The 121,896-nt window shown below is 41.5% G+C and overlaps 1 protein-coding gene across 3 annotated transcripts; it reads right to left on the bottom strand.

Moving 5' to 3' along the window:
• Positions 1-992: 992 nt before the first annotated feature.
• LPAR1 (lysophosphatidic acid receptor 1) lies at positions 993-68,832 on the bottom strand. 3 transcript variants are annotated; one of them, XM_030968068.1, is made up of 5 exons: positions 68,771-68,816; positions 68,201-68,327; positions 44,279-44,450; positions 32,073-32,820; positions 993-2,021 (listed from the first exon to the last, which is right to left on the bottom strand). In XM_030968068.1, the coding sequence occupies exons 3-5, from the start codon at positions 44,336-44,338 to the stop codon at positions 1,720-1,722; spliced, it is 1,110 nt and encodes a 369-aa protein (XP_030823928.1). In that variant the 5' UTR covers positions 44,339-44,450; positions 68,201-68,327; positions 68,771-68,816; the 3' UTR covers positions 993-1,719. The 3 variants fall into 3 exon arrangements, with proteins under 3 accessions (XP_030823928.1, XP_030823926.1, XP_030823927.1); XM_030968066.1 differs by lacking the exon at positions 68,201-68,327 and having other exon boundaries at positions 68,771-68,832; XM_030968067.1 differs by lacking the exon at positions 68,771-68,816 and having other exon boundaries at positions 68,201-68,762.
• Positions 68,833-121,896: the final 53,064 nt, after the last annotated feature.

Here is a 121,896-nt window from a genome sequence, read left to right as displayed (position 1 = left end):
CTATTCCAAGCAATTTTTTTGCTTGGAAGCATAAAATCCAAGCATCTCCTCAAAGCAAGAGATGCTGAAAACACTGGATTTTGCTGAGCTGACCCTCCACCCTCCATTTTTTCCCTGCCCAAATGGGAGAATATCATCCCTTAAGTTACATTCCAGTAGAGTACAATGAAGGACATATATCTCTGGGTTTTTTTGTTTTGTTTTGCAGGGTTATTTTTTGTGAGTGTGGTCTTTTTTCCCTTGTTTTTCTTTTTCCCCTTTTTTTTTTTCTTTTTGTTATAGAGACAAATTACAATGACGAGAACAGCACCAGGAATTTACTGTTGATATATTTTACATTGTTAGGATAACATACAGTTTCCTGGAAAGAGGTCCCAAGTTTTTTATCAGGAAGATCCCACCTTTGCTCACATGTATCCCTCTTGATGAGTTTTGTTTAATATCAGTGATTCTTGGTAACTGATATTCACATGAGTGACATTTCTCTTCAAAACAGTCTCATATGGAAAAAACTCACCTGTTAGCTTAGGTATTTATAACAGTGTACATGTGTGGCTATTATCTGTAATATGGTCCAGTCATTTGCATTGGATGACTATCTTACAAAGTGTTGACTTCACAAAATAAAATTGTGCCTTGGTTCTTAGTAGCCCGCTGCTTTTGAAATGAAGAAGGCATCATTTGAATGGTACCCTACAAATACTTCTCAGTGCAAAAATGCAGAAGGTGTTTTGTTTTCAGTTATAAGAAAGGTTCCATAAAAACATACCTTTTCTTTTTTGCCATTAAAAATGCATATGTTTTTTGCCATGAACAAGAAAAGCATTCCAAGAATATGCCATAAATACAATTCTTGTAATCTACCAACCTGACTGTAGCCCTTTAAGAGCCTTAGGGATGTGTCCTACTTTAAGAACTTATTCATAAAAAACTTGGTACCCCTCACATGTTACAAATTTCATGCTGTACTTCAAAGAAGAACCTTATATACATTGTGACTAAAGTACTGTTTATTTCATAATCTAAACAAACACTGGAATACAGTCTATGTTTTTCTACTTTCCGGCAGACTTTACAAAGAGATTTTTTTTTCATAATTAAAACAATCTGCATACACACAGAACATGCATTCTCTAACACCAGTAATGAAGGTAAGAAGAGTCAGTTTCCCTCATCTTCCTGTTGTCTGTGTTAGAAAAAAATACTTTTCTTTTTACTGTAGTTATGACAATGTGGCTAAGGATACAAAGACTAGAGCACAGTTTTACTCCCTGCACAGAAAATGTTCATCACAAGCATGCTGATGGTGATACATATTACATGTCTATTAAATGATAGGCATATTTTTATCCCCTTTACTCCCTTTTTAAAAATACTAAGTGGCTACATGTAAATGTAGTGAAGCAGGTATAAGCTTAATTAATCAGAGTTGATTCAGACTGGCACCAAGATGCAGCAAAGTCCAACAAAGTCTCAGCAAGGCTTTCTGTGGGTGACTGATGGCCTCTTCTGCAAAGCAACTACTTTCTACTTTTTCAAAGCAGAAATCAAAGGCTTAGCAGCATGGCCAATCCTGTGGACAGGGCAGTCTGTGCCGGTATGCCAGGCCCCCTGGAAAAGATGCACTTGTAGTCCATTAGTGTTTGAGAAAACGTGAGTGGGTTACCTTCCCCGGGGCCACGCCTGCTGCTCTGTGTGGGCCAGGGGCTGGCCCTAGTGTCACACCACGGAGTGGTCGTTGCTGTGGACACCAGCCAGGATGGTGTGGTTCAGGGAGGAGGCCGAGCGGTCTGAGCCTTCGGTGGGGCCGTTGGTGCTCTCACTGCGCTGGCAGCACAGGATCTGCTTGAACGTCGCGCTCATCTCCTTGTCCCGGTAGGAGTAGATGATGGGGTTCATGGCAGAGTTGAACTCTGCCAGGAGCAGGAAGAATTTTTCATAGGCCAGGACATTGCACTGGGGACAGCAAACGTCAAGGAGCAGCAAGACTAATCCTGGGGTCCAGCAGATTATGAAAGCACCTAGAAAGAGAAAGAACGGACAAAACACAAAGTCTACAAATATACTAATACACCATTACTTGTCAAAATTCCACAAGAACCATCCAGATAGAAGCCGCAATGGCTAATTTTCTCTTTCAGGACCATTGTTCCCACACTCTCTTTTCACTGACCCAACGAGAGGGATGCCTTTCTAAGATCTGTAAATGGTTATGGGCAGCACATCAAAAGAGCAAGATACACCCCCAAGCCCCAGCCCCAGCCCCCCACCATCTGAAACTCTGCTTGGCAAATACATTTACATTTAAAGTTGATAATGAGGAACATTTTTTCCCTTCAGCTAGAGACCTCTGACTAATCAATCTCTTGATCAGAAGAAACAATACTGCAATTTACTTCTCAAACTAATAACAACAAAGGAAACATCTCTGTGACTGCTGAAAAAGAGAAAGAAAAAGAGTGGTGCAGGCAGCAATTCTCAAGGAAAAGAAAGCCTGGGTCTTGTTAACCCATTTCAGCCCCATTATGTAATGGAAAGTCCTAAACACACATCTTTCTTGCGCTGAAATGCCGTCCTTCAATGGATCTACTTCTTTTCTTAGCGGTCTATTCAATCAAAATTCAGAGGCTCATCAGGCTTCAATAGCGTCAAAGCCACAGAGTCTTACACAGATTAAAATGCTTCCCCCCTCCTTTCTCTGTTTTCCAAAGCTCTGAGGAGAACAAAGCCCAGAACAAAATTCAGAGCTCAATGCAGAAATTAAGTCAAATGCTTTGTACTTTATTGGGAGTACAGAATTAAAGGAAGATCGTAACTCCTTGCAGGAGTTACAGGAGGTTAGAGAGGCTTTAAATATAAGCTCTGCTGGGGAAGCCCTTACACACCAGTCATGTCAGAACAAAGACAAGGCTCCTGAGATTTTCCAGACTGCTTTACTGAGGTGGAAACCAAAGTCTTATCAACATGGAGCAGGATTAGCACAGGCAGCAGCAATAAGGACTTCCCAGCACTACGCTGAGCGCGCTGTTTTCAAACTGGTTCTCCTGTCACTGTGGTATTTATTTGTTTATATACTGCTCCCGTTTTTATTACAGTGATGGCCTCTTGCAGTACTAGCACCTAAGTCAATTCCCACACCAGGCAGACTTTGCCATGCCTGCCAAGAAGGTGCCAGCAATTTCCAGCTTGGGCAGTGACAACTGTAAACTGTGCAGTTTGGACAGCAAACCCAGGTAGATCAAATAGAAGAAGATTTTCCAAAGGGTCTGCAAGCCTGCAATATATGCCAGGGGACAGACACTGATTACCAACCAGGAAACCACACACATAGGCTTTTTACACACCAAAAAGCATCTCTAAACTGAGTTTCCTTGCAACTAATGGTGCCACTCAATGCCTATCGCTTTGCTGACCAACAAAGCTCATCAATGGAAAGAAGCTGGGGGATGAATTGCCAGCTGCCAGGTCAAATCATCGAGCTCTTTCACCAAATGACTTTGTTAGGGTCCCTGGCAGCAATTTGACAGCATGGGGATGAAACTCTCCCAAGCTGAGGTGGCATCAAACACATGAACCCGCTTCATAGCTTTTGTCTTTTTGCAGCTCTTTTGGATTCTGGAAGTCCTGGAAAAGAGTACTTGAAACCCAAGCAAAGGACTAGAGGCTTTTGTCCCTTCCTTGCACCTGTTGCCATAAGAGTAGAAAACTGCATTTCTTTACTTGCAGCATTGTCCATGCTGATAGAATCTGCCCCCTGCACAGAAAAGGTCTGCTGAGCTGCTTTTTGCAGAAACAAAGTCATTAATTCAAAATTCAACAACTCACTGTTGAAATTGTGCATGTTGTGTTCAGCCTCCTAGCTAGTAAGGCAGCAGTGCACTTTGTTCTAGCTTAAGCATGAATTTCTTCACTATAGGCTGCCTTGGGAGAACAACATCAGAGACGGGAACACTGCGAGTCATGGGAACTACAGTGAAGGACAAAAGACAATGACAGCATCCTCACCAGGCCTGTAGCAGAAAAGTCCAATGTGGAAACAATGGAGCTAGCAGGAAAGCTCTCATAGCATTGTTCAAAGTTGCAATTGAAGGCTTCCAATTTTCCATTTTTTTTTAATCTGTTGCTAAGGAATAACAGAACATTCTGTTGGCATAATTTTTGATATGTTAGAAACAGCAACAAAAAGCTCTATGGTGAGGCAGATAGGAATTTGCTCCTGAGAAAGTCCCAAAGTCATCCAGAAAAATCCACATGCACTGCACTGCACTGCACTGAACACTTGTCCCAGATGGAGTTCCTGAGCCTCTCTGGGCTCCTCAGTATCTCAGACAGGTCTGATAACCTGAGTGCTGAGGCTTGATTGGCTGCACTCAAGAAAAAGTGGACTGTGGTTGAGCAACCAGCTAATTGCTCTGTGCAGCTCAGGCTACACTGAAAAATGATAAAAACAAAAGTTGCCTTCCCACCCAGCTCTGGAAGGAAGTCACCATTGTGCAAGTTGTCACCCTTCTGCTCCTAGCAAAACATCCCCCCATGCTAATGGCTCTGGCAGCTTATTAAGTGCTTGTAAATGATGACACAAAAATGCCTCAGCTTTGCTCACTTTATTTAACTGTTGGTACACTGGAAAATACTGAGAAGCATCACTCAGGTAAGGATGTGTTTGAATTAGGTACAGAGGAAAACAAAATTGTCAGGCTCTTAATACTTCAGATTTAGGAAACTTCATCTGTTAATCATGGAATTATTTTTCTGCAAGGAAAACAAGGATTGATTTTTTTCCCTCTTAGAATATTTGTTGAAGTAAGCTGGAAGTGAAATTAAATTCTTCCCCTCCCAGAAATCTGTTGTGCATTGATTTCACCAAGAATGAAGACCTAAAAATACCACATTTAATAAAACAGAGACATCCAAAAGCTTCCTGCTGATATATACTGGAAAGCCTTAAGCATACACCAAAATATTGATGTTTTTCTGCTCAGAATCAGAACTGAGAGCAGTCTAAAGTACAGTATTAGTAATTTCCAGGTGCATGTTAACATTTTACAAACTTGGTCAAACCTAAACCAGGCTTACAATGACATACAAAGCAGATCTGTTGCATTCAGTGACTTGAACCTTTGTGGATATGCCAGAGTCTTACCAAATTTATGTCTTTGGCACTAGGAGAGCCCAATGCACTTGAAAAAAAGTGCAGACTTTATGTCTTTGGGTGGCTGAAGAGCAGTGTTCCCTGGACAGAGAGCACCTTGGGATATTACCTCCAGCCCTGGCAGTCCTTCAAAGGCGATGGAGCTGCAAGAAGCTAAATGAGCTCTTCAGTTGTAGTAGAAGGAACATTCCCATGGAGCATGGCCAAGGTCTGTCCTGTGGGTCAGGCCACAGAGGGCTGGGTGAAGAAGGAATGCGAATCAGGCTGAATGCCCATCAGGGGTGAATGGCTAGCCAATAGAGAGGAAAGCTTGAGGGAACCAGAAAAATAGCACATCTTAAAAGATTGAAGGGTCCCTATGGACTGAGAAGCATGTTTTACAGCAGGAATGAGTTACAAAAAAGCACTTATGACCTAATCTAATTTTCTGCTGAGGTGTGATATCTCTCGTCACAGTAAGAAATGAAACGCCGACTCCTTGTGCATTGTCTGTCTTGCAGAGCTGTGGTAGAAGTCCACTGGAGGCTTTCCAATGTCCATGATATGACTACATCTCATCTGTCTTGAGCCCTTGTCTGGTGCATCAGTGCAGATTATGTTTCCATGTAGCTGGATGTTGGAAACCCTTGGGTAAATGAGACAAGGCCTCACAGCAAGGTTTGATTGCAAGAGACTAAAAACTATTGTAGGCAGTAGGCATATGAAACCAGCCATGATAAATCACACAAAAATCAGTGAGTGCAAGAAAAAAAGAGAAAACAACTCCAAAAACCAGCAGCAGAAAAGAAATAAACTACACAAGAATAAACACTGATGAGCTAGTCACTCATTACTAGGATACCAGACTGGATGGCTACTCATGAAACTTCTTGTGTTAGCAGGCAAAGTGTTTCCTAAGCAGCACTCTTTTTTCCTTTTTTTCTGTCTTTTGCCTTGGAGAGCCTGTGTCTGTGTTTATTCTGTGATCATTTGTTTTCCTCTAATGCAAAAGAGCAAAATAAAAGAAGCACTTCTGCTTCTGCCAAGTCATACACTGCTGTCCTTCAGAGGCTCCAGAGGGATGTAGCTCTTGTCAATGCACACCTATTCTGAAACACCCTTCTTCTCTGCCTTAACCACACTGTGTCCTTTTCATGTGCTCTCTTCTATTCATCTTGTGTGTTAACCCTGATATCTGGCATGGGTTCACACTCACCCTGCAAATTCCTCAGTCTATGCAGAGAGGAAAAATATTGAAAGGGCCTCTTTTAGGGAGTGAGAGAAGAAAAAAAAATCTCTCCTGTATTTGCAGTTTTTTAAGGATTACAGGAATAGGATAAGGAACCAGCATATCAAAGACAGAAAAGCAGAAAAGATCCATTCCAGCTGAACTGCAGGAACATTTATAATCTGCTGCTGTTGCCCTTCTACTTTTGTCCATCTGCTGTCCTCTCCAAATCCCCTCCTGCCCTCAGAGTGGTACTTGTGGCAGGCAGCTGCACCCCCTCTTCCTCTGGGACAACAGTGGCTGAGAGAGGAAAGGGCATTGAACGTCACTGTTACGATTGTGATCACAGCTACCAACAGGGAGAAGAGTCCTTCTGCACTTGGTGCAGGCTAAATGCAATGCTCTGGGAGAATGATTTGTTTTAATTAACAAAACCATAGCCAAAAAGGGCTGCAGAAGTGCCTGGCATTTTCAACATTCTGATTTAATCCCACCCTCATCAGGGAAAGCCACTTGCTATGCTAGCTGAGGTGACAGCTCATCAGCTGCAACAGAACTGCATTTCTTCATGTCCTAGCCATCTGCAAACTGTATCAATAGTCCTTCTCATCACACTGAACATTGTCTTGTGCATGGCTTGAACAGAGATAAGTACTGCAAGCAATAGTGCCTGTTTACAGCTGTGTATTGTTTTCCCCTGACACAAACATGACAGCATGAAATCTAAAATGAATGAATGATTACAGATGCCAAAGATAACGAAGAGCATTCATCATGCTCTAAACATAGAGTGTAGGAGAGATTCTTCTAATTCTAGTCTGACCTAATTTTTCCCAATTTTGACACAACACTATTACAATATATGCTAGTACTTCTTGGTAGATGAAAACACTGTTGTTGTTTTTTGTATTTTTTGCTGGAAATAATTAACATAGAGATAATGTTTGCTTTGACCCATGGAATTTTCATGTGAAGAGATAAAATGCGACTACCACATTTTGATCAGATTAATAGATTTAATTGTGTGCTAAACTTGAAAAATTCCAAAGAACTTGATAAATGAAAGGCTGCCTCTTGATCCGCAGACTCCAAAAGACTTGAGAAGGATGACAGTGAAGGAAAGTCCTTGAAAAATACTCCAGGTGGGAGAGAGCTGCCTACAGAGTAGAGGTAAGGATGACCATACTGAAAAAGGTGCTATCAGAACAGCTTGATTTATTGAAGGTGTCTTTATTTAAGAAAGCTGTATGAATTATGAAAGAGTGAGAAATTCATAGCACACTCCTGCAGTTTTTGATTGATTGTAAAATGCTACCTTCTCTGATGTGCCTTTGGGAGACTTTAACACTATGGGTGCCTTTGTGTTTCAAGCCAAATGTTAATTTTGTGAGGCTGTGTGTGAAAGAAAGAGGAAATATCTCCAGAAAGAAAGATGTAAAACAGTGTAAAACAGGAAATGAGAAACAATGCAAACATAAAAAAAATCTACATTAATATTCATGCAACACTATCTTACATATACTTTTCTAAGATGATTTAAAGCAAGAGGATGTGAGCACATAAGAGAAAATACACAACTAGAGACCATATGAAAGGAGCTGGGTGATACAAACCACTATCTTGTCTTTCATGACACTATATATGCCCCATCCCTAGGGATCTGTGTTCTAGCCTCCTGGGAGCTGAGCAGCTCTAAATGTGCAAGTTATAGATAAAATCCTATCCTCAGCTTTATCAAATATCTTAACTCTGCATGAATTCTGTAACTGTCAGGTTTGGGAGATTTTCCAGTCTACTGTACCCATGGTTTGTAAAGAGATTTTAGAATAAACTGGTTATGCTAGTATTGCATCAGATCCCTGATTCCCTACTTTTCCACAGCTACATGCACATGCACAATCCAACCCTTGCTGAATCTTGTTTTGGGAATTTCAGCTAGCAAGTTTGGCCAGACTTTGTACAAAATAATGGCAGGATTGTGTAGGAATAGAGAAATCATGTCTTGCTCAAAAATGTGTTTCCTCTTCTCAGCAGGAATTCAGAATGTGTCTGCTTCAAACACTTGTCTTCACCTTTGAAGGTGCACAGAATTTTCTGGTGTTTAAGGCATGGCTATTTTTGTCAACAAACCATCCCTTCTCTGAGAAACCCATCTGCTTCCATCTTCACACATTTGTCTGGTTTAAAACATGTTAATGACTTAATATGAAAGCAGCCTTGGGGCTCTGCCTGTGCTCTGGCTGAGCTGGGAGGACCAGCAAGCCTCGACCCCAAAGAGTTAAACCTTGTGTATATTACCATCACCTCTTTCTGGGCTTTAATATGTAGTATTTCACATGTGTCTTTTCATCCATCCAGTCCTCCTCACCTTCTTTCATTTCAGAAAAAATAGAGAAAAAAACTCTTTCTAGGGGGACACACCATCTTGACTACCAATGATACTTCTGCTGGCACCTAGACTCCTTTGCTACAGGCTGGCCTCTGCTCTACCTGCTCTCTTCCAGCACTCATATCATCACATTGCGCCCCATTGTATTGAAAAACACATAAATATCTTGGTGAAATCTTTAGGTCAAAGTCTTTCTTTTAAGCCAGACACACTTTGGCACTTATACCTGCTACACAAAGGGTTAACTGAAGAAACATCTGACCTATTATGGTGTTACACAGGGAGCTGACAACAACCATTAGCCAATAATCCCACTGGCATAGCTAGCTGCATGGTCACCATGTGGTCAGTAGGGCTGCATCTACAGTGATCATACCTTCCCTTATCTCAGAGTGAGCCAACATCTTTCATCTTCTCTCCCTGCTTCACTTTGAAAATCCAGACCAGAGATGATGAAGAGCAGGTTTCCCCACAGCCAGACTCCCAAGTGGCAGCTGTGGGAATCCTTGTGAGCCCACTCTCTGCAGCACCTTGTGCTTACTGCCCCGAGTGCTCGCTGACATGTGCTGGAGGCAGGGTATGCTGACACTCCGACTCCTGGCTTTCCTTCTGGACATCCTATCTGCTGCATGGCTTCGCAGCTGGACACTACCAGGTGGTCCTTTCACAGAGCCTGGCACCAGATGTGGATGTTTCCAATACCGCACGGTCTCCAAGCACTGTGGTATCTCTGTAGCATCTGAAGCCTTGACAGTGTGAAACAGCAAAAAGACAGAAAAGACTGGGGAGCACCAATAACAAAATAAAACTAACTGAAGAGAAAATGAAACTGGGCAGTAGCAAGCCACCAGAAGTGATCTGCTTATTTCATGGGTACTTGCCAAACTCTAGCCCAGGTTAACACCTGATGTAATTCCCCACCTGATGCTTGCAATCTTGCAAATGGGTGTACTGGTTTCTGGCCAGCTGATTCAGCTGCCCTCAAGTATTCCACAGGTGACATCTCTGAAGGAGAACTCTAGTGCTAATGCAAATGGAGGAGACCAGGAGGGTTTCTCAATTGACATCTGCAAACCAAAGGTGTTTGAATAGCCCTCTTTTAGAACATACTTGTAATGGTTTTAAAGAACAACTTGCACAGAGGAATGTGCAAAATGTATTCTAAAAATAAAAGCAAAAGCTTAATCCCGCTGCGATTTATCTGTATCCATTTGAATCCCTCAACACAAAAAAAATGGAATTTGCTCCTGACCTAGTAACTGCAGGAGAGAGATGGTGCACTGCCCCTCTTCAAAGGGAGAAACTAAGGTTTTATCTATAGAAAGCATTTTAGACAAAAACAGGAAGTCATTAAATGCCAGTGGTCAGCATTTCAACTGATTTCTAAATTCATAAAGATATGTGAAGCTCATGTCTGAATAAAAGCTTGGCTGTTGCCAAAGCAATCTGATTATTTATCTCTGTGTAAAGAAAAACAGTAGTCCTCATGGAGTTTCTCTGTTGCCAAAAAACCTGACACACAGAGGAAATTTTGGTGTCTCTTTCAATTTTTGGTGTTCTAGACAAGTCTTTATGCTCTAAATTGAAAACAAATACTCCTACAGTCCCAAATCAGTGCTGGTAGCTTGGCTGGAAAATGAACACGTAAGCCCAGATGATAACAGGCTCCTGGTACTGGTCTCCCTGGGTTGCAGGAAAAAGAAAAGCAGGCAAGAGATGTCTGGGGAAAACTAGAAGCAAGAACCATAGAATCCCAGAAAGACTTGGGTTGGAAAGGACCTTAAACATCTAATTCTAACCTCCCACCATGAGAAGGGATGCCACGCATTTCATCAGGTTGCTCAGAGCCCTGTCCACAAACCCTTCCAGTGATGGGACAGTCACAATTTCTCTGGGCAAACTTTCCAGTGCCTCATAGTAAAGAATTTCCTCCTAAATTCTAATCTTAATCTACTCCTTTTCCATTTAAAGCCATTCCCACTTGTTCTATCACTCCTTACTCTTGTAAAAAGTCCCTTTTCAGTGTTCGTGAAGGCCCCTTTCTGGTACTGAGAGCTGCTATAGGCTCTTCCCAGAGCCTTTTCTTCTTCAGGCTGAACAAGCCCAATGCTCTCAGCCTCTGCTCCAGCTTTCTGATCATCTTGGCCTTCTCTGAATCTGCTCTAACGGGTCCAATAAACAACCTTTAGCCAATACCTGGCAACCTGTTTCCACCCCCTAGTCCAAACTTGGTTAGGATTCTCTTTAGGGGCCCTGACTGCTCAAAAGAATGACTTGGGACTTCAGGTGGGGGGAGACCTCTCCCTGAACAGCAAGGGGACCCTGTCTGAAGGGTTTGGGTGAGGCTTTCAGGTCCCATATGCGGGGCTGGAGGTCACCAGGTCTCCTGAAACATGAAAACACTTCTGCAGAAGTGAAGGCTCACTGCAAGAGGTTGTGTGAGGCCAGGGCAGGACAGCTGGCACCTGCAAGCAGGGCTCGCAGACTGGACTCTTCTCTGCGTGCTTCTGCAAGGTACGTTTAGTGTGCTTGGGACTTGGGCGTTTCACTGCTTTTTTAGCAGCTGCAGTTTCCAATCACAGAAAAATAATTCACAGCCATGTTGAAAAAGCCCTGTTCTGCCCACTTTTCCTACAGAAATCCATATAACTTCTGTGGTACTCTGCCACATAGTCAGAATGCTATGCTCAAACAATACAGCATATTTAGCAGATATCAAACAACTTTGCTATGTGAGACTGTTTAACTGTATTTTCCTTTGTTGTTAAGGACATTAAGTGTTACTGGTATTATGTTTGGATAAGCTCCAGTTGCAACACAAGATTCCAAATGAAGCCTGGGTGGATGCAATTTAATATGTAAAGGACTGCCTTGATTCTTACATAAGATTAAACTAATAATATTAGAAGAAAAATATTAGCCTCTGTTGGTTCCCTTGATAGGAATAAAACTTATTTTATTTAACATGCTAATACTGCACTCTGAGTAGGAGAAAGTGTTACCAAGTGTTACCAGCTGTACCTCAACTGCAAGAAAACTGTGTGTGCTTTTAATTTATATAGCCATACTAACATTTATCTGATTATAGCTATCTGGTTAAGCTGTGGTAGACATCCTTTGAGGGAACTGCATTAAGATCAATCACACAAAGTGATTTTAAGAAGCAGAATTCATGCTGACAGCTGTGCTTCTCAGAAAATGAAGAGCACAAGCTCCAAAGTGAAATGGGCAACAGTGTACGCCCCTAAGGATAAGGGAATGCCACTCTAGGATAAACCTGCTCGGGAAAATCTGCCTGCCTTTGGACAAGTTAGAAAAGCCTTTCTAGTCCTCACCTGAATATAACAAATCAAACTACTGCCTCAAAGCAAAAGCAGCCTTGGACAGACTGCACATGAATGGCACTATCACCTGAGTTGTCTGCACACCTCACCATCCAAGCTGTGTTAAGGTAATGCAGGCATTATTCAGGCTATCAGACCACCAGGGAGGCACCTACAAATGGCACTGCTAAAACAGAGGGGAGCTGACAGATGTGGCATTGCATACCACAGGAGAAGCACCGAGTAGAGAACCACCTGTGTTTTGATTGTGGGAAGTATATACTTACAGATTATCAAAAGGGTAAATTCTAGGTTTTGGCACTTAATTCTACACGTACCTTTAAAAAATTATCTAGATGAGGCTGGTATCTAGGGCAGAAAATATAGGTTTTGTTCTGCATTTCCACACTGTGAAGATGAGACATTGTTTAAAGGGATGCAGCCACCTTTTGGCTCTCACAGATTTCTCTGGATTCCCCATTAGGACGCTTGCTGTCTTGCTGCATAATTTCAGTGTGGTAACAACAGTATTTTCCATACTTCAAATGAGAAATTCAGTGAACAGGACTGGAAATGTTTAACTGCTGCTGATGGATTCCAGGGGCAGCTTCTCTGATGCTTCTCTAATAATTTACCATATCAGAATCTAGATTGATTTAAATTTTTCAGACAAATACAGAAGAGAGCTCTAATAAAACCTGGCCTCTCTTTCATGTCATATCATCATCATCAAGAATCATACTGCCACACATTATCTGAGGGGAAAAAGGTGTATCTTCAGCTAGCTCCTTCTCTCAGCAGTACACACTGGGGTAAAATCCTGCGTGTGACTACACCCTCATGACTACAAATGAGGGCATCCCAGTCTCATCCACTTAGAAGACCAGTCACTGCTCCTGGGTTAGACAAACGATGTGTCTTTCCCCTATGACTTCTCCCTCCCCCTACAACTAAGCTTCCCCAAAATCACTGCATTTGTTGGAGAAGTGAGCTGGATTTGGCATACAGAACAGATTCTTGTGTTTCCATTGGCTTACAGGAGTCTTCTACCTTTGGCAGTCTGCTCTCCTGTTCTAAATTTAACCTCTGCTAAGAAAAGTATGGCACCTAAAAGTACCCAAGAGTAGTGCTTGGACTGTGCTAGCACCACATCCTTGGTTGCTTGGCTTAAAGATTGCCATTTAAATAGCCTCTGAAACCACAAAAAAGCACACTATCATGCTTTTTTGAAGGTTACTCAGTCTGCGTATTTCTGAGGATGTGACTCCTTTGACCTCTGGCAGACAGTTTGCTCCAGTGTCCCTATAAAAGACTGTAGGTTTTGGCTATATATAACAGGGGACAACAATGCTGAAGTTTAAAAAAAAAGGTGCTAAGTCTCTTAACTTTCAGTTCCCTTACTCCCACCCTCTTATGAAAGAGCAATTGAATAGCAACAGAAAACTGAAATTAACTGTCTGTGCCAAAAATGGGCTGACTCCCAGCCACCTTCATCTCTTTCAGGGGTGTTCATGAGAAGAGCCAGACAAAGGTCATTTAGATCCAGCCCCTCTCTGCCACGCAAGGAAAGCAGAGGTGTTAACACTGGTGCTTTCTCTGCAGCACGCCTTGCTGCTGCTTGGCTTTCTCCTGGGTTTTCTGCTGCTGGGCATGAGCAAGAGTTCCCACTGAACTCTTGGCCTCTCTAATGAGGCTGTCAAAGACAACAGTTATCATTCTCTTCTGTCACCTGTCTTCAGTCCAAGGACAATGCAAACTTTCAGGGTTTCTCACAGTGACACAGAGAAGAGATGCTACTGCCAGGGCAGAGCCCATGGCTGTGCTCACACAGGGGCTGCTCCCCATGGATCTGCCAGTGAATGTGCTGCTTCTGCAGGACAAGAACTTGAAAACTCTTCCCTTTTAGCACTCTGTTTGCCATGGACTTCAGTCCTCAAGCGATGAGGGATTTATATACCATCCAAAGTAAAACCTTTGCCAGCTGAAAATTAAACAATCTAGAATTTTTCAAAACAGAAAAGACAGTTTAAACAACTCTTTAAGATGCAGACCAAGCTGATCTGGTGAAAAAGCAGATCACATTATGTACAGCACGGTAGAACTCTACTTTTAAAAATAACTGCTAATAACAGTTCCATCAGATGTAGCAGACAATGACATACAACGCAGATCACACCATGGCTGCCAGAGACAGAAAATACTTGTGAAAGCATTTGCTTCACACTTGGAATGCCTGAGACTTCGTGCAGACAGTGATGAAGCATCCAGAAAGCAAGCCTAATATGTTCAGTCTCATCTGATGGCCCTTATAGCTGTCTAATCCCCTCTGGCTGATCCTGTGCCATCTCCAGGCATGTCTGTGGAGCATTCTGCCCTGACCCTCCATGTGAACAGGCTCTAGGCGCAGGGCTGGGATGTTGGCTCCAAGGGAGGGGACAGCCTACAAGCAGGGATACTGCAACTCCAGTAACTCCCACAAGCAATTGCAAAAACAAATAACTGCAATCACCACAGCTGCATTGAAAGCTAGCCTCTGAAAGGAAAACAAAAGGCTCCTCCACACTCTGTGGAAGCCCACAAGAAGTATTGGCATAGTTATCAGTCCTCAAAAGAAGGTCTTAATATGCATAGGCTATCTACTGTATTGTGTCCTGCTTTAAACAATACAGTGGATGCAGGATTGTGAAATAGAAAACCGAACTAGCACGTCAGTTGTTGTTGCCTGATGGAAGAGGAAGCAGAGGACCAAGACTGGTACCAAACCACAAAGACCATTTCCACTTGCATTACCCTCAGCAGCTGCACATTTAGCTGCAGCCCACCTAAGGGGCTGAGGAGGCAGTAAACTGACAGAGTAGCAGAAGGAGTGAAACAGGATCTAAAAGCATTTTGAGAGGATCAAAAAAAAAAGACACCTCCTCAAATCCCTGCTCCCAGCTTTAGTATTGCTCCATGTTAAAAAAAAAGCACCACACCAAGAAGGCTGTGCCCACCAGCACTGCTCAATATTACCAGCACATGCCCAGGAGGTAGAACCTGGGGACACAGGAAATATGTTTTATTGCAATTCTAACTAATCAAAGCACTCCCACTGAATACTCCTCCTCCAACACCCCCTCCCCCCAAATTAGTATCTATGAGATCATAGTTTTAGTTCATGTTGATGTTTTAGTTCATCATTGCCCACAGTAGTTCAAGTCAGATTATTTTGGGACAGACATGCTGATATATGAATCTGAAAGACTTCTCCAGGATTGTGGTTTTTTATTTTGTTTTAGCAGATACTTGTAGGCTTGCGCCTAAAGTAAACAGGAAACTGCATGAGATAAAATGAGACCTTCCAGGCAAAAAGGCCCTCCACTGAGGAATTTTTGGTTTAAAATAAAAGAGATAAACAAGCAATTAGTACATTGTAAGAAAATCGCTTGCAAAATCCTTCTATTCAGCAAATTAATTGCATCTAAGAAGTACCTCTGCTGTTCTAAATGAAATACAAAGCTTTTTTCCTTTTTCAGAAAAGATTAAAACTCTCCTAACTACTCAGCAATGCACTGAAGGGCACCAGTCAGAGATGACTTTATTTTCTTTTAAAATGTTTTAACAATGGAATATTCAAGCAACACTGAGGTAAACTCCAACAAAGCAGCAGTGTGTATGGAAGATGCATAAAGAAAAAGCCCTGAGGCAAACTCAGATCAGCTTTTGCTGGACGTCGTTTGAAGCTCCTGGTGATACTTGCTGGCTTCTCCTCATTTTTCTACAGAGTTCAGAGCAGCAGCCACACCAAAGTCAGGCTAGCTAAATGAGAGACAAATGCAAGGCAGAGGGGCCATTTCAGTGCTCTAGGAAAAGCCCATGCTTCCAGCTCCTTCTTATAAACTTTATAGCCTGGAGATTGATCACAGCTGTGCCTTAAATAATAAGGAGCTAAACCAAACACCACTGCAAGCTTTTTATCTGCTGGGCTCTAACTGTTCTGCAAGCTACAAGGGGAGAAAAGGAGCAGAGATTTCTTTGTCCCTGGTGTTTTCTAGGAGAGACAAGCAACAAGGTATGAGCCCACTTACTTGCCCTTCAAAAGAATGAACACTCAGTTTCCTTAGGCATCCTGTGACACCACAAGCATTTTACTGTCATTGGTGTTCTTGCTGTTGTATACTATCAAACCCTGATATTATAACCCTGCTCATTAATTATCTATGAGCATGAGAATATGTAGCTATGAACAGACTGACCTACTGCAAACTTGTTGATTTCACAGTATTTCCAGTACATATTTTTCTGAAAACAAGCACTCACTAATTATATTTTTCGTCATGTGTCCTCTTGTCTTTAACTGCATTTATTAGAGAAGGCTCATTCAAGTTTCACCACCTTGAAGTCCTTTAAGAATGCAGCATCAGTGGCTAAGTTATAGGTATGGGGCAAGTAACATGGTCTGTGCAGGACAGTTTTCACTCCCTGACACTTTAATCCACTTTTTGTGGAGCTCATGTGCGAAGCTGGCTGAGCACTCTGCAAAGCCTGCAGTGTTGGGATGCCACAGGAGTCTCGTGGGTTGGTGAGTTCCGTGCCCCATGGCACAAGGTATCATCCTGGTTGCAGTCCAGCCACCCTTCCCCCTTATTGACACGGCTTTTAGGTGAACTTTGCTCCCCTCCCACCTGACCCATGGTTGGAGAAGCTTGCATCACTCCCTGAACCATGGGGTTTTGTAAAACCCGAGGTGTGTGTGCCTGGGGAAGGGAATGAATGAGAATGGGGAGAAGCAGTACTGCTGGACCCCTCCTACCCTCCCCAAACAGGAGAGTTTTGTTCCAGTAAGTTATAAGCAGTGTTACTGTCTCAAATGGTACTGGATCTCATATTTTCTCTGTGGGCCAGGGGAGCTCCCTACAGATTAAAACTGCAACTGTTGAAATCCACCTTTTAGATGTTGACTGGCTTTGATGTGTTCCATATTTATGCAATTATGGCAGCATGTTACTGAAGATAGGCTGTATGTTTCATTCATAAAAGAAACAAACAAAAAACCAACAAAAAAGGCACCTGTAACTGACCCACAGCCTTCATCTCTTCCTTATTCTGCATGACAGACTAATTCCCATATCCATAAGGGTTACTTTGTGCAGGAGTTCAGGTCTGATAGGAAAGGGCTGAGTGCAGAGATCTCCCAAGGTTCATTGTGGCTGTAAAACACTGCTGCTAGCTGTGAAGTCTGAGCTTGAATGTTGCTGCAACGCAAGCTTTATTTCAGGGGAAAATTCACATGTTCAGAGTAAACGATGCAGTGCACAGGCAAGAGCAAAATCATCAATAAGTAAAGAAAAGAGTTGGTTAGCTGATTGCAGTAGACATTGTCAGGAGGCTTTGAGATAAGCAGTGAGATGATCATATGCAGGGGTCACCATCTGAGCACTGTCCATGAGCACAGAGAAAGGGAGAGGCAGAGGTGCCAATGCCAGCAAGAACACTGCATATCACTGCAACAGACACATGTATAAGTTTGAGGACACAACAAAAACTCAGTCTTTTCCAGAGAAATGTTGTGTTGAGATGTGTCTGCCAGATGGAAAGAGACAAACCCAAGAGTTATTTTATGGCAGAAGAGAGCCATTTCTAACTTGCCACCTCTCCATCTTTATCCCTAGCTGTTTTTTCTCAATGTATCCAAACATGGTCAATGGGCTGTACACATCTCCTCACCCACAGGAGCACATATTGGGTCCGACTCAGCTATACTAAGTTATACTAAGGGGAAATTCAGAAAGCTAGTTGATGTTGTCATCACACTTCTAGCACATATAACTCATCTCACAACTTAATGCATTTTTTGTCACCTGCACTATTTGTGTGTTAAGTATTCAAGCATGCTTTCACAGAGAGTATATTGATTATGAGCAATCCAAGAAGAACTCGCACCTCTGTTGCTCATGAATTGACACTGTTTTGTACCTGGTGGTGAGTCCTACTGAATGCCACCAGACCTTTTTGTTCTGGCTGTGAGGGTTCACTGGGCATGACTAGGCTTACAGTGTATTCCATGGTATTGTTCTACCCGTGAGTCTGAAATAGGAGTAGTGCTTATTGGACATTGCTGGATGTAGAGTGCTGCATTGCCTCTGCATTTCTGTAACTTATGTGGACTTGTCTATGACCCAGAATCTAAGCCCAGCTGCCACCAGCCCCTTTGACATCTGAGGACCAGCTGGAACACAAGGGCATTTATTTCCCTGTTAAATTTCTTTATTCTTCATGTGTCAGAAAGGTTTGCCTTACTCTTAATGTGACAGCACCATAGAGGTGTCTTTATCAGCTCTTGAGTGCTTTGAACAAGTCCTGGAGCCAGAAGACACTGCCATGAAGAGGGCAGCTGTGGTCACAGCAATAAGGGGTGTCCTGGAAAACACTCATACCAAGGGCACAAACTGCAATTTGCTTACACACACTTTAATCAAAAAGGGTGAAAATATTCTAACAAAAGTTCTCCATCTAAATTAAAGAACAATTCATACATGAACTGAGCTACTGAATCATTAAATATTTCCAGATATTTCTCTTACTGATATCTCTCATGTTGGTTCATCAAATTTCCATACCTACTGCTAGCCTAATAACTGTTTTCACAGGTCTTTAAAAAGCTGGTAATGTGCCTGGTGTTTCTAATAACTTTGTGTTTCATTTTTCTGAGGCATGAGAAATAGAGGTGTTAAAACAACAAAAAAATACACTATCCATCTTCCAAGTATGTGGACTTCTCTCGTTTTTTTGAAAGCAGTCAGTCTGTGTCACAGAAGTGGAGGATATTGTTTCAAGATGTGGCAACAAACATCTCTTACGATCACAGATGTCAGCATACACAGAAGCCCTACCATATTACGCTGCTGCAAAATGCTGCCTTCAAAATTGCCTATATGCAGATATTTAGGCAATTCTATCAAGGTACTAGAGGCTGGCCACTGTACTAACAGTATTCCTATTAAAAATATCCAACTTAACTCTTTACAACAGAAGCTTTCTGCTTGGGTTGGCGTTTTTAGTTCTTGTGCTTTCTGCTTTCTTACACACACATTTGAGGAAACGCTCAGTGAAACTGCTGCATCTGTTAGACATTTATCTCTTCTGTTTGAAAGCAACTGCAGCAAAAAGAGGCAGTGAACTTAAATTTCAAATGAAAAGCATTTCAAGCTTCTTTAATAAAGGCAAATATACCATTTTCTTTGTTATTTTGGGGGAAATCTGCACTCAACAGTGCAATATGCCATGAAGACATCCCATAAGAGACACTTTGCAAGATTCCCTCTACTGCAGGAGTCAAGGGTAATTCTTGGTAGCCTCTGGATGCAGGAGACCACTCTGCAAACTTTGGGGAGAAAGGTGAATTGTTTTAAAGTGAAGTGAATGAAGTGCAAAGCTTATGAACACTTGGTGGTCAAGGTTTTAATGTGTTTCATCACTGCTTTCAAGGTCAAGGCCAGGTTTGAAATCTGGTTCATGTCCCTGCTAAGATTTCAACAGTACACGTGGAGAAATCCATGTGTTTATACAGACAAATGCAGAACTTGTGCTTCAGCCAGCTCTCTCAGCTCATTTTAAATGCAGGAGATTTTGGAATTTGAGGCATTGTTGTAGGCACTGCATGCTAGAAATTTGCTGCATCTCCGGGTGCACATGCCTCCCAATGGTAAATACTCAAACAGGTGCAATTTCCTTATGAATCAAACCGTAACTGGCCATTATTTCTGGGCAATCTACTTTTTGAATTACTGATGATCAATGAAGTCCTGGACTTAGGAACTGACAGTACAAGAGAAATAAAATGAAAAAATAAAATAAAAAATAATGAATAAAATAAAATAAAATAAAATAAAATAAAATAAAATAAAATAAAATAAAATAAAATAAAATAAAATAATGTAAAATAAAATAAAGTAAAATAAAATAGTATCTTTTTGATGTTGAGTTTCCCAGGGCACTGAGGAGAAGTTATAGCCCTGGAAAGTCATGTATCCTCTACACCTTTAACCAGAGGATGTGTCTCAGCCCCAGCTGGTTTTTCTGAACTCCTGTGGATGCAGAGGGAGCTAGCCAAGGAAAAAACCCCAACACCTAGATCCCCAAAATCTCAGCAGCGGTAGTAAATTGACCTGTGCCTGTCCAGCAGCCACAGACAGCAGGCTCTTTGGCATCCTGGTGCCCCCCTTTCTTGGATCAGCATAGTCAGGGAAGCTGGGAAGCAAATGGCTGCCTACCCAGCAGGCAAAGCACTCAGTACTCCTCCCACTGAGGTACTTCTCTCTTACAATCAGAGAGATAAATCAATCAGAGGCCTAAATGGTGAACTGTCAGGGTAAAAATGGAACAGATGGGCCTGCCATTTCACAACCTGGCTCAAATAATTCAGGAAAAAACCATTTGGTCTTTCTTCTAAGGGTAAATCTCTATATATGGAATATTTATGCCTATGACAGTGGTTTGCAGGAAGGTGGCTACAATTTGTTTTCTAGAAATAGGCCTGGAATTGCTTTTCTATGCCATGCCACAAGCCAGGACAGTCTGGCAGCCCAATCCAGCTCAGAGGCATGTGATATGGGGCACCAGTGCTCCAGGACAGGGTGGTCTCTACTGTGAAGGCCCCAGAATATCCTTTGACAGCTCAGGCTCCCACAAATTACCCTGGCAGTTAAGCTGGCTGTCAGAGGTGCTGCTCCTGCCTGCCAGCCAAACAGGGGCAAGGCAGCACTGAGAAATAAAGAGAGCAGAAGAGATGGGAACAGAGGGAAAGGAGAGGCAGGAGGGTGAAGAATAATAAAAAAATTAAATAAAAGGAAAATCTCATGGGAAACAGCATCAATCAGTACTGTGTTCTCTGGAATGTGCTTAAAAGCTAGTATTTCTGGAGTGCATATGGCTTTATCCACACTTCTCACCCTCCTTGCTGGGGCCAGGCCAGTGTACCTGAATGCCTTCTGCTTTATCACAGGACTACACATGGTGAGTGCAGCACTCAGGTATTTGATGGCTGAATTGGCTGAAAGTTCTTCTAAAGAATGCTACATTACTTATTTCAAGCTAAGTACTTTGCTTACTTAAATTGATCCCTCCTCCCCATAGAGTGAACCAAGCCAAGCTTTTCTGCTGGAAAGACAGAAACCCACACAACTCATCTTGTGCAGAACTCTGGCTAAACAGGCAAGGATCAGATGCAGATCACCCTCAATGAAGAACCATTTTCAGCCCCCATGGTTTACAGGGGCATTACAGTCTATTAACCAATATGCATCCACTTCACCTTTTCTTTCTGTGTGTGTGTGAGACAACAATAGGAAAGAAGTTAAGCTACAACGTACTCAGATATTACACTCTCCTTGCTGAAGGAGGGTAAATACAAAATGCAACTGGAAGGCCAGAAGTGTTCACAAGGCTGAGTATCAGACAGCAAGCAGGCTGCCAGCAATGATCCCATGGCACCCAGCACCTTTAGAGCTATGTCCCCCAACGCGGCATCTATCCATTTTCAATTTTAGTCTACAGAAAAAGTAGCAACCATTCTACAAAACCACAATAGTTTTACAAAATATTTTTTTACTCTCTATATATTGAACTTTTGCTTAGAAAATTCATCTATAAATTACTCATTGTACTTTTCTAGAAAAATAAAAAATGAGCACTTTAAAGCAACTTAAAACAAGGAAAGATGAGAATTATCAATGCCATATGTCAGAACAAGTTCTTTCTAAGGTTATATCAATACCAGAAGATCTGAAACAGTTCCCTTAAAACTGCTTTTAGAAGAACAAGAAAGGTACTGAATCCAGGAGAGCTTGGCAGCTTTTCCGCCTTTTAACAGCTAAACCCCCTCCCTTTTCTTCAGGAGATGACTTCTTTAATGAAGGAAGATATTTCAAAAATCTTTACTGTTCTCGCATATCTGTGGTTATATTAACAAACTTGTAATCAGATACCAAGTACTTTATTAAAACAGAAAGACCCAGGCAGATAGCTCTTACTCAAACACAAAAAAATTCAACCGAATTACTCTCTCACTTCTCTCAAACATGTCTCAACCTTTTTTCTTTATACTAACCTCACAGTCTTTTAATGCCAACATCAAGGAATTAATTACTTCAACCTCTGCAGCACACAAGAGGCTACTCTCCTACCAGCAGCAGATGGCCACCCCCGTGGCAGATATGTCTGGGGCAGTTTTACAGACCAAGTTCTCACTTTCCCAGTTGCAAAACTTTACATCACCCTATCCACAAACTTCAAAGCACTCATCCCTGTTCAAATTCCTCCTGTTTGCTAGTGGGTTTGGAAATAAAGGATTTTCACTTAAAACAATTCCCTTTGCTCCAGTACGTCACTAAGTAGCGCAGACTGATGGACAACACCAGAGCATGCAAATTAAATACCTCAGATTTACAAATGATGTCATAGCTTCCAAAGTCTTATCACCTTCCATACAAGCTCTGAGCCCTTGCTGTCCTCTAGGCATTGATGGGACAGGATATGTGTCCAGCAGTGGACCTCTCACGCTACACAAGCAGTATACTTAGACATAATATCAGCATTTGTTCACATGGACACAGGACAATGAACTTCAGAGACATTGTTTTATGCTGAGGAAAGCAGAAGTGCGACACAAAGTTTTCCCAAACAAGAACTACAGAAAGGATGGGGATCTTCTGCTGCGATTGTTGCTTCCAGCTTTAAAGAAGGTTACCAAATGTGTAAGTGTTTGAGAGAAACTTATGGTGGACCAGCTAGGGGGGGGGGGTGGGGAAGGAAGGAAAAAACCCTAAAAATATCTTTGAAACAAAAAAAAGAAAGTAAAAGTAGTCCATCAATGAGCTCAGTAACAGCATCCCCATGAGTAGGAAACATGCAAATAGGAAGCTGTTCTGCTGCCACCGGAAGAACTCAGAATCATATCTTCCTTCCATATTCAGATTCTAAATATCTTTATTTCAAAAAATGCAGAAACGAAGCCTTTTTGATAAACATTTTTATGCTGGGGCTAGAAGGATAGAACCATGGCAGCTGTCTGAAAGCTATCAATCACTGCTGATCATTTCCCACTGCACTGAGTGGCAGCTGTACCTCAAATGTCTCAGCAAGTTTTGTCAGCAGCAGTAACTCTGTGATTTGATGTTAACAGCCATAGTTTCAATGAAACTATAAAGGCAAAAGTAATGTTGAAAATTGAAATTGAAATTTGATATTGAAAATTGTTTTTCTTCTGTTTTCACAGATAATCCCAGAAAAAACAAGCCTAGAATACTTAATCATACTGCTCATGTGCAATGAAGCAACGTAGAAGGAGGACCACTGCTTCTCTAGCACAAAACAGTCTGTTGTTGTCAGTGCTTTCTTTCCACTGGTGGAAACAAACAAGAGTTCAGTGCCTCAGTGAATGCAGTTTTACAATGAGACTAGTTAACAGCTGGCATTTTTGTTCACAAAATTTCTGAAGCTGAGGTCTAGCTGTAAATTTGACTTAGCACTTGGGTGGTGTGCTGAAACATGGGAAAGACAAATGGTATCACAACGGTGAAAACAGAAGCCAGTGGGTGGACAAGGACCTTCACCCATACCTTCAGACTGCAAATGCTTTCCTTTAGAAGTTGCCAAAGATGTATCAATTTTAGCTGAGGGGGCAAGAAATATAATCTGGAAGGTTCGTGAACAAAATAAGAAAAACATTTAGAAGCAAATTTTCCATGCAACCATGTGCTTTCCAAGGACAAAAATGTTATTTTGTGAGCAGCCATTTTTTAAAAGCACTATTGTTGCCTGTTCTAAAGAATGGATGGGTTCCCATCTTCTCTTCCAAAAAATTCAAAATTCTCAAATTTCGAGAGATCAGCAGGACTATTTTCAAAATTTCTTCTTGGTAACAATTTCTGCCCTGGGTATTCAGCAAAGTTTACCAAGGCCTCTGTTTTAGGGCAAATGTCCCACAAAACATGCCCATCTGCATTGTTTTGGAGAAGCCCAGGTTGATGATTACTTAGTCATGGATGTAGCACTGCTAAGTGGAGTCTGATATCAGAGCAAGATAGGTTACCAATTAATTTTTTATTTTGGTGTGGATTTTCAGTAAGTGAATATCACTTCTTAGTCAGCATTTTGTTTTACCTAGATCCAAGTGAAAATCTTGAATTCTACTTTTCAAGGTCAAGGTGTGATTTCCAAATCCTATTGTTAAATTAAAGGAAAATAAAAAACAATTCTCAGGGCCTGATGAGATATATACCTACTTTTGCCATTGCAATTAATTTTTAGAAACTTGGAAAAGGTCAAAACCTATGCAAGCAAGAAGAATTAGTTTTTTTGTTTATAGTTTTTTTTAAATCAAAATGTGAAGTGTAAGAACTACTTGAGGTTTACTCCTTTCTGGCCATTCCTGGAAAATGAAGAGATCTTTCATCTGCCCTTTAAATTTATTTTTTCAATGAAAAGGTAATAAATTATACTGAAGTCGGGGAAAGACTTTTATTAAACAAGGCCTCATTTTCATCATACTTAAAGGAATGTATTTACTAGAGACATTTTTCTTTCTCAGGAATACAATAAAATAAAACCACATTCCTGTCTTGGAAAATGATAGAGGGTCCTCAAAGTGCATTTTCAAAGGATTTTGAATGAAAATAAATAATTCTGATTCTTAACTGAAGGGGGAAAGAAGGAGAAAACTTCTAAATGGATTCCCTAGGGCGAAGCATTGAATGCTGTAGGGATACCTGGAATACTTTAGAGAAAAGACATTTACCAGGGATGTATCAGCTTTAACTGAGAGAGTCAGTGAAGAAATGAAACAAAACATTTACAATGAGACTTTCTACACATCCAGCCATACTCTGGGTTCGGTGAAAGTTGTCTGGATGGAAAGCATCAGTAACTTCTGCTTCATCAAGTGGAGCTTGCATGGGCTTGTTTTGGAAAAGAAAGCTACTTTTGAAGATTATCACACAAACAAACTGACCTCACTCTAATTTCCAGATCCTGTGCTTCCTTATTATTTTTCCTTTCAGCATTCTCACCAGCCAACCAGTAACAGGAAGAGTTTGGCTTGGGACTACTAGAAAAAATTCAAGAAGATCCACCAGAATTCATTTGCTGGACTATAAATGACAATAAAAATGATCAGTGACTGAGATTTTGAGACAGAGCACACATAGTACTGCTTCTACCAGCAGCATGAAATATATCAAGCAATCAAGAAAAAATCCTACAAAGGGTGTCAAATTTAAAACACACTACAATCACTGCTTAATTACATACATATTGTACATAGATGCTTGGCAAGTTTTCATGCCTCCACTATTTTAACTGGAAAAGGAAAACCCAATGGATTTTTAATGATTCTTTGTGAAAATTTGTCTTCCTGTTAGAAAACTGTGCTAGACCTGTCTAATATAGTGATCAAGCTGTATTTATCAACAAAATAGAAAACAGATATTTACATTTACAAACATAAAAATATTAGTACACTTGTTATGAATCACTGACTAAAAGTTAAAGTTCTTGTTATCAAATCACAATGATTTCACAATTAAACCTTCTAACAAATACGAAGGAATTAATGTATGAAGACTTTTATTCCCCTTCATCTACTGGCAAGCTGTAAGTACACTGTTACTTAAGTCAATACTAAAATGTCATTAAGATGCACAGGGGAAATAAAAAAATAAAACAATGAAACAAAAAAGATAATACATAATTCACAATAAGTGGAAATGGCAAGGCCTGGAAACTGCGGATTCTCTAAACTGTGTGGTTTTTTCCCTCAAGGAGGCTTTTGAGCAGCAATCAGAACTACTCCCAAGGCCAGAGGGAGAAGAGGGAGAAGACGGAGAAGAGGGAAAAATCCAAGTCATCCAAAATCCAGTAGGATAGATAAGGTATGCTATAAATAATAATTTTAATCAAGATTTCACTTTTTCATGCAAATATTTGATGATACAGCTTGAAAGTACTGCTGTCACACTGTATCTCTGAAAGCATGTTACAAACCTTTGCTCTCCATACTATGAAACAAGATTTTATCCTTTAAACTTATGAGCTCTCCATTTAGGCTACAGTCATCGGCAACAATTTCCCAGTTTACTTGACTGCAGAGTTAAATTCACAGTATATGCACATTTAAAATATACTGATCTAAAAACACTGGGACTGCACATAACTGCAACCTCTATGCTAGAACAGAAAGTCATTGATGCTCAGACTTGTATTGCCTGCACCAACTACAGAGTTTATTGCCCTGTTTTTCTGTCAGGAGTAAATCAATACACTAGTGACAGTTCTGTGGCGCGGGGGTCAGGCAGGGTTGGTGACTCTGAACTGGCACCCCGTGCAGACCGCAGGGTAACACAGTATTTATGGCTTCACATTGCACCACTTCCAGACAAGAAGCTGTGAAAAACGCTGCTCTCATCTGAACTTCAGCATGATGTTACTGCCCAGCCCAACTCTCTATGAAAAATGTAATAATTACAAGGAAAAACACCTGACTGGATGCGGCTCTTCTCCCCACAAGGCCACTGCTACCTGGTGGAAGGACATCTCCAAGCTAAGACAACATCCTTAATTTCAGTCATCTCAGGAAAAATGCTGCTGCAAAGCTCATCTCTCCCAACAGCAGCAGGACTCCTCAAGGAGGAGGTAAATAGGTGAAGTTGTCTTCTTACAGCCACTGGGCTCAGAGTTAAACCCTGGCTTCTCCAAAAGATCATCTTATAAGCTGCACTGTGCTAAGAGGGCTGATGTTTCCTGTGGCCCACAGGAATGATGTTCCAAAGGCAGGGAAGGTCTGTCAAAGTTTGAAAGATGCCATATCCAAGCTCTGTCTAGACATGATCATCTTCATCTCAGTCCAGGACCACAGCCTTGGTAACTGATGAAATGTATTTCATATTGTTCAAGCCTTAAGGCCAACAAAGATAAACCATTCCAGTTAATTACTTGACTGAGGCTGCATGAGGGATATGGAAATAAAGACATGCCTCTGTCAAGACACCGTGTGCTGTCAGTCAGGTTGTAGCATTATTTCATAGTCTTTTTATATTTCACTGATAATCAAGTGCTTTTAGTGCGTGAGAAGGAAAAGGAACTGAAGATGCAGACTGCATGTCAAAACAACCATTCAGAAAAGTTAGTTATCAATAATGTACTTTATTTGCTTCAATGGTGTAGCTACAGCATATGTGAACGTGCATGTGCATTAACAGGTTTTTTTTTTTTTTGCTGTTTTCCACTCCCATTTGGTACCTAGATGTAAAAGAAAGGCTAGAAAAGTTCAAAAATAAGTCTCATGCAATTCATAACTGCTGCAGAGAGGGCAGGAAAAAAGCTGTTGCTTAACAGTTCTACCCTTCCAGATGTTTATACTGAACTTCCAGATGTTTTTTACATTTATTTCTTCATTATAATAAGTAAAGGACTGTCTTCAAACACTGTGAGACTCCTTTAAATCAAAATTTATACAAACTCAGAGTTTATGCAAAAAGAACCTTCAGCTTTTTTATCTGTGCCCACATTAGTGTCCCAATATTACAGAGTAAACCACATTTCTGCAAACAAAGTGGATGATTCTACAGGCAGGAAAGTCCTAAGTGTCTTTTTACTTCCCAGGAACATAAAGGGTAAACAATTCTGATTTCATTGTTTGGTCTCCCTACATCCTGGGGGCTAGCTGTGGTTCTTGGCTCAACAGGCATGCCTAATTTTGGCCAAACAACATCGAGAGCTCACCCAACATAGAAAGCTAATCATCAGGATTAGTAAAATACAAATAAGGATTGTTGGTATCGTGCTTATTTGAAATTCAGTTATAAACCCTCAGTATCACAATCTCAAATTCTAAATAGAGACGAATGCCCAAAGATGCATATGGAGGTATATGGCAGAGTTATCCACACTGTAAAAATGAGAGGTGACAAATTAGGATGGATATTTAATCAGCATTTAGGCAGGAGAAATAAAGACTAACTTTTCAACAGTAACATTCTAAGCCAGTACTTCTCTAGAAATGCAGGTACACACCTGAAAATTTCTGAAAGACCCTAGCCTTTCATGACTGATTCCAAGACAAGGAAATCCAGACCAGAGCTAGTTTATCTAGGCCTGGGCTCTGAAATCCTTAATTTGGTGCTTTCACTATTTCTTAAAACAATAGTTAAGATATTGTCATCCATTTTTGGGCCGAGCTGGCCCAGACAAATGCTTTCAGAGTCTAACTATGATCCCCAGCAGAAAAACAGTTTAGCTTTGTCTTTAAATGTAACATGAGAAAAAGTGGAGAACAGAAGAGAGGATGCCAAGTTTCAGCTGATGTATCTGCTCAGTTTCTGCCTGTTCCCTGATTGCTCATTTAAAGGGAACACATGGTGGTGGTGAAAGGCAAAGTGTCACTGAGCTGCAAGCCAAACCAGACATGATTTTATGGCTGTGTGCAGTACACAGATCAGTTCTTCCTTAGTTCCAATGCAAAGGAAAGGCATGGTTTAGAGAAAGAGCTTTATGTTCCTTGTTACTTTTGAAAGATTTCAAAAGCAGCCTTGTTAAAAGAAAAAAGGGCTCAGCTATGAAATCACTTCCTTCTGTTTAAACTATTTCACTCAAGGAAAAAAACAAGAGGGCACGAAAAAAAAAAAACAAAACTGTTCTCTGCTTTTGACTTGTTCCTAGGACTCAGCATCCCACCCGCTCTGTGGGATGATGCAGTGTGCCAGATCCCGACCGCTCCAGTCAGTACATCAAGCGGCCATAGCCCTCCCCACACAATCACCCTCTTGTCAGAGGCAGCTGGCACCCTCCCTGCACATGCTGACAGCATCACTGCCTGGAGGACTGCACCCCTTTGGGGCAGCTCTTCTCCTCTTGGAGCAAAGCAGCAAGGCATGAGGAGGGCAGGCCGTGTTAGGCAGCTAACAAACAAGAAGCTCTTGTGTTATTCCCTCCCCCTCCTGCCTCCCAAACACAGTGAGAATGCAGACAGGGGAAAAGATGCTCTTCTGCTTGCAGCAGCAGCAGCATGGCTTTGCCTGGGAGTACAGCCAGCAGGACAACTCCAGGACACCCGTTTATGGAAGTTTAAAAGTCAAATGAACAGTTCACTGCTGCCCAATTCACAATGAGGTTACTTACGGCTGAGCAGCATTTTAACAAAGATTCTAAAATGAGGAATGGTTTGCCTCCCTCTGCCAATGCTCACAGGTTTATCCAGAGCCCCAGTTCTGTTTTCCTTTCAATCTCAGGGCATCCTCCCTCTCCTCCAAAATGAATTGTCTTCTCCTGTGTAAAGCAGGCTGACACAAACCAGCTCCCTTCCCCACTCAACTGTGGGGAAGGAGAGGAGGGAGAAGCATCTTCAGAATAAACTACTCTCCTTCCCAGCTTCCTGAAAAAAGTTGGTTTCTGCCTCAAACCTCATTGCTCAATGTATTGAGCAATGTATTATTACTCTGATCTGCACCATTAAGAAAGGCAGGGATTCTTTTCCTGCATGTTTTTGAGGTTCACTGATGTAGAAAAAGCCAGATAACATGAGATAAATGTTCAGCAAATTGCTCCATGCAGACTAACACACTCACCTTTTCTGCCCTTCCCAAAGCTCCAGTAAATAAACGTGAAGCTCTACCTTTTTCAAGAAGGCACTCAGGAAGTATGACCCTTGAAATTAAATCTTCTGCTTAAGAAAACTTTAAGCCAGACTTACAAGTAGATTGCAAACAGCGATAGAGCATCACCACACCTGCCTGATCAACATGCTGACCACACTGTTTGCTTGAGAGATACCTACTGATATCTGAGATATCTGTTGCCCAGAAGTCCTTTGAAGTGATGCTTAGCTTTTCTTCTTTAGAACCACAAAACAATCCTCCCATGAAGTGCAAATTCAGCAATATGGGATGATACTCCCAGCTGATGGCAACTAATGAAAATTTCTCATGGTGTACATAGCAGTCTGCAACGCCTTGATGCACAAATATTTAACTCCCCCAAAGTCTCTGTGTTACCCCAAAGCCTAATTCTTGACTTCAGTCTATTCTTTATTTATTTATTTCTTAAATTAAAAGAATTTACACAGCAAACCCACAGCTGTTTCCCAACCATCTTTATCTTGCAACTGTGCCTCCCTGGTGGTAAGGAGGTGAAAGCACTGCTGCTTCTTTACACTACAGGCCTGTGACTGACCTCCTCTAGCTTTCCTCTAGAAACCACATTGCTTAGGGAAAAAAACCAAACTGAACCAAACCCTTTGCAAAATAATACCAAGGTGGGAGCTGCAAAAATGATAAAGTGTCTACGAGCATTTTGTTTCCTTTTAACACATTTAATAAAATAATAAGTTATTTAATAAAATAATACATCTAGTACCATACATGCATGGGATTAGCTGACATTTGCTGTTTATTCAGTGACTCTTTGTTCTACAACTCCACATTGCATTGATAGAAGTGACTACTATTTTCCATCCACTTTTTTTTAGTAGATGTTTTTGGGGTCTTTTGCCTTTTTTTTTTTTAAGTCTGAGCCAGTCTTTCACCTCATAGGAAATACTGTATGAACAATAATGTCTTCAGGAAGGAAAACAGAGAACTGTTTCCTAAAAGAGGACTGCAAAACCCAAATTTTCTTGGTATTCTTAATCTCATCTTGCCTTCTGCCATGAGAATCATGGAAATGGGAAAGGACAGATTTTTGAACCACCAGGAGGTCAGGAGAGGTTTCACCAACCACTACAATCTCCCTTGGAAAACTCATATAAGTTCCTTTCCTGAAAAGAAGAGCAGGACATGAAGAAATACATCTTATCAATGGTTTAGCAGGTTAGTTAACTGCACAATTCATATTCTGGTTAAAAATCAAATCACTAGGTCAGAGTACAACATGTAAATTCTTAAACTAAAAAGTGAGTTGACACAGTGACTCACACCCAATCTCTGCCACCATTCTGCCACGTTTGTGATAGAAAGCTCAAGTCACAGCATAAACCTATGGGAACCATAATGTCAAGGACAGAAATGGGGCTAAGTTTTGGGCCCTCTGGACTGCATAACAATTGCATTTATGAACTGTTAGGGCAATCATCTAACGCAACAGGGTACTGGGATACCTGGAGACACATGTACTGGACTGGGAGACCTAATAGGTGAGAATACATATTGGGACAAGGAGGCAGCCTGCACCATCACTATCATCTGCAGGAACAAAGAACAGCGCAAACAGCAAAGAAGATCAACAGGGAACGGTACTCAGCCTTTAGGCCGCGCTTCTGCATAAGGAAACTGGAAGCCCCAGACAAAACCCTAGTAAAACTATACAGAAAATTACAGTAACCTCCTGAATCCAAAATGTGTTATGGTATTTCCCTCATGCCAAAGACTGAAGCCTATGCACCTCCTGAGCAGTGCGCTGAAGCACACCAGTATCTCACATGCTACTTTCCTGTATTAGCAAATGCACCAAACACAATAGGACTGGGTACATGCAGTCTTGCTTAATACACAATCTTTTTGTGAATAGCCTGTAGCTCCTGAGGTGTTCTCCATATACTGGAATTTCACATGAATACACACAACACCTTTTTTGGTGGCAAAAAGGAGACAGCAGATACTTCAGTGGAATACTGAGCCTTCCCTGTACTATTACAAGTTTGAAGCCATTTGGCAACTTCAAAGGCAAAAGAACAAATGTTATATAATAGGTTGCTATAAAAGATTTTAAACATGGATTGCTGCAAAAAACCACCACATTACATCTGGATTTTCACTGGTTCCATGTTACAGGGCTGAGTGACCATGTCAATCAACTTCCATAAACAAGCTTGATAGTCCCACTGGTCACAGTAGTGAACTCTGGGTGTTCTTATTGCCTGCACCTCTTCCAGTGTCTTCCAAATTCTGCTGACCTCCAGGAGCTGAGCACACATTACTCAAATCACCTGATAAGAAACAGAGCAGGGAGAACAGGGTGGGCAGAGTAGGCACTTACCAAGCACAATGACCACAGTCTTCAGGAGGCTCATCATGGTGTCCCGATTCCTGCGGGGTCCAGAACTGTGCCTGGACATTCTCATAGTCCTTTGGCGAACGTACCCAAAGATGTGAGCATATAGGACCACCATGACCACAAAAGTGACCAGGTTGAAAATAGCCCAGAAGACCAGGTAGGAGTCACTATAGAGCGGTGCCATGTTGGAGCAGTGGGTGATATCACAAATGCAGTTCCATCCGACACTCGGGATGGCCCCCATGACGATGGCCATAGTCCAGATAACAACAATGACAACGACCACCCGGCGGTTGCTCATCCGAGTGTGCAGCTGCATTCGGAAAACTGTAATGTGCCGTTCAATGGCAATGGCCAACAAGTTGGCTACAGAGGCTGTCAGACTGGTATCAATGAGACCCTGACGGAGAAGCCAGGTGCTTACAGTCAGTCTTCTAGTGTTGGGTCCTGTGTTGAACATTAAGTAAAAGTAGGCCAGCCCTGCAAAAAAGTCCGCAGCAGCTAAGTTGGCCATTAAGTAATAAATAGGAAAGTGGAATCGGCGATTGACATAAATAGCCACCATAACCAAGAGGTTGGCCAGCATTATGAAGATGCAGACGGTAATCCCCAGTCCCATTACAAGCTTGCTGACAGTGTTCCATTCAGTGGCTAGATATTTTCCACTTCGGTTATAAAAGAAGGCAATGGTTTCATTGTAGTAGCACTGTGGTTCACTCATGGCTGTGGACTGAAAGAAGAGAGAAAAAAAAAGAGAGAGAAAAAAAACCCAGAATGACATCAGAACTGAAAACATATGATTGCCTTCATGGCTAAGACATACACAAAGAGCGGGGAGGGGGACAGGAAAGGAACATGCTTCAGAACAAATTAATTGTTTCAGACCAAATGGTATTCCACAACTCACAAACAATTGCTCTGAGGAATCTAGTAACAGCAACCAGATTAGAAACAACCAGAAGTGGTTCCATCTGCTCTGGGAGCCAGCATGATTTCTGATGTAGTCGTAAATTGCATAGAAAAAGAGCTTCTGGCCAAGCAGTTCTGCTGAGAGATTCAGTTAAAGGCATGCAATTCATAATTAAGAAAAATTAACTCTGCTAGACATCTTATTTATGTTATCAGTGCACAGCACTCTTGTTTGATTGTAGCGGAAGAATAGTTCTTCAAAGAGGAGGAAATGTGCATTACAATTTTACAGGTTTTAACTCATTCCATTTTCCATCGTGGTTATTCCTTCTTGTCCTGTCTTAAAATGTGGGAAGAACACCCTAAATAGAGATTGACAGTATGTTCTGAGACTGTGAATTAAAAAGGATAATGTATGTCCATAAAAAGTGCTTTTATGAACAATAAAGGAAGTATGACATAGCATTCTATTCTATGAGCACTACCTACATTTCTAGAAATTGTTTGAAATACACAATGCTTTTAAATATAACTCACCAGAACTGACTTATTCCAATTTGAAATAGGAATGAGCCAAGACATAAGAAAAGTAATATTTGGCTTAACTAGTGTTAAAAGTATCCACCCTTATTTCCTGCAATAACTATTGTCGTGGCTATGTCAGAGAACACATGATTAATTTTTTTTGCAGAGTACTCTGCTGAGAACAGGTAGGGGGGCAACAAGCCCATATTCCACTAGAATGTGGAAGTTTTGGATAAAACTGTTGGCTTATAAGAAAATGCCTAACGAGTTTCCTTTTTCAGTTCCATTCAGTTACTCAAGGTGCAATTCCCAAAAGGCAAACCTTAAGAAAAGCCTCTGAATAAAATCCTGGTTTCTTGTTTAGCATGAGTAAACAACAAAGATGTAAAAATAATTATAAAAAAAATCAAACAAAGAAACACATGTCAAAAAAGTCTTTTTCTATATAAGATCTGCCTTTGCCTCTCTGCTTTTATTGCTATGGAACTCTATCGACTAAACTTGAATTTTTATAAAAACAGGACCAGTTTTAGCAATGCAAGTAAGAAGCCAAATCAAGGAACAGATCAACAACACTAGAAGATGGTAATTTCTTCCCATTAAAACATACAAAGTTAACCATAGGTTTTGGACAGCTCCAGTTACTCTGCAGGAAGTGCTACAGCTAACCTAACCTTCTTGTTGAAAACAAAAACATACAGAATTGGGAAACAGAATTTATAGCTTGACTCACGTGGAAATAGTATCTGAGAAAGATCTCCTTAGAATTACCCAAAACTGTTTCTGTTTCTTTTCATTTCTACATTTGTCAATGCAATTAAGCCAATTCCAATAAAGCAATATACAAAACTTTCCACCTACATCCCAAATGGACTACATGATGTTTAAATTTATGTTAAAGAAAAAGGTCTTTTAAGAAAGATTTTACCTCCAGCCTAAACATTGACCAGAAACATTTGCAGTCCCAGGATAATAAAAAGTTAGAGTAAATAGTATTGCTCAGCACAGTGAGTATAATACTTTTATTGCTCCTCTAGGATACATCAACCCTTGGGTTTGAAGCCTTTTAGCCTTAATTATTTAAGAAATTTTGGAAGTTCTCATGTAGGATCTGGTGCATATAAAAAAAATATTATAAGGGACGTTTAACAAAAGGAGACCTAGCTACAAGACATCTGGCTTTAATTCTTTGGTTAAAGACCTTGTAGTAATAACAGGTCAAGTATAAGAACCCTTGAGGGAGAGAGGAAGTCATATGAATGAATTAGTGGCCCTTATAAAAGCTTGCCAACATCTGCATTAATTATGTAATGCACAGGATTTTTAGTCTCTGTAGGAATGTGGATGCAGGATCTAGTGGATACTTGTGATCTTGAATAAATTCTCTTTGCCTGTGTATTTGTCACTCTGTTTTTTTCTTTCAGATGTCTGCTGCCCACATGTAATGATTCCTGCTTCACTGCTGCTCCTATGGAAAGAGGCGTGCTACACCTGGAAAAACATGAATTTTTAATTCAGAAATTTAAAATGTGGCCAGCATTATGCTTTTATTTTCTTTTTCCTTCTTTTTCTCTTTGTAGTTTTGTTTTGCACATGGACTTAAAATGCAAATTATTCCCTGATTGTGCAATGTTCTCCTCTACCTTTTAGTTTGAAATCTGAAACAAAGTATGACAAAAAATATGACTTAATCATGAAAAGCCAAGCCAAGGCAGAATGTACATAGACACATAAGGGTATGTAAAATGTTACAGAGCCAGACTTGTTCAATTTAAAACTATGACAGCACTTGAGCAATCTCAGAGCAGTTAGCATGAGGCTCACTTGCTGCTTCTCTCATTTTGAAGACAGGAAAACAAAATGCTGTGTTCGTGTAAGGGATTTTGGAGAAGCTGTTTTTAAGGCATTCTAATCTAAAACCTAGGATCTCCTGTAAAAGCAATCTTTTTGTGCCCTGCACCCCCCCACCCCACCAAGGGGAACAAGAGAAAAAGATGAGACAGTTTGCTGGCAAAAATTCCAGCAGGGGACTTCCAGATGATCAGCTTTCTTGGATGCCACTGTATGTCTTAAAGGAAGATTTTGACCTCTCAGGTCACAAACATAAAAATCCCAAGGCATCACGTTTAGCTGTGATACTGACTGGAAAGGCTCAAGCAGGAGAGAAATGCACTGTATCCCTCAGTACTCAAAGTGTTAACATACCACAAAGGCATATGCAAGCAGGCAGACCCCATCCCCTCTCCTGCCCCTGCAGGAAAAGGGGCAGGGAAGTTTATATTTTAATTTCCTGAAGTTTCACTCAGTGTGTTTCACTGCCTGTGTAAGCCAGATGTGTGGTGCCCGGAGATTTACCTCATCCATTCAGTATATCTCAACAGAAGTTTAAAACAAACTGAGCTGCAAATTGCCCATATTAACTAAACCTCTAGGATGAATCTGTGTGGAAGAAGTAAACATTGAGTTATAAACCAACAAGACAGATAAAGAAAAATAGAGTAAAAGCAGGCTAAAAGCAAAGTCTCCTCTTGCTCTACGAAGATGACCCAAGACACATACGTGCCAAATCAAAGAAGAAGAAAATCACAAGTACATGGAATTCAATCTCTTAATATCATGAGACATAGTTATAACCACAGCACAGTGCACACAAACCAGGAAATTTGGCACCAGGACTTAATAAATAAAAGCCACTCTTCTTCAGCAATTGGTCATTCAATTCACCTCGGCACTGGCCTTTTCAGGCACTACTTGCCTGGTTGTCTCCTCTCCTCTGGTTATATGGGATCACACCACAGGGGTGCCAGTGGGAACACTGGGAAGAAGAGCCCATGTAAGCTTTCCCATGTTTTGTGCCTGATTCATCTTGCTTCTGTGGCCACCTCTGCGTCACGCCCCAAAGAACAGGATGAGGATTTGGATCCACAATAGCCTGACCACTGGATGTCCTTGGGAGAGCAGCCCATTACTACCTGCCCCTCCTGGGGCAGACAGCAGTGGAGAACACACAGCCTGTGTGGAGCAGAAGGGGAGAGGGGATCTCTGCATCCTGCCAGCTCTGTGGTGAGTGACAGCTCACCCAGTGAGGGCTGCTCACCTGGTAAGGACTGTGCATAGAGAGATGCTTGGGGTGGAAAACAAACATCGAAAAGTTTTCAAATGCCATTGACTGATCCTGCCTAAACAAAGCATTAATTAGCACGAGGTGCCTGAGGGGAAGATGATCAGTTTACAAACCCCTCTGCAATCTCAGAGTTTGCGAGTTCCTTGATCCATGAAACAAAAAAGGCAGGTTACTGTCTCACCACCCCTAGTACCCATGGGTGCACCTATTTATTGTCGAGAGAAGCAGAGCAGAACATTCTTTGAATACTAAGGTCTGACTTTTACAGCACTTTTCAAACTTGTAAGCCACAAATAAAGAATCCATATCCAGGAAAACTCTTAAAAATATCTTAACCCTAGACTCTCCAAACACACTCTGCTCCTCTCTTTTTTGTCTTTTGCTGAATTAACCTCCACATGCCGCTGTTTTCTTACCCAGAACACAGAGGAGATGAAAAACAATTAATTTTTCTAATATTGTTGTGGTAAACTAAGACTAAAAAACATAATAACTCTCTTATATCTTTACTTTTTGAGCAGCAGTGAATGGAAATCAGTACCCCTGCTTTCAGCTTACATAAATATCTTAAGGTTACCAACATACTGAAAGGGGTCAAGCTGAAAAACTTCAGGGAACTACCAACTTCAAAATCCCCAAAGAAGGATATAAATTAAGAATATCTTTAAAATAAGGAAAAGCAAGTAAGCATAGGCATAACTGAATCAATATGTAAATACTTCGTCAACCCACAACTGCTAAACATGGGGTTTACGAAAGTAAAGTTGTAACAGATGAGGAAAAAAAAATCCAATTTGCAAAAACAGTTGTCCATTACCTAATGAAAAACATAGACTACTTTTCAAACTGCAGAACATGAAAGAAAAGCTTTAAAATAAAGCAGAAAAGTTGTGTTTCCTTCAAAGATAAAAGTAGAAGTAAAAAAAAAAAAAAACCAACATGAAGTCACAAGACAAGGGTCCTGATTCATTTTAGCCTTATGCACAGACATATTTTTCATCTGCACAATGGAAGTAGGAAACTCTATCACCAACACAGAATGGCTCGTCCTCTTCGGAATTGCATTTCCCAGAGTAACAATTCAACAGACTTAAAGATAAATCTGTATAATAAGATGGGGTGGCTCTGTTACAGCAGGGTACTTCATTTCACTAGATTCATTTTGGCCTTCACAAAGGTGACAAGACAGGAGGAAATTAATCTCTCACTTAATCTCTAAAGGGGGTCCCTTTAATGCTATTAAAACATCCTAAAGCATAAAGTTACTCAAGGATTGTGTGGCAACAGCTAGTGCATGCAATAATTTTTAGGATGCTTTTGTAGCAGACTTACAGAGTCTCAGAGCTGACAAACTGTCAATCTGACAACTACTTGAAATTGAACTGAGAATTTCTCTGTATCCTACAGTTTATACCTGAAAATGCAGCTTAACATTCTAGGCACTCAGTGTATTAAAGAGACCCAGCCCCCAGCAACAGTGAGAAAACAGGCAGCTTTACTCTTGGAAGGCATAATTCACAAGTGACACAGACCTCATTGATTAACTATGATTATACAGATTGGCTAAAAAAACAGTGAGGTTGTTGACCTTCCAAAATTCTGCAAGTAAAAGGAGATTTAAGAAATTAAAAGCTAGAATTAATTACAAGAAGAATTGGAAAAGAAAAGACAGAGTGACCTCATCCATCCACAACTTAGCTAGCAATTCACACACTGTTGTATTGCTGCTCCTTTTCCACAGATCCAGCATTTTCACTTTCATGAGCTGTGTCCCTCCCAAGTACTACATAAATGTTCATAGAGAAGTTTTCCAGTAGAGGAGGAAATGAAGACTGTTTGAATCAGGGCATAGTTCTACATCATCACACCCTCACTTACATTCCTAGAATGGCTTATATATGTTGATTACTAAGATTTTATTTTTTCTTTGCCACCCCTTATCTGTCTTCCCAGCTCAAAGGGAGATCCCCACTGTAATGTGGAGATATTTGCAAAAAAAAAAGTAATTGGCTGTGGAGCAGGTAGAGCATATTGAGCCCAAATTGGGTACTTAAGCCCAAGTGTTCCAAAGTACATAAGGTACTTCTGCAAAGCTCTTAAAACTTCTTTTCCTTTGAGGTAGCTTTCATGACAAGCTGAGCTTCACAAAAAGTAGCCAAACATGGGCACAAGCTCAACACTTTGTGGCTTTGTGGGAGACACAGGAAGACAATTATATTCCATCATCTCATTTAGTGACTGAAATATTCCACCTCTTATGCCTTCAGAAAATGTCTTTGCCATGATGCTGATTGGGCTGCTCCACTTTCTTGCCCAGCTCACCCCCTGTTGCCCTGTTGCAAACAGCTGTGAGTCCCTGAATGTTGCTGTAAGGATGAGTGCAGTGCAGGACAGACCTTTATAGGAGACCCCCCCCTTGGGAGGGGTTTTCCGGAGAGACGTGCAGCACACAGAGTCCTATCTGTGCACTGCAAAAGCCAGAGTGGAAGCAGTTGGAGGGGAAAAAAAGTCTGCACCTATAACATCGCAAATGAATTTTCATGCATAAATAATTTCATTATTTACAATGTGCATCCTTTAATCCCAGTTAGTAAACCAAGCTGGGAGTTAATTACTGGCTACAGCAATTTAAAGATAGCAATTTTATGCTGAAAAAAATGCTGTGGGCTACACTGGGGCTGTTTCTACCTCCAGGGCACACCTCCCATTGCTCCTCACCAAGCAAACCAGCAAAGTGAGCACTTGGGAGAGTTTAGCCTACAAGCAAAATGCATAGCAAATTTCATTTTGGGACTGGAAACAGAGATTTACAGATGGAAATAAGAAGACTGTTCTGTGTTTACAATACAGTAAAGTAAAACAAGTACATTTATTTCATGAAATATATGTTAGACATTTGGGTTTCTTTTGCTTTGATATATTGAGATATTTGTGAAATATATAAACAGAATATAGAAAAATCTTTGTCTCAGAGCTTTAGAAACAATGGGGTCTCTGTAACTAACTTGTTCACACTTTACTGAGCAGCCGCCTTTAAGGCAGTATTGGTCTACTTTAAACAAAATGGAGATGCATTTTGAATCTCCAGTAATCTCATCTAGTAAAATAATTTTTGAAAAAGGTGTACTAGTATTTTAGTTTTCCCTATGATGTCTGTAGCTGGATGGATACACTTGTAATCACAAATTGTTTTTGCCAGCCCCACCATTTCCTTTTGTTCTTCTGTTTGCTGTATTTACCACCACAAGAGGTCTGTTTTGGTAACAAGGCTAATTTGTTTATTCAGCTCAAGGGGGACAAAAAATCCACATGCTTGTTGACTGCAGAAACTTGGGCACCAAATCCAAAATGCAAATTTTGTTGTGCTTCGTTGGGGAAAGCTGTGCCAGCTCATGGCAGACAGTTCTCAAGCATATTATGAGAAGGATAACCATTCTGTGGCAATGATAGCTTAAATCTCTTCCATCCCAGTTCAAACAAAATGAGGAGAAAATAGAGATGTTGTATTTAATGGCACAGAGTGGGAGAAGTGGTTTTTGGCTCTGGCCATGAAAGGCCATTCTAATGGAAACTGCTCTGGATTTCTCTTTGGAACAGCTGCAAGGCAGTTATTTAAGGCAGTACTCATCTGCTTCTAGTATTTGGCTGGTAGGATCCGCTGCTGGCAAAAGCAAAGAGAGAATGATGAATTTTTGTTGTTTTCTTGTTTTAAGCATTTCTGAGGCACTGTTGGAAGTCCTTGGTTCATTAAGTAACCAGAGCTCAAATCATTACTTCTTCAAAGCTTTTACTGCAGAATTCATCTCATGCCATTCACAAGGAGAGAAAATACTAATTACTTCAGAGAATACTTTAATCAGTATGGGTCACCACTTGTGATGTTTCTTTTTTTTGCAAACAGCAAAGCCCTCTGGGAGGCTAAATGCTTCTTACAGAATTATTTAACTTTGTTTAATGCATTATCAGACTAGTCAGGTTTCTATGAGATCATTTTACTTATTCATATTTGAGGTATGAAGTCATAACATATATAAAAAATATCTCCAAATTAAAAATCATAAATTCCTGTTACATTTTATTTCTCTCTCTTTAAGAACAGAGCAGCTTATCTAATCAGAAGTCACTAGATTGTGACTTATTGTGCTTAATTTGAGATCTTTTTTGCCTTACAATGAAATCCTGTGGCAAAAAGCTCAAAGAATACCTGGGAAATTTTTTGTTTCATTGACTTTGACATTTTGTGAATGCTGTCCCCTAACTATTTTCTGTTTCGGTTCACAGCTATGGACAGGTAAACTACCTTGAAACTTTACTCATCCTTCACATTTACACATGACCAGGATGCCTCTGCTCTTACCACTTCTTGTGTCTGGTAAGAAGATTCTGGGGGTGGAAAAGAAGAAGGGGGATTTGAATAAATTAGTGCAGTGAAAGGGTATGAAGAAACATGACAGTGGCAAATGCGTTGCTTCAATAGAGGGTTGTAGAGCAACACCAGAAGCAGGCCCTATGTTGACACACTAGCAGTAAGAATATTTAAGACAGTATTAGCAATTTCACATCTGGTACCCAGAAGTGACTTTCAAAAACTTTTACAAAATGTGAGCCCTTTGTTACCTGACTCAGAGGACAAATCTTGGGAAAATGCCATTTGCCACTAAATTAACAGGAACTTCTCTTATTGTGGTGGCACAATGAGCAGCTGTAAGACTGGAGTCCAAGCAAAAACCTATCAGAAAGAGCTCTGGCTTAAAAAAAAGGTCCAGCTGAGGTCTCTGAGATTCTCTCCCAGGGGAAATAAACTTGTTTGCCTCGTGAAGTTAAAGAACTGATGATAAGCAGTGGAGTATTTTTTACTGCAATGTGTAAACATGTATGCATATACATATATAGGTATGCAAAATAGGTAGTATTTACTTCTGAGTCTAAATTGACCAAATGTGAAGGAAGCCAACTATGCTGGCAATGCCAAAGGGAAGTTTAAGATAAGGATTAAAAAAAAAAAAGAAGAAGATTAAAAGTAAAGTCGCAAAACTCTTCTTTTGCAACTAAGATGCTGTCTACCTCATGCAAAAGGCATGACAGGTTATTTCCAAGTTAAAAAAAATCCCAGTCTCTAAATTACTTCTGCAGCACACCATGGCACCTCCTCAATTTCAAAAAGCAAAATAATGTCCTCTGGGGGGGAAAAAATTTAGTCGATGTTGTTTTCTAAACTGTATGCAAAAATTCATTCCAAACATGAAAATCAAAAGCTGCCTATGCAGCCCAGGTATAAATAGTGCTTTACTTCAATATTTAATCAAGTAATTGTCTCTTTACATATGTATCTCACTATGTCCTTGTGTGGTCAAAAGGTCTTCCTTACTCTCAGAAGCATATAGATGGCTCCCAGCAGATTGTCTGGAAATGCTTGAAGATGTTTATATATGATTGAAAACCTTTATCAACTGTCATATCCACAATGATTTACTGAAATCTGTGGGAATTCATGTAATCATTAAGTCTTCTTGTACAGATGCCAATTTTGAGACTACTTTTGCAACATGAGGATGAGAGAATGGTACTTCTTCTACCATAATCTCCTACACTGAGATACCAGTATTTCCTCGGCTTCTTGTTGTCATTTATTTTTGGCTCAAGTCAAATCTCATTGAAGCAGAGTTTCTAAAACTTGAGTGTGGAGAGAGACCTCTCTATTACTAATCAATGAACAGAATCACCTATTTATTTCTAGTCCTTGGCCTAGTGATCTAAATTCAGGCAGAATTTATTCAGTGAAAACTCTCTGTAGGCCCAGGATATGTGCATTTATACACATTAACACAACAGCAAGGTGACCATGCTGATCATCAAGTCCCTTACAAGTGACAGCTTTTCTTCTGCTCATTCTCACATTACAGCTGCTCTTATTCTCCTTTTGAGAAAGCATTTGTCCTGAACAACAATCCTTAGATGCACCCAAATATGAAACATGCTGCAATTGAGCAAACTATATGAGTGAAATTTCCTTGGAATAGAGGGTGGTGGCTGGGCTTCCAAAATGGTGAGGGCTGGCAAATTGACCACTACATTGGACCACTGCCACAAATGCACCAAAGCAAGAGCTGCATACTCACCATGGTAGAGGCAACAACTATCTGGCTGTAAGCATGCCCTGTAAACCACTTCCACTCCTTGGAACACCATCTCAGGCCTTGAGAGACACATTTGTAGTGACATGGTACACCAGAGGGAATTGAATCAGACAATGGGACTCATTTTCAAAATAACCTCAGAAAGTCTCGGGCAAAGAAACACAGCACCGAATGGATATATCACATTCCTTATAGCCCAGGAGCGTCTGGGAAGATTCAGAGGTATAATGGACTGCTGAAGACCATATTAAGAGCATTAGGGAATAGGGCATGGAAGCACTGGGATGCAAATTTAGCAGAAGCCATTTGGCTGGTAAATATTAGGGGATCTGCTGACTGCCCTTGTCCTACCCAAACAAAATCCCTTCACGCTGTAGGGGGAGATACAGTCCCTGAAATACACAGGGAAGTGGCTTGGGAAGTCAGTGTGGGTTTCTGCTCCCACTAAGGCAAACACATTTGTGGGATTGTCTTTGCCCAAGGACTTAGGTGCACTTGGTGGGTAATGACTTGGTGGGTAATGTGGAAGGACATGGTGTGTGCCTTAAAGAGATTTAATCCTGCTGGAGAAAACATTCTGTGGTGTAAGTTGTATGTTGCAGGAAGTAGCAGGAGTGACACGAACTGATGAAGAATGAAGTTTGTGAGGAGCAAGGAGAATGCAATGAAAACCCAGACCAGGCTGGTGTTGGTGCTCAATGATCAAGCATACCATTGGGTCCTGTCCTGACCACCCATCCCAATGGACTGGAGATCTGGAGGGATGAAGGAAGCCCATGAAACAGGAAAACAATAATATCTATCAAAGAGCAGGGGACAGTAGTTAATGAAAATGTATGTTCGGTAGAGAGATGGTTTAAGTTGTTAAGATGTTTAGTTTAAGTTGTTATGTGTGGGTAAGAAGGGGTTCCAGTAATGAGAAATAAATACAAAAGAACAGTCAGAAGATGCATTAATTATGTGGGATCCGAGTGTGACATAAATGGTATGGAATAAGGGCCGGAGATTATAATGGGCCTGCTAGAGCAGGAGCTCATTTCCCCTTAACAGCTCCCACAGTGCTGCTGCACTTTGCACTGATAATTGGAAAGGCGCTGATAACACAACGCTGTTTTGGCTATTGCTGAGCAGCACTGGCACAGCATCAGTGCTGTCTCTCCAACATTCCTCCCTCCATCAAGGGGGCTGGGGTTGGGCAAGGTCCTGGGAGGGGACACAACCAGGCCAGCTGACCCAAACTGCCCAAAGCCATATCCCATGGCATATGATATCAGCTCAGACATAAAAGCTACAAATAGTACTATAACACAGCAATGTCATGTCTCAAAGTATAACAACAGTCTTAGTAAGCGATGAGTGTCTTTAATTCAGTATTTCCAGAAAAGTCTCCTGAATACTCAAAATGAGAGAGGAGAAAAAGCTAGGATTCAATGAGGAAATAAAAAAGAGGTTTAATCAATTCACCTGCTAGAGTTTCATTGTGGCGTACTCACCTCAATCACCTCAGGTTGGGACATCATGGACGATGGCACCAAATCGGTGGGGATATCCATGGTAGCTCAAAATGCCCCTGCTGCTCTCCTTGCACTGTTCCTCTGCACCAGCAAGCTTTTGGTAGGAACACAGAAGCCCCTCCTCAGACTCTAGTCATACTGATATTTACTCCTAAAAGTAAAGAAAAAAAACCTGTTGAGAATAACAAGAGAGCTGGGTAGGCAGTCAACACCCAAGATCCTGGGCTGCTGCAAAACCAGTCCGAGTTTGTACAGCCCCACTGTTGACATGACCACTCACAACAGATTTGCAGGAGAAGTCTCAATAGGTATACTGGAATTTGATCCAGAACAGGAAAAAAAATTCACTTCACAACACAAACTAGACTCACACAAAGTGAAATCAGCTAGAAGACTAATGCACAGACTGTTTTTCTTTTGCAAGGAAATATGGTTACCTACAGAACATTGCAGCTGTGTTGACTTTTTTTCCCCCACAACAAAAGGAAAAAGAAAATCCCCACAAAAGAGTACTCATAGAATTACTCACTAGAATTCAGGAGACATTTATTCCCTCAGTTAAGTGATCACATGAACTTTTCTTCTTTGTTAAGAAAAACAGCTCACACATTATGACTTAAAAATATGACAGCCTTTTTTCCCAGGTAGTCGCAGATTTGCAGTACATGAATATACCAAACTGTAAAATCTGCTCAGCTGATTCAACAGAATGAAGTTATCTCCATAGCTATCATGTTTACCAAGGTCAGTCTAGCTTCCATATATATGTTCTTTTCTTTTTCTACTCTTGTGGGCAAAGAAAACAAACTAACAAAGAGGTGGAAGGGGAAACCCCTGTAAATGTCCAAGATAATAATTCCATAAAAAAATTATTAAAGTAAAAAATTAAACTAGACTAAGACAACTGCTGGCTTTTTCCCTTAGTGAGACCAGACATATACAACACAACCCACAAATCAGTCACCACAGAAAGGATTTTGGAGACACACATATTGCTGTCTTCATCTGTCACTTCCTATTCTGCAAGTCATGGCAGAAATCTACTCATGCAAAGTGTAATCAGCATCCAATAAACATACCAAAAATTACTCCAAACTTCTGTGGTATTTTTCAAACTGAGGACATGCTATAGTTACACAGACAATGCCAGTAACTTTCCTGGCCATAAGCTCATTTTTTCAAAGGCAACACTTACCAAGCCAAGAAAGAACAGATAAGTGCTGTAGGAAAGTTATGCTCCACATGCTTTTCTGATTCAGTTATGTCTTTGTTTTTGGTCTTGTTAATTTAAACTCAGCCTTTGCACGCCACCATGGAAATTATTCCTCCTTCTTAAAAAGCATCATCTTGAAATGCCTGCTTCACATTTCAACACATCCCCACATGCCTTACGTCACATGTAGCTGTCTCATCTTCCAAACTCTAGGATCACTTTTTCCATCTTTATATAGCTTTCCAGTGACCCGTATTCTTTCCTACTCAGCTCTGGCTAGTAACCTTTCATTCTTTCCACTCCCTGCTCCAAATTTCTTCTCCTATACTCATGGGGAGGGAAGAAAATGGAGCTGCAGCATCTCTCCAAGATAGTCTCCACAAAGTAAAAGAACAAACACAACCTTCAGGCTTCCTGTTTTATTTAAAAAATGAGAATTGAACAAATTTTCTGAAATTCCCTGATTTTTCTATGGACAGATGAGGGAAACAGATAGCATCAGCTTGGAATTCTGACTTAGGGAAGCTTCTGCAATTTGACAGTAAAGTTCTATCAACAGCCTGAAATCTTCAACCAACATATCTCATCAACGTCTTGTGAACTGTTACAACTGTAACTTAAATATGATCTCAGAAGAAATTTTTTCTGTTCTTCTCATGGCATGCTTAAAAGCAGCAGTTTCAGTGCACCTACTTTACAACAGTCATTGTTAGTTTCTTTTAAAATTTTTCTCTTAATTCTGAAATGCTGACACTTTTGGGTAATGAAGGTGGGGGAATAATTACAGTTAAAGCTGACTTTAGAGAAAAATGTCAGAACCAAAACCAAAGGTATGCTTAGAATCCTGTCTGTCAAACAAAAACGAGAGAAAACAAACATTTTTACCATGGAGCATCATAAAGAAAAAAAAGTGAAAATTAAGAAAAAAAATTCTGAAGTCTGTTCAGCTCATAGTGTTAAAGCACTAATTGATCCCAGATGGTTAGGTTCTGTAAACTCATCAAAGAAAATAAAACATTTGAACACCATGTAAAAAAGGTGAGAAAGTAAGATAGAGATCTCACACAAATGTCACACTTCCAGATGTCACATCTGAATTTTTGCCATCTGAAAGTATTCATTTGGCATCACTCGCCTCTGGCAGCCTTCACTAAACAATCCTGCTTGCAATTAATTCATTCAGCTCACAAATAAATACATCACCCCACCATGGCAGTCTTATCAGTCACAAGGACAAATGAATGCCATCCAGGGAAGGGCAACAGCAATGACTTGTCCTGCCTAGCATTTCATTTTACTACTTATTGAAGTGACAGGTAGGACAACAGGTGTTTTTCTGCTGTCTCAAGTTAGGATAAGATCAATTTACTGGAAACAGCAATGAGATAAGAATACAAACAGTAACAGCAACCCTGTTAATAACATAAGTACACATAGAGAAGGTGATATACATGCAGAAGTGCTCAAAGACCAACCTGGTGCCATGCTGCCCCTAAGATGATGAACCATGCACAGACTGTCGGTGCCCATGTTTTTCCTCCTGACTGCAAGCCTCTCCTGTATCTTGGAAGCAAGATTCCTTTACTTCCAGCCCCCTGTGGTGACCTTTGGGCCATAGAACAACCACCTAGGCGTGTCCACAGGGTTCCAGGCTCTGACCACTCCCAGCTACTGTGAGAAAATTAACTCTGTCCTGGCCAAAAATCAAGCACTATCCACCCCTTATTCTATGCCATCTACATCATGCTCCAGTGCTACACCTTCCAACTTTACACATATTCAGATACAAATACATACAAACACAAGTATTAATTAATTCCATAGTCAGTGGCCATCCCTCCAAGATGTTTGTTGTGTTCATTTAGTCCCTGACTGCGGGCTCTGTGAGGAGCTCATGACTACTGTATCTGGAGCATCCATACCCATTGTCCTTGGTAGTTTTGGCATATAGTGGCGGTGTTATTCTGCAACCAACATTACAGACTCTTCTCACCCAAAAGGCAAATCCTTTTGAGGTGCACACCATGTTTCCCCATCCCTCTGCATTATTTGCCAAGTGCACTCAGTCCTTGAACAAAAAACAATCCCATGGATGGGTTTGCCTTTTCTTGAGGCAGCACTAATCCAAATTGTCTTCCCTTACACATTTCTCATATGCACCACAGTGACTTTATCCCCTTACACAGTATATGGACGTTTGGATTGGGCAGGGCCAGCTCAAACAGTAGAGCCTCTAATACAAGAGCCTCTAAGTATTAACTAACCAGGTGGCTTTCTCTAAATGTAGATGCCAATGTTCGAAGGTCCTGCTCACTACCCATTGCTTTCAATGTGGTTTTTGGCAGTCCATTGCACTGCTCAAATTTCACAGAGACTGGCGCATGATAGGGAGGGACTATGATAAACCCACTCAATCCTGTGCTCCCTGGGCCAGCTGTCTATTTTTCAAATGACTCCTGTTGTCTGACTCAGTCCTCTCAGGGGTACCATGCCTCCACAGGACTTGCTTTTCAAGGCCCAGGATGGTGTTACGGGCCGTACCATGAGGCACAGGGTAGGTTTCCAACCATCCAGTGGTGGCTTCCACCATGGTCAGCACATAACGCTTGCCCTGGTGTGTCTGGGGCCGTGTGATGTAGTCAATCTGCCAGGCCTCCCCCTCCTTGTACTTGGACCACCGCCCACCATACCACAGGGGCTTCACTTGTTTGGCCTGTTTGATGGCAGTGCACGTCTCACAGTCATGGATAATTTGGGAGGTACTGCCATGGTTAGATCCACCCCTAGATCACAAGCCCAACTGTGTGTTGCATCTCTTCTCTGATGATCTGAAGCTTTATGGGCCCACTGAGCCAGAATCAATTCTTGTTGCCAGTCCAGATCCACCCGAGACACTTCAACCTTAGCAGCTCATCCACCTGTCTGCTGTTGCAATGTTCTTCACAAGCCCGACTCTTGGGTGCATGTGCATCTACAGCACACACTTTTACAGCAACTTCTCTACCCGGGTAGAGATGTCTTGCCACAATTCATAAGCCCAGATGTGTTTCCCTCTGTGCTGCCAACTGTCTTTTTTCCATCATTCCAGGCATTCCCACAGAGCATTTGCCACCATCCATGAGTCAGTACAGAGATAGAGCGCTGGCCATTTCTCTCATTCAGTGATATCCAAAGCCAGCTGGACGGCTTTAAGCTCTGCAACATGACTTGATCCAACTTTTCCATCAACAGCTTCTCAGCTTGCCATACAGGACTCCATAGGGCAGCTTTTCATTTTTGACATATCCGTAAGACATGGCACAAACTGTCAGTAAAGAGAGAGTAAATAGTTCCCCATTTTCAGGTAGCTGACAATATGGTACTTTCTCCTCAGTACGTCACCACTACCTCCTCCTCCACTTCTGATGATAACCTGAAATTTTTGCTTTTGTACCAGTCCACAATTACTTTGAGTGATTTGGATTTCCTATTTGATCTTGCTGTGTGATCAAGTGCAACCCCCTTATTCCACGTGGCATCAGTGGCATGAAGTGTGGAAGGGACTTTCCTTTTGAATATCCAGCCCAGCACAGGACAGCCAGCGTGCCAGGAGGAGCTATACTTTGGTGCCAATCACTTCTGAAGCAGGTTGATCCCCCTCATAAGCTGCCAGATATGCTTTTTCAGCCAGGCTCTAGGATGCCTTGGATCCTTTGTATTGCTGACTTCAGAATCCCACAGGTTCTGAGTCCTCGAGTCTCTCCAGGTACTTGTGAGACATTCCAGGAAGGTCCATTCTCCCTGGCTGCAGTGTAGAGCACACTTTTTACATCCTGTCTCATCCTGTCTGGCCCAAGGGCTACTGCATGAACAATCTATTGTTTAATTTGACAATGTCCATCTTGTCATTTTACTTCTAAAAACTAAATTTTCTGGGCAGATCCCTTGAGCTTACTTCACCAAAAACCATGATACCACCAAAGCATAATGACAAGCCGAACTTATTTAAGTTGTTTTGAATATATTTAATGCAGGTAGCTCAGTGTGTGCAGATTGCAAGCCAAGCTACCTGCATTTAGTGTATTCTTCAGTGGAAGTGGTTATGATCTTTACAATTTTCTCCTAATTCTGCCCTCTCTCTCTTCCATGGAGTATTGTATATGCAACTGAGGAAAACCCCCTGCACTCTGTTCAGTACTTAAAATAGCTGCAAGAAGGTAATAGCTGTGATTCAGTACTGGGCAAAAGAAGAAGAAAAGAAATAAAAGAGGAGATTTCCAATCAGATGGTGAAGCTCATTGTTGTACACTTGCCCTAAAGTTCTTCTGAGCAACAGTGAGCAATTTTTTTTCCATTTAATGAGACTCCCTACCATCTCCCCATCAAATTCCTGATGTCTGAGCAAAGACACTATGGTTTCTCTTGCCTCAGCAGATGCACTAACAGTTTGGAAGTTAGCACAAAGTTAACGGTCCCCACCAAATTTTGCTGATAGGCTGTGCTTGAATACACATATTCTACAGAGCAAATTCTGCATATTGGTTGGTATCAGGCTGGCTCTATCACCCGACACCCCTCTCCAGAAGGCATGATAAAGAGCGTCATCACATCCACTATCTATTACCATGGCAATAAGTACTGAAGTAGATCTAGTATATGGCCTTGATTAAGGATGTTCAGTAGTGGTGACTGCAACAATCAGCACCTTCAGACCAACTACTGTCTTAGGTTACAGTGTAAGATGTAACCAAAAGTATGTATTCTATCACCATTTTCATAAGCTGTTAAAACCAGGTGGGGCAGTGTTCTTTATCTCTTGCATGGCTCATCCCTGATAGCTCTCTCTGAGGGATATCTTCTGCTAATGGAACATCAGGGTCTCACTGCATGACTTATAAATTACATCATCCCTTTGTGAGATGCTCTGCCCAGGGGGACGAACCAAGTATTCCTATCTGGATATAGTCTGAGGATTGGAACATCAGAGCATCTCCCACTGGATTCCCAGAGTTCAAGAGCTCCACAACCACCACTGGAGCAGGACCAGACTTTACTACAGGATCATCACTTCAATAGAACCACATCCACCATTTAACTGGACTGCTATCACCACCTTGACCAACAGGATGTCAGGTTGTATTCTGACTCTGTCAGTTAAAGCCAGTGTTTTCTGCTTTTATTTCCATTTTCCTATTAAACTGTAGTTCCGACTTGGAATCTCTCAGTGGTTTGCTATCAAACTGGTACAACTACCAACAAAATGCACAAGTTAACCTGTTCTTACAGCACATTCAACACCTCCATTGTCCCAGTGAAGACCAATTCTACAAACATGTCCACCCCCAAAGCCTTCCTGTCTGCTGTTTCTAATTACTGGCCAGACTGCTTCAAAAAACTACAGAGCTATAGCTTCTCACCCAGTTGGAAGCTCTTCATAAGAATGAATAAATTCACTGTGAAAATGGATTTGTGAAGTATTGCTGAAGGGTTGTGGAAGTCTGGAAGGGGAGTGCCAAAAACAAGGGACAAGCTCACCACATTTCCTCTGCTGGGCTGCACCATAGACCCCCCTGGAAACAGCCCCTGCCAGTAAAGCCATACATTTCTTGAGTCTAACTTCACTGTCTAGAAAAATAGAATGGAATTTACTAAAATATGAAAAGGTTCAGACAGAACGATAGGAAATCTCTACCTTGCAAACACTGAAATAAAAACAAAACAAAACCCAAACCCATAGTAAAACATACCAGACTCTACCATTTCCCAGCATCAAAAGTGGGATACTTCTGGTATTAGCTACAAAAAGTTACAATATTAGAAAGAGTTACAATTAACCCTAAGAAATTGGCCAGATTTTTAAGTTTAAGACTAAAGATCAAAGACAGACTGAAGTTACAACAAAACTGAGCTTATTCATTTACTTCTGCATAAGAAACTGAGACACTCACAGGAAACAAGGTGAATTTTTCATGGTGCTGTTGGACTAGCATGCTATATAGGGGCAAAAGCTCTTACATATGCACCAAAGACAGGCAATAACTACACAGAATAAAAGATGCTTATATAAATAATACCTTATCCCCAAAACACAGTGCATATATTTACTCAAACCACAACTGGAAATGAATTTATATCTAGAAATATTTTTCCATCAAATTTCTGTCTCTGTGGAAGAATCCCCTAGGGACCCAGTAATTTCTTTGCAGTTGTCAATCGTTCATTCACTTTGACATTAAATCTAAATTCCATGCAGATATTGTTTAAGACATCAGAATTTTCTCTCACAGTCTGAGAACATGGATCCAACAGCATCAATTTCTATCCAGGCCACATCTGCTCACAGAACTCCTGCTGTTGATGAAGCATTGTACTTTTTGACCACAAACATACCCAGAGCAATAATTAAAAATTGTCATTTTCAAACCAACACAATAAATACACAACACAGAAACTGCCTAAACAAAATATCATTGAGGCTTAAAAGGGAGGGAAGGAGAGGGAAGGAGACCTGCAACCAGAATAATGTAGTGTTTTGAATGTTTCACTGTCATAAAAAAAAAAATTAAAATTTGTGGTGTGTGGGATTTTTTTGGTTTGGTTTTTTCTTGTTTTTCTGGTTTTTTTTTTTTGTGCATGAATGTGTGGTTTTGTAGGATTCTTTTTCTTTGTTTTCAGCAATCTGAGCATTCAGGACTTTGACAACCAGAAAACAGGACAAAAATCTCTCCCAATTAGAGATCAAACCTAATCACTGAACATGTCAAAACAGGTAACGCCAACACCACTGCTGCCCTTTCAGAAAAACAGTGTCCTAAACAATTGCCTTGGAAGTAATTATGTCAACAAAGAGTCCATGTAAGTAATACATCTACTGTTGTGTTGGTATGATGCCTGCTTTGATTGCAATTTGTCACTCAAAGCATACATTAAACTTAATATTAAGTGCAACCACCTCTTTAGCCATGAACAGCATTAAAAGCAGAACTGCAGCATGTTTAGCTGTCTATCAGCTTGCAGAATGCTTCACTGAAACAGCATCAGCTGGCCAGAGCACTCAGCTTTTACTTAAGCAAACCTTGGAAAATTTAACACCTTGGAAAATTTAACTTCAAGATGCCCAGGTACCTGAAAAGCATCTGATAAAAAAACCCCAAACCAAAACATACATGAGAGCTCACTTAAAGATCAAACTAAAATGCAGAAGTCCCAAAGTGCATTACTAATCAGAAAAAAAGAGAAAAAAGAAACTCATGTTTCCTATCTTCTCTTCTGTCTTCCACCAAATCACACTTGTACACCTCAAAGACTTTTAGACTTTTTAAGAGTGGCTGCAGGGACGTTTGCAACTTCCTGGGGCTAAAAGAGATTTCTGGTTTCCATTACCTCAGTCTTTACTTTCAAAATACAGCTGTTAGCCTTTCTTAGGTAAGGAAAAAAGATGAAGAATTCAGTAGTGATTAGAGGCTAGAAATTTATTTCTATACAAATTTTAAAAACTGGCCTTAGATTCAGTAGGACTCTTCCACAACACAAGGTTCCACAGAGGATCTCAAATTGAATCCATTTGCATTCACAGTGCAGTCTATGCTTCAAACAAGAAAAAAATAATTACGTCATTCAAACCTTTCTGAATAGAAGCTCTGTGGCTAATCTGGGGAAGATCATTGTTCTGGCTTCAATAATACAAGTACTACAAGATTGCTGCTAAGTCTTCCCATGACAGAATAGAGCCTGCAAGTTCAGCGACGATGCCCCAGGTGGAGCCTCCTTAACCAAGCTAAATAGTTTCATGAACTCTGTATAGGGAGTGTGGTGTGAAACTGTCCTCTTTCCCCACTGTCAGATTAGGGAGATGATCTGTCACCTTAATAATTTATCATGCACTGAATTAATTTACGACAATAAAATAGTATCATCGTGCAGTTGCACTCCCTCAGAGAAATCATCTGCTGTCACAAAGGACGTGGTTCAGCAAAGACACCTTCACAGTGGCCCCACCAGGGCAAGGTTAGAGAGCCTGCCCACATCCCCAAATAAAAGCAGAAGAGCAATCTGAATGTATAAAAGGACAGAAACCTCTCTCCACAGATTTTCAATGAAAATAACCAAACAAACCAGTAGATAGAGCAATATCCTCAAGCCTTTACCTTGCAGGGTAATCTTTTCCATATGCCACTCTAATTTGCCTCATACCCCTTCTGAAGATGACAAAAGCAGACTGACCACAGTCACGACAGGGGTTCCACCAAAGGGCAGACAGCTCAAGAGTCTGTAATTAAACTACACATGTCTACCCTGCTCTTCTATGTGCGCTGAGGTCCCGCCCCAGAAAGGACCTCCAGATGATCTTAAGTGAGTAATTACTCTCAAAATTACAAGATGTTAATTCTTTCAGGAATTGTTTTTGTCTTAGTATTGTGTATTTCGTTATTTTGGGGTTCTTGGAGGGAAAATAAAATGTCACATTTTATTATGTGACAGAAAACATCCTTTTAAAGGACAAACCCATAGGATATGGCACTGTAACGTGTGAAGTCATGAACACATTCACCCTAAGTCATGCCAGTTATGATACAAACTGGATTCACATCAGCAGCAGGCTAATCCACCAAGTTTTTCTGCATACTGATGAAGAGAAATTAACCAAAATAAAGGAAAAGAGACAATAGAAAATTAGGAGTGTAACATCTCTACTTTTTTTTTTTGCTGGAACTGTCATGACTGTGCTCTCAAAAACCGAATCATACTCCTTTTCCTTGCTGAACACAGGATACCTTTTTCTCTGCCACAGATTGAGGCACTTAATCTCATTTGCAGTCAGACAAAACTTTCACTTATTTTATGTAGCTGTCCTTTTCCAGAATCCTTTCTGTACTTCCCTGACCTAGGTCAGTTTGCACCATCCTGTGCAATTCTCTCACTTGCTAAACCTCCTTTCCTGATTATTTCCATATTGTATCTATTCCACACCCATCTCTTGGGGAGCATTTTGTTGCTGTTTTTTCAACCCAGAATGATACCTCATCTTCTCTTGAAGCCTCATACTTCTCTGAAAAGCAGAACTCTGTGAGAACTCAAAAATAGTTCTGCATGGCTTCCTCAGTTTTCTCATTTTCCTGCAGTTTGCCCTTTAAAGCCAACACATCAGCCTGCCTTCCCATTACTATCCAGCACCCCTAGAACTATTTCAGTCATTATCTAGCTTCTCCTAATGACTTCCATAAGTGTTTGCTTGTTAGGAATTGCTTAGGGATGATTGTTCCTTTGCCACTCATTAAGGCTGGAGAGCCTCTTCCCACTCTCTGGGGAAAAGTGAGCATCTGCCTTAATGCAAGGGATGCTGGCTGGTAGATGCATGTCTCTTGGGAAGAATTAGGAGCTTCTTCAACACAATGAACAGGTCAGTGTAAAAATAATCACACCAAACACACAGACATACAAAAATTGCTTTAAAACATCTCTGCTAGCCACAGCACCATCTTCAAGAAATGAAGAAGCAGCTCCACAGTGTTTTACTTAGTTGGTAAATACCAGAACAGGAAGATATTCCTGAAAGTGAGTTTTTAATTTTTGCATTTCAAGTAAAAGAGACTTTAGGAAGATTCCAGGGTAATAATTCATACAATCATCTGATTTCAACATTATCTCAGTACTTTAAACTTGCAGAATCACAAGAAAATAAACAGGAAAAATACAGCTAGACACCAACTCCAGGAGAAAAATGCCAGCCTGCTTAGGCTTATGAAAACAAGTCACTACAATATGGATGGTCTCTCATAGCACAACCACAATGAAGCTGCTGTCATGTGACTGTATTTTCAAAATATACACTTTCATCATACTGACATCTATAGTACCAAGTACTCCTAAAAGAAGTAATTTCAAAACGATTTCTGAAACGCTCTTGAAATTGTTTATTTCTACTGACAGAATGAAATTTGAACTAGTTAATGAAGAGGCAGAAAAGTTCAAAATAACCATAGATAGCTCATAATTTAAGATACATTATTAACTGTTGCCAGCACTGTGTGCACATATGTGTATAAAAGAAAGTATGGTGCATGCTTTTGTCCTCTTCTGTCTCTTCTGTTATTAGAAAGAAAAAAAAATAAAAAGAGAGAGAAAAAGAGTGACAGAGCAAGGAGCTGCTCATTAAAATTATTCTGAGCACTGGAATTGCAAGGGTAGTGGACAGAATTTATCTCCAAATACATTCTCATCATTATTTTGCTTATTAATTAATATAATTAAAGAAGATAATAGTGGACAAAGGCTTTTGTATCAGCTTTATTAATGACATAGCCACAAGGATAGAGTGCACCCTCAGCAAATTCGCAGATAGATACCATCCAGAGGGACCCGGAAAAGTTTGAGAAGTGGGGCCATGGGAATCTCATGAGATTTAACAAGACCAAGAACAAGGTACTGCACCTGGGTCAGGACACTCCCAGTATCAGTACAGGCTGTGGGATGAATGGATTGAGAGCAGCTCTGTGAGAAGGACTGGGGAGTGCTGGTGGGTGAGAGGCTGGACATGACCCAGCCACGGGCACTCCCAGCCCAGAGAGCCAAACGTGTCCTGGGCTGCATCCAAAGCAGCGTGGGCAGCAGGGGAGGGAGGGGATTCTGCTCCACCTGGAACCCTGCATCCAGCTTTGGGGTCCCAGCACAGGAAGGACATGGACCTGATAGACTCTGTCCAGAGGAGATGTTGAGAGGGATGGAGCACCTCTCCTATGGGAAAAGGCTGAGGGAATTGGGATTGTTCAGCTGGGAAAAGAGAAGGCTGCAGGGTGACCTAATTGCAGCCTACCAGGACCTGAAGGGAGTCTTCAAGAAAGATAGAGAGACTTTTTACAAGAGCATGTAGAGACAGGAGGAGAGGGAATGGATTCCAACTGAAAGAGAGTAGTCATATATTTAGGTCATATATTAGGAAGAAATCCTCTGCTGTGAGGGTGGTGAGGTGCTGGCATAGGCTGCATATAGAAGCTGTGGATGCCCCATCCCTGGAAGTGTTTAAGGCCAGGATGGATGGGGCTTTGAGCAACCTGGTCTAGGGAAAGTGCCCCTGTCCATAACAGGGGGTATGGAACTAGATGATCTTTATGGTCCCTTCCAAGCCATTATATGATTATGATTCTAGTTATATCAGAAATCAGGATACTTTTCTCCAAATTATCACTTCTCAGCAGAAAAAGCACAAGAACTTAATCTCCTAAAAAACCTACAAAAAGAATTTTAATATTTGTTTCCAAGAAGAAATAACAAATTCAACTCTTCCATGGATCAGCAACAGAGACTCCATTTGTAAACTCCACCTTTTGTTTTAAACTCAGAAAAGTAGCAGAAGGCTGGCACTCTTCTGAAACAAGTTTGTATTTAAACATTCAGGCAATATCCTTTTGCTAGATAAAAAAAAAACATCTGGATGATAACAAAGTGTCACAATTCTCTAAGCAGCCTTGAGGGGGGCCAGCCTTAAAACAAATACTTCCTTTTTACCCTACATCCACAAAACAGATGTTCAATCTTCAGGCAGAACAAACCACCACAAAACACAATAATCTGGAAATGCTGAAGCCAAGGAAGTTCACAATTAAGCATGCCAAACCCCAAATCCCAAATTACAAAGGCACCACCTCAGTACAGATCTATATGTGCCATGACCAATGATACACAAACAGGAGTTTAATTTAGTTTATCTGAAATAGAAATTTGCCAACTATTCCCCTCACTCACAACAATATATGAAAGACTCTAAGGCAATAGTCTTAACATGGTTCAGGCCACCACCAGTGCAGACACAGGAACTATTTATCAACCCCTCAAACCAGAAGTAACAGTCATGCTCCTTCAGAAATATTTATGCAACATCTGCATTGGTTCAACTGACTGTTCTCCAGACACTTTCTGCAGTGCTGTATTTTGCAAAGTTAACCTGAAAGAAGTTTGAAAGAGCTTAGAATTAACAATAAGAAAGAATGATCTTAATGACAGGATTTAAATTCCCTATTCTCATGTCACTGCTCTTTCCCAAGGCCATAAACAAACTTATCTGATGGACAGCAATGACCCAGAAATAACATCTTACCTTTGATCTTGTCAAAACGGAGGGGGAGCAAACCCAGTAGCTCAAGACAACAAAAATCCTGATGTTGACAAATGAAAGAGAATTACTTCTTGTCCATCATGAAAGTATCTGGTGTGCTCAGAACAATACACTCAGAATTTGTGAATCCCTGCTGTAAAATTGGGGCTGGTTACTAGTTTCTTGGCAGAGGTCAACAGGGCTTCCTAGTCCTCACAGTCTGCATTATGGTCCCTGCTGTTTACAGTACACCAACTCAACTGGTTGGACTTTTTGTGGAATAGTTTTTATGGATGATCAAGAAGTAACAGACTTCGCTAAATACCCTGGGAGCAGCAGCAGGCTCTGTCAGGGATGCTTAGCGGAGAACTGCAGCAGAGTACTGGGTTTTGGCCTTGGTAGCTTATGCTGATCATTCTATGAATTCAAGATTTATAAATGCAAAGCACAACTGAAATATGCCCTGAAGGGAGAGATATGAAGAAAACACCAAGACTTCATCACCTTTTCTCTGACCCTTCCCATTTCAATTATCAAGTGAAGTTTAAAGCAACTTAGGCTTCTGGCTATCTGAACAAGCAGGTAAATACAGAGGATTAGCTCACAGCTTGACTAATTCACTTTAAGAATTGACTTGGATTAGCTCTGGGTTGTGTTTAGCATACAGGCTCTTAGTGCATGCAAGGGGTCACATGAATTAAGTAGGCTGTTGTAAATTCACACCATACTTCAGTGATTATTCTGCTTCTCTGACTAGGTCCTCAATATATACAATGCCCAACAGAAACAACAAATATTCAATCAGAATATTTGGGAGATGCCACAAATTCAAGTGAAAACAGAAAGCCAGGAGGCAGAATGGAGTTGATGTAAAAACAGAACAAAACCAAAAAGTCCTATCTTCTAACACATATGATGACCGAAAGGTTAGTGTCCAAGCACTATCTAGTCTGTCTCACCACTTTTTAGATAAACTACTTTTGCAGTTCTGTTAAAGAGTAAGAAAGGCAAAAAAACCAATCCTATTGGACAAAAGCACAACCGAATATCAATGGATTATTCTTAAAGAAAAAAGAAAATAAGAACTAACTAGTAGTTTGCCTCCAGCTCTTCCGTTGGAACTTGGTGCACATTAGCATGGGTACAAACTTTAAACACATACACACTTCAAAGCCTCCTTCAGACAGTTTTGTAACAAAAGCAAAAGCCATAAAGCATTACTTGGGAACCACTAAGACTTTTTTTGTGACCACACAAATAAACTAAGAAGTTCAAGGGATCCAGGCCACAAAAGGAGAATGTACTGAAATCCACCCACAAACCAGACTTTTTAGGCATCTCACAATTGCACACACCAGCTGTGTCCATGACACCAAAGCCTGAGGCCCATGCACAGCTACTCTCATCCCTGACACAGCCCACTTAGGCATGCTGGGTCTGATTTTCAGCCTCCCACTACTGAGTGGCCTCTCTTAGGTCAGCCAGCCTTATACTCCCCTCTCAGGAGATCCTGCCTGGAGTGCTGCATCCAGCTCTGGATCTCTGAACAGAAGAAAGAGCAAGTGCAGAGAGGGTCACAGAAATGATGAGAAGGCTGAAGCACCTCTCTTATGAAGACATGCTGAGAGAGTGGGATTGTTCAGCCTGGAGAAGTCAAGGTTCTTATAGCACCTTCCACTACCTAAAGAGGGCTCATAAAAAAAGCTGGAACCCTGGACAAGGGTATGTAGTGATAGGACAGGGGGTAATTGACCAAGAAAGAGGGTATGTATAAATTAATATGAGGAATAGATTATTTAGTGTGAGAGTAATGAGACACGGGAACAGGTTGCCCAGAGAAGCTGTGGATACCTCAATCCCTGGAATTGTTCAAGGTTATGGCTGCATAGCTTTTTGAGCAACCTGGCCTAGTGGAAAATGTTCCTATCTGTGGCAGGGGCCCGGGACCTACCTGACCCTTAAGGTCCCTTCCAACCCAAATCCTTCTATAATTCTCTACAAAAATGCACTATGGCATGCTGGCAGTACAGTGTTTTGGAGTAACCTAACACCTACTACTTGGTCAGCTGCTGCCTTCAGTCTTGCAGCAGCCTTCTTCCAAGAATACTCCACTTAACCCAACGGGCAACACAGCCAGGTGAGAAGGAAGAGTAAAGCACCGTAACTTACCAAATCCTCAAAATTTCCCACTGCAGCAATACTGGCACCCCCCTCTAGTGGAGACACAGCTTATACAAGCAGGAGATGATACTTGCAGGGTCTTGGGAAGAAAGTTAATCAAACCACAAGAGGAACAGTCAGAGGAATACAGAGAGCACAGAATGAATTCTGGTGCAATTGCAGGAGGCAGAGGCATGGAGAGTGCACGTTTGGGTTTCCTACCAATTAAGAAATGTCACCTCATCTTGGGAGCTCCAAGAAAAGTCAGTATTTCCCCCCACCCCCCCCCTTTCTCAGATGAAGCACAAAGGAGTACAGTGTGGCTTCTTTGCCAAAGCTCTTCCTGCACTTTTGTGCCACTCTTCTGAGGGAAAAAAGTAATTGTTTTCATACACAAATTACACCAAAGATCCCCACAGAGATCCCCTCCTAATATTCATAACATATTAGGAACAATTTAAAAAGAAGAGCTGAAAAAGCTGTAAGCAAGGCTCTCAAACAGAACTTGGTCATAAAAATTGTGCAACTGATGGCAAGAAATTTTGTGGAAGAGATGTTGGGGATGGAAATATGCAGGACCATGGCATAAGCCTTTGCTCAGGCATATTATTTTTAAGGCATTTATGTTTTCTAAAATCTTGTAACTCCCTCCTGTCATCAGATCGTCATCAGCTTGCACACCTCCCATTGAATTTTTTTCCTCTAGGCTGAACCTCCTAGGATGCTTTTGCATGTGAAACTTAAGCAATCCAAGGCAGGAAACAGAAACACACTGTACTTCTTGGAGAAGCAGGCATTAACCTATGCTATTCCTATCAACTGTTTGCAAAATTGAATAATTCTAAAGACCCATTTTTAGTCCATTCATTAATACCAGGATTGTTCTGATTATAATAATACCCTGGAGTCTCAGTCAGTTTCCAGGCCCACTAGCATGGACTTTTGAAATAGGACACTGTAACTACTGTAAACAAGAAGCTAAAGACTAGGGGCCCAAACACTAATTCAGAAAAGTCTTTTGTTTGCAAGGCTTCTGTACATGGAAATGCACTGCTCTGAGGTGAAGTTTTCAGCAGTTCCACCAAAATATTTAGGAGGAGCAAAACAATCCTGATATGTTGCTAGCTCTCAAAGCCCTATGCAGAAACCATGCCCCGAGCAGCTCAAAGATACCTGGCTCATTTCCACAGAATTGCTCTCCACATATGAACATCTTTGGGTGGGACAGAAAGGAAAAGAAAAGACAAAAAGACCAACAAACTCAATAGATATTTATAATATAGACATTTCAAGTACAAGTCGCATTCAAGATCATACTCCTTGAATGCTGGGTACCTATCCACACATCCATTTCCCTGAAGTTGTTTGTCCTGCTGCAGTATCTCAGGAAAACAATTTGGGAATTCCATTTCCTTGGCAAGAGCAATGAAGGGGCAATTGGACTTGTGTCTGCAGGAATGTAACAACAAACAGGGAGACACGTGGATAGAAACAGCTGAAAATACCAATGAATTCTTCACTGAAAGCCCAGGCTCTGCTCCTCTACCAAATCTAATGCTTACGTGGATGGTTAACATATATTCAAACACCACTCCTAGTACATCCCAGTGTCACTGAGGCACACAGGACATCATGCCCTTACTAGGTGGCTGGTTCATCCTGACAAGACAGAAATTCCTGTAGACATTCTCAGATGGATGCAGGAAATGTTCAGGTTATTCTCTTGTACTAATAATTTGCCAATATAACACACAACACTTTAGCAGGGCTGTGCACACATTTGCAAAGACACCTTCCAAGTGCAATAGTCACTGACACATAACAGAGTAGTAATACAGACCTTGCTGCACTTTATTCTCCTTTGGGATTGACAAGCTGATCATTATCAGTCTGAATTTATGCTTCTGTATCTAACATTCCCCTCCCAATTTCCCAAGTGCTTTTTACTTCAATAATTAGTTTTATATATTCAAAGTTAGCATGCAAGTACAGAAACGTGCTATGAAGTTTACTCCTACAAGCACAACCTTAGGCAAGGTAGCCAAATTTCCCCTTTACATCCTACATTACAGCTTTACAACCACATGAAACCCCTTCCACTGCAACTCATAAGAGGACTGTACATATCTTGTAAAATACTGATCCAGTCCCTACAATCACTGAAATACTGATCCAGTCCCTACAGACAATCACTGAAAACACACCTATCACAATAGGCATTGAAACAACAACTCAATTATGCACAAAAGCACACAACTGACTTATATTAGCTGGAGAATCAATGAAAGAGCTCGGACGTGTCCGGAGTCAGGCGCATGTACACACTGCCACCCTTTGCTACTTCATATTTGGTTACAAGTAACTGTGAAAATAGTAACACAACCATGACAACTTGAAAGCTCCAGGGCCCAAGAAGTGACACCACTGTTGCAGTAAGAGATTGTAAAAAAACCACAGTAGCCACAAGAAAACAGATCCCACCAAGACAGTCAGTGAACACCTAACATAGACACACAAACCAAAAAAAAACCTGACCACAATAACGATCACCACAGTCCCTCCCAGTGTAAGGCAACGTCTAGGGGCAAGGTGACCTTTTCCTGACACTGCCATTGGCTTGAGGTACTAACCTGCAGTCCTCCGGTGAGGTCTCCTGCCACCAGCCATCCAGCCGGCAGCAGCTGGTGCCGCTGACAATTTGCTTCTCCTTGATCCAAAGCAGCAGGAAGGTAAGGGCGCTCACCATCCCCTGGGCTTCTGTGCTGTGAGCTGAAGGGACAGCGAGTGTTGCACTGGGGGCACCCCAGAGCCTTCCACCCCTCCTTCAGCCCTTCCACCTCACTTGACACCAGCAACGCTGATTCAGAATGGAGCAGCAAACAAACGTGAGTTTTCTTCTGCACTAGCACCCTGGCTGTGTGAGGCGTGACACCCACCCTGACACCCACATCCTGGCTGGGTGAGGCACACTGTCCTTCTCACATTGCAGCTCTGCAATGCCATCCCAGCTCCCTTGCTCTGTCACCAGCAGCAGCTCAAGGCTTCAGGACATTGTTTGGCACATCTTACAACCACAACAGGTCAGAAACGGACTGCACTATCAAAGACTAAACACTTAATGAAATCCAGCAGCTACAGTCCCTTTATCAAAACCTCTTCACAGCAGACAAAACAACACTTGCCACACTCAAAAGCTGCGTAGCTATGAAAGCTTGAGAGTTTATCAGCCTTTCTCCTTTCCTACAAACACCAACCTGAACTATTATCACCTTAAAAATAGGTGTGACCTGTACTGAATCTCTGTTCTCTGCTTGGATTCCAGCAAGTCTTTGCTAGAGCTCACGTTCAGCTCACTGCTATTAAATAATCACCCACTTACTCAAAGAAGATACAAATTTCTCTATGCTGTAAACATTCAATACTCATCCAACATTTATTGCTGTAGCTAACTTAATAAAAAATGGATACTACTTTGGCTATATTTTTCCAGGGTGAAAACAATCCTCTTCAAATGGCAAAAATACTCCTAAGGAAAACTTCTGCTCCCATAAATAATGTACCAGCACCATTTCATATCTGCCATACACACCCTAAAAAGATGGGGAGGAGGCAGGGAAAGGGGCTTGCAATGAAAAGCAGTATGCATTTCCTTTGCCAGATTTTAACCCCTCTCACAATCTCCAGCATTCTGTACAGAAAGATCTTGCCTTTGATGTCAATCCAATGCTTTCAGGCTTGCTCCTGCAAGCACTGCAATATGCAAGACATTTTCTAGCTGGCAAAGAAATGGATGTACTGCATTAAGTGCCTGTGAAATCCATCCTGCTCCAAAGGTCACCGTGGCATGTAAATTCCTACAGAAAAGCCAGAATGGTCTGTAATATGGCAACATGAGGCCCACACTGAACTGAGAATTATCATACATGACTATCAAACTTATAGACATTTTTTTTGGCAGTTTCAAAAATCCACTTCAGGAGGTGTTTGCCTCTTAGTCACAGCCAAAGCAAAACCAGAAAGATAATATTGGTCTCTCATATTTATCACCTTTGTATTTTTAAAAAGAAAATAAGACAACCTCTGAATTTTATCTAGAGTATATCACATGGAAGCCAAAAAAAAAAAAGGCAGTTCCAATGCCTCTCAAGTAAAGTAAGTCTAAAATAAAGGTAATTCAGTTGGCACAAAAGTCTACATATAGTTCTCTGCAATACAGTAATACAGTACCTGTACTCCCAAAATACTTTTCCTTCTAAAAGAGATCCAGCCTCCCCACTTCTGCAACTGAAGGCATTTCTTGTGCCACTGATCCACTCTGCCTACCATCATTTCAGCACCGGACCACATTGCAATGCATGAGTGGGAAAGAGTAAGGCACAACCCTTTGCTCCTGTTTCCCCAGCAGCCAGGCCATTATCCATCAAAGAGTCCACCAGCACAAATCTTCAAGGCACTTGGAAAGCAAAACACTCTGCACACACCCCAGGCCAGAACCCTGTCCAGGCTATTTATCCTGGGAGTGGCTTGAGGAGGAGGGATGTGGTTCCCCCTCTCCGGCTGTGCTGCTGGCAGGGGCAGGCACGCCTTACCCAGACTCCTTGAACCACAGCAGCCCCACAAGCCTGTGGCTGCTTTTGCCTGCCAGAAGCAAAGGGAGAAGATTCACTTTCTTTTTAAGAAGAAATACATCTTTACTTGTGGGGAAAAGGCACCAGTGCTCTCTAAGTGCACTAACCTAACTGCCTACAGTATCTGGGTCAAGAAGGAAGCAGATCCAGTAGAAAATCAGGACAGGACTGAAAAAAACACGGTCCACAAACTATTCCAGGCTGTGTCTGATGGGAAATTCTGGACACTTTGCACTAATCCAAGCTAGGCTATTGTTCCTCTGTAGAGAAATACAACACGTTACCCACCTCAAAGTTGTTTGTCAAGAGCTTATAAGAGAAATGCCATGGTCACGGAGTTGCCATGTGAGATGGGGACACACATATACTACCCAAACCAGCACCAGCACATAGGCTCTTTTCTTTTCTGATTGCTCAATGTTGCACAAATAGAAACAGTATTTCAACAATTAGAGACACCAGTCATTTAAAAATGAAAATTGACCCTGGAGCGCAACCTTCATCCAAGCAATTACCAAGATTTTGCAAGCCAGGCGTACTGTTAATCAGCTTGGGAGTATAGAAAGCGTGTCAGGCAGTCAAGAAACACCAATGGAGGTGAGAAGGAGAGGTCTGGTACACAAAGACAAGCCCTTCTCAGAATTCTCCTCTACTTTCAACAAAAATCAAACCAAGGTACCAGACATTCAGATGTTCACATATATCAGTACATCCATTAAAGTGCAAGAATGCATGGGCAATGCACATCACATTCACATCACATGTATCAGTACATCCATTAAAGTGCAAGAATGCATGGGCAATGCTTCTACATGTTAAAGAAACTAAGCTTGAAATATAAATGGACAAAACCAAAATTCAAGTTCCCTGACATGTAAGTAGAACAGCAGCTCTCATTTCCTTGACAGAACTTTCTTCTGGGCTGGGAATAATTTCATATTTCTGTCAAAGCAACCCATCAGCCTTGCACCTGATCCAAAGTAATTCAGTGCTAATACAGATTTTGCCATTGACATTTATGGGCCATGGATGAAGCCTTAAGCTTTAGCTATGAAGAAAAACACATGGGGGAAAACATGAAGTGTGTAAGTTTAGCTCTCATGCAGCACTGCTGAGGAGTGCCACATCTCTACAGTATCACCTTGTGACACCTGGAAAAGTCAAAAACATATCAGATGCTGCATAAGCCCTGCCAGTTGAAGCCACTACTGCCTCAAGTCCCTCATGATTAAACATTTCTGGAGAGCAGCGTTCTCCCTTCAAATTATCAAAACTCCTAAGGCAACAAATGAGGACCATAACTAAACTGAAAGCAATCTTAAAGAAAAGGACATGGGAAGATGGAAAAAGAAAAGACACACTTTATTTTCTCAAAATTTGGTTTTCTTTTCACCCTACTAAACTGATAGAAAAAAAATAATACAGCCCATTGTGAAATATGAAGCAGTGAAAAGCACAACATATAAAGAACTAATCCAGTAACTAAAGATGCTGGAAGGATCAAATATTGATTGCTTTATTCTTTTTTCAGTAAAACAGTTGTATGCATCTTTCCCTTGGCATTATGCATAGCAGGAGCTCTTCAAATATCCCATTTAAATGGATTTAAGCTGAATTCAAGTGTCCCTTAAATTCCATGCACTTTTCTTTCTGAAAGGGAGGAAATTGCATTTGCATAGCAAATTCTAATTTTTTGAGGGAAATAGCAGTGAAAAGGACAACTGCCCCACAATACTGGTTACCCCTCTCAAATTCTTCCACATATCCTTGAGCATTACCAAGACCGTAAGTGATGGCCTGTGAAGGGTTCCCCACTCAGCCCTGATGGCAAAAGAGCTGCATTCAATTCTCTCTGCATCCATATGATACAAAAAGCCAGATACACAGCAACAGTGCTCAGTAAGTGCTGGCAGGTCACCACCTAGAGGTGCTCAAAGCCAGCTCTTCTGACATCTGGAGAACGCAGCTCACCTCTGAGAGTGCTCAAACTGCTGGGTATTCAAAGGGAATATTTCTTTGGTGGTCTCCCAAAGAAGTAAAGTGCTCAGAAGAATTACTTGCCTTTTAATTTAAACCTCTGAATATGAGACAGAGCAAGCTCAATATGGATAGGCCACTGAGAAACAGCAAACTATTCATTAATGTGTTATCAAGGGCTCATCACAGTGATATCAAAGTGAATCCCATGCAAGTACAAAGCAGAGCAAAAAATTTTCTTCAACAACCTCTCCTGGATTCCCCATATAGTTTAACTGTGTGACACTATAAGGCAAAGTTCAAGTCAGATTTTTATTTTTTTCCATTTTTAAGCAGAGAAGGAATTATATTTTAGCTACAATCTTCCAGAGCTACTGATGAAAACCACATGACCATAAAGTATTTTTGCTCACAGTGATAAGATTGTCTGTTACTCACACGTGGAGTTCACATATTAAAGCTGGGTACACAGTGCAGCATTACTTTAATTTGGCGTTTTCCATGTGTTTCGTCTCAAAAGCTGTTTAACCTTTTGACCCTCAATATTTGTTTTGAAGAGCAAAGGAAGAGAAAGCAGACACCAGCCAGTGTTTTCCTCTCTTCAACCAGCACCGCTACTGCTAAGTTCTCAGAACAAAGTTTATAGCAGCCAAGGGTCTAACTACTGCAATCTGTAATAGGGAGTGATAGAGACAGCACCACACTGATCACGCAGCAGTGCTTCCCAGTATTCCAAAGTAACATTTCCTTAGTTATTTGCTGTAGAAAAAGGAAAACTATCACTGTTCATGAACAACTGCACAGGATGAGACAGCGCCAAGCTATTCTGGAGCAAAACAGCATTTAATTTTGTGTGGTTAATATTTAATAAAAACAACAGTAAAACACAGGCCTATCAAGTTGCTTTGTAAGTCTGAGCCCATATCAGTTAAGGAAAAACATGCGGCACGCCTATAGCCAGTAATAGCAAGCTGCAGGGCAGAGCTTCACTTACGCCTGTGCACACAGAGTATTGCTTCAGTCCACTGCTGAAATTGCCAGAAATATTATTTCAGTACTGCCGTATAGCCCATCCTCGCACAAGAGTAACAGGCTGCACAGCACACAGCCCTGGTCGCCAAATTGAAACATGACTCCCAGACCTGAAAGTGATTCATTTTAGACCAAATGGTACAACACTGCAAACCTGAACTACATTGCAAAAACTTTCTTTGAAAAGATAAGAGCTGCAGCAGTTCTTAGCAGCAAAAACATTGCTGCTAAAACAATATTGCTAAACATTGCTAAAACTATTCCCCCACACTTTGAGAACATAAGTTGCCTACAGGGTCTCCCCAAAGTTATTTTGCCTTGAAACTTCAAAGAAAACCTCAACCAAACAAAAAACCAACCACCAAACAAGCAAACAACAATTAAGAAAAAGACACACAGAAAACCAACCCAAACCTGGAGCAAATAAGGATGGGGAAAAAAAAGAAGAAAGGGGGGATTTAGGCAGCTTCTAACATTCACAGACAACTGAAATCTGTGAAGGTGTGAGTTTGTTTCACAGAGATATCCCCGAGAAAATGAAATTTAGACATTCCAACATCTTTGTGATAATGAAAACTTTGCACATATTTCCATAGGAAGCAGTTTTTTGGTATCGTTCCCACTGTGGAGCTATTTTAAAAGAACATAAGAAAAGAAGTGAGAGGAAGAAACTTGGTCCCTCTGGTTCCACCTCTGTCTTCTCACTTCAGTTTGCTAACGGCTTTTGTCCTCTAGCTTCCCTCCTGCTCCCCCCCGCTCCCGGTCTTTCTCTAATAAATCACACCCTTGTGCTTGTCATTCATCTTCTCTCTGTCCTTTACCTTTGTAAACATCATGGATACACCGACACTGCTCCCATCGGACTTGAGCAGGCTCTTCGTCCGAAGGACTGAAGAAGTCAGGAGAGAGAGGTGGCAACCATTTTTTATCTAGGACTTTTTCCACTGCCTTAATTTGGTATAAATAAATCCAAAGAGATTTCGGGGTGGAAGGGGCGACGAAAGGAAAAAAAAACAAAAGGAAAAAAAGACAAACATGAGGGCAGCCCCTGAGTAAGTCCTGTTAGTGTTCCTTAATCAAACAAGTGCCCATCATTTATTCCAGGCCAGCAGGAATAGCAGCCTGACCCGAAGCCTCGAACTCATTCGAGCCCATCCCGGAGGAGTCCTTCGCCGGAGAGCACCCCGACAAGTCGCGCCGCCCGGCACGCCACTGCGCGCCGCGGGACGGGGAGCAGGTTCGGAAACACGAGCGAAACAGCCAAAGAGAGCGGGCGAAGAGCGCCGTGGGCACGGAGCCCTCGGGGAATGGGAAGCGGGCACCTTTCCGCGGGCGAGAATGCTGGGACCCCCCGCCCCGCTCCGCCCCCGCGACCGCCGCGCTGCGCTTACCTGCGGGGGCTGCGCGGGCGCGGCTGGAGGGAGCGCGGCGCCGCCGCCGCCGGCGCGCACAGAGGGAGGCAGGGAGGGAGGCAGGGAGGAGGGGAGAGAAGGAAGGAAGGAGGGAGGGAGGGAGGAATGAGGGGTGGGACGGGGAGGGACAGGACAGAGCAGAGGAGAGCGGAGAGGGACGGGGAGGGACGGGACAGAGCAGAGGAGAGCGGAGTGGCGAGGGACGGGACGCAGCAGAGCGGAGACGGACGGGACGGGACGGAGCGGGACGGGGAGGGGAGGGGACGGAGCGGGACGGGGAGGGGACGGGACGAGCTGGGCTCCCTCCGCCCCCGCTCCGCCTGCGCGCCTCCGCCGGGCGGGACCCAGGTGTGCCCGCCCTGCCCGGCCCGGCCCGGCCCGGCCCGGCCCGGCCCGGCCCGCGGACCCCACGCGCTCACAGCCTGCGCGCTCGCTCCCTGACAGAGCCCGGCCGGCCGCGGAGGCTGCCTCGGGCACGGGCGGTGGGGTTGGGGCTGTGCGGCGGTGGAATGCAGGTGTTTCTGGAACAGCCACAGTTCTCGTCCTGTGAAACTTTCGAGTCTCCTGCCGATGTAGCCAGGAGGCGTTTGGGAGCCCCAGTCATAGGAATAGTCAATTTACAGGTTCACCGAGCAGTCGTCCTTGGGAAGGGACAGGGTTGCACAACAGATACTTTTCCAGATGAGATGAACTGTTTTATTATACAAAACCAGGTTCAAATTGCTTCTTCCTCACCTCCTACCCTCCATAAGTTTTTAGTGTGCAATAGCCAGATTTCATTGGATTTATTCATTCTGGAGGCCACTTTTGCATGTACTTGCATCAAGTGAAAAGAGTTCAGTAGCTGAAATGGCTAAGCATTTCTGACCCCTGTAGTGAGATTTCTACGGAGGTTACCTACAGCTATGCAAGCCGTCAGTGCCTCCAGCAGCACAAAAGCCTATCATGAAGCACCAAGACCACTAAAAGCACTTGTATTTCTTAAGGAACCAGAAAGTGGCAGAGACAATTCTCTGATGTTTGCTTGTGTGGCATCAACACAGTGATGACACTGTCTGCTATAGCTACTGGTGATATCTGCTGCACCACAGGTATGGTTATTAACAAAGGTTTTGGCACCAGCGAGAGCAGGTCTCTTGCTGTCATGGCTGGTGAGATGCTTTCTCTTTAGGAAGTTATCACCACACAGACCTTGTTTTTGTACCCAGCATTGTAATTTTGCTCTGAAACTAGGCTTGCTGAAAAGTTTTGTTAAGTACTCAGCAGGCTATTAACTTTGGAAAGTGCTAGATTTCATCTTCTACCTGTTCAAAGTGAGCTACCAGGTGTTTGCAAGAGGTAACCAAAAAGCATGTTCTATTACAAGCTCTAAAAGATGGTTTAGCCTCTATACACCACCAATTATGGTGACAGGTCTTAGTAGTTTTCTCACCTATGCATAGGCCACATCCAGGCTGGACAACTCCAGTCATGAAACAATGTGCTTAAACTGCATGTGTCCTCTCCTGATGGCAGAAAAGGGATGACATACATGAGTCACTGATTAGAAAGCAGGTCTTCAGAATGCAGAATTGATTATTCCTGTCTTGTGGCAGTGTATCTGCTGTAGCTTCATTATAAACCAGATTTTACTCATCTTTTTGGGACACAAACTGCCTGTACATGTCTACAGAATCTGTCCTGTCCTCAGCCAGTTGCCCAGATACCATTATAAGAGCCAAGATTAACTTGAAAGCAATAAAACTTCGAGCAAAGGGTGATCTGAAAAGATTTACATCTCTGTGGGTGGGACCTACAACCTCAGGCATGAAGGAGTCTTCTTCATGCCTGAGGTTGGCATGAAGGACAGTAGGACAGTACTTGCTGCTAAGAGCTACTACATCTGCACATTGGAAATCACCACTGCTTAGCATCCCTATAGTTACTCAAAAAGTGCTGGTTAGGATGTCCTCTGCAGCAACTCTAGCTACTGACCCCTGAAAGAAAATAGCAGAAAATAGCATCCTGAGCTCATGGGAAAATGAGCATGAGATGGAATTTCATGAAGGTAAAATGATTGCAAACATTTTATAGAAAACTATTTTTAAGTCCAGTTTCAGTGAACCGATGTAGTTAAAGCAGCAATGTTTTTTCAGTTATTTTGTTTTCTGTTAGTGACTCCAGGCGTGCTCGCTCAGCCCTGAAACATTGACTTGTCGTTTATTCAAGGATAATGTCATTAATTCTCAGTCAGCCACTCTTGGTCTAAATAGAAAATATAGGGAATATTCAGTAAATCTTACAAACAGGCAAATATTGAAGGTCCAGAGAAGATCACGTGGTCTGACGTTTAATGAATGTAACTGCTATGAGACTTGGCTGTAGTGCTCTGCGGTCTGAGACGTGTTTATGTAATCACACACAGATGTACTGAATTGCATTAGATAGGGAAGTAGTTTTCACATCCTTCAGTCTGGAAAAACTTCTGTTTCCAGAACAAACCATGTAAGTTCCATGTGCTCAATTTAGTGAATTGATTCAAATCATAAGTATGCTTAACATATGCAGACATTGATATACTTATATGTTTCAATTGAGTGGCTGCAAGATTAGTCATACAAACCCAGAAAAGTTAAACATCTAATTCCTCTTTGGTCTGGGCCTGGAAAGTACCTCTGGTGTTTTTAATTTAAAAAAAATTCTGGGAATTTACGCTTGAGATGTCTCTTCACTCTGTCACTTCTCTATGCAGCATACTCTGGTGTGGGTAGCAGCGGATAATTTCATTTTGGATTGGAAATGTGCTGAAATTTTCAGTGCAATTGTCAGTGCTTTGCATGAAACATTCAATGAGATCACTACTCATTCCTGTGGAAAAAAATGGCATGCTTCAGCTCTGAGATTGGAATAACTATAGACCTTGAACAGTGCAGTCACTTTTTATTGACTAGCTTTTGTTTCTTTGAGTCCCACCATTTGTGGGAGTTCCAGATTGCTAAAGCATGTGTACATTACAAAGAACAGCTCCAACAATTCACAAAGAATAAAACACTCTCTGGAGTTTGACTTTTTGCTCATTTTTTATGTACATACTCTCTGAAGCCCAGTGCTCACATGCTGGGGATCTCTGTTCAGAACAGGATGCAGAAGAAATAACATTACCTACGGTTAGAAAACTGAGCAAATGACATTACCTACAGTTAGAAAACATGCTGTTTTCCAGAGAAACTTCAGACACATCAGAAATCTCGCAGAAAGAAAGCATTCCTATTCATAAAGCTATGTCATCCTTGTTCTGTGGCAGTGCTTCTGCCTTGGTTCAGTCTCCTCGGAGCTCCTGCTATGATGCAACAGTAGTGCATGACATTCTGTGAGCCACAAACTCCTCTAAAACCTCTAAGTTCTCAAGGCAAAAGAGCAGCTTTTTCCATGGAAACTCTGTCTCTCCCCAGTTCAGCCTCCTGTTGTCTGGACCTGAGGAAATCCTAATCCTTCTGAAGAGTAGCAGATTGCTGAAAAGTGAATGTGACCATAGTGCTCCTGGAAGCCAAGCTTTGGCTCTTCATGGCTTTCTGCCCATGCCCAGCCCCTAACAGGAGGATTGCAAGGCCAGGATTGAAGGAAAAATGGATGCCCATAGGCGCCTGAGCATGTTGAGGATTAGGAATATAGCCGCAAAAGCAGAGGAGGTGGTTGATTGTCATGGCCTCTATGGCAAAATCTAGGTCAGATCAGGCTGTTTAGACAATGCCTGCACCAGAAATAAGAGCAGTGTCTGTCCAAGTGACCTTCGTGAAAGAAGGTTTGGGTTTGTCCTGGCGCTTGCAACATCCATGTTGCCTTGAGATGACTGGACTAGGGTTTGCAAGATGCTTGAGGTAGTCATGGCCAGAGATGCAAAGGAGTTCAGTGCATTAGTAACTGATCCAGTGACAAGTCATAGAGAACCATAAACCTCTGTGTTACTGTTAGGAGTCTTACGGATCACATGCCGTGAGATGCATCAAAGAGAGCTGATGGCTGTGTGAAGCATATGGGGTTTGTCTGGGGCATGCATGGGGGCAGAAGACTGCCAGGAGGCTCCTGGATGGGAGGCCAGGAAGCTGTTGGTTGTGGTTCCACTGTGATGAGGGAGGCGAGACAATGAGGAAGAGCTATGGCTTTGTGGTAAGCACAGGCTCAGGGATGGCTGCAGGCTCCATGGAGGGAAGCTGTGGGGAGGCTGGGCGGGCATGTCCCATGGGATGGCTGCAGCATTGAGCACCTCCATGTGTCCTTCAGCGCTATGGAACACCTCTGCTGGAGCCTGGGACTGGGTCACCACCACTGTTTCAGGGGAGCTCTGCGTTTATGCTGCTACTCATTCAGCCTTCTGTTTCCAGGCTGTTGGAAAAACCTTTGTTTGTAGGGTGTTAAGGGATGACTAGATAGTGAATGTTCTGATTTGTCTTTCCATCAAGCACAAGGCTCTGGTCTGCCACAAAATGGCTGAAATCCCCCTTCTAATGAGGGAGGAAATGCAGATACAGGGAAAACAAGGAAAGCTTTACCTTCAGCAAGTGCAGCAACAGTTGTTGGGTCCATTGTTCCAGCATCTGCCCCTTTGGCTATAACTGCAAGGTCCAATGAATATAAAATCCTGCTCCAACAGCAATCCTCAATCAAGAGACAGCATCTAAAATCCATAATTTATCCTGTCTGTGCCCTTTCATTTTGAACTGGATGATATTTTTATACCAGTAAATTGAATGCCGTACCTCTGTACTGTATATAACTTTGCATACCAGTTTGGTCTGGTTAAATGCCAGGTCTTACATGGAGCTCCTGGAATGAGTCCAGCAGAGGACAACAAAGGGGCTGGAACATCTCTTGTACAAGGAAATTATGAGGGAGCTGGGCCTGTTCAGCCTCAAGGTCTGAGAGGGGTCCTCTTCAACATCTATGCATATCTGAAGGGACAGGGCCAAGAGGAGGGAGCCAGGCTCTTCTTGGTGGTGCCAGTGGTACCAAGGACTAGGACAAGAGGCAATGTACGGAAACTATTGCTCAGGAATTTCCACCTGAACATGAAGAAGAATTTCTTTATTCTGTAGGTGACTGAAAACTGGAGCAAGATGCTCGGAGAGGTTGTGGACTCTCCCTCACTGGAGATATTTAAGAGGTGTCTGGACACAATCCCATGCTATGTGCTCTGGGATGACCCTCCTTGAGCAAAGAGGTTGCACCACATGACCCGCTGTGATTCTTTCCAATCTTATCCATTCTGGGATTCTGTGGTCTTTGAAAAGCTGCTGGAGCTATCGTTTGAAAAAGTAAATAATGCCAAGTGAAAAACTCAGTGCTACATTAGAATTTTTTCTTCAAGAGACAGTATTTCTTACTAGTGTCTTAATGTTTTTATTTTTACTGAAATAATAATTGACCCCTTCTATCTTTTCTAGAGCTTCAGCAGCAGAAATCACTAAAAGTTTTCCAAGAGCTGCCATGTCCACAATGAGATGGGTAACACACACACAAACTCAAAGGGGAAATAGTGTGGGACTGAAGATTTAACTGTCCAAAATGGAACAAAATCCCCCCAAACCCAGCCTTTCCAAAACACAGGATAGGACCTGTAATACTAGCTGAACAATAAAGAATTTGGATATATTTAGTTAGTGAAAGCTCTTGCTGGAAGGTAAGATTGGGTCATTTATATCTGCACAATAGTAGCCCCAGTGTAGAACATATGAATACCAGATGGCTGGAACTGTTCCATTAATGAACTGATGCATTCATTGTTCTGAATTTGATTTTGTAGCTTTTTGTTTATAATGATTTGATTGCACCACCATTAAAAACCTTCAATAACCTCAGAATTCCTCAGAATGCAAAAGAGAAGATGCCTCTGTCCCCACTTTCCACTGACCTGCAGGTGTGCAACACCTCTGTCAGTCAAGCTGATGAATACATTTCATGCTGTTTTCTTAGTTCTTCAATTTAAATAATGTATGCAGGGTCCATGCACAATATATTCTTTCTTCCAAGGCACAGGAAAATGCATTCCAGGTGACACTCCATCATAGTCAACAGGGTTATCCTGTGATGGATATGTAGGACAAAAGAAAATCATAGCTGTAGGTATGTAGGGAGAAATTCCTTCCAGATATGTGCAAATACAGGAACAATGTCAGGCACTAGGAGATACACTTTTCCTCCCGAGCAGATGCCTCCTTTATTAAACATAATTCCTATTGCAATAATCTTTCCGGTCTCCAAGCTTAATTAATGAACAGTCTAGGAGCCCACTTCATGTGTATGTTACCACAGGAAGTTTAATTTTTCTGGCTTACACAGCTCCTCTGTAATCCTTCCCTCTGCTTCAATACTCTACTCCAACACTGGCTCTATCTTCACTGTGGCTCTGCAGACACTTTTTGTCACAAAAAGGCCTGGTATAGTTAGGTGACAAACATATTTCTATCCTTTGTGGCTCATCACTGATCCTTATGTCTGAACAGACCAAAAGGGATAAAGAAAAAAAGAATCGAGAATATTAGAATATAGCAGTGAGTAAAGGATTTCTGTCAGAGCAGGGCTTTTGCTATACACCTGTCTTTGAGAGGCTGGAAAGACTCAAATCCCTAGTATCAGAAGTGACCCCAGGTCTCTCATTTTAATTCCATTTCAATTCATTTGTGGTTTCACTTATCAAGAAAGCTAAAATTAGAGTAAAATGAATAAAAATGCAAAAAACAATGAAGAACAAACAGGAGGGAAAAAATGGAAGTAGACAAGCGTGGATCCAGACTGCTCATAAGACCCTTGGAGGCAAGTTCTTCTCTTCCCTGGGGCTCCCCTACCTCCTCTGCTCCCCTAGCTCCTCCAAACCCCTGATGGTGTTGGTAGAGATTAGTTTATCTCTGATACTGCTTTTTGGGGCAGGGCCACAGCAAGAAAGAAGCAGAGGTCAGGTGGCAGGGGGAAATTGTCATGTCAACCCTCCCTAGCATGAACCATGGATACCAGATAATAGAGCCGGAAGCCCATTTTTGAAGGTGCTCCATTTCTCTAAGAAGAACATCCCAGGTTTTTCCTGAGATGCTTTGTGAAGTTTGCTTCTCCTGAACTTCAGCATCATGTCTCAGGGACACTAAAGGACAGGAAATGATCTCCAGCTATAAGAATGGTATTCACACCATCTTATTACTTGTTCCACAGACACAGGTAGGATTATCTAACACCCATCCTGTAGGTGTTGGCACACAAGGAATCTGCAGGACACCCTTCTGTGTCTTTCTGGAATAGGGGGAAAGGACACACTGGGGCACAGCAGATGGAAAGAGATGATTAGGCTTGGATTCAGTTCCCCACCTAGACAGAGCAAGCTAGGATGATCAAGATATCTGAAGGTTTTACTCAGCTCCCCAGGAGCAAAACCCGTGTAATCCAGCCGCTGCACCCTTAGGAGTGCTCTGGTGGCTGGCTGCCACTGCACTGCTTTCCCAATCACACTGGTGCTGTGCACTCGGTGAAGTGCCCCTGCTCTGCCTCACCAGCACAGAGGAAAACCTTGGGGTCAGTCCAGCCTTGTTAGTTAATAATTGAAGGCCTGGTTGCCTGCTACTCCCTTTGCCATTTAGGGCTGAATCACTGCTTGTGTTTACAATCCCACACGTAGTATTTGCAGCATTTGTTTGCAATTGTTCTTGTAGTTCTTTTGTGTTTCTTTCACCAGGCAGGCAGAGTAAGGGCTTCAATGGAAAACAAGTTGAAAGCCATTTGTTTAATGCCAGGGAAGTAGGGGGACAGAGTCCCTGACCTCATCAACTAAAGCCACTTTAAACCTCATGGAAGTCTAACCCCATATTTTCAAAAGATGAGCACACCTTTCTTGGTGCCACATCTACTTTTTTGACCAGCTGACAGATTTTGTCTGGCTTGGACTGTGATTTCCCAAGATGTCTAGATGCGCAGCTCTCCTTTCTTTCCGTAGGAAAAAGGTGTTCAAAGTGCATGGTAATTTTCATAGTAACTCTTCGGAGACATACTTGCCCTGATGGTGGCCTCCTCAGCACTGAGAGAAACAAAAAATAACTCCAGCTCTGTGCCATAAAACAAACCTGGGGCCCCATCAGATTTTGGTTTTTAATTTTTCCCTTCAAGAGCCTCTCAAGCAGCACAGAACAAAGAGTCACCCAGGAGGGCCAGTGAGGAGGCTCAGGAGGGCATACAGCCTGTGAGGACCCTTTACTGGGGCAGTGAAGTCAGGAACGAGAAAAGCAAAAGTAAAGGAACAACAACCAAGTCCCCTGTGTCATCACCCACATGTCAGAAGGGGCTGAGTGCAACAAAGAGAGTAAAAAGGGAGGAGGAGAGATGTCTGGCACAGACCTGAGATGTTCTTCTATGTGTTCGTTTATTTATTTCTCAGTGCACAGCTGGTAACTAACAGCTTGTTAATTGGCAATAGAGTATATTGGTTCAAATTTCCTGTCACAGAACTGGAGTTTTTAGACCATGACAGAAATAAGCTGTTTGGTAGGCAGAAGAATATGGGTTGCTGATACCTATGTTTTGTTGATGGTAGTAATGGCTATCAGGTTGTTCAGGATTAACAATATTTAATTTCAAGTCCTTGCTCTAACATGGCTTAAGATCTTCAAGCCAAGAGCATGTATATATTTTTATAGAAAACATGGTTTATCAGTCATCAGTTTTGCATACAAAGGATGAGTAGCCAAGGCAACCTCTGTGGCAGCTATTACACTCGTGGTCAGACTTAATTACTTTTCCCTGAGCCTTCAAGCACAGAAGTACGTAATATATTGAGTGAAAAGGGCCAGCTTGATTGTGCATCAGTCTCAACAAGAAACATCCTGCCTTCCAGAAAGTAATAACTGTGTCAAAATGGAAGGGAAAAAGGTGTGCTGCATTACAGGAATGAGGCACTGACCTCTGCAGAGGTTAACAGGCAGCGTACCAAATGGAGATTTTTTGTTCATTAGGAGGAAACATGAGAGGATAATTAGAAACAGGCCATGCTGTATGGTTTTACCCACTATTACTATTCAACAGAGTAGAATAGACAAAGGTATTCACTAGTTTTGGGATTGAATTAACAACCAGAAAGTTACCAGTGAGTGATTAAAATGGACATGATTTTTTTTCTGCACAGGAGTCAGGAGACAAACTTATAATTGAATATTTGAGGTTAACATCAGCAGAATAATGGTAATTTTTACGAAGATGTTTAAAAAATTATTTTTAATTATATTATAATTAATGAAGAACATGCACCATTTGAATGATTTTTAAGTGGATGCAACAATCAAATGCGATAGGAAATCTTCAATATATCACCTGAGACTGATCTCTTCAAATTGTTCTGGAACGTGTCCACAGAAGATTCTGGGCCAAAATTCAGTCTCCAGATCATAAGCTGTACATGAAGTCTGAAAACAAAGACATTTTCTTTCTTTGAGGTAGGTGCACGTGCCCTGTGAAGGTTAATGGGTACTGCATTTGCCCTACAGGGAAGTGGATTAAAACCCCACATTATTAAATTGCTGAACCAGAAATTTCGTCTTTAGCAGTTACACAGATATATTGAAATTTGGAGTTTTCCCTTCTCAGCAAAACCTCTCAACAAAAAAAGTTGCAAAATGTTGAGGTTGAACGGGAAGAAGTGGGTCAGGGTGCAATCTTGTTTGTCTTTATATTCTGGGAGCCTTACTGCTGAACTGCACACACTTGTGGCCACTTTCTTGAGCTATGTAACATTGAGGATTCACAAATCTGCCCTGTTCAGACTGCTGTCTGTTGAACTTGTTCTAATTGGGGAGAACTGATTAAGCCATGGCTTTGACCCAATCTCTTGGTCAAAGAAATTATTCCTGACTCAGATGGAGTAAGGCTTGAGTCCCTGGAAACAGCAATATCACTGTGCCTCTTTCCATTTGGCTGGCATCTATTGGACAAGATTCATAGCCTGAAAAATAAGCACAAAAAAAGCAGAAATAATCCTTCTTTTCAGAAAAAATTCCCCAGGTACCATGTTGAGTCACTGATCCATCATGCCAGAAATGCATCTTACTTTCTGACACATAGTAAAAAATACATGTCTTTGAAAATTGCAATGACAAAAAAGAAGAATTTCCTTTATTTGACTGCAAAGAATCTATCTCTTTTTTTCTTTAAGGAGTGTTTGAGGACTATGAGCAGCTGGATGAGTCAAGTGAAATCCACTTCTCTGGGCTCTTCCTAGACAAGGGTGAGTACCCTTGCATGGTAGTGAATCTTCTTGCGACTCAGATAAGGTGAGTTTATGTGATTCTGTAAGCACTGAATAAGAGAAGTTACCTATTGTGTGAGAGATTGGAAAAATCTGGATGCAAAATGATTTAAAAAAATATTTTTGAGAGGGCTGGAATTGTGTACATTCTCTTAATTTTGAATAACAATCTGTACAATGTGCTAAGTAAGCCTTTTGAGTACCATGGCTTATTATGCCTTCCTGAACTTTGCAAGAATAGCTTTTAAATTTGTCACATTAAAGAATATATTCTCAGACAAACTGTTCTGGACCCTATTATTGTCTTTTTCCTTTTTGAATTGTGACCCATTCTTTGTGCCTATTATGATTCAGCCAAGCTTTTACCTACTGTAGTAAGTGAAAGTTTACATTTTTTGGAGAGGTAGTACCTAATAAGAAGAAGACCATGAAGTCATTCACACAGCCACATGCATAACTTGTGTGAACTCCAGAAATCAGTAACTACCACAAAGTACAGAGGTCATGAAGGCAACGATGAGTTAATGTTTGGGGTCAAAATCAAGTTCTTAGTGTCAGTAAAGGGCCAATGTAATTTAAGGGGCTTTTATATGAAAGTGTCCACACCACTGCCTGCATGCCTAGGCAGCTTGGCCTGTGACTCCCCTTAGTACCTGAAAGGAGTGTGAGAGGAAAATATCTCTCATATTCAAAATAGGAATACGGACTTGTATTTTAGCACATTGACAGGAAGCCTGGAGCTATGTGCTCCTTGTGACTCAGGACTGGTGGTTTCCAGATGCTCTTTTGGTCAGTCATTCAAGCGAGGACTGCGCACAGTGCTGCTCCTCAAATTGCAAACCTCCTCACACAGCCCATTCAGCAGAACAAATACTCGTGCTCCCTGCGATGAAGCCTGAGAATAAAAGGCAGCAGGACTTCCCTGTTCTGCTCCCTACTGAGTCAGGATCTTGGGCTTTGTTATGCCAAAAATTTATTTGCTTTACATTGCTGGAAGTACAAAATACTCTCTGAGTACAAGAAATAGGTTATCTCTCATAATAAATATGCTGCCTGTGCAGAGCAGGAAAAGCTCCTTTCAGCATCCTTGGCATGATGAGAACATACCTCTCTGTGTCTGTACCATCCCATTCTAGTTTCCACTCTGCCTCCAAGAGTCTATCAAGAACAGTGAATCTGCTTCTCTTCAACCCACATATGGATTTTATCTGGAGGAGGATTATCTTCAGGTGGATAGTGAATGGCTACCTGTAAAAAAAAATCTGTTTCCTAAAAAGTCACCATCCTCAGAAACTCTCATCCACACGGAGTAGTGGAAGTTAGGCTGGAGGGAGGAGAAGGGATGAGAAAGGTGGCATGTGCAGCTCTGGGACCCATCTGTAAGCTGGGCACCTGCTGCAGTTCTGAATTGCCCCTAGGATTTTTGGACCATGCCAGGGTCAGAGGTTTCAAGAAGGCAGTCCCTCAGAATATGGAATAAAGAGGGGAGCCTTGAAAACTCTGAAATTAGTAACTCCAGTCAAAAAATACATATTCTCATTTCAAATGTTCCATTTAAATGCATCAATGCAAAACTTGGTCAAAGTAACTCTAGGCATTTGTAAACTCCTTAAGAAAAAACCAGGCTTTGACAGTCTCCAGAAGAGTGAAACATCAGTTTAAGTGGAACCCACAAGTACTATAGTTTAAAGCAAAAAACAAAAATGCAGTTGGTGCACGGCCACTCCATACATCTTTAGCTGTTGGAAGCATGTGACTCCTGGCTTGGAGTTTTAAGTAACATAAAAGGTACATTGGCATAGAGTATCTTTACTACTTACCGCATCTTGCTATGCACTCTTACTGATACAGACATTGTCCTGGTCTCAGTCTGTGCTGCCTGCTTCCAGCTCTGTGCAAACTGCCATGACAAAAGGGACATGAACTGGAGCTCCTTGATGACATCACAGCCACCAGACTGGCCCTGCTCTGCCAGCTGGCAGTGGAAATGTCAGGCCTGACTCAGTGATGAAGAGCACAGGACGTGTGGTGCAGGGACACAGAACATGGGGGGAAAATAGGGGCCACCATGACAAAAGACAGCCAATCTCCTAGAGCAAAACAAATTCTGTGCTGGGGTTTTAAAATGATCATATCACAGCTTGGAGCCACTCTTTAGAAGCTCCACCCACCACTGTGCAGTGGCAGACTTGGTGGCTCACAGGTGGCAGAACTATAAAAAGCCAGGAAACCATCAAATAAGCACAGCTGTGACCCATAAAGTTCCCCTTCCACCGTGCAGCAAATCTGAAAGCAGGCTAGCTCTGAACATTCCTCCTCCTCTGGTCTATGAAGCACTTGACATATGGATAGCTTGGTGCTGGGAACAGCACCAAAGATGCAAACCTGGCTATCAAACCCTCTTCTAATGCCACCACTGCCAGTGTGCTGCTGCCATTAAGGAAAACTGTGTTAAGAAGATGCCTTTTGTTGAATCACATGGAGTAAAAAGACTGGGTATAAAGCAGAAATGTTGGAAGGCTGTGTAATGTTCTGAGATTCTAGAGCAAAAATTTATTAAAATGCAAGAAAACTGAAGTTGGCAAAACCAAGTGTATGGCATAATAATAATAATAATAATAATAATGATAATTATAAAATGCCTTTTGTCTTCAATATCATCCCATGTGTTTTATTGTTTCCTTTTGCAAACAACATTATCAGTCAATATTTCCATTTAGTCCAAGAATTGTGGTGCTCTCCAGTCATCTATATGCTACAGCAATGTGGGGGCAAAACAAATGACTTGTGCTTTTTTAAGAAAAAAAAGTTTAGACCATACCTGAAGACCTCACCTAAGATGAATGTTTTAAAAGCAAGCATATTTCTCTTTCATTTTTGTTAAAACTGGAGTCATTGGTGATGCCATAAATCTCTCCTGCCAGCAGTAAAAGACTTGTTTTGCCCTATAGGCATGACTGATTTTAGATTTCATGTTAGGATTTGATCAATACATGGATTGTGTATCTGAACATTTCAGTGAGAAGAGGTAGGGTGCCTTTCAAGGGCTGAGGTAACTGCTTGAAGCAGAAATGTACATGCCAAAGGACACACATTCCTCCTTCTCATTTGGGTCTTTTCCTTTCAAAGTACACTGACCTCCTTTATCTGTGTCTACTTCAAATTGCCAGTCAGTTTACTATGAAAGAGACTTCTAAGCTAGGTCTAATAAACACCTTTGTCACACTGAATATCTCTTGTAATAAAAGTCCTCCAGTGTTGTTTACAGACAATACCACCTTCATGTGTCTTTGAGAGGTGTGCTCTGACAGAACCCACAAGTACTGACGTTGGCAGAAGGGATTATTTATCAGTAGGAGTGGCGGAGCCATAGCTATAAACATGTAAACAAGACCAAACCATAACAGCATTAAAAGGCTTGTGTCTATGTTGAAAAAAACAAAAACCCAAACCCAAACCCAAACCTACCAAGAATCTCTGCTCTTTTGTTTAATCTTAGACTGAGTAGCTCTTGCCTTGTGCTGTTAGTGAGCGAGAGGTTGCATGAAAGCTCCTGTGATTCATGGCTACCTAAAGTGCTCGTGTTTCTTGCTCACCTGCTTGCTTACCCTTTACTGCATCTTAGTCCTTTGCTGGTGCATCTGGAAACTGCTGCAGCAGCATCTCTCCGGCCTCTGAGGCTCCACCCGAGGGGATCAGAACTCTGTTGTGCCAGATATGAACACATATTCATACTTTCTAAAGCTTTCACTCTAAATAAGCAGCGAGCGGGAGACAGGGAAGAGGTGCATTGTCCATTAAGGAATGAGGGATATAGTGATTTGCTCAAAGCTGTCCATGTAATTGCTGTCAGAGCTAGCAATCGAAAATCTGGGGAGCTCCCAAGTGCCAGAAAGAAAGAACTAGACTCGTCCAAAATTTGCCCAGCTCTGATCACAGAAAATAAAAATATGATTTAAAAATAAACTCAAGGATTTTTATGATTAAAATGTATCAAAACATGCACCAATAAACCCCCTCCTTTCTCAAATGCAGATTCTGTGTACAGACACACACAAAGAAGAAGTCAGAGTTTAAGTGGGTGAAGTTTTGTTTACTCATCTGAAATTGTGCCTGTTTACGTATGGCTGAATTAGAGTTATTATGTCTTTGACAACGTACTTCATTAATATTTTTGTACAAATGCATCTACACCACAATCTCCAACGGCTGTCTATTACCCTGTTTTTCACTTGTTTAAACTTTTCACCTTCCTGCTGAGTTCCTAATGGAGCTGTTTCCTAATGCTCTGGTTCTGGGGTAGTGTTTTTGGTCTTTTTTTTTTTTAAGGTTTGTGAAGATTGTCCAGCACTTCGAGCCAAAATCTTTAGTAATAAATATATAACACTAGGACCGATCCCTTTGCTCTTCCTCATTCTGAGGTTCCTGTTTTGATTTCAAGAACAGAATCAGCTGAGCAAGACACTACTCAGCACAAATAACATTGGTAGGAGGACCCACAAAGCAGAAACAGAACTCCTGTCCTTCAGCCAGAAGGCATTATAATTTCTGTGACGAAGAGGATCATGTTGCACTTTTATTCCTACAGTCACAGTAAGAGGAACAGTCCGTTCTCAGAAATACATGATTTTATTTTAAGGAGCGTTGCATGGTAGAGAGAGCTGAGCTAACACTGCAGCTAGGCTCCTGCAAAGAAAAATCAGATCATGGAAAATGCAGAGTAGATGCAGTAATATAAGGCAGAACATGTACTGGAAAAGAAAGACAGTGCTGCAAGAAGCTCCTTCTTTACTGAGGAATGGATTGAGAGAAAGGAGAAAAGACACACTGGAAGAATAATTGACATTATCCAGATACAGCAGACATCAAGCTGTATGTGGAACAACTGGATATCGATCTAGTGAGCAAGAACTAGAGAAACAGAGAGATGTGGAGAACTTCTCAGGAAAAAAAAAAACCACAATGAAAACTCTTGCAAAGCTCACTGTAAAACTCTAGGTGGGGGAGTGAGGTGCCTGAGGAAGCAGACAGAGCAGGCAAATGCAAAGCAAAAGAAGTAAGTAAAGAACTAATGATTGAAGCAAAAACTACAGTGAAGTGGGTAAATGCAGAGCCTTCTCCCAAGTGACAATCTGCAATAGAAGAAATGGGTGAATTGAAAGAAAAGGTGTAAAACATCCTCAGATTTGGATAGAACAACACATTAAAAAAGAAAAAAAATAAAAGACATGGGACTTCCAGAGTTAGTTCCACCTTAATACAATTTCCAGTGAAATGTGGGAACTTAGCCAAGATATCATTAATATCACTCTAATAGAAATGTCAGCAATACAAGCTGCATTGAGAAGATGAAAAACAACAGAGCAGCAGTCAAAAAGTTGTAGCATTAATGCTAAGGATATGTGATATCCACGACTTAAAAGAAACTATGGCAGAGCTCAGCAATGATGCCTGAGGGAAAAAAAGAGATCCCTCCAACATACTAAAAACACAAAATTATTGTCAAACTGCTCCAAACTGGGATTGCAAGAACCATGATGTCTGGAAACAAGTCATGAACTGTATCTAATCTGAAAAGTTTTCTGCAAATGCTGCACTCCATGAAGTAAAAGGAGCAATGGATGGAAAGGTTTGTGAACAGTTTGGATATAGGCTTAGCCCTGTACAGACTAGATACATCCACTTAGCCCACTTTAGATATATGCAAAACAAATCACTGGCTTTCAAAGCTCTAAAATAGCTTGAAAAAATATTTGTTATTGGCTCTTTTGGTCCTAGAGAAGCTTGCCTGCTGTTATTCATAACAATAAGGAAAAGTCAAGTGCTGCTGAAAAAGAGTAAACAGTTTTAAACACCCCTTAAAAATGTGGCTGCTTTTCCTTTCCATTGATATTAGGATTTGTCATGGATGGACAGTGTCAGTGTGCGCTGACAATACTAATCCTGTGTAAGTATGGAAACTGCCTCTACACTTTTGATAGCACAAATGTCCCTTAGGTACAACTCATTGCCACGTTGTGTCACAGTGTCCAGCTTCTCAGGAGTGGTCATAAAAGAAGGGCTAGGTCATAGAATCATTAAGGTGGGAAAAGACCTCTAAAATCATCCAGCTGTAAAGGTAGAACCACCATCATGTTCACCACTAAACCATGTCCTCAAGCACCATTACCACACATTTTTTAAACACTTTCAGGGATTGTGACTTCACCATTTTCCTGGGCAACCTGTTCTGATGTCTTGCAACTCTTTCAGTGAGGAAAATTTTCCTAACACCCATTATAAATGTGGTGCAACTTGAAGCCATTTCATCTTGCACTGTCACTTGTTACCTGGGAGAAGAGACCAACCCTCACCTGGTGACATGCTCCATTCAGGTGGTTGTAGAGGGTGATAAGGTCTCCTTCAAGCGTCTTTTTCTCCAAGTTAAACAGCCCCAGCTCCCTCAGCTGCTTTTCATCTGACCTGTGCTCCAGACATTTTCCCATCTCCATTGCTCTTCTCTGGACACACTCCAGCACCTCAGTGTCTTTCCAGTAGTGAGGGGCCCAAAACTGGTTACAGGATTTAAGGTGTGATCTCACTGGTGTCAGTCACAGAGGGACGGTCATTGCCCTGCTCCTGCTGGCCACACCGTTCCTTGTACAGCCCAGGATGCCATTGTCCTTCTTGGCCTCCTGGGCACACGTTGGCTCATGTTCAGCTGGATGCCGACCAGCAGCCCCTGGTCCTTCTCTGCTGAGCCACTTTCCAGCCAACCTGTCCCCAGCCTGTAGCACTGTAGGGGGTTGTTGTGACCAAAGACCAGGGCTTGGCACTCGGCCTTGTTGAACTCATTCATTCAGCTGGTCTCAGCAGCCTGTGTTTCCATGGCTGCCTGTGTGCATGCACTCCACAGAGATGTTTCTTTGGTAGGACATATGTAAAACCACCCTAAAATTTCCAGTGTTTCTGGCCAAGTGATGGAAGGTAGATGTTATGCCATGGCTGTGACCTGTGGTCATAGCTTTTTCACGTGGTCAGCATCTAGTAGTTTCTTGAAGGGGTCCTCATGCATCCTCAAGTTGCCTGAGCTACACATGTCCAGAGCTAAGATCCTGAATGCTTTCAAGGGCCTCTGGGAGAAGCTAAAGGTCAGACAACCAACAGAATAACACATGCAAGCTACTTCTTCAGGTCCTCTTCTTATCTATGCACCTGAGAGTAGGCTGAATATATTTATCTTGCGGCAGCAGCACACATCAACTTGCTATCACTGTGGGGAGTCCTGTAACCCCTCCTTATTCGCATGACAGACTCATTTTCAGGTTATAAAATAGTATCAGATCCAAGTAAGACTTAAATTGCAGCTATTGTTAGTTGACTATGTTGTCTGCATTACTCTGCCAGAATCAATGGAAGAGTGCTTATTCACCTGGAGGACACTGTCATAAATGCACTTCCTGATTTCTTTGCCACAAGTCGCTGACAGGTGAGCTGCTATAACTTCATGATGGCTCCTAAGGCTCTCCTCACTGACTTTCAGCCAGCTAGGCTACAGAGCACTCTTGTCATGGATGCAGCTATTTTGCATCCATCCTACTCCTTTTCCCATCCATTTTGCAATGTTGCATTTCTGAGCAGTTTTTTTTGTAAATTCACAGAACAGGTGAAATTGTATAGGATGTGATGGTCAGTTTCTCATAATCATTTTGTGATCTCTTCAGTGCACCAGGTCAGCAGACTCCTTATTAACACACTGGTATTTGTAACGAGGTCCATAGTTCTGCAGAAAGGTTATCACAGCCCTTCCAATGGTGCTGCTTAACACTGGAGGTCTAAGTCAGTAGCAGGTTGAAATTCTTGCAGAGTTTGCAGGGTTTGACTCAAGGAAGTGAGAATTCACTGCCTCCTCTGATATGGACAGGAAACATCTACAGATGCTCCCAGCAGAGTCTTCAAAGGGTGAGGCAGGAAAACATGTGGTGAACATGTGGACTTCTGTGGGAGGTGGTTCTGCTTGATGGATATTTTTCCTCTGTCAGCTTGTAATACAGACAGCAGACCCTGAGGGAAAAATGGGGTCACACCTAAGACTGAAAGCTCTGCTTGTGCTGAAGCAACAGGCGGAGCTGCCATTGCAAGCATTTGTATTTCCAACACTTAAACACTGCCAAACCACCAATTTGCTTTAGTGGGACAAACACAGTATTGCAAGGAAAGGTGAGCACATTCTGTAATGGACATTTCCTCAGCCTTGAATCTTTTCATTTTGTGGAAGCTTATCAGCAGAGGGAGAAAGAAAAGCAACTCCTGCTTTGCTTCACTGCTTCACCAACTAATTATCACTTATATGTTGCACTTGTATAACTGACTATCCCAAAATTAATTAAATCCTTCCAATCCTTAGCACTCCAAGCAGCTGGGTTGCTGTATTTTGCCATTGTATTTAATCAGTCAGTAGCGGAAGGAAACTCTTGTTTAGAACAGAAAATAGTCTGAATTTTTCAGCCTCTGCTTGTATCTTCCAGAACCCAGATTCTTAAAGGAAAATCTCCTTATGGTTTGAAAATAGAATGCATATAAAGAAGCCTTCTGCTTGTTCTTCATTCAGATAAGACCACAAGAGCCCCCTCTTTGTCACTCATGGCCCTGCACTGAACATAAAGTGTACACAGGGTAATTTTATTTCTCTGGCTCATCCCATGAAGACACAAGCCAATCCTTCCTTTCTGCCTTGATCCTCAGCCCAAAGAGCCAAGCTCTGCCTATTGCATGCATGCAGAACTGTTTCTGATGTACTGGCATGACCTCAGCAGCTTCTGCACAACAGATTTGCAAGGAAACTTTGTGCCACCAATGAATTGAAAGAGGATTCCGAGACACTAGGAAAATATGAAAACTGCTCATGTGCCTTAGCAATACTTTCTTTAGTTGAGCAAAGACTGGGAAGGTTAGGAAGAGGCTGCCAGTTGTTAGCACAAAGAAGATTTTCACTCAGTGGAATGCTGTAGGTCCTTTATGAGAGAAGTCATTTTCCTCCAGCAAAAAAGCCATCTTTTTTTTTCTTTCATCAGCTAAGATGGTTAGTATCTTAAGAGTATGTGCATCAGCCAAAATTTTCTCAGAACCAGTAAGATGAAAACAAGCCCAAACTCTTTCATGCACAAAAAAGTTAGAAGTCTGTTTCTCTGGATATTGTTTGTCTCAATGATACAGCCACTTTGGTATTCATTTGATTGATTTAATGAACAAAGTAACAAAATCATAACATCATAGAATATGTTGGAATATATTCCAATATGAGTTGGAAGGGACTCACAAGGATCATCAGGCCCAACTCTTAGTCCTGCACAGCACCATCCCAAAGAATAACAGCATGTTCCTCAGAGCACCTATTGTGCAGCAAAGTAGAAAAAATAATTGAAGGTAGATTCTTCTCAGTTACCCCTGATGGCTCCTGAGAGCTGGATAGAATGAAAGCCAATGGATAATAATAATTTTGATACTAAAGCATCCTGACATGAGTCTAAGCTCAGACCAGGAACACAGCAGGGAGGAATGGAGATGACATTCCTTCACGTTCTAGACCAAAGACACATTCCAAGCAAGTAAAGGATGGGATAATCTCCAGATTAGAGATTCCTCAGTAAAGGATGTGATGCTGCTCAGGAACTGTGATATTCGAATATTTTGCATCTGGTCAACAATATCTTTGATGTACTGGGAAAATAAGTCACGCATCCAAGTGCAACACAGGACAAAGACTCTTACCACAGGAAAGGGTCATGGGTAAGAGTGAGCTCTGTGCCTTCAGCATGAATTATGAGCAGGTCAGAGGTAACAAGTGTAACAAATCACAGTTCCACAAATACTTTTCATGCCATTTAATGTCCTGCTGCTTCATCATTCCATGAAGACATGGAGCAATTGCAAACAGAATCTCTTAGTCTGTGCAATTGGGCTAGGACAAAACAAATCCTTCCTTATTAGGCTTTTCTATAAGACTAATTTGTCTGGAAGCACAAATTGTTCCTGTCTAATGGAAACAATTGCCTTATCTATCTTCATATTCCCATCCTGAAGTCACTCAAAAGATAAAGAAAATTGTAGGAGAATTCCAGAATTTCAACATGGGAAGTTTCTGAGTAAATTTAGTTTCTTCCTGTTGGAAGTCCAAATCCCCCTAGCTCCCTGTGTCCTCTTCATCCAATATTAATTTAAAGTCTTGCCCAGTCTGAGGTACCTTAGAACTGCAGCCTATATCTAAGAAATACTTTAGAGAAAGAGTGCTGAGAAAACTGTTAGTATGGAAATAACAACTTCAGCAATACTCACAATACACAATGGAGCAGCTTCATGACTAATACATTCTAGACTATATCTCTGCTTCCCATTTAGCCCTAAAAGCTCATAGCCAGAGTTCCAGTCATATGGGATGCTTTTGTGAAAGAAAGAAAAAAAAAAAGCTGTGGTAGTTTTTAGAAAATAAAAATATGTTCCATCCAAATTCTCTTCCCTGTGTGTATGGCACAAACCTTTTCAACAGAAATAGCTTCTACAGCAAAAAACCCCTTTTGTTATTGTCTGGACTCAAGTGGATACTAGATGCAAACTGTAATGGTGGCTCTGCATCAAATTGGATATACAGCCATTCCATTCAAATCCCTAGGTGGAAGTTTTCCCTCAGTATCAGAAAAAAATTACTCTGAAGATCCAATCCACATTTCTCATGTTAAGAGGGCAATAAACAACACTAACAAAAAAAATTGTATTTTGCTTAACAAAGGCATTAGTTATATAAAAAGGATCAGCTTCAGTTGATAAAGAGTTAAAATTTTTCCTTTTGCTACGAGAGAAAAAAAATGGCTTCAGGAATAAGAAAAACCTGTGCTTTTAACCTGCTGTGTCACATGGCAAAGAACATAATTGCTTGCAGAGTTATTGAGAGTATGTAAATCCTGTTGCAACAGAGCTTCCATGTCTTAGCTAAATATAAATGTAAGGTAACCTTTTGAAGTCACAGACTGGCAGAGAACAAACTAAGAGCAGTTTGCTCTGCAATTGCATGCAGACACATCATAGCCATCTTAATAATATTTGCTTTGGAGTTGGAAGACAGCTTCAGGAAACATGAAGCAAACACTAGATCCAGCCCTTTGGGGAGTTTTGCCTTTTTTTTTTTTTTATTATTAAGCTGTATAGCTTTTTCTGCTACTGAGGATATAGGTCACCAAGAGCAAGTTTTGTCTCCTTACTGAGGCAGATATTGCCATCCATCTGATTGCACTACTGCTTTAAGATCTAGAGAGGTCATGTAGTGAGTTCTTTATGGGGAGTACATAGTGTTCCCATTTGGTGCTCCACAGTAATCCATGGGAATAATCCATGTGTCCCAGATATGTTTTAAAAAGAGAGTTTTGTCACTTTGTGAGTTTTTACCTTCCTGGATTTCACATGTAAAACAGCTCATTCTCAGACATAAATTCACTATCTTGGAAACTGCCACACCTTAACCTTTGTAGCTTTCTTAGAACTTCTTTGTTTTATATAACTCAAATGGAAATGCAAATTTAAACATATGATACTAAAAAACAATTTACTCTTAATGTGCTTTGAGTACTAGTCAACAAAAGGAGTTTGGCATAGTTTTTTCTATAGATCACTTATATATTTCAGCCCCAGCTTTTAACCTGTGATTCTGGCTTCCCGTGATATCTTTACTATTGCAATTCTGATTGTTCTTTAATGTATCTGGACTAACAGTAGACATAGACTCAGACATAACAAAGTGATGCCTAATGAAATTTGTATTTCTTTCTTTTGGAAGCAGAATCTACTGTCATGGATTTCCTGCTTGCTCCTTATTGCTGCCATTGTTCTTTTAATATCACTCTAGTAAATATAAAAATAAATCTTAAGCTAACTATTCCATGAATTGAAGTGGTATCCTGTAGAATGAAGTTTCTACCTCTTCTACTTGAAGGATTGTCTTCAGGGCAATCCCAGACATAAGTACAGACTAGGACAAGAATTCATTTAGAGCAGCCCTGTGAAGAAACATTGGGGGATTCTTGTGGGTGAGAGGCTGGACATGACCCAGCCATGAGCACTCAGCCCAGAAAGCCAAACGTGTCCTGGGCTGCATCCAAAGCAGCGTGAGCAGCAGGGGAGGGAGGGGATTCTGCCTCTCTGCTGTGCTCTGGTGAGAGCCCACCTGGAACCCTGCATCCAGCTCTGGGCTCCCAGCACAGGAAGGTCATGGATCTGTTTGAGTGAGCTGAGTGGAGGTCACCAAGGTGAGCAGAGAAATGGAGGACCTCTGCTATGAGGAGAGACTAAGAGGGTCAGTGATGTTTAGCCTGGAGATGAGAAGGCTCCAGGAAGACCTTATAGCACCTTCCAGTACTTAAAGGGAGCAATAAAACACAGGAAGAGGGGCTTTTACAAGGGTAGAGAGGGTTAGGACAGGGCAGAATACAATGAATTCATGAATGAATATCTCCTTACTTCAGCTTCACTGAAAATAACCTTTATCTTAACTTTTACCTGATTGAAAAACAGAGGACTGAGAATTTTCTCAGAGACTCCAGAGGAAAAATCTACTGTCATAAATTTTTTGAGGAGAGGAGTAGGAACATATCTGTTTTTTTCAGGGATGTTCCAGAGCACCTCCCTATGCACTATACAGCCAACTGACAGACTTGTCATTTGTCAATTTGCCCCAGTCCCTTTTCAAAACTTTCCCGTTGTTTTCACTTGAGTAACCTTTCCATTTTTTAAATGCAATGTTTTCCTTTTGAAAGCTTTTTAACTCTTACAGACTGTGAATGACGAAGGGTTTATTTTGCTTTGTTTTCTTTTGGAGCAATAGTACAGATTTTACTTTGGCTTCTAATTCCTTATTTTTTAAAAGCTCGGCCTGGTTGTAAGCTTTTCTCCCTTCCCACCCCCTGCCCCCCCGCCCCTTTTTTCCTTTTTCTTCCTTTTTTTTCCTTTTTCTTCCCTTTTCTTCCTTTTTCTCTTCTCTTCTCTTCTCTTCTCTTCTCTTCTCTTCTCTTCTCTTCTCTTCTCTTCTCTTCTCTTCTCTTCTCTTCTCTTCTCTTCTCTTCTCTTCTCTTCTCTTCTCTTCTCTTCTCTTCTCTTCTCTTCTCTTCTCTTCTCTTCTCTTCTCTTCTTCCCTTCTTCCCTTCCCTTCCCTTCCCTTCCCTTCCCTTCCCTTCCCTTCCCTTCCTTCCTTCCTTCCCTTCCCTTCCCTTTCCTTCCTTTCCTTCCCTTCCTTCCCTTCCCTTCCCTTCCCTTCCCTTCCCTTCCCTTCCTTCCCTTCCCTTCCCTTCCCTTCCCTTCCTTCCTTCCCTTCCCTTCCCTTCCCTTCCTTCCCGAACTTCCCTTCCCTTCCCGGAACTTCCCTTCCCTTCCCTTCCCGGAACTTCCCTTCCCTTCCCGGAACTTCCCTTCCCGGAACTTCCCTTCCCTTCCCTTCCCCTCCCCTCTTTTTTCTTCTTTTTTCTTTTTTCTTTTTCCTTTTTTTTTCTTTTTTCTTTTTTCTCTTCCTTACCTTGCCTTTTCGTACCTTTTCTGCTTGAAATATTACTATTTGCTTTATAGTTTGCTTCATTTTCTTCAGTTCCTCTCTTAAGATGATGCAGCTTTGTACTACATTTATTTGGCATGCTCTCTTCTTCTATAAACTTAATGCTATACCTTTCAAATGGAGTTCTTATTCTAGTTCCTAATTTTGTTATGGTAAGACCTAAGATCTTGTTCTGTGAAGTCTATTGACTGGCATGCTGAGTGCTTCTTCCTGAACTCTCTTCCTAAATTTATGCTTGCTCTAGAGACAGAGATACAAAATCTTTAATTTTTCATTGCAAAATCTAATGTCTGCTCTCGTAAACTTAATGTGTATCTGCTTTGCAGTGGCATGCTTAATTTTGCTGTACAGCCCTGACCTTCACAACTTGCAAATTAATCTTAATTCCAGCCATGATTTAAGCAGTGACACTTTTTTTATTTCACTGATAAACCTAATTTTGGTTGTCTTAGAAATACTCTATGATTAATTTCTAAAGAATTGACTTTGAAACATCTTTACTGGAAAAGATAATTACAGTATGATTACAGTTATTGAATGCTAATATTTAATGAAAAAATAGCCAGGAAATATAATTTTCCATACAAAAGGAATTGCAACTTAGTAATTAAATTCCTAGAAACTTCAAAATATGAAGAAAGATAACTATTCTATTTACCATTGCATCTTTTTCTTTTTCTGAAGGGAAGCAGGGGGCTCAGTGTACATGCTGGTAAGAAGTTCAGCATGCAGTGAACCTAAGGTCAGAAGAACATCTTTCCATATGAGAGGAGGTTTTTCATTGTCTAATCATTATTATTATTGATTTGTCTTGTCAGAAGTGACTGTATTTAATTAGTTCCTCATTTTTGGTTTTTCTTTTCCCTAGGAAGAATCTGTTTGCGTTTAACCCAGTTTTTGGTTTGTGCTAATCCTCACCAATATGGTTTTATTCTGTGGTCAGTTGAGTAGCTGGGCAGCTCTTGTTGCTCTGTCACCAAGCCTCAGCCTACTGGGCGCTATCCACATATCCTGTGGAAAAAAAATCCCGTTTTCTCCCTAAGAAACCTCATGGGTACAGTGCTCAGTGCATCTGAGGTCTCTTATCTAAGTGAAGTCTAATTCTCACTGTACAGCTTCTACTTCACAAAGCTGTAAATATATTGTTTATTTATAAACAATGCTCTTGTGTAGATAATACATACCTACAGCAGGTTTTCCTTCTTAATATCTTCAGGAATTACTGTGTCCAAAACTACACTGGGATTTACTGCTGCCCCCTTGCTTTGACCCAGACCTGCCATATTTTGGTGGCATTGTTCTCATGGGTGATGGCTGCTCCTGGTCTCCTCTTTGCACTTTGTGCTTCCACTGCTTCAGTACCTGACTGGTGAGTTTATTCTCTTACATTCTTATGAGACCCTGCACCACTGTGTTTACTCCTGAGTTACTTTTCAATGGTTACAATGGAGATTTTTGCCAGTGCAAGTAATTGTTCTCTGTCTTCAAGATCTGTGTGCTTCCTGTCTTGGACAGTTAAATTCCTTTGAATGGCTTTCAGGGATAGCCATCAGAAGGGACTCTGAGGGCCCTGTAGATTTGTGATCAGGCACTGAGGAAGGATCATGCAAAAGCAACTTCTCCTCTTAATTTTGTTGCTCTTTATCCAGTGCTTTCCTCTGGCAATCCACCATTAAATACTGCAGGACTCTGAGGGACCCAGGCAACCATTACTTGATACAAAGGCAAATATATTCTCTGGATATCTTGATGATTGTACCTTTATTTCTGGGTGTCCTCTGTATGGGAGTGCTGTGGCTAAAGTTGACAGTTTTGAGTGGTCAAAGCCAAAACTGACTTTGTCTTTGGGTTTTAAGCAGTTGTTGGTGTTCAGATAATAAAGCAATTTAACAGTTGAGACAGAACATTGTCTTCACTGAAGCATTACCAATATGGCAAATAGAACACTGTGTTGAGTCAACCTCAGTTATCTTTTCCTGTTTGATATTCCATACTGATGGGTTCAGGGAGGCAGCTACCCACTTGGTGCTGTGCTTTGCCAAATAATCCTTTGGAAGAACACAAGCTAACAAACCCCTGACACTCTGTTGACTTTTCCAGTAGGGCTTCAGGAAGGTAAATTTGACTAATTGTGCAGTAAAAGTAATCCAGTACTTCCAGGAAGCAAATTCTCTGGTATCACTTGGGCACTCTACTTGTTGCCTGCTGAATGGGGTTACTAGGAGTGGCCTGGGACTCCCCAGCTCTGGTGGACAAGTCACAACATTCCTGGAAACACAAGTGTGCTTCTGAATGCACACATATGTACCAGTGTGCACAAGGCAGCACATTCACAATATCCACGTTCAAACAAAACAAAAGCACAACCAAACTTCCCACAGGGATCCTCCCACTGGGTTACAACTCTGAGTTAAGACCTGACATCACATGCCAAAAAGTATGTTGCTGCTTTGTATTGTTGAAGTATATATATATAAATACAAGTAGTGTTCCCTGCTTTGTACAGACAGATATGACACTACACACTACCTGTATCTAGGTAAGTTACAGCCATTCATTATTTATTCCTCTCAGTCTCTACAAGGTAAGATTTCCCTTAGGATTTTAAACTTAGCTGACCTGTCTGAGCACTGTGACCTCTCTCACTGCAGGGCCTAAGAGCTTTTATGCCTATAATGTCACTCAGGTCACAACTCCACCTGCACTGGAGCAGCGCAACTGTCCCTCTTGTACCGGCAAAAGTGGGAATGTTGGATGGTAAGAACCCTGCCAGACAAGTCCACAAAGTAGGTACAATCTTCATGTCATACTCTCTAGGTACTGCATAGAGACTCAGGACCCCCTCATACAACAGAAAGCAGTGACCAACAGCATCAGGTCAAGTTTTGCTGCAGTGGCCAAGCTTGGGGGTGTGGTGGCATTTTGCTGAAAAAGCATCAAAGGGTTGATAGATAGTTCTTTTATTCTTCTTTCCAGGGACAAGGAGTAAAAGAAGGATAAGGAAAGGCAGAACATTGTGCTGGCAAGTCTGGTTTTGGGGGATATAAAAAGAGATCTTTGCGATTCAAGACCAATAAAATCCTCTTATCCCTTGTTTGCTTGCATTTTTTTTGCAGAACGCCAGCCTACTGAGAGGATATATGAGCCACATGTCCTCCTGATGTGTTCTTTTTCTGCCCTCCCAGTTTCAAGATATTTTTCATAATAAAATTTAAGAACAATTAAATGTCTTTCCAAAGAGCAAGATATCAGCCAGAGGCAAAGTTCCTTAGTGTCCAGCTCCAATGTGAGCTTTCAGACTGAGCCTTGTCTTCTCCCTGAAGCTCTGGGTTTCTCCAGTGTCAGATTAAAAAAAAAAGTTGTTTTTTTTTTTAAAGAGTGTTTAGTTCCTATCAAGAAAGTCATATCATATTTACACTATCAGATGTATCAGCCATGACTGAAAAACTGGAAAGTCCTACAGTGAGGGAGCTGACCAGTGCTTTCAACATGTTACTTAAAAATGGTATTTATTGGTTTTGTAGACTTCTGCTACATAGACAAAACACAGGCAGTTAAAAAAATAAAATTTAAAAAAGTCTGAAAAATATCTCACGGGACTTAGATGCTTTCCCTTCTGTGCCTTGATTCTGGCTAGCAGGACTAATTCACAAAGCATATGGAATCCTTTCTGCTCTGGTCATCAGGAGGTACACCAATGACAAACTATCCGTGGGCGGTTTTCTAGACCTTCAGACACTCTTCTGTAGTTGTTCTGCTAATGCAATAAGACTAATTTGTTCCTAATTGGATCCTTTTAATGCTACTGACTTACTTTCTGCTTCTCTTCTGTCATTACTGTACTCAGAAACCTTTGGGTTTGCACTAGTAGGGCCACCTTCCTTAAGTCCCTCTATCATTTCTTTGTCACATGAAACATGAATACTATTTCAGCTGTCTCCTTCAGTATAATCATGGTGTTCTGATTCCATACCAACACTAAAACAACACGTGCTAAAAAAATATATATAATTAAACAAACCAAACCAACAAACAAACAAATTATCCATTATAGAATACAACAAAATTATTAATGGAGGAGGCAGCCCACATGTTTTTGTAATAAAAACCCCTTGTGGATAACCAGTTCAGCATTTATCTTCCACTGGCTGTTCAGTGGAGGGTCACAAATGTATTCAGACAGGAAAAAATACATGAAATTGCATGTGTTAAGCATGAAACCCTTCTGTGGTTGTTTTTTGTCTATTCCATCAGGTGTTATTGAAGGTACTGTATTGTGGCATTGGGGGCAGAGGGTCATGCTCCGGGGTGCTTCAATGAGCTGGCCTGCAGAGCTGTTCTGTCTATTGTAAATATCTCTCTGAAATGGTGCAGAGCTAGCTAAAATTAAAATCATATGTCTTTCCAGTTGTAGCCAGTCAATGAGGATAAAGGCATTCCTGCATCCCATTAGAGGATCCCTGTGGTATTTCAGACATCTTAAGGTTGCTGTCATCAGGCCTGTCCCTACTAAAAATCACTGTAGCCCTGTAAAAACCTCACTCTTACAACTGTCATTACTGCCATGCTAATTGCTTGAGGAGGTAGGCACTCTCTTGCTCCTCCATCATGGAACAAAGGCTGCTCCCTTGCAAATAATCTCTGATGGAAGGCTCCCAGAGCCTGGGGGGCAGTCCTGCTCGAGTGGAGGCTGCCATGGATCCAGCCCTCCGTTCAGAAGAAAGTCTAAAGGGTGAAATACATCAGAAGGGGCAGAGAAGCAAGAGGAGCAGGCAGCAGAACTCATGTGGGTTTGGACAGACCAGTTTAACTATGTGTAGAATATTATAATATTCTAATATTATAATATAAGCACACAAAACCTCATATATTAACACTAGAGGAAGGAAGGAAGTGGTGGAAGGAAGTGGTGGAAGGGAGGGAGGGAGGAAGGGAGGGAGGGAGGGAGGGAGGGAGGAAGGAAGGAAGGAAGGAAGGGAGGGAGGGAGGGAGGGAGGGAGGGAGGGAGGAAGGAAGGAAGGAAGGAAGGAAGGAAGGAAGGAAGGAAGGAAGGAAGGAAGGAAGGAAGGAAGGAAGGAAGGAAGGAAGGAAGGAAGGGGAGGGAGGGAGGGAGGGAGACACATAATGTCATACAACTCCCTCCTTCAGTGCCATTCCATGAAATTGGTAAATTTTCTCTGACTCTGTAAGATATTTCAAGTTTCCAAATGTGATAGCATCATCTGGTAAATCACCTGCCATCTCATTAGCTTACTGCCACTGGAGAACAAAAATGGCTTTTATTTGCAAAATGATGTATGACCAAGCAATTGCTTATGGTTATTACAGAGCCACAGTGCACTTCCCACACACAGAGCTGCACTGCAGCACGAGTCTTTGCACCACAAAAGGAAGTCTTGTGTATCTGAGACATCAACAGCTCAGCTCACATTAGGTATCAGTTCCTCTGCCAGTGAGGCTTCTGTGGCCTTTAATATCAGGGCAGAGATGTTTTCAGGTGCAGCCTTGGACCCTTGCTCTCAACTGTGCAGACAGGCAGGCTAAACCAGGTGAGCCAATGTGGGCAAAATGTTCTTCCACACTCACCTCTGACTATGGTTTTCCTGGTAAAATTGGAGGATGCAGTCACCGAGATCTATAATTCACTGATAAAGGTGAGGGTGTGTGGTGTGAGCGAGCAGTGACTTCCCTGCCTCTCTTTCCAAACAGCAGCTGCCCCCAGAAATACATCTGCAAAGTATTTCAGAAGAGACAGTTTTCAGTTTGAACACCACTGCCAATCAAGCTTGTCAGAAATAAGCTTTTAGACATAGAAACAGAACTGAAGAAGAGCCTCTCTCCTGTTTTCCTTCCAAAATTGTTGAACCACAATTTACAGGTGAGGATTGTGACTGCTGATCTGATACACAGTGACTAGCTGCATGCAAATAAGAAAAACCTATTGCAAAATATAAAGAAGTAAGAATTTTTATTGAAGGGTGTTTTATTCCTCATTTTAACTGAAGAACCCAGTTTATCATCTAGAACAGAAAAATGTACATTTCTCTTCTTATTTTACACATGTGTTAGGGGTTTTTTCTTTTCCTTTCTGTTTGAAGACCTTTTCTTACCTCAGCTGCTGAAGGTATTCAGCTATTGGTTTTCTTCATCAGCCACCATTACTGCAGGTAGAGAGATGCAGTTAAGAATTTCACCAAATTAGTGTTGCAAAGCAAATGCAGAGGTTAATTTTTCATCTCATATTTTCCCAAGCATAAACAAGAGAGTGCTCTTGTGAAATGAAGCCTGCAAGACTGAGACCACAGAGAAGGTAAAACCAAGAGCCACAGTGACTCTAGATTTTATGCAATATTAAGGATAACAACCAAACATTTAGAAAATTGTGATAATTTTTAGAAATATAATTTACTTACAGGTTCGGGTGTTTTTGAGGGGATACAAGCTATGCATTACCTTTTGTGCATATTTTTAAACGAGATTATAGAAGAAATGTTTTTCAGGGAACAGGGTGAGAGAATTTGCTACCTTGTGAGCATCTTGGCCCTCTCTGAGATCATCAGTAGTCCTCAGAGGTAGAAATAACGCCTTCTGTGGGGCTTTTTTATTTTTCTGGTGCAAGGGTGACAGGGTCACCACCAGTAGGCAGGAGACGAAAGCAAGATATATGGGGAATGGTTCTCATGGGAAAAGGAAAGGAAGTACAATGGCTTTGAAATACAGGTCGTTCCCAATCTGGAGTTTCTCACATATGTATTTTAACTTTGTTTTCTGGAAGTTTACTTTGCATGAAAAAGGCTTGGGCCCCTGTAGCACTTGCTTTGCACAGACCATTTTCTGACTTGTTTTCTGACTTGTTAGGATCTAGATGCTACAAGTACCATACTCCTGAAAGGAAGCATTGAACAGTATGCTATACAGACCATATAATGGCATTATGTCTAAGAACTTAAAAATACATTACCTGCAAGTAGTGCTTAAAAAAAAAAAAAAGAAAAGGCTTTTCACTTCTCTGGAAACAAGGAATTCTACAGCTGAGAGAGACCTGGATGACAGGAATCAAGTTCAAACTGCAATATGTTCAAAAGCTGGTGATGTTTGTTTGGATGGACTTTTCATTAGAGCACTACTACTGTAGTGAATACTGAATTTAGCACCACATGCAACACCAAGCTCTCTCAAATCTCCTTTGGATGCAAAATTTTGGGCTGGGCACATCTCTGCTGAGCATCTCTGGCAAAACCTGAGGATATCAAATTTGTGCCTGGTGAACCTCATGTTGATTTCTACCCTCTAATGGGAGTGAATCCAGAGGCACTCACACAGTGACAGCAAACTGGAAATGTCACTGGTGATAGAAAAATATCTCCTCGCACACACACATTGGTGATGCCACTTTTTTATGCTTTTGCGACAGCTGAACAGTTTAACCTGTTAAACTGCTACTTTGGATGATGATACAGGAACTGAAATAGCTGTGGAATTGTAGGTCCAAAGTACTTTTGCAAATGCAGTGAGGATTTTAAGATTTGAAGAATAAAAATCCTCAAAACATCACATTGTGTAATTTTTACATTCAGTAGTGCAGTGCCAATTTGCTTCTTTGGGCCCTAAATAAGTGGTGTGGCAGTCACACATGGGTCACAGAAGCAAATACCTATCCTTTCCTATTAGACTGGCATTCAGAGGACAGCTATCACAGGCTTACCAGTGACTGCCAGATTTCTTCTAAGTTATGGCTATCATTTTATGGCTGTATTGGCTTGTTGGTATGTTGTTCTGCTTGAAAGACAGTGGCTTGTTGGAGAGGTCTGGGAAAAAAAGGAAAGTAAGCATGTTCAGGAAAAAGTAACTGTGAGAATATAGATTAAATTATGAATGATACTGTAAAGTTAAATATTAATGAACAGAGCTATTACAAAGAGGAAAAACTTGTATCAAAGGACAAGAAAGCAATGGTGCAATATGTTCTCATAGTATAGTCAACTCAAGTGATAATCTCAGTCCCTTTCAAGATTTCACTGACAATCCCTTCTCTTTGACCATTAAAGGGTTTTGCATTGCAGTGAATCTAAAGACTAGCATCTGTAACTTCTGGTTCTTTCTCCCTCTTTTCTGTACATTTTGTCCACGTGGAATGCTGGGCCAGTGTTGCTTGGAGGGTATTTATATCTAAACAATTAAATCAATATAGAACTCCTGTAAATAAGAAGAATGGACAATCTATTACTTCTAAACTTTCTGGTTCTCCTTTCACTGCTTGGAATAGCCCAGACAGGGCAGATGGGGCAAAACCCAGGCTCTGTGTTTGAGTCTTGCTTACATTCTGCTATTTTTCTTTTATTTTTGTGCCATTTCTACCCATCAGCCTAAGGAAGCATCATACACAGAGCAAGACTGGCATTCAAGAACAAGTACTCACTGCAAGGAAATGCTTCCAATGTAAGGAGCTGCTGAAAGAACACAGAACTGTAATGCATTTTTCTATTAACTTCTAATGAACATTATGAGTGTTTACATGTAGGAGGATGTGTCCTAATAAGTATGTAGTATGCTGCCAAACAGAAGAAAACAGCAGAGGTTTTAATGTGAAAGTTTGAGTTGGTATTTTTCTGGCTTTATGGAACCTTAGGGATTTCCTGTTAATAACCATGTCCTGCCTTGAACAAGCTACAGGTTTTCCCCATTTTGTTAGCCTGTCTTTCATTCTTTGTGGCTCCTTAGACTTCTCTGTACCAGCCCTTGCAGATGTGAATTCTCTTGCAAGAACAGTGGAGAATTTCAAAGCAATTAGGAGGTGTGTGGCTAACCTTCGGGAATCTTCACAACTGGTGTCACTTAACATTACTCTAAATAGCTTCAGGGTAATTAAGCCAGTATTTCTGTTTTTCTGGTTTTGCTTCTGCTGCTTGTAAGTTTAAAATCTTAATTGGAAGCTCTATGTTTTCTGAACTGGTAGCAGAATACACATTCAAGCTACTATATGTGAATGAGTGGGCTGGAGAGGTGGGCAGGGAAGCTGCTGAGATGGCTTGTGGAAAAACTTCAGGCCCAACAGAAACCCACAGCATACTTTCCAAAAGCAAAACCCCAATAAAACCTCACTGGATTCGTGGTCTGATTTAATTTCTTCCCCTCCGAGCTTCATGAAGGCAGGGGAGCTGGTGACTCAGCCGATCGCGGCCTGCCGAGCCGTCCCGAAGCCCTGACGGGGAGGAGCCGGCTCTGAGTCACTCTCGGAGCTCCTCTGCCGCATCAAGCTGTGCTTCAGGAGGAGCCCTGTGCATCTCAGCTCCGCTTCAAGTCTGTGTTCTCATCCCTTGCAGTTGTGTCAAATGCCTTTTACGAGCTGTAATTTTTACCCTGTTCCCAGGGAGGGAGGGAGGTGGCTGCATTACTACACCCAGGCTTCACCACCTCCAGTGAGTGCAAACGAGAGGTCAGCCACAGCTTGTGTGAAACACCAGGGTGTTTCTCTCTGTCTCCCATTTTATGCCAAGGAGGGCGTGTGTGCATTTCACAGCCCTGTGCCCAAACCTTTGGTTAGCAGCCAACCCCCTTCTCACCAAACTGCTGAACATTTCTAGTTTGTGCTCCCCACACTTCAGCTGCTGCTCCACAAATCCAGCATTAACACAACTGTCAGCTTAACCCTGAGGAGGAGACACTGCCTTGTTTAACTTCAGCTTATTTCACTTTATTTAGAACAAGCACTGCCCTTGCCAGTTTTGGTTTTTTCCTCTCTCCACTCTTCACCTCATCCCAAAAAGGACTGAAGAGGAATTCATTTCCAGCTGTGCAGGAAAAGAAAAGAGCAGAACAATTCACAGTGCAGCCAAATATCAATTGAAAGATGACATTGCCTTTACTGAGTTGTCAATACAGATGACATGCTGCTCTTTTATGAAGGAATGGGGAAAGAGAAAGCATAATTCTATCAAAATGAGTAAAGATATCTGCAGTATCATGAATTTAACAGCATTTCACATTACAGTACAGAGAATGCTTAGCCTAAGATCTAGAAGATGAAAGGGCTGAAGTAGGAGGAAATGGCCTCCACTTCTGAAAAGACCACTACATTACTAATAGACTCCTAGGCAAAAGCTCCTTTATTGCACTGAGGTTAGAGGAAGTCCAGTCTTAAGAAGATGGGACTCAGACAGTGACTCAGGATACAGCAGTGTCATAAGAAAAGGGAGCTAGTGGAAGGCTGTATGCTGCTCATCAACAAGATGTGAGGCAGCACTTTAGAAAACTGTTGTGCACTTACACTTGTAATTTTGCCCTGAATAAATGTACAGCCTAATTAATTCTGATTTATACTGAGCTCTGCCTGACTTTCCTTTTCCAAGTTTTAAACCATGAAAATTCAGAGCACAGCTAGCCCACATTTCAACAAGGTATTTCTCTCTACTCCTTTGTTAGGATCTACCCTAGCACAGAGGGTTCTTGGCTTAGGATTTACATGCCAAGTGGGGAATTTACCATCATTCAGAGCTCAGATTCCTAGCCTGTGGTTCAAGGCGATATGCAGGACTTGGAGTGATATCATTTCAGCCCAAACCTTTCCTTCATGTCGCTAAACTGGGACCATCATTCCTCACCTCTTTGCTGCTCTCAGTCTATTGTTCTACGTGCTTTGTTGGTACCTCTGTTCTGCTTGGGTACAGAGACATCTGTAGCACAGAAGTGAGAAATGTTCATTGGTTTTTATGCTGCAGTCAGCGTGCAGGTGCAGACAGACCCCAAAGGCCATGGCTTGACTGAGTGCGTGGGAGCCAGAGCATGGCTGTGCCATGCTGGCTCTGAGAGCCACCTTGCCTTTGGGCAGGAATCCCTCCTACCTGTGCAGGCAGATCTGTGTCTCTGCTTCCAAACAAACTTCCTTTCTCTAAGACAGCCCAGTTGCCAGAAAACCACACGTGGCCGTGGCTGAAATACCAAGAGTGTGATTCTGTCTCAGGGATTTGCTGCCTTCACGCTGCGCTCCAGCTGTGCTTTCATGGCAGATGACATCAGCAGCACTCCTCAAGACCAGCATATAATATTCTCAAAGCAAGGCAGAAAGTAATTAATTCCAAGTATTCCCTTAATCTCATAACACAGCTTGTATATGCCTTTACTTTTGCACATGCAGGAATCAAGCCTTCTTCTTTCTCCTCATCCTAAAGTGGTCTTGAGGTAGCTAACATTAAATAAACATGCAAGGTTGTATGTATTCCCTACAGACTGCATGACGTTTTTGCAATGTGGGTCTCATTAAGATCAAATGGGCAAAAGGAATAGCAAACCTGGCATTGAGTAATAAAACAATCATGACAGTCCTTGTGTAAACCTAAGCTTTTAGAGAAATTTACCACCAAATTCAACATTTCAAAAAATGTCCTTTATTTTCACATGTGCAACTACACCACTTCATCGATTCACATCCTGACTGTCTCACACTGAATACAAACTAATAGGGGCACCTAAAAATCAGGAGACATCAGTCTCATCTCAGTCCTGCAGCTTTTTGGTCAAAACTCTACAGAGTTGGTAGAAATATTTTCAGAAAATTCAGCAATTCCTAGATCACATAATAAAAAACAATCCCCACTGAGACTACATATCTTTTAGGGCTTGTTTTAGATCCAAATACATTTAGAAAAGTTAAATATCTAACAAAGGTGTTATATCTGTTTTGACACAGTAAGAAATGGATTTGGTTAGATTGATGTAATTTCACCAGAATAATTCTGTGGTGCTATGATCCTGAGCTGACTGCCCATCATCACAAATGGTAAGTTTTGCACCTTTTCTCGAGTACTGTACACAGCCCTGAGCTCATGTCTGCTCATGAAGTTGTTTCTTGAACTTCACAGACTATGCATTGCTGCTGCCATTGTAGCCTTCATAATGATATGCAGCAGTGGGAAAAAGTGGTTAATAAATGTACTCCAAAATTCAAATTGAAAAGGAAAAGAAAAATAAGTATTTTATATTATTGTTGGGGGTTTTTCCTATGTGTTTTTTTTCTATCAAATTGAGTTGTATTTCTCTTGTTTGTCCTCTGTCTCATGCAGCTGTTTGCTTGAGGCTACGCTGAATGAATGAACATGAATGAAGCCCCAGGAAATGCATTTTTACAAGGTTTCCACTGTTCACAGTGATAAAAAAAAAAAGAAAAAACAGCTTAAAAATGTGAATAAAGCAATTGCTGCAGGGTTAGCAACTGTAAAATAAAGAGAAGGGAAGTCACTACACAGTACCAAAAGTTGTTGAGGGTGTTTTCTTCTGATCTAGGTGTCTTGAGGCTTTTTTTCGGGATTTTCTGGTGTTTTGGAATGATGTCTGCTGCAGCAGGTTGGATGGAGTGACAGTTGAAAGATCTGGGGAGACCAAAGGAACAGATGAATTGGCATCTGCTTTACTTGCCTTCTAGTGTTTCTGACTGTAGCCACTCAATTAAGAGAATCCTTTGCATGAGGCCGCTGATTCCCTTCCAATGCAGAAATGGCTGGAGGGCACCCATCCACATGAGCCTCTGTTAAGGGATGCGAGGTGTGTGCTCCTGGCCTGTTGCACAATTTAATTAGTAATGGGGTAATATTGGGGTAACCATTAGCACCTGGGGCCATGGTGGTGGTGTTGGACTGACATCATACTGACACCCCAACAGCTAACATGCCTTGATGGCAGTGACTTCTGCAAGAAAAAGTATGTGATTGACAGCCTCAGCATCCAGCGCTGGTCTGAAGTAATGAGGCACAGCTTCTTGGAAACTGTTGCAATTCTTGAATTCTGGGGGGGTTTTGGTTTTGTTGGGTTTTTTATTACTAGTTTTTTCGTGATGGGCAACATAATTTGCCAAGGACTTGTTCCATTTCCACCTCCAGTTGTGTGTACTCCCTGGCTGGGACTTTGCTTTGGTCAGAGTGCCAAAAATGTCTTTGCTTGAGTAGGAAATTGAGCACAGGGGAGCCTGATCCCACAACTGGTATCACTGCTTGCCAGAAAAGTAAAAGCAGCCCCAGGAACACCAAAGGCTTCTGTGTGATGTAGTGCAGAAAGCCTCTCTCCTTTGCACTGGATTTATCAATACCCATGTAAGAAACCACTGTCAGATATTTTACCTACAAGACACAGCCCAAAATCACATCTCTCATACCCAGGTGGGTGGTGTAGCCTCTGCTGGCTTTGTAAGGCTCATGATCCAGCCCTGACAACAACCACCGAGCCCATTATCCATTCATGAAATGTTGCTCATCCAAGAGAGTGATGAGCAGGACAAGTGGAAGCTGTGTCACCTGTGGATCTGGAAGTGACGTCTCTGCCAGTCACAAGGAAGCAGCAGCAATGGTCTAAACATCTGACATACACAATGCCACAAAGCATAGCAGGGATTCAAGTGGGTAATAATATGGAAGATATGTTGAATATTTCTGGGCTCTTATAGTATAGCGGATGCCTGTCTGGGTTTGACACAATTTAAGGGGAAGACACTCCATAATGAGTGACTATCCCTTTTATTTTCAAGCATTCCCCTTTTTACCAATTAGGAGAGACCGCTGTGATGACAAAAACTCCCACTTCCCCCAAACAACAGGGAACAAGGACCAAAGCTGGAGTCAAAACCAGGGAAATGCCCCCTCAGTCTCTCTGGTGGTGGCTGTTTGCCAGTCTCTCTGTTGACAAACTGACAGGCTCTGGCGTCGGGAAGTCAGGAACAGAAGAACTCATCCAATGTGCAGTGCCAGCCTCTCGGAGGCCTCTCCCTCGGCTGGCAGGGGTTCCGAGCTGCTGGTGTGCTGCAGGGGAATGGCGTGGTCCCACCGAGCACCGAGGGACGCTGGCCTGGCCCTGAACGGCCTCAGCTCCCAGGCTGTGGGATTGTGGAATCTGCCTTTTTCAGGAGTTCAGGATTGCGAAATTCGGCCTCTTGGGCTGCTGCTCGGAGATCTGCCTGAAGCAACCTGCTCGGGAGCCCAGAAGGAGGAAAAACAGGCTTGTGCCTTGCACCATCCAAGCTTCCCGTCAAGAATGAAAGATAAAGGCAAGAGAGCTCCTGCCTGAGCAACCCTGACCTTAGAAAAGGTCCTGGCATTTCCCGAGCGCCACAGTTCCCTTTCCAGCCGGCAGGCCTTAAAGAGACAGTAACGATTTTTGGCGTACGACGTAGCAGAGAGACATGTGGAATACATATGAATATATATGGAATATTTTGAGTTATCCAGTGCAGTCCCAAATTTGATGAAGTATTCATTGCATTCAACAGTTCAAGTGCAGAGCTAATTGATCTCCATGGGTTTATCACACTTCTACCCTTATATTATCTTTTTCCAAACCCTTTATTTTATGAAACTGTTAAACGGTTATTACACACATTGCATTATCTTATGTTCAGTCTTCCAGGATTGCAAACAAAGCCTAGGTTATGCTGTTTATTTAACTTCAGTTAGGCTTACGTCCATCTCCCTGGGTTTTTTTTTTGTTAGTATTTTTTTCTTTGCTGATGCTACTGGTTTTGGTTTTCCTTTCTCTGGAATCTTATTATTTTTAAATAAAAGAAATAGCTCAATGTATCTTTTTTCTGAAATAATGCAGACTATCTAAAGAATGCTAGAGTAGTTATTTTCATTCACTTCCTTCTAAAACTTCCATTGTAATTGGAACATGCTTTAAACCACTTCTGAAGTTCCTGTCTAGTGCTTTCCCTTTTGAATATTTTACATTATTTATTTCATTGTTTCCTTCCTCAAGTGCTATCAGGCAGACTTTTAAGTTAGAGGTCGCTGTAAATAAAATGTTTTGGTATTTCTCAAGGTAGGAAAGTGTATTAGCATGCTTGTTCTGCTCTTGTGCTGGGGCACACCTGCAGTACCACCAAGTGCCCAAGGGATCTGCCATGGTGGGATGCGTCATAGACCTGAGACCAGGCTGAAGAGTTTTCCTCTCATTAACATACACATACAGTATCAAAATGCTTCTGGCATAGATATTTTAGGTCAACAGACAATACCCATATTTTTCTCCAAAGAAAGAGACATGCTACAAGGCACCCCAGAAAATATATTGATACAGCCTGCATCAGTCAGCCTGACAGATATTCTAAGTGATTTCAGTAGGCATTACTCATACCTACTCTTCCATTTCTGGAAAATACCATTAACTCAGTAATTACATGTAAGTTCCATGTGAGTGTCCCTTGGCACATTGACCACTGTTTCAAATAACCTACTCCTGGCAGGTAAGCCCTTTGCAAACCCCTCTACTCCAGTTCCATGTCATTGCCTATGGTTTCATCACCTGTTGCAGGCCATCTATGGGCAGACCTCAGTGATACTGAAAAGATACTTGGGCTATCTATAAACTGTATTTGGTTTGATTCACTTCTTGCTTGGATTGCAGATAATATTTGCAGGCCTCTGCCCTTCTGTACTGGAATAATCTTCTGCCTTTTTCATACGTATGAGCTCTTTGGTCCAATGCATGTGCAGTTGCTGTCTCTCCATGCAAAACACACAAATGCAACAGAGTGGATCTAAAACATTGCAGAATGCATTTACAGAGTGATACCAATATGTGAAGTTTGGCTAAGTAAGAAATGCTTAAGAAAAAAAGTAGACAAGATGCAAAAATACTCTGCATTTGAGCTGCCACAAAATCAAAAATGGATGAATACTTTTGCTGAAGTTCAGAAGCAGCATCTGAAGTGGATCAAACACAGACCTGTTGTTAGAGACATAGCTCATGCACTTTTTAAAGCATAAGTTGTTGCTTGCATTGCTGTGATGAAAAAACAATTAGGTAAGCTTGGTGTTTCCTTGACTTTCCCATGGAACTTTTTCCTTGTCTAAAGGTCAGTTTGCAGTGAATCTCAGAAATCCTGGCTAGGTAAGGGTTGTAAGGCTGAAGTAATTGCTGATTGTAATTTGCTGAAAATGCCAAGGACAGAGATTCTTGAAGTTCCTAGCAGCATTCAGTTACATCATAATTCCACATGACTGAGTTCTATCTAGAAGTTTCCTGAGATTTCTGAACAAATATCATAACATTAAGGACTCTGATAATATAATATAATTTTAAAGAAATCTCCACACTAGTGGTGCTTCTGTCGCAGACATCTTTTTATGTAAAATTCTTTCCTTGAGATTTTTCCCTCCTGAGAAGCTGAGAGGCCTCAGGAACAAAATGTAAACAATGGTTATCTGCTGCTGTGGAATGCAACAGGTGCATCTGTGATTGGTCTTATGTGCTTGTTTGTAATTAATGGCCAATCACAGCAGAGCTGAGTCGGACAGAGAGTCTGAAGCAGCTGCCTTTGTTATCATTCTTTTTTTCTATTCTTAGCTAGCCTTCTGACGAAAACTTTTTCTTCTATTCTTTAGTATAGTTTTAATCATAAAATGATAAATCAAACTTTCTGTAACATAAAGTCAGATCTATGTCACTTCCCTCATCCTAAAACCCCTGTGACCACTGTCACAGAGCTTCTTCATTAAAACATGGAATGTTTTGTCCCCTTGTAGGAACACAAGGTAAGCTGCTAAAATAAAAGGAGGCCGTGATGGTGATTGAAGAGACCAGTCACTTGCTGCAGGGTTCCAGTCACAGGATGGAACCCAGCAACACCCCAACTCTGGAAAACCTCCTGATTTATGCTGTGGACATCTGCATACATTTCGTGATGCTAACCAAAACTTCATTGCCTCAGAGGCAGACAAGCACCGCTCCCAGCTCTGAGAGAGTTCCTAGTCTAGTCCTGACCAACAGTGATCCAACCCAGTGTTTGAGAGCTGCTTGAGGCTCATTGTGGTCTCCTCTGTAAAACAAGACAATATTGGCTACAGCTCTCTCCTCTCTTTTTTGCTGCTGCATCTCAGATTTCATCCACTCTCAGGTATTTCTTCCCCACTCTCCCAGATCCTGCATCTCTCCCCAGCTTTTTGAGATGTGGGGTTTCAGCCCAACTTCACTCACTCTAAACATCCTGCCCCTTTGTGGCAGACCCTGCAAGTTCCTGGGGGAAAATACTGCAGTGGCATTGCAGTTGCTTCCCTACAAAGTAATGAAACCACAATTTCCTTCCTACTGCCTCTCAAAGCTACTCCATCAGCTTTGCTAGGTCCCCTGTTCCACCTTCTAGGCAGGCTTCATATCTCAAGTTTTTGGATGAAAATGAAAATTATTTCTTCCCATCTCATTAACACCTGCACAAAATAACTGATGTTTATATCTTTTGTAACCTGATTGAAGGTTTATGTGCAAATGCACCTTCTCTAAATAAAGCACTCTTAGTTGTCTGCAGGAGAAGCCAGGTAATATTTTTCAAACTTTCTTGTGGCTTTTGTTTGTCTTTCAGAAAGTGAGGAAGCAAATGCACATTCCTGCCAAGACTTCCTGAGCTTCAAGTAATTTAAGGCATTTGTCCCCCAGCTGAATCTGTTTAGTTTGAAGTGTCTTCTTTCACTGTTAACACCTTCTAAACCTCTCCTGAAAATGTTTGCATTTATAATCATTTAACTGCACTGACAGTACAGTTACACAGGTTTGCTTTTATGGAGAGGAAAAAAGTCATTGCTTTTTGCCAAATAGAGTTTAAATGCACTCACTCTTCACAGAAATAGGGCCACTAGACCTTGTAGGTGTCCAGAAAAAGAAAATGATGCAGTAGTTATAATGACAAATAGACAGTAAATATCACTGTAAAAGACATATTATCTCCAAAGGGATGTCTCTGGCTAGAAAAATTCAACTTTCATGACCTCTTCCTTCTGCCTTTTTCGTAGGTAAGCAGCTGGTTCCAATTACCCTGCAGGAATGCCGACCCCGGGATGGTGCAGAAGTGTACAAAACCTGCAGCCTTAGTGAAGAAGGGAAAGGAGTGTCCTGCAAAAATCATTGAATAATAGTTACTAATGGCCCAGTTCCTATGTACATGATCTATCTGGAGACACTATCTGATTGGCTCGTGCTGTTTCAGCTTCCCATCTGAAAAAAATATGTTCCAGAGCACAGAAGGCACTGGTCTGACTCAGGGAGAATGTATGCTACACCTCTATAGCCTTCCCCAATCTGTATTAAAAATATAAAAAAATTACAATCTTCTCCAGTTCAGAAATGACTGCCTAGAGGTGGAAATGAATCCTTTCTCTTTCTGTGTCCCCTCCCGGGCATTAAGAGTTCTATAACCTTGTTGACATTACCCTGTGCCACCGACACAAAATGTCTTTAATTATGGAAGTGGAACATTAATTTCCACACATGTTTAGCTTCTAGTCTGTTGTTTTGGTTTCAGACATATAGAGAAAGCTTGTGTGCCTGTCACCTGGTCTGTGTTTTGGTCAGTAGTGGATGTGTTTGTCTAATAAGAGGTGCCATCCTTCCCAGTAAACCTTGCACTGACAACCATCAGTCAAGTCACACTGAGGTAACACATACTTAGCAGCAGGGGCTCCAAGCATACACACAATTATGTGAAAGACAGCTGGCTGGTGGGACATGCCACACATGTTTAATATATGGGGGAATGTACTGAACAGTCAGAAGGAAGAGTCTTAATTTTATTTTGTCTTACATGTGAAAATGATCTTTCTGATGTAAGGTACATTATGAATGGTTTGTTTGAATTTGGAGAGGAAGGCTCTCCAATTCCACAAGAAGAGGAAAAGGGAATACTTATTCAAAACTGGATGAGTTGAAAAATTCCCATAGAGGTAATTTGAAAAATGGAAAAAATATAATGGCTATTTTACATTTACATGTTCATTTTTCCAGTATTATTTCTCATTTTCAGAACAGAAGTGTATATGTACAAATTTTAATTACGTGCAGGCATAAAAACTGCAAAGTGACACAGGAGAAAAAATACCAGGAGAATTTGTAAGATAAGAAAATCAAGAAAAAAAGATTTTTGTCTTTGCAGGTGGTAAATAAGCTAAAAGATCGTATATCAGCTAAAGAACAGCTGAGAAATCCTTTAGAAAATTTTGATATTTTCCCTCTGGAAGATCCAGATGCCTTGGGAGGCTCCTGACAGCCTTCCCAAAGCATGGATCAGTGGTGCTCAGGTGTTTTAACTCTGCAAACACACTCACATCCAGCTGTCCCTTATGAGGACATCAAAGGTCACACACGAGCTTAGTAATGGGCGGGCATTATTTCATGCATTATCATTCTGCAGTGTCAGAAAACCTGGATTGGAAAGTCATGCTGAATCTCTCCAAAGACAGTTTTTCTGTTTTTGTAACCATCCTACTGAGAGAATTGTAATTTAAATATGGCCCAGAGTCATAAATGTACACTGTTTCTAGGAGAGGTACACAGTTCAACTAGCTGGTTTCAGTGGGTTTCTCAGTGGTTCCCATGAACTACCCTGTAAAACAACTTAAGGGGAACACACCATCTCATTGGACAGGCAGAGTTCTATTTTGAGCCGTGGCATTTTATCAGCTGCCCAAGAATTTGGCCAAGCAGTGTCAAACAAATGCTATCAGATCCAAGCAAGTGATGATCAACTTTTCTCTGGATCAGTTTTGGGAGATCCTAAAGTTCATAACCATTCTCAGAATAATCCTCTGGGGACCAGAGGACAAACTTTAAATAAAACCATTTCCTCAAAACTTATCCTAAAGGGCTGCATTTTGTCTGGACTGACTGCCTCTGACCAGCATTTGAACATGGAAGGATGGCACAAGAGGTAGTTTCCAGTCTTTGTTACCTGCATGATGTCCAAATTCACAGCAGTAATGAAGAGCTATTTTCTTTCAGACCCTGTACACTGTAAATCTCAAAATACTAAGACATCACTGTTTGTCTGATCCTGTTCCTGTTCCTATTAGCAGAACTTATATTACTGTTCACAGTGACAGCAAAATCTGCCTGGAAATGTGCATATTTCAGATACACCTGGACATAAAAGACTTACTCCTAAGTATACTTTCTACACATAAAGCATTTCCTCTTCCTGGCAGCAGATTTGACCATCTTGCCATGGACAAGAGTAGCATGCTTCCTATTATTTCACAATGAAATAGCATTAAACATTTCTGTGTTTGTATGTGTATACATGCATGTAATCAGATTTTTGTTCTGAGCAACAGCAAAGAAAACACATACATGACAGTAAGACACACAGACCCAGATCTTCTGCCTTGTTAAGGTATTTTAGCTGTGTTCATGAGACTGTTTTAGTCTCATATAAGGTTTCTTTCACAAAAAATGTATTGCTGTATTTTAGTTACATATCCAGACTTTCAATACCACAACACAGGAAACTAAAGGCAATCTGCACAATCACTCCCAAGAAAGGTTATGCCCCATATGGAACCCTTTAAATACTTACACACTGGAGTCAGCAGTTGTGCTTAATATCTGCAAGATATTATTCTACAATGACATTTAAGGTCATGTGTATTTTCTTGCTTAGAAGCTAACTCTGTTATCAGATTTCTAAGAAATACATGAAGACTTCTTCCGGGCTCCTACACTGTCAGAAAGCAAATTATTGTCTATTATTTGATGGCACGGGAAGATGACCTCAGTTGTAGATACTGGAAGTAATAGAAATGCTCTCTTGAAAGAAAGAATGGTGGTGGAATGGTCCATCCAACCAGAGGAGACTTTAAACACTTTCAGTAGTGAATGCCAAGGCTATCCAAAGCTCAGTGTTGCAGAACAGGAATTAAGTAGCAACAGCAAGGGGTGTGTGATCCTACCATGTTTGCACACATCTGTGGCAGGGCCAGAGGAACAGTCTGATAAATCAGGACTATAGCAGAGGTATTGCAGGTACACTGTGGTGTTGCCTAGCTGCTTGCTCAACCCTCTGAAATAATGGAATTATAGAAGGGTTTGTGTTAGAAGAGATGTTAAAGATCATCTAGTTCCAACTTGCCTCAGCATGGACAGGGACATCCTACACTGGACCAGGTTGCTCAAAGCCCCATCCAAACTATTCTTGAGCACTTCAGGGGATCCACAAGTTCTCTGAGCAACATGTGCCAGTGCATTGAGCCCCTCACAGTAAAAATTTCTTCTTGATATTATCTAATCTAAACCCACCTTCTTTCAGTTTAAAGCCATTACCCATATTCTATCACTATATGCCCTTGTCTAAAATCACTCTCCAACTCTCTTGTAGGCTACATTTATATACTGGAAGGCACTACATGGTCTCACTGAAGACTTCCCATGCTCCAGCCTGAAGAACTCCCATGCTCCCAGCTATTTTCATGGGAGAGGTGCTCCAGCCATCATCTTTACAGCTCTCCTCTGAACTCATTCCAACAGGTCCATGTCCTTCCTGTGCTGGGACCCCAGAGCTGGATGCAGGGTTCCAGGTAGGCTCTCACCAGAGCAGAGCAGAGCAGAGGGGCAGAATCCCCTCCCTCCCCTGCTGCCCACACTGCTTTGGATGCAGCCCAGGACATGCCTGGCCTTCTGGGCTGTGAGTGTACATTGTTGAATCATGTTGAATTTTTCATTCAGCAACACCCCCAGCCTCTTCTATTCAGGGCTGCTCTCAATCCCGGGAGAGCTAGAAGTGGGGGTAGGCTCAGCCCTGCCTGGCTTTTCCACCTAGACTTCTGCCTAGCAAAGGAATGCTATGAAATAATAATCAGTGAGAAAATGAAATATCTTGTATCCAGCCCCACCCATCAAATAATACAAGAATATTAGAGATACTGCTAGGAACACTGACTCAAGTTCATCCCAGTGTAACTTTGCCTCAAGCAACAGAGGCAGAGCTGCAGTAGCTGAAACTAGCTCATTATGTCCAAACCCCAGAGCTAATGCTGTGTACAATGTGTCCTCTTACATAGATCTCTCAGTTGGAGCTCATGTCCCTACCTTATAAAAGAGCAAATGTGTCTTGCTGGTAGAGCGAGGGCCAAAATCATTAACGCTAATTAAAATGGCACTCACAGCAGATTATTCCTTCTCTGCTCAGGCTGAGATGCCTGCTCAGCAGCAGCTTCACCTCACTGGGAGGAGCACTGACCATGTTTCTCTGGGAGGAGCAAAACTAAATTGATGTGTCTGTTTTATCTCTTTATTGGATAATGCCAATGTAGGTTTTCACATGCATTGGGAGCCAAGCAAGACCTTAATTTTTCCTACAGCTGAATCTGTCATCAAAATTATCAAAACATCTTCTCAAATTTCAGATGAATTCTGCCCCTGGTTGTGATCTGGCCCAGGTTCATATGAGGCAGCCAGTTCTGGCTCTCCAGAGCATGCTCACGATGGAGACCTCGTCAGCATGCTCCCTCCCTGGTCCCAGCAACAAGAGTGCAACACCACAGAAAGGAAGGATAAATCACTTGTGACCTCACTGGTTTCTGTCTGGTATTCCTGACAGAGCAGATGGGCAGAAAAGGGGAAAGGCTGTAGTGCAATGCAACAGGCCCACATCTGACAGTGCTAAGGTTCTGGACTGCTGTTCCTAAACGTAATTATGTGATGTTGTTCATAGTCTGCACAGAGACAGCACATAAGCATTCAGAGCAAAGCAGGCTGCGACTTTTACTGAATGCTCTTACCTTACCTTGGGTGAGAAAAACAGCCCTGGTCCTGCTGCCCAGACCTAATACTCCCACCATACTTCTAATCTCGCAGTCTGTTGGTGCAGGATGACAGCAACCCTAAAGGGACAGCAAAAGTTTTATTTTTTGCAATTTTTCTCTTGGGTTAATTCATTACTTCCCCACAAATTCCAGTGAAATCTAAATCTGTGCACAGGGATGACAATGCTGGCTACCCTTTTGAGCGCGTTCCCCCACCACAAAGTAAAATCTCCCAGGTGTGGCTTGGAATAACCTCTGACTTGTCTCATTCTTCCCTTTTGTCCTGTATAAGGGCTCATAGCTAGGTTGCTTGGATTTGCTCACTTATCAGGGTAAATCTCCTGTTATCAGGGGCAAAAAATCTTTGCTTTTTAACAAAAATATTCCAACACCACCCTTTTGGTGAGCTTTCATTCCTTGGCTTCTCTTTAAGATTTTCCTGCCTCAGGGAATTCATAATTCCTGAACCCTTCTTAGCCCACTGAACCTGGCACAGTTTTCTCAAAAGCCAGACAGATCCCTGAGCTCAGAAAGGATGTGCAGTTCATGGAAAGGAAGAGGTGCTGTATGTCTGAATGTCAGTGGTGGCCAGTTTGACATGTGATTTCGAAAAATGTTTATCTACTCTCTGAGCCCAGTGCTTGGTTCATGTTCAGCCCAGAAGATGTTTTTGCTGCACAAAACCAATATTCTGTAAAAAAATTAGAGTTGTCTTTCCACGTGCATCTTAGCTAGAAAAGAATTAAACATGGTAAGAAACATCAGTTTGTGTTGGAAATTAAATGTCATGGTGAAGAACAGTACATCAGTATATCAAAAAAGTGTCACACGATACTAACTTCATTTTTACTTCTTGGCACCACAGGTTTTTAGATTTTTTTTTCCATTACCTCCCTTTCCCCCCATTTTTGTTGTTGCTGTTATTGTTGTTGTTGTTGTAGTTAATTTTGTCATGGATGGAGCTTTAAAAAAATCCATTGTGATGGCTGGAAAATCCTGGTTTTGGCAAACCCAGTGGCTTGTCAGGGCAACATACACGTGACCCAATTTTAGCAACAGCTTTGTGTCTCTTGTTTAATGGCTTGCAAATGAGTGCACATGAAGAAAAACAGAAGCCAGTGGAGTATGAGTAATCCAGCTGGGAATGCTCTTTGTTACAGGGGATGCAGAGAATGCCTGCTCACAGCATGCATCACCCATGCTGGCAGCCAGCAGTGAGGGACTCCCCCACTGAGGGAGGACCAAAGCTCCTTGTCACATGGGGCCCAGTGGAGGACTCACTGGTTGTGTTGGACAGAAATGACAGCAAGGAACACAAGGAACACAACTTCCCTCTCGTCTCCTGCACATCTTCTTGACATGCATCTGATGGGTTTGGCTTTTTGAGATGTTTTTTTTTTTTCCCTGGAGGATTTTGACCACTTTTTCCCCCTTGAGGATTTAGAACGTTTTTTTAAAATTTTACAGAAACAGTAGTGACATTTCACCCATCCTGGTTCTCATGTATCCACCCTGAAGGTTAGGACTTGTCTCAGTGCAATGGAGGCTAACCTTCATATCAGAATCAGGGTTCAGTCTATGAGAAATTGGAGTTCTGGTTAACGAAGGATAAAACAGAGGAATTTGAGATCTTGCACATACATAGAATTTGGTACATGATTAGTTTTTTCAAGCTCCCAGGTTTCATGTCTAAATGTAGGCTGAGAAATACATCCTCCCTGCTAGAAATCCCCGAATAGTTTTACCTATACAGTACACCACCTATTTTCTAAAGAAAACATTGTTTGCACAATAGGTGTATGTATTAACTTTTAAACTTAGATTTTCTAGGTATTATTACACTGTGGAAGAAACAAGAAACGTAGACTGGCGTTCCATTTTTCTGAAGTCATTATAATCTAAAAATATATTGATATCCTGGGGGCTGTTTCCAGCAAGAGTGCATGCAATAGTTCCTGTCCTCCTTTGCTTTGAGACCCAGATAAGGGCTAGTCTTTCCATAAAGCATGAAGATGTTAAAGAAGGAAATCTGTGATTGATCACAACGTGGGTTTCAGTTTTAAACTTGTCATTCATTGGCAAATCTTGGGTGGTGTGTCTAACCAGCATTCACTTTCAAGTACATTTCTGATAAGGAGAAATGGCGTGGACAGTGGGATATTTTCTCCAACACTTGTTTCAAATCATGTTTGTTTATGGTATCTTTTGTTTATGTTAATTTAACTCTGATTTTCAGAACATTGGACTGCTTATTCAAAGGCTGTAGTAACGAAAAGATGGTAAGTGGTCTGCAATGAGAATTTGAGGATTGATGTCCAAAATTATCTTTGTCATATTTTAGGCTTAAGATTCTCAGCTGTCTTGGGACTACAGCTGTATCTAGAGGTATTATGAGAGTTATGTCTTGGTTTAAGACTGTGATAAACAAAAATGCCAAGTGTCATCATACCTAAAGGTCATTTAATTAACATAAAAGCTCCTTCAGCACTTGTCTTCCAGTGTTTTTACATATCAAATAATGATGGGTTAGTTAACAACTAGGATCAGAAGTCAAAGTAATGTGTTAAACTGCAGCCAGAACCAGAGAATACATAATTCAACAGAATTGAGGAATAGTGCAAAATCTTGTCCCCTTACAATTTTTAATCCATAAATATTTGGGGAATATTAAAATATTAAATATACTCCACTTCCAATCTGCCTTAGGTATGCCCCTCAGCAGAGCGCAGGATCCTTCCTGCCTGGGCCACTAACACCAGGGAAGAATTGGTAAGAGCCATGGGACTAATGGGAGGATGGTGGGTGCCCAGGGCTGGGCCTCAGAGTAGGAGAATGCAGCAAGAAAACATTGGCCAAAGTTCAAACATTTTCCATGACCTGCTTGACCTTTACTTTTTTTGTTTTCTGAATTTGGGTTTTTTTGTAGTCTTTCACTGTCTCGCTTTTCCTAACAGAGTATCACCAATAATCTAGGACAAAGCCTCAACCACACCACAAAACCAAGAGATAAAAATATGCCGCAAGACACACAAGGCCCTAACTTAGGATACTGTCCTATTCTTGGACTTTTCCTTCTATGTTTTTTTTCTCCCATCCTGAACTTCAGCCTTAATCACAGCCCTTGTTTTAGTGACAGTTTTGTATTTGGTCTGGTGATCTCTGTGAAACCCAAACCTCAATATCATCCTGTGTTGAGGATTTTTAGCAAGTGAAACTCTAGTTCAGTGACATTAAAGCAGAACTCAACACTTCCTCAATGGTTTCTTCCTTCAAATACCACAATGTTGCTAATTCAAACACGAGGAATACTCTAAATATGAGCCTTATGCCATAGATATGTATGAACCTCAGAGCAAAATATCTTGGGCATAATGGTGATACTAACTTCCCACATACCTAGGGACCTATTTTAAATTTCTTCCAATTATCTACCTAAACCAGTAGATAGGACAAAATTACTTTTAATTCTGGATTTCCAATTATCTACCTAAACCAGTAGAAAGGACAAAATTACTTTTAAGTCTGTATTTCATGTGTATGATTTGGACCACTTGTCCAAATCATACACATGAAATCCAGAATTAAAAGTAATTTTGTGGCCAAGTGACTACCAGTAGTTCTAAACAAGATTATCTGGCAATTTTAAATGCCTTCTTTGCTTCGAGTGTCTCTTTCTTGACACTAATCCCATTATAAACATGAAAGAAAAAAAACTAACTGGGCGATTGCTCTAAACACATTTGTCTTCCCAGTTAATCAATTTTATGAAGACTAAATTCTAATTATAATCCCCCAGACATAGTTTACAGACCACTAAAAGTGGAAGACTTAAAAGCATCCCTGTAACTGATGCATATTTCTTTGTAGGTCTCTTTGGAAACTTGTCCTGAATGTCTTCGTAAGAGGTGACCGCTCAGTTCTAGCTGCCTAAATCACATTAAGATGCTTGGTCATTGTATTATAACACCACCAATTTTTTGAACCAGAAAATATGCACCCAGGCTGATGGCAGGTCTCAGCACAGCACAGCTGATCCTTCCTGAATTCCCCAATCTCACTATACCTCTAGTTTTTCCTCATCTCTTTGACTCCTAAAACTAGCGCCTGAAACTTGTTGCTTTATGAAGCTCAAAATGTTAATGTATTCCAATCTGCTTTCAGGTCCTTCCTTCCCCTGTAGCCCAGCCATATTTTCCATCCTGATGACTCACCAGAGTTACAACTAGTTTTATTCTTAATGCTGTATCTCTGAAGCCTCTGAAACTATGATCTTACCATTCCCAGTTTGCACAAAGGAAAGAAAAATTTAGGATGCCTGTGAACATTACCCGTTGTTCCTCTGCCTCCTTGAAACCCTAATGCTGATCCTAATGTCTCTCCTGATAACAGCTGTAGCCTTATATCACCCTAAATATAAGACATGTCTGGGAAATATTCTCTGAGAAATATTATGAGACTACAAGGTTAGTCTCATAATATTGTAACATCTGAGAGGCCCATATTTAAAAGAGCTCAGCAGTGTATTTTTGGTCAATTGTTTAGTGTAGGAATCAATTGTTTTCCCATGCTTGTGCCTTAATTTCTCTCACTTAGTACCTTTCTTTTCATGCAGCTGGCACTCTGTGTTGGATAACCTTGCTCATATTACCATGTAAAACACTTAGGTAAACCATGATACTCTTGGTGGATGCTTCCTTACAGTACAGGAACTTGCACAACAGGAAAGAGGATAGCGGATGCTGAGGCATCCTGTTCATCCAGGTAGAACAAAAAGAAAGCTCTAATATGCAGTAAGCTGCACATTAGGAAGGTAGGAAATGCAGAATCATAAATTGCCCTTAGGTGGATATCACCAGAGAGGGAAATCTGGAGAGGTCCAGCACTGATTTCTGGCTTGCTGGTAATAGCCAAGTGCTCCCTGGGGACCTGTGACTCTGAGAACAAAGACTTTGGCATATGGCCTTACCGTGATGAAACAGGCCACAACTCAAAAGGATTGGAAGTACATAAGAAGTGTTATTTCTGTAATGCATGTGGTAACTTAAAATGACAAAAATTGAGGTGCTTAATATATTTTTGAACTTATCATAGGATTGAAAAAAGGCCTTCTCAAATTTTCAACAAAACACTTTAAGAAGGATATCACATTGAACTTTATTAATGGACTTCTACAGCCTTTGGCGAGAAAAAGATGGGAAATAGTTTAAAATTTAAGGAGATTAGAATGATTGAGTTTGGAGCAATTGTTCCAGTAAGACAGTTCTTTTCTCTAAAGTGCTAAAATATTTTGATTGATCCCATCCAGCTCCCTGCAGTACCCACTTAAAACTTTTGTGAATTTCACACAGGGCCCTTCATGGAGAAAAAAAAAGAATAAATGCTTATGATGGTTGCTGAAAAAGGTGGTCATCCAGGGTTTCACATCAGGCACCAGAGAGATGATGTAGACCAGTCACAGGAAATCTCTTTCGAATGTTCTTTCCCCAAGGACAGAAGAAAAATTGCTTCCTTTTCCTATGCCCTTGTCATCCAGAGGTCAGGGAGAAATTCTAATGAAAGGAAAGCACCCTTGGTTTGCTTGCACTTAGCTTGGTCATGTTTGGATTTGGGCTACGCAGTATGTCTTCTCTAAGGTCAGTGCTAGAAAGTTGTTAGTATTGTCTGGACTATAACACAAGCTTTTGCTTAGACAGACTGCTCAATGTGAAGAGTAATTTACCGAATATTTATACAGTTTCACTTACTTCATCAGTGAGCTACAGTGCACTGACTGCTCTTAGCCACAGTAAAAAGGGTATGACATTGTCTCATGGATGATAAAAAATGTAACATTTTAATAGCAACATTGCTCAAAGAAGAGTTTCAATCATGATTGATTTTTTTTATTATTCTTTGGAGGTTGTCTTCTAAATCAAGTTCAGGGGAAAAGGATGGTCTGAAGTTTACATTTTGAAAAGATGAGCTGAAACTGAAAGAATAATTTACCAAATCTATAATGTTTTGAGAACAGATGCATAGGAAATTTCATGCTGTATCAGAATGATTTCCTGTTGTGAGCTTCTACATTGGTTTGTTTGATAGAGTGTCTTCATCTCTGAAGGGTTTCAATGGCAGAAAGAGACAGAAGCACCTCTGTGTTTCTAGGCTTCATTTGTTACCTTAGTTTATCAAAGCCTAAGCTCATCCTTTGGGATTTTTTTTCCTTCTCCTACTGGTCATATCAGCAGGGTGACATCACCTTGCCTACTCAACCATTTCAGGCAGATGAAGACAGAAGACAAGATTGCTCTGAGGCACAGTGCTTCCTTTGAGTGCCTCAGTGCATCAGCTCCTGAGTGAAGACCCTGCTGTTTCTAGTTCAGCTGATCAGACATTCCAGATCCATTTCTAAAAGTCAAATCTGGATGAAGACTGGATTTTAAATAATTCTGTTTTTTGGGTAAATTGTAATACAAAATATTTATTGAAGCCTTATTTATCTTCTTCAGTGCTTCGTTTATACACATATACTCCATGAAGCTTCAGATGGCCAGTTACAGAAAATGTTCATGTCAAAAGCTGTTGGATTTTCCCTCCTCCTTCCTTGTAACATTGTACTTGTTTTATGCTATTTGGTGTAGCCAATAGATGCACCAGTACTACAAAAAGACACTGTTCTTTCAGCTTTTGAAGGAAATGTTGTCATTGACAGCTTAGAGATATACACCTAGAGATAGCACATTTCCTAAAACAAACATCC

Source organism: Camarhynchus parvulus, chromosome Z (assembly GCF_901933205.1).
Source record: "Camarhynchus parvulus chromosome Z, STF_HiC, whole genome shotgun sequence".
NCBI lineage: Eukaryota > Metazoa > Chordata > Aves > Passeriformes > Thraupidae > Camarhynchus > Camarhynchus parvulus.
This window is presented reverse-complemented; position numbering and strand designations above follow the sequence as displayed.

Coding starts and splice junctions, on each gene's coding strand:
- LPAR1 (XM_030968066.1), bottom strand. CDS start 44,338: ATGGATATCCCCACCGATTTGGTGCCATCGTCCATGATGTCCCAACCT. Junction 32,821..44,278: donor CCCAACCTGAGGTGATTGAG/GTGAGTACGCCA, acceptor CTCTTCTTTCAG/TCCACAGCCATGAGTGAACC. Junction 2,022..32,072: donor GACTGTGGTCATTGTGCTTG/GTAAGTGCCTAC, acceptor TTCTCTTTCTAG/GTGCTTTCATAATCTGCTGG.